The sequence below is a fragment of the Oreochromis aureus genome, linkage group 14 (genome assembly GCF_013358895.1).
Source record: "Oreochromis aureus strain Israel breed Guangdong linkage group 14, ZZ_aureus, whole genome shotgun sequence".
Lineage (NCBI taxonomy): Eukaryota > Metazoa > Chordata > Actinopteri > Cichliformes > Cichlidae > Oreochromis > Oreochromis aureus.
The window spans coordinates 1-139798 of record NC_052955.1 but is presented as its reverse complement, the minus strand read 5'-3'; the positions used below and the strand labels follow the sequence as shown (position 1 = coordinate 139798).

Sequence of the window (139798 nt, the reverse complement as noted above, 5' to 3'; positions counted from 1 at the left end):
AACAGAGACGTAAACCATAAGACAGAACTCTAACAAAGAAACCAAAGACTAGAAATGATAAATAATATAATAAACTCAAAACTCTGGGTCAACGACCCAGGCATACTAACAATATTAAGTCTAGTATATACCCTAGTAAGTTATAGTATTCTTTCCTTTGTTAAGGTACCATCTGTGCAGTTGGCAATTCTGTTGAAGAAATATGTTGAATCTATTTAATTCCTGGAGAAAAATAATAGATTTCTGTGCATTTGATTTATACGTGCATTAAATTAAAATTGGTTTTGTCAATTAAGCATCTTGAGGCAGACGGTGGGGACTGGTTCCCTATTTTGTTTTTTTTCTTTTTTCTTTTTGCTGGCAGTTGGTAACCCTATTATTTAGGTATATGTAATTATAAATTTGGTTGTTTTATATTTTGCTAAGTACTGTTTAGAATACCAGAATAGGGAGGATGGTGTAGGTTTAAGTTTATTATAAAGGCTTTATGGCTTTTCCTATAATACCATGGTGGGCGGTCACTGGTCAAAATGCCCGGGCTGATTTTTTTTGTCCCAGTCCAGCCCTGTGTGTACGAGCTGTGATAACTGTTTCTGATAGAATGAAGACTGATATATTAAATATTGCTTTATTGGTTGTGTAAATATCAACACTTCATCGAGTTCTTTTGATTCCTCAGAGGGGTCCGATGGAAGACAAAACACTGCTCAGTAGACCATTTAACACTTTATTTCTTCTAGAAGGGAGATGCGTCCTGCATGACACGTTGCCGCGGATCTCAAAATGGTGGTGTGCCCCTAACAGTTTTATTACAGAAGCTCTCTCATTCTAGTCTAAACAACAGTGTCTCAGTAACTTTCCACTAGAGATGGTCCCCTCTTATCTACATTTTCCCAGGCAAGCGTGAGCGAGAGTCTACAGCTTTCTACTCCCTAAGGACACATGGTCTGATGCCTTTATTTTTCAGGGCTGTGTCCACTTGATACTATACTATATAACTTCATAACACTTATTAATAAAAAGCATAGCATTATTGAGGCACTGCAAATTATTTAATCCCAACACTCCCTCCTTTGATCTGATCAGATCAGATCAACACTACTAAAGTCATCAAGCATCATCATGTTGTCATCAGATCCCCAACTGCCCTGTTAACCAACCTTACTAATAATCCTCGGATAGAAGGCACACAACAACCACCACAAATTACCCAAATAGCTGTAAAAACGAATAAGGAACCCTAATGGACCTAATACAACCCTTCCATTGCCCAAGGACAGACGTCATCCACTCCTCCAACGGATTATCAATTCCAAAGTATTCATGCATTTATTATTTTAAATGATGTTCCGAGTCTTCCCAGGGTTCTAGTTACAGAACCACCCGGGGCCGTATTCTTGAGAATGAAAGACACACCCTTTTTACCCACTAGGTGTCAGTCCTCTATGCTTCTTTTCCCTCTTTGGCCCTCTGTCCCCCTTTAACGGGTGGACCATATATGGGATGACTGCTGTGTTTTGGCAATTGTCATAACATAAAAATCACAGACTACTACTAAACCTAATTCTCAGATCTCCCATTACTCTTCAGCTTCCCCTGATCCTCATTCTGGTTGTTTCTTGCTATCACCTTTGTGCTCAGACTAAAACCTCCGTCTGAGGGGCTTTTGACCTTCTTTACAGTTAAACAACTAATCTTCCGGGACGGGCGATTCTCTGCTCTCTTCTCCTCTTCTTTTCTTTAAACCTCAGGGGCTAGTTCGTTGCATAGATCAGGGTATTTATTCTGCCCCGGCTGGCTGGGATCTATGTTTTTTTGGGGGGGGCTCAGCCGAGTCCCCCTTTCTTAGCCAGACCCTCCTTGGTCTGGTGCTTCTGGATTTCCACCAACCCCTTCGTGGTTATTGCTGTGGTTATGGGATCCTCTCGTGTCTAGCAGGACCCCAAACGACATGACTCCAGTTGCTGTCTTGGCAGTCTCTGTGTCTGTCTCTGCTGCGAAGGATCCTCATATCTCCATGACCTCGTCTGGTGTCTGCTCCTTCCTCTGTAAAAGACAGAAAAGGAAAACACCTCTCTGCCTAGCCTTGATAATCTAATGTTGTTATCGATTGTTCTTCTAGTGATTCAAAGTTGGTTTAGTATATCATGTTCGGGACTCTCAGAACTATTCTAATTATTATCTATGTGTGTAAGCATGTTTGCAGTTACCCCTCTGCACTCTAAGTCATTTCCTACAATATATCAGTCCGGACAGTCACATGAACGAAGCTTATCACCTTAAAAAGACTGAGTGCCAACTCTCATGAGCACATCTGCAATGTGTGTATGAAAATAATTATAACCACTTATTTTAGTAAAAGAAATAAAACATTTTCAATCCAAACATTTTCCCTCCTTTCACCCGTTTTAACAGTTTCAGTTTATTTTAACCATTAAAGCTTAAACATGAAAATAATGATTTATGATTCTGGATATAACTGGTGGGTCATTTTAATCTTAAGTTTTACCATACCTAAATTGTTAAACACACAAATAAAGTCATAAAATGATCATAGAAAACATTGTTTCATGTTAAAACTCGAATTCCCCTTTTGACACTCCCATGTGTCAATTTATCGAGCTAGAAATTAAAAGAAAAGGTTAGTAACATCATTTCTCAGAAAACATCAGAAATTCTCCTCTCGTGTATCGTTGCTCCAGCTCTGCCACCCTGTGTTGGGGAATGAAATCAGTTTAATTATCATGTTAAATCTGTTGGACTCCTGGCTCCGCCCAGAGCCTGCATCTGCAGAACTACCTAGAAACAAAACCTGTGTGTTAATATCAACTTCACCTTTGCAACTCCGTTTTTCCCCTGGTTTTCCCTCACTGACCACAGCAGGAGAATTTATGTCTTGATTCAGCCATGAATCCAGCTCACCTGATTCATCACTGAGCCCAACCGTCACTGGCATCTGATAGTGTGGCACTACATATTCTTCCCTTAATGTTGCTGTTTTTCAAACTGTTAATTAGAGTCCTTAAACATGAAATAGACCACGTCCACAACAAGTCAATACAGCTGTGAATGTGTCTAATTATCAATCAGTTACCAATCAATGATAAGGTAATAGCTTTTATTTTCTGCATGTTTTTATGTTTTATTTTCTCCATAAGAGTACAAACAGAAAACCTGGAGCAAGCACAGAGGAGCAGAAACAATTCAATTCAATTTTATTTATATAGCGCCAAATCACAACAAAAGTCGCCTCAAGGCGCTTTATATTGTACAGTAGATCGCACAATAATAAATACAGAGAAAACCCAACAATCATATGACCCCTATGAACAAGCACTTTGGCGACAGTGGGAAGGAAAAACTCCTTTAACAGGAAGAAACCTCCGGCAGAACCAGGCTCAGGGAGGGCGGGGCCATCTGCTGCGACCGGTTGGGGTGAAAGAAGGAAAACAGGATAAAGACATGCTGTGGAAGAGAGACAGAGATTAATAACAGATATGATTCGATGCAGAGAGGTCTATTAACACATAGTGAGTGGCTGGAAAGGAAAAACTCAATGCATCATGGGAATCCCCGGCAGCCTACGTCTATTGCAGCATAACTAAGGGAGGATTCAGGGTCACCTGGTCCAGCCCTAACTATATGCTTTAGCAAAAGGAAAGTTTGAAGCCTAATCTTGAAAGTAGAGATAGTGTCTGTCTCCTGAATCCAAACTGGAAGCTGGTTCCACAGAACAGGGGCCTGAAAACTGAAGGCTCTGCCTCCCATTCTACTGTTAAATACTCTAGGAACAACAAGTAGGCCTGCAGAGCGAGAGCAAAGTGCTCTAATAGGGTGATATGGTACTACAAGGTCATTAAGATAAGATGGGGCCTGATTATTTAAGACCTTGTATGTGAGGAGCAGGATTTTGAATTCAATTCTGGATTTAACAGGAAGCCAATGAAGGGAAGCCAAAACAGGAGAAATCTGCTCTCTCTTTCTAGTCCCTGTCAGGACTCTTGCTGCAGCATTTTGGATTAGCTGAAGGCTTTTCAGGGAGTTTTAGGACATCCTGATAATAATGAATTACAGTAGTCCAGCCTGGAAGTAATAAATGCATGAACTAGTTTTTCAGCATCACTCTGAGACAGGATATTTCTAATTTTAGAGATGTTGCGCAAATGGAAGAAAGCAGTCTTACATATTTGTTTAATATGTGCATTGAAGGACATGTCCTGGTCAAAAATGACTCAAGGTTCCTCACAGTGTTACTGGAGGCCAAGGTAATGCTATCCAGAGTAAGAATCTGCTTAGATACCATATTTCTAAGATTTTCAGGGCCGAGTACAATAACCTCAGTTTGATCTGAATTAAGAAGCAGAAAGTTAGCGGCCATCCAGGTCTTTATGTCTTTAAGACATTCCTGCAGTTTAACTAATTGGTGTGTGTTACCTGGCTTCATGGACAGATAGAGCTGCGTGTCATCTGCATAGCAGTGAAAATGTATGCTATGTCTTCTAATGATGCTGCCTAAGGGAAGCATGTATAATGTAAACAGAATTGGTCCTAGCACTGAACCCTGTGGAACACCATAACTGACCTTAGTGTGTGAAGAGGACTCTCCATTTACATGTACAAATTGGAGTCTATTAGATAGATATGATACAAACCACTGCAGTGCAGTACCTGTAATACCTACAGCATGTTCTAATCGCTCTAATAGGATATTATGGTCGACAGTATCGAACGCAGCACTGAGGTCTAGCAGGACAAGCACAGAGATGAGTCCACTGTCAGAGGCCATAAGAAGATCATTTGTAACCTTCACTAAAGCTGTTTCTGTGCTGTGATGAGCTCTGAAACCTGACTGAAACTCTTCAAATAAGCCATTCCTCTGCAGATGATCTGTTAGCTGTTTGACAACTACTCTTTCAAGGTTCGGCATACAACAAGCCGAACCACACCTTGATTACACCAACCCTTTTCCACCCTGAGGATGTCCAACGTCATTCTAGTCTGGACTGTCAAAGGTGGCTTTAATGCCGACTGTTCTGAGATTCCTGTTTATTGCATTCCCTGGTCAGATTAGCCAATCTCTGCACACTAGAATAAACATAATCAACATGGTCAACATTATATTGGGTGTTATTTCAAAATATTATAGATTCTCACCCTCAATCCCTATGGGGTTTCCTAAATTATGTTTATGTAGAACTCCTATCTGTCTCTAAATTTTGAAGAATTTTATCCTTGGTGTCACAGTTTAGGAATTTGACCATAAGTGAAATTTATGGTGTTATCACCCCCATCAGGGCTTACCTTTCCCACTTTTGGTGATATTCCTCCCTCGAACATGTGCAATTACCCTCCTTTGGCGTGACCACTGATTGTGTGGTCAAGTGGGTGCTATAGGAAACAAAAGCTCAGGACAGAACAGTTATCAATCATGTGCTTCATACAAAATTTTCATATATTTGATTTCATGTTGATCCTCTGAGTATAACGGTACATTTTAATTTGAATTTATTAAATCTAAATGCAATGGTTTTTTCTTTCTTTACTTTGCTTTTGTTCTTTTGCAGTACCACATCCTAGCATATGCCCCTGTCGGTCGTATTCTTCTTTTAATGATTGACTATTTTAAGAGGAAAAAACCTCAGTCACGTGGACCAGTGTTTATTATTACACAACTCTATTTCAGACCATACCCTCTGTCATTGTTTTGGTTGTGGCGATTTTTCCTATAAAATATTTAATTGGCCTTTTACAATGGCCTGCCATTCTGAATGGTAAGATGTTGCTGTGATTAGTCATGTCAGAACGTGTTCTCCACTTCTTTCAGATGTTCGTTGTTACAGTGGAATCTTTTGTCTGATTTTAATGGTTCTCGGTACTTCATGTCTTAGTATCAGTTCATTTCACAGCCATTTTATGTCTGGGTTTGCTTCCTTTCTCTGCAGGGTATTGCTTCTTCGTATTTGGTGTCTGTCCACCATCACAAGAAGATTTCTATGTTCTTCGTTGTCTTTTGTCAGCTTCTCGTGTCTGTAGAATCCATTTTCATGTCCCCAAAAGGAGCCTTCAGTGTAAACTTCCCTTTTGAACACTGGTACAGCTGCTTTGGGTCGTGTTCATTACAGGTGTTGCGTTCCCTCACACAGTTTTCCACCATCTCTTCCATGTGTGGGTGTCACTTACAGGCCTTCCATGTTCTTCTGAGTCTGTTTCTGCTCTCATGTTAAGGACCATGTGGTCGTTTTAATGATAGTTGACCAAGTTTTGTAGGGCAACTTGATCTCTCACCATGTACTTTCCAACGTCCACTATTCTGTGTTGTTTGTTTCTCCATCCGCTCACTGATCTTGTAGGCTCCTGGATCTTTGTTTTAATGTCATCTTCTGTCAAATGATGGTAATGACTCCTCTGTTAGAGCATTCATTTGTCAGGTTCCTCCTCCTGAAAGTTGTATTGCCTTTGGTGAGAGCCAAAATTTCTGCCACCTGAGCTAAGGCAGATTGTGTGATGTTTCCTTCTCTCCATCAAGGCTCTAATTCACCATAGCAAGTTTTCTCAAGATCTGGATGCACCAGTTGCTCAGTTTTTAGATCTGATGTCAATCTTTGGCTTTTAACACCATCGTGCCTGAACTTCTCTCTTCCAAACTCTCCCAGCTCAGCGTGTCTCCAGCTACCTGTCAGTGGATCACCAGCTTCCTGACAGACAGAAAGCAACAAGTGAGGCTGGGGGAGATCACCTCTGAAACTCGGTCCCTCAGTACTGGTGCCCCTCAAGGATGTGTCCTCTCACCACTACTGTTCTCCCTCTACACTAATGACTGCACCTCCAAGAACTCGGCTGTTAAACTCCTAAAGTTTGCAGATGACACCACCGTCATTGGCCTCATTCAGGATGGTGATGAGTCTGCATACCGGCAGGAAGTTGAGCGGCTGGTGCGCTGGTGCAGTCAGCACAATCTGGAGCTGAACACTCTTAAAACTGTAGAGATGACAGTGGACTTCAGGAGACATCCCCAACTCTGCCCCCTCATCATATCAGACAGCCCTGTGTCGACTGTGGAGATCTTCAAGTTCCTGGGTACCACCATCTCCCAGGACCTGAAGTGGGAGACCAACATCAACTCCATCCTCAAAAAGACCCAGCAGAGGATGTACTTCCTGAGACAACTGGGGAAGTACAGTCTTCCACAGGAGCTGCTGATCCAGTTCTACACTGCAGTCATTGAGTCTGTCCTGTGCTCCTCCATCACAGTCTGGTATGGTGCAGCCACTAAACAGGACAGGAGCAGACTGCAGCGGACTGTACGGGCAGCAGAAAGGATCATCGGTGCCCCCCCCCCTCCATCCAGGATCTGTACCTCTCAAGAACCAGGAAACGGGCAGGGAAAATCATCTGACCCCTCACACCCTGGACACAGACTTTTGACCTGCTGCCCTCTGGCAGACGGTACAGAACCCTGCAAACCAGGACCACCCGACACAGGAACAGTTTCTTTCCCCTCGCCATCTCCCTCCTAAACAGTTGACCTGTCACACTGCTCCCCACTGCCAGACTGCAACTGCACCTTATGTACATTCTGTAGTATTCATTCCACCTCATTTCATTTCTGTATTTTATGTACATAAGTTTAGTTATTTATAGTTGGTTTACACAGCTTTGTGTATGTATGTGTATGCATGTGTAATGTACATATAGGTGTGTGTGTGTGTGTGTGTGTGTGTGTGTGTGTGTGTGTGTGTGTGTGTGAGATTTACATTGCTGTGCTCGAGAGCCACCATCTACCGGAACCAAATTCCTTGTATTTGTCTGCACATATACATGGCCAATAAACACAATTCTGATTCTGATTCTGATTCTGATTCTGATCTGATGTCCGTAACTGCTTTTTGCAGTCATGTTGTCATTCCTTCAGCCATGTTGATTACTTAAGTGCCATAGGTGATATGCGGCTGTATAAGCATGCTGATTTTGATTTTCCACTGATTTTCTTGTCTATTTTCCATGTTGTCCAATCTTCTTCTTTCTCCCTCCTTTTTCTGAAAACGTACGGCATTTACACTTCAGTCTTTTGCAGAAACCTCCACACTGAGAGCCGCAGTCCCCTCCTTTGCATTTCCCAACCATGCAGTCTGATACCCTAATCAAAACACAGCCAATAAAACACAGTTTTCTTCATGCAAACATCAGTAACTCAAAATTAGCAGCCAAAGGGTTAACTCTGAAGCTCCACACTCTCCAGTGAAGCTACCGTCTCCCCCTCTGGTCTCTCTTGTCCTCCTGCTCCTGCAAAAAACAAAACAAAGCATCCACCCTTTTCTTACTGACTGGGTTAATTGTTTGTCAACATTTACTAATCCTAAAGTTGGTGCAGTCTTTGTCTCAGTGTCAAGTCAGTCCATCACACGCAGTCACACGCATTCATTCACACGCATCCATACCAGGTATTGCTGATAGTGGCGTCTCACGTGCAACCTAGTCCAGAGTCTCCATCACCAGCAAGATCACGTCATCATTTTTAACATAAAAACAATTCTTTATGATTTTGGACTGGATTGACTGCTGCAATCCTTTTAGACTCGGGACTCACCATCTCATGTGATCAGTGTTCCATATAAGTGAATTTCTCCAAAGCCCATTATAATCATAGAGAAGCACTTTGCGACTGTTTCCAGTAAGAATATTTCATAGCACTTTAAATTTCAATTTTTCGGGCCTAGTTAAAAGAGAGCTGATTGTTAAATCATGAACTCACAAATTATCAACACCGGTGGATCACACCTCTCAGATTTCTTATCTCAGTGCACTGTAACAAAAGCAAAAACAAAAGTAAACAATAAAATAATAAAATAAATACTAGGGCCAGTTCCAGACATGTCCAAGCATAAAACCGCCTCTCTCTTAGAGAAAGAAAACAACCCAAACTTCACTGATAAAATCAACCTAGTGCTGAGGAAAAATCAACAGAAAATTCACAGGAAAGTTCATCCTTCCTGATGAAACAATAGTTTTTGGGAATTAGAACCTCAGGTGCTGTAGCATGCAGAGTTGCATTCACTGCTCCTGGCTTTAATTAGTTTCTGATACTTTCTTGGTCTGAACTCAGACCACTCCAGCGACTCGCCAATTGTTACAAACGTCCACAAATCTGCCCCGGTCTTTCCACCTGCTGTCACTAGATCTTTCAAGGGAAATGCAACTTCTTTTGTTCCTCCAGGAATTAAATCTCAATCATAGAAAATGGGGCGCTCTGAAATAAACATTTACACAATTAATTCATCATTTTCACTCTGTACCACTGCTCCTCATATCTCTCATCAGGCTGTGTGAAGCACAGTAAACAATTCCAGGCCTTGAGCAGCCATAAACATCCTGAAGCATGCAGTCACGTGCAAGAAACTCCACTCTCTCACCACACAGACATCGTTTTCATAAGCAGAGAATTTTAAACCTTGTTTCTGAAATCCTCTGGATGACATAAAATGCTTTCCAAGTAATCAATGGCTTCTTGTAACAGAGTCTGTGTGTGTGTGTGTGTGTGTGTGTGTGTGTGTGTGTGTGTGTGTGTGTGTGTGTGTGTGTGTGTGCAACATTTTGCGCGTATCAGCAAGAACATTTGTTAGCAAAGCATTCTTCATTGCACGAGCTTGTGCATGTGTATTTTGTGTGTGGATCACTTCTCAGTGAATCAGCAATTAGGTGCAGATGTGTCATTTCTCATTCAATCAACGGGTGTACATGTGTTTGTCTGTGTATCACTTCATGCTGAGTCAGTGTGTGTGTGTAGATGTGTGTGTGTGTTCATCACTTTCCTGTTCTGGTGTCTTGGGTAAACCACAGCCTGAAGCGTGCCCTGGGGTCCTGCCCTCCTCCTTTTCAGTCTGTTTGCGGCCATTGCTGCTGCTGCTCACAGTTCTGTCCATCCTTTTTTTTTTTTTTTTGTCCTGTTTGGATCTTTTGCCATCAGAATTATTGTCTAAAGTCAAAGAAAGATGCCCAACGTATTTACTTTACCAAGTGGACCATCCCAGCCTTGCCGTATTGGTCCATTTGATTGACCTTTGTTTTTATTGTTTATTTTATTTTATTTTCAGTTGTTACACACGGGACAGACATGACTGGGGAAAGAAAAGGAGAAAGAAAGAGAAGTAGGGAAAAAAAAACATCGGGGAAGAGGAACTGTGATAAAGGGCAAAAAACAAAAAAAGAGGTGGGGGACAAAAAATACATATATCAATCACCTGGATCACCTGTTGAGAAAGAAAAAAAAAGAGAAAACAAGCAAAAAAAAAAGAGAGCAATATAATAAACAACATCATCACGATAATCTATGTGAATATGAATATAATGTGAATATATGTGAATATAACAGTAAATACTAAATATTGGATATTATTGTGCAGCACGTAGGATCGACAGCGCACAGCGTGCTTTGAGGTAGGAGCCAAAAAGGGTGTAGTTTGTGTGTGTGAGCACCCGTGTGTACACCTGTGAGCATGAGCGCTTGTATTTAAAAAGGTTCCTTCATGTAATGATCTACTAGAGGGTGTGGGGACCACAGCCCCGACCTCAGGGCATGAAGTAGGTATGGAGGAGATCCAGGCTCCGTGCCACTCTCCCGGAAAGAGCTGAGGAGAGCCCCAAATGAGGGGTCACTCAGCAGCCGCGAGCAGAAGCCAGGGGTTGCAGTGGCGTGCCCGTGAGCTCCGCCGGCAGCCAGCTGTGCCAGACTGGCCGAGCCCCAGGCCCAGAGGAGCCAAGGGCACCCCACCACCTGAAGGGGCCCGAACAAGCCCCAGGCTCCAGGCCCCGACAAGCAGCTACCAGGAGTGAGCCGGTGCGTGCCTGGGCGCCCATCCCGGACACAAAGAACCACCAATGCACCGATGTCTGAGGGCGTCTGCCACTGAGAGGGGAGTGGTGGGGGAGATAGGTCTCCATACCTTGGAGGGCCTGAGATGACCCTAGAGAGGTGGTGTCTGATACCCAACCTGACATATAGACACAGACAAACAGGCACACACAGATACAATCCATTACCCCCATGCACATATGCAAATACTCAGCACTCACCCAACGTGGAGACAGACATAAGTAGACACTGTACACACAATCACACTCCCCAAACGTACTCCATACCCCGGTCTAGGTAACCTCCTCCGCCTGCTCATATGTAGTGTTGATGCATGTGTGTTCTAAGGTGCAATTATATCCACGCTCTTTGGTTCTGTCCACCAGTTCAAGTTTTGGCGCAAGATATGTGAAGACTTATCAAAGTGTCTGAAATTTAACATTTCAGCCTCCTCTTTAGTGTGTTTGTTGGGCAGCTTAGATTATGTCACTACAGAAAGAATATAGCCCATATGGTTTTCACTGCCCTATGCATAGCCAAGAAAACAGTCCTCATGAACTGGAAAAACAAAAACAATCTTAATTCTAACCAATATAGAAATTATCTAATAGATCACATTAGTCTTGATAGAAACTCTGCCACCACATTAGATCAATTGCTCTGGGCTCCTTTGATCAGCTCCATCACCTAGTGGGGTGGGGTGTCGTAGTTTGGTCCCACCTTCGCTGTTGAGATTGGTGTGGGGGTAGGGACAGGCTTGGGGCGTCAGTGGATTACCTAGGAGCGTCTTCCTTGGAGGGCTCAACCCGGGGTTGTGGTCATGACCTGTTATGGGCTCTGGTGGCTCTTAGATGATGGTTCCCTTGTGGCTGCGTGCAGCGGGGCTGGGGAGGGTCTGGGCTGATGCATGTGGGTTACTGACCTGGTAGCTTGGCTGCCCCTGGGTGGGTCCGGGACGGGCGTGGGGTTCTGGGGTGCTCCATCTCCAGGCTGGGGCCCTGGCAGGGCTTTGGGGCTTGGGTCCTGGTTGGTGTGTTGCTGAGCTTGTTGGCGGGTGGGTGCATGGGGCTCAGCCCTGGTGCAGGGTGCCGCCAGTGCATCGAGCCACCTGGGGGCTCTTCAACTGGTGGGGAGGCTGTTACATCTTGCAGGAGGTCTCCTCTTTCCAGGAACTCACTCTGCAGGTGGGGGAAATATAGGAGAGGTGGAGGAAGAACTCAGCCTGGGCGTCTATTGTCTTGTGCAGTCTGGAAGATGAGTGGATGACGGGGTGGGTGCAGTTTTCTCTGTGGTGGGGTCGGGTGGGCTCCCCCGGACTCTGTGGGGCTGGGCGGTGCTGCTGCTGTGGGACCTGGTCCGGATAGGCCTGGGCCCCTGCCCTGGTGGGTTCCAGAGTATGGGGTGCCTACTGGGGTCTAGTGCTGGGCGATATGACGATATATATATATCGTGTGGACAATAGAAAAGTGTCTATCGTGCCATTTGTGTTCTATCGTTTCTAACCCTAATTTTATGAATTATTACATAAAATATATCATTAACCCTTTACAACCGGGTCGGAGCAGGCACGCTCCGTTTTGCCTAACAATTTTTAAATCCTGTAGAACTGGAACCACGTAAGGTAGCGCAATAATTTTTTTGCATATGAAACCGGAGGAGTTGTACTTACATCTTATTCCATTAGCTTGCCCTAGGTCACGGTTTCCTTCCACATATAGCTTTGCAAAAATTGCATAAAAAGCACTTCCAGCAACAAAAACATAATATTCCAGAAACAGGCTTTGCCGATCCGATCAGCTGTTCATAACACTTCCTACATTGGAATATAAGTCAGCGCGAACTATCGCATGTCCGCCATTACCTGTCCGAAACCAGAAGTGACGTCATTTTTGCGGAAAATGTAGTTTTTTACTTTCAAAGCCTATGTTGGTGTTTTTAAAAGTCATGTTTGACTTTATGCTTTTCTGTATTGTTTCTGGGAGGCTTAGAAGTCAAATTACACTGTTGGAAATACAGTGGCTTGCAAAAGTATTCGGCCCCCTTAAACTTTTCCACATTTTGTCACATTACAGCCACAAACATGAATCAATGTTATTGGAATTCCAGGTGAAAGACCAATACAAAGTGGTGTACACGTGAGAAGTGGAATGAAAATCATACATGATTCCAAACATTTTTACAAATAAATAACTGCAAAGTGGGGTGTGCGTAATTATTCAGCCCCTGAGTCAATACTTTGTAGAACCACCTTTTGCTGCAATTACAGCTGCCAGTCTTTTAGGGTATGTCTCTACCAGCTTTGCACATCTACAGACTGAAATCCTTGCCCATTCTTCTTTGCAAAACAGCTCCAGCTCAGTCAGATTAGATGGACAGCGTTTGTGAACAGCAGTTTTCAGATCTTGCCACAGATTCTCTATTGGATTAATCAACAATACAAATCTAACAGTGGTGCTCAGAGATTCCAAGTGCTCTGACACTCGACTCCTTTGTAAGGGTGGACGTGGGTTTGCTTTGGTGAAAGCACGTCTTAACATGGACAACAAAAGATCACATTAGATTATTTCCTGAGATAAAACAGACTACATGCCATAAACGAAAGAGCAGGTCAGATGCACTTGTCTTTCACACCGACTATCTGAATGTTCATTGGCAGAATAAATATGACTGTCTTTAGGCAGGGTGGAATATATTATATAGTATATTGTATATAAGAAGAAGTGGAGTGCAAATTGATAAGCTGCATGGTTTGGTTTGATAATAGCTTTATTGGTTCAAGGTCTGATGTCACAGGAGCTGAGTGTTTCTTTTTATTTCCTCTGCAGCTTCTTTTGCTGCTGTAGACAAACACCACTGATCCTTTCCAACACGCCCTAATGACTTTACATCAGATCTTTAAATCTTATCACAGGGATGAGTTCTGTGTCCACACATGTTAGTCTCATCACAGTCTTCGTTGAGGGTCTTTATCTCACAGTGGAACAAATGACTGCAAAGTGTATATTTACTCCCCTTATCTTAGTCTTAAAGTGCATTTATTTCTTACTCGTCCTATATTTAATGTTGTTCTTTTGCACTGAATGAACTGGAGCATCGTCATCTCGTCTCTCTATATACTGTACTGTATATAGCAGAGATGACAATAAAGTTTACTTTGACTGACTCTTCAGGACTTACTGAGTTAATGTTGTTGTGCCTCTGTAGGAGATGGCAAGTCCAGACATGACAGTAAAGACAGAGATGGACAGTCGAGTCCGGTTTCCAGCAGGATGGGGAGGTCATCTGTCAGTCCCACCATGATGCTGACGGGAGGAGGAGGTGAGTCAGAAAGCAACAACAATGACTTCATGTTTAAGGAGTTTAACTATGAAGAGAAGAGAAAGGTCTGCTGAAATTTGTGTCAGTGTTTCTTGAGAGAGAGAGAGAGAGAGAGAGATGTCTTTACAGTTGTAGGACTCCCACTTTATGCTGCCATTTACAGAAACTTCAAGCCAAGTACAGTCAGCTGATGGACTGTGTTTTCTCTGATATTTTTATGTGCAGCATAATTTCAGTGTGATAGATTTTGTATGTGCAGCTTGTTCCTGAAAGTAGTGAATGAAGCCCAGCTGTAAAGTTCCCGCAGTTCAGAATGAATGTGCATTAGTTCATGTGGTGATGCAGAAAGTCTCTAAACATTGTTCTACTTGATTCTGATCTGCTGAGTCTGTTTCACACTGCTGGACACACAGAACACAAACCCAGAGTACCTGTTCAACCTATTTCCTCTGATCTGATTTCCACATTTCTCTTATCAGGCTGTGGGTACAATGCAAGATTTCATGTTATCGAGGTAACCTCAGGGTTAACCCAGTGTTTTCCATACTACGAATATAGTTCACTTTTTACCTGTGTATATGCTGCAACCTAACGTGCTCCAGATCAGCTTATGTACAAGATAGTAGGAGACAGGAGCGTCTAAAGGGTTTTAAAAGCATCTTGTTATGTTGTAAGTCAAGGCGTGCAACAAGAAATTGGCCCCGACTCACACACCACCCAAGAAAGAACCAAACAGAGTACCTTTTAAAGTGCTAAGCAGCTATTTATTTGCATGAGCAGTGAGCAATGCCAAAATAATAAACAAAACTCCCTAAAGGTCCCGATGCTTTCCTATACAAAGGAAATCCAACTAAAAGACAATCCCTAATGTTTTAAATGAAAACAGGAGAAAACTGAATCAACAGAAATGGCTTTTCACGCGTACCAGGCTGCTGCAGTGACCAATATATACAGAGTGAAAAAGGCCCATAAATGCAACTTTACAAATCTATTTACAACATCAATGCTCTAACGCCAGACACACACACACACACACACACACACGAGGTTATACTTGTGAATCAATTAGCTGAGTAACAGAAACATTAGTGTCAGCTGTTCACTCTGGTGGGAAGAAAACTTCTTTCTACAGCGAAAAATTAAACTTCAAATCTGAGCGAGCAGCAAGCACGCTGCCACAGAATGTGACATTCACAGACAAACCCCGGATCCCCCACTGACATGACCGCTGTGGGCAAACCTCCACCCGCCCCACTCCTGCTAAACAGGTGACAACAGATTTAAGAGTGACAGGACTCAGTGCTGCTGAATCTTTGATTTTATTTATTTTTGCTGTGTTTTACTTGCATCTATTTGAAAGAGTGTAAACACAAAATGTGATTTTATTTTATATGCTGGAATATACAACAACATTTCTTCAAGTGCTGCATATAATTTAATTTTGCTTGATGCAATGTGCATAAAGTTAAAAGATTAAAACTAATGAAGCATTTTTAACAAGAGACTTTTTCATTTGATTCAGTTTTATATGATGGATTATGGAGAAAAAAATAGAATTGGGCTGAAAGGTCTGTTGCTTTATTATGTATTCAGGTTGTGTATCATGTTTTTAAAAAGTAACTAAGTAACAAGTTACAAATTACATTTGAAATTAAGTAATCAGTAATGTAACAGGATTAGTTTTTTGGAGAAGTAATCAGTGATAAGTAACTAATTACATTTTTCAAGTAACTTGAACAACACTGGTCATGAATGGTGCATTGCTGCTGGTTTTGTGCTTTATTGCTGGGACAGCAGTTTGCATGAAGACATGCTGTTTTGTGGAGAGCTACCAACACGAGCCATGACTCAGGAGGGTTTCCACTGCATTGACACCTACTTCACAGGGACTTCCGTTTTCTGGCAGTGGAGTAAGGTGTGTCAGCTATGAGCACCTGCTTAACTTTTTAAATTTTACTTCCTAATCCTCACTTTGCAATTAGACACGTATGTTTTCGGGCCTTTAATAAGTGTGACACTGGAAAGATGTCCAAGGCAAGAAGACAAACAGAAGAAAACTGCTGCTGAGAGTGGTGTTAGTGCTGGCCTAGCAGAGGATGCTGGTGCTGACCTGAACCCGGTGCTTGTCGCCTTGCTTGAACAGCGCAGAACAGCCATAGCTGCGGATTTTAAGCCTACATCTTGATGTAATTAACGGTAAGCTGGACAAAATACAAGCGGAAGTTGTAAACCAAGAACTACGTATTGTTGAGCTTCAAAACAAATGTGAAGGATGTTGTTCAGTGCTTAGTAGTGCTTGAAGCTAAATGTAAAGGGGAGAGAGGGGAGAACAAACTTTTCAAAACTAAACTTTCTGACCTGGAGAGCAGAAGCAAAGGGCGAACATTCGTCTGGTGGGTTTGCTGGAATCAGTGGATCTAGGTCCACGGCCAACTGAGTACTGCGGACACAAGCTCCAGTTCTATGAGGACTACAACACTAACGTCGAAAATCAGCAAGCCCAGTGTAAGGATGTTATGGCCGAGTTGTATAGGAGAGGCCTCCAACCTTCCCTTTTCTTCCCCGCCAGACTTCGGATTACTCTTCCAGATAGAAATAACCGGCGATTGAGTCAGTTGATGAGGCTACCCGCTTCATTTAATCCATTGAGGGAAACCAACGCTCTCCATCCTGAGGTGGATGTTGTAGCCGGTCAGTGCAGTCAGCTTAAATCACCAGTATAATGGGTCGGACTGGCCTGCTCGGCACCCTCAATCTGACTGATACTGTACAGCCGTGCTGTTAATATAGTATTGTGTTCTTTTCTGTTCATTTAAAGGAAAACTCGTATTTTGTTTGGTTGCTTTTGTTTTGTTTTGTTTTGTTTTGTTTTGTTTTGTTTTGTTTCTCCTCTTCTTCTCCTTTAAATATGGGCCCTGCTTTAACTTTAGGGGTTAATGTTTAATGGTGAAGGTACAAAGCATACGTGGTAGTGGTACAGGGGAGTACTTAGCTAGTATGGGAAGAGAGCAGGGGCTTAGGCGGTTACTGTTCAATGCAACCTGCTGGGGTAATATTGGTGGTTGATATTGTTTTAGTTTCCTTTAGATTGTGGCATGTTATTGTACTTTATTTCTCGGGTGGGGTTGGTTCTCATGTCTTTTGTTGTTGTTTTTTTTGGGCTGTGACTTTGTGACAAAGCTCTGCAGGTTGGATCCATTGTTGCTCACAGATAAACAATATGTCTTTAATATTTCTTCTAAAATTAAAACTTTTCTTAGTGAGAATGGAAGTCCTGGTATAGCAAACAGGATGGTATGGGAGGCTTTAAAGGTGTTCCTGAGAGGAGAAATCATTTCAGTGGCAGCATCTCAATCACAGTGTGCACAGTGGGAGCAGAGGCTTATTTCAGACCAGATTATGAGCATCAACAGGCAGTACGGTCAATCATCATGACCGGCGCTATACAAAGAACGCCTGAGCTTACAAGCCAAACTCACCTTACTTTCAACTCAGCAAGTGGAAAGATGTCTGATTAGGAACAAGAGTGAATTTTACGAACATGGTGGAAAGACTGGTAAGCTTTTGACTAATCAACTGCGCAGTATGAGGGCTCAACAAATCATAACAGGAGTAAGGATGGACAATGGAGTGATGACTACAGATCAGAAGGCGATTAATGATATTTTCTCTTCATTTTACTCTAAATTATATACGTCAGAATCTACAGTAGATGTAAAGATTTGCATGACTTCTTTGAGACCATCCATATCCCTTCATTTCCTCCACAACTCAGACGAATTCTGGAAGCTCCCATTACAAAACAGGAAATTCAGGTGGCAATAGCGTCCATGCAATCTGGGAAATCTCCAGGCCCTGATGGATTTTCTACAGACTTTTATAAAAAAATTCTCGGACAATTTGGCTCCCTTCCTTTGCCAAGTTTTCACAGAATTGCTTGACTTTGGGGGACTTCCTTCATCATGTTACCAGGCCTGTATAACAGTGTTACAAGGACAAGGACCTGACTGACTGTGCTTCTTATAGGCCTATATCTCTGTTAAACAAGGATGTTAAAATTCTGTCTAAGCTACTGGTGCACAGGCTGGAAAAAATTGCTATAATTTGTCCCGACCAAGCTGGCTTTATTAAAAATCAGCATTCCTTCTTTAACATACGACAACTTTTTAATATTATCTATACTCCTAACTAAGTTGTGCCTGAATGCTTTATTGCTATGGATGCAGAAAAAGCATTTGATAGGGTGGAGTGGGAGTATTTGTTTTTACATTAGAAAGGTTTGGGATGGGCTCCTGGATTAAACTGCTTTTACGCTAGTCCCACAGCATAAGGGGTAACTAACTGTCGCTACTCTGACTATTTTGGTGTATGTTGTATTGGAGACAGTACCACTTTCATCCGGAATCACCAGTTTGGGTCACCATGTAGTCTAATTCAAGGAGGAAAATTTCTCTACCCAGAACTTTGGACTCATCGCTCCCTCTGGCCCTGCTGCTTTACCTAGCAATCATAGAGAAGTCCAGCAGTCTCTTAGAATCTGGCCGCAGTTTAGGAAGAGTCTTGGCCTCCAGACTGTCTCACTTCAAAGCCCAATTGCAGCAAACCACCTATTTGTTCCTTCAATGACAGATAGTGCTTTTCACGTCTGGCACAGAAAGGGTCTAAAATCTTTTGCTGACTTGGATGTATAAGGACATTTGCAAGTTTTCCTCAAATATCCACTTAATGTGTCATAGCTACTGCTCAGTTTTTTCATTTTTACATGTCAGACACTACGTGCAGACTATGACAGCACAATTCCCCTAAAACCTCCAGACAATCCGGTAGATGATGTCATAATGGTCAGTCCAACCTCCAATATCAGCCTTGTACAATCTAATCTCCCACTTACAATGTCCTTCAGTAGCTGCCTTCAAATCTAAATGGGAACAAGACCTTAACTTTCTTATCGAAGATGAACTGTGGGGCTCTGTCCTCGGCCAAGTTTACAATATATCGATGTGCACTCGACACACACTCATTCAATCTAGGATAGTTCATCGGGGGCATTGATCCAGCGCTAAGCTGGTGTGTATATACCCAGAGGTGGACCCAACCAGTAGAAGGTGTGGGGGTGCTCCTTGTACATTACTTCATATGTACTGGTCCTGTCCTTCGTTGTCCAACCTTTGGAACTCTGTTTTCCAAATGATGTCTGAAGTCCTCAAATTAAACCAGAGCCACTCTGTGCTATGTTTGGTGCAGACCTGAAGCTGCCCAATTCCAGACTCAGAGCACTAAACCTTTCATTACTGCTGGCCAGACGAGCTATTTTACTAAAGTGAAAATACTCTTCTCCGCCCTTGCATGTGCAATGGGTAAAAGATATAATGTCCTGTATGGATTTAGAAAAAACAGATATACAGTTTGTGGGTCAAAACACACATTTTATAAACTGTGGTCCCCTTTCTGGATTTCTTTGAAAACCCACGACTATTGTTTCTGAGTAACCCACGGCTTCTCCCCTTCCCAGTTTTGTTTTTTTTTTTTTCTATTTGTTTGCTTTATGTTTGCTTTAGTCACTGCCAGTTATTTGTTTTTTAATGGTCGGGGAGGGAACAGAATGTGAAAATTCTGAAGTACTTTGTATTATATGTTGCACTGATATGTTGTCTAACATATGTAGTCTAATAAAATGACTTTTGAAAGAAAAGACAACTACTTCACTGAGATCGACCTGGACAGAACGGTGTTGGGGTGTGCAGTGATCATGCAGCTTCAATGGCTGGCAGGCATCACAGCATCATGTTCTTTATCGTGTACCAGAAGCTAAATGGACTCAGTTTTCTCCACCGTGAAAGCTTTGCAGCAAAAAAGATGATACCAGATTTCCACGAGGTGATGGATGTAAGTGTGAAAACCATCAGCTTCATTAAAAATAATGCTGTGAACTCCAGATGTTTTGACGACCTTGTGAGGACATGGAAGCAGATCATGACCAGCTCTCTACCACAGTGAGGTGAGATCGGACAGGAATGGTCCTCAAGCGTTTGAGGAAAGTTGAAGTTTCCTCTTGAAAGTTGAAGCTTTCAAGAGGAAACTTGCTTTGTAGACTAAGAGGGCCCAGGAGACGACGATGGACACTTTCCACTTTTGTCTCACATCTCGGAAAACTCCCCTCAGGTGAAGGTCCGTGACTCTGTCTGTCAGCATCTTTCACAACTGACACAGACATTTGATGACCCCTGAGGACCTCTGAGAAGGACACGTGTGGATTTTGGACCCATTTCCTGTGGGTCCCACTGAAAATGTTCCTTTGCCCTCACATCTGGAATCCCAGCTTCTGGAAGTTTCCACCGACAGCACTTTAAAGTTGCAGTGGGGCAAACTGTACGTGGGCTTCTTCTGGGGTGCTGTCTCAAAGGAGGACCCATGTCTGGCACTGAGAGCTGTGAAACTCCTCCCATTCACAACTACACATCTGTGTGAATCAGGATTTTCCATCGTGGCCAGAACCAAGACCAAAGCCCGAAACAGACTCAGAGAGTGATCCTTTCCCCCACCCAGACTGGATCTGATTGTGTCTCAGAGGCAGGCTCAGGTGTCTCAGGTAAAGGGGAGTTACCTGCTGTGACTGTTTGTACATTTGTCTCAAACATAAAGAGTAACTTCTGGTTCTGCCAATGAAAAACGGTTTACTGCTGAAACAACTTTCAGATTCACTCACAGATTATATGTCACAGCTGGGGCTGTCAGGGCTCTGTGTGCAGGCAGGCAGAAATGAGGATCCAAACGCAGGACTCGTGGAGACAAAATAGCAACTCAAAAACTCAAAAGATCCTTGAGGTCTGCGGACCAAATGCTTTTGGTTGTCCCAAGGTCGAGGTTAGAACACAGAGGAGACCGGGCATTTGCTGTGACTGCTCCTAAATTATAGAACTCATTGCCCTTGCATATCAGGACCTCTCCAACACTGGAGACTTTCAAAACCCATCTAAAACCTACTTTTACTCTCTGGCTTTTAGATAAAGATGAGTCTGTTTCTATTGTTCTTTCCATGATTCTATTTTATTTGGTATGTCTTCTGCTTTGACTGTGGAATTGTACAGTACTTTGGTCAACAACTGTTGTTTTTAAAAGTGCTATATAAATGAAGAAACTTGAAACTTGAAACTTTATTTGACAAGGCTTTAGTCATTAAAATGAAGTAGATTGGATGTAGTTATTAAGTATAAATCAAGCCAAAAGCAACATCAATTTATTCAGTACAGTGTTAGTAATAACCCTAACCTCGGGCCACTGTGTAGTGGAAAGGTTGGGCCCCAAGGTAAAAAGGGTAAGAACCCTGGAGGACTGAAAATCTCACGCGCAAACATATGTGCACCGAGGTGATGTCTCTTTGAGTTTACTGACGATCTGTATCTGTATCTGCAGAACCAAAGTCTGCGGGTAAACTTGGCCGTTCAGCTTCGACTTCAGGAGTTCCTTCACCAGGTGGCACGCCACATCGTCACCTGCATGAGCCGCATCACCTTGCCCTAAGCCAGGTACAGCATGTGTAAAGCACCTGTTTACTTGTTTACTGTCTGTGTTACATGTTGAGATGATAATGACCTGAAATATTTTTACACAGGTTTTAACTGAACAAGAGAAAATAAAACAACTTGAGACTAAAAGAAGCTTTGGTCCATCAGCCGAAGTCTGACAAGCTGTGCACACATTTTTACTAATTTAGACTTTTGTATCATTCATGTCAAATATTTCAATCTTTCGGTTTTATCTTTCATTTTGAAACTAACAGCATGCAGTTAAATGCTCCAGTACTTATACTGTAGTTTCTGTAGTGATACAAAGTTAAATGCTAATACTAACATTACACTAACATTAGACTAAACTAACAACAACACTGTTCAAATCAGCTCTGAAATTAATAACGTTTAAATCGTAAAAGATCAAATTAAAAGTGTCAGTAAACTTTTACCTGAACATATGGATGTAACCACACCTACTTCCACCAGTAATAACAGCACCCACTAATATCTATCCCACTTCTTTAACATGTAAGCAAAGCTTAAATTCAGTCATTTATTAACAATGATTATGTTGTACAATATGGTTGTTTCTATAATTATAATCTTATTATATTTGTTTATAATATAATCAAAATGTATGAATGTCAAAGTGATCCTCGTATTACCTAAAGCTGCTGTGATCATTTCACACATGTACACACAACCGTGAGCTAAAGTCATCAAATTAAAAACATGTTATTGTCTTCTCTGTCTGTCTTTCTGTGTGTGTGTGTGTGTGTGTGTGTGTGTGTGTGTGTGTGTGTGTGTGTGTGTGTGTGTGTGTGTGTGTGTGTGTGTCCATCCATTCACTTATCTAACTCAGGGTCAAAGAAAAAAGACAAAGCTTAAAGTATTAACTGTAACTGTTAACATTGACACAAAGACAAGTTTCATCGGGATGCCACATCACACAGTAACAGCCAATCACATGCCAGACTGATAATGCCTACTGTCACTAAATGAATCAATGCACAACAAGAAACTCAGATTTCATATGCTCATGTTTAAAAAGGGGGGGAAAAACAACACCAAGAGGCACAAAAGACTAAAAATAAAACCAAAAATGGCACCAATAGATGAACAAAACAACGAGACAAAAAAACAAACAACGCAAAAACACTACAAAACTCTACAAAGAGGCATCTTGACACGTGTTCAATCATTCATGTAAGGAAATCCCAGAAAGTTGAATCTGTTCATCTGGACGTAGTGCACTCGGTGGGAGTGGGACAATACTGTCATGGTCCCGGGTCAGTGACCCAGTGTTTTGTAGCTTTTCCATTTGTATTTCTTGATTATTTGTTATTTAGGGTTGTTACTGTTAATAGTTTTGGTTCTGTTCTAGTCATTCTTGTTCTCAAGTTTTGTATTTTGAGCTCCTTCTGTTCTGTGTGACTGTGCCTGCCCTGGTCCCACGTCTCTGTGTTTCCTCCCTGTTGCCATGTCTGATGTCTTAGTGTTAAGTTTGTGTCTGTGCATACCTGTTGTACTTCCTGTTTTACTTTGAAGGTCCATATCTTATGTGAATGTGTCTAGTTTTTCTTCCCTAGTCTCATTAGCCCTGATTTCTCCCAGCTGTGTTTCCTTCTGTCTCCTATTCCCTGATTACTCCACTGTGTATATAAGCCCTGTGTTTTCTCCTGCTTGTTGCTGGTTTGTCTGCATGGTCTTTCTGTGTGACCTCTGTGAGACGCTCCCTCTGTGGATTTAGGTTCCCTTTTGTTTCTGTGCTTTCCATTCTCCGCTCCTGCTGTATCCTGCGCACTCATAAATAAAAGCTCACTCATCTCATCAAAGTCACCACCTGTGTTTGGGTCCTTACCTCCACACATCTGCCGTCGCAGCTGGGACAAATATGCTCAATACCAGTGATGGGAATAACAGCATTACAAGTAACAGCGTTACTAACGGCGTTACTTTTATCAGTAACGAGTAATCTAACTAATTACTATTCCTATCGTTACAACGGCGTTACCGTTACTAACAAGAAAATGCGGTCGTGTTACTATTTTTCAACAAACAGACGGTTGAAGCTGTGTTCAGCTTACCGCAGCTTATATCAGTTGCAGGAAGTAGCTGTAAGTAATCTGGACGCTACAGCAGCTGCGCGCCTCCCGCGGGACGGCAATCACTTTCTGCCCGACGATCACTTTTTGGCACAACACCTGGAGCTAAGGGGCAAAACAATCACATGAGTGCTGCTGTTTGACTGAGGAAGAATAAAGCAGTCGTGGTAAGCCAATCACATGACCACTTTAAGATGACAAAGCAACAAGGTGATATATACCAGTTTTTAAATTGTGTTGGTAGGCCACGTAAAACCAGAGTCATGATAAACAATTTACACGCGTTTTTCCTGAATAGTTTTGTCACGTTTACTGTCTAAGGACAGCGCTAGCAAGCACTCTCTGCTTATCAGCAAAACAAAACAAAACAAAAGACAAAAAACTGCCCGTTCGTGTTGGTGGAAAAATGCACCATGTCAACCAATCAAAAACTGATATGGCAACATGACATTTGGTTGTTTAGGAAGAGGGGGAAGTTCGTTATTTAAAAAAGGGTAAAAGGTAAATGGCTGCAAATAACTTTGTTGTTTGCAAAGCTTGTGTATATGATTTTAAAAGTGACAGTTTATATTTGCATTTAAAGTTATGAAACATGATTCAATAAACATGTTTGTGGTTGTTACAGTAAAAATATAACTTTTTCTACTCTGATTTTATGTTTTTGTCTGATTTTGATCAATTGTGTTAATACAGTATGTCAAAATGAAAACATAACTGTAAATTCAGACACGTGAGGTTGTGCTGAAAAGAATGATACCAAACAAGGCAAAGTAAATAGTTTTTAAAGGTGAAATGTGGAGAGAAAATCAAAAGTAGTTAAAATGGCCAATTATACCCTGGACCCCAGAGGGTTAAACATTTTTTTTTTAAAGTAATGCAATAGTTACTTTTCAAGTAATTAATTACTTTTAGAATCTTGTAACTCAGTTACTAACTTAGTTACTTTTTTGAAGAAGTAACTAGTAACTATAATTAAGATAAGAGATAAGATAAGATAAGATTTTATTAATCCCTCGGGTGGGTTCCTCTGGGAAATTCGGTTTCCAAAAGCACAGCACCGACAGAAGTTACAGAACGTGAGCAGAATATTATATATATACACATATATAAATACAGACACATATATAAATACAGAGTATACAAAAGGGATAAATAGAATAAATAGGAATAAGAATACAAGGGAATTGCACATTTCAAGTATTGAAGTCTATTGCACCGTTGACTATTAACAAAAAGTATTGCACAGTGAAGTGAAGAGGCACTACAGCTTAGTTGTCCCCCCTCCTTTGTCCTCCTGTCTCCCCTCCCTCTCCCCTGCAGAGAGGAGTTAAACAGTCTGATGGCATGTGGGACAAAGGAGTTTTTAAGTCTGTTGGTTCTTGTCTTTGGGAGAAGCAACCTGTCACTGTCCTCTGGTTGTTTATGGCCGTGTGCAGAGGATGCCCATAATGTCCAGCAGTTTCTTTAGTGTGTCCTTTTCTCTGCCACTGACACCAGAGTGTCCAGCTTCATGCCGACCACAGAGCCAGCCTTCCTGATCAGTTTTTCCAGCCTGGATGAGTCCTTCTTTGCTGTGCTGCTCCCCAGCACACCACAGCATAGAAAAGTACTCCAGCAACCACCGACTGGTAAAACATCCTCAGGAGCTTCCTGCAGATGTTAAAGACCTCAGCCTCCTGAGGAAGTACAGTCGGCTTTGGGCTTTTTTATACAGCCTGACGTACTGTGGTCTGTCAGTGAGGTAGTCAGAGATCCAAGCGACCAGGCAGGGGTCCACCTGCATCCTGTTCAGTTTTTCCTGGAGCACACAGGGCTGGATGATATTAAAGGCACTGGAAAAGTCAAGAAACAGGATCCTGACCGTGCCTTTTCCCTTGTCCAGGTGTGAGTGGGCTCTATGTAGGAGGTACAGGATGGCATCCTCCACTCCGACATCCGCCTTGTATGCGAACTGTAGTGGGTCCTGGGCATGTTGTACCTGTGGTCGGAGGAGCTTGAGGAAGAGCCGCTCTAGAGTCTTCATAAGATGTGACGTCAGTGCCACCGGTCGGAAGTCATTCAGCCCATTGGGCCGGTTTCTTTTTGGGGACCGGGACGATGCAGGATGTCTTCCAGAGGGCGGGCACTCTCCCAGTCGCAGACTGAGGTTGAAGACTCGTTGTAGCGGCTCCCAAGTTCAGCAGCACACAGGGGGTGTCATAGTGTCAGGAAGGGGGAAGCGAGGGAGGTAGGAGAGTGGGAGGGCTCTGTAGTAAAGGTGAAGGTGAGGGTGGGGGTTGTGGGCTGGTCAAACCTGTTGAAGAAGTAGTTGAGTTCGTTTGCCTTCTCACAGTCCCCCCACTGTGCTGTTCTTGGTGTTGTGGCCTGTGATGGTTTTCACACCATTCCAGACCTCCCTCATATTGTTCCTCTCCAACTTCTGCTCCACCTTCCTCCTGTAGGTGTCCTTTGCTTCCCTCAGGCAGCGTTTCACCTCCTGCTGTGCTGCTTTCATCTCCTCCTTCACTTTGCTCCTGAAAGCCTTCTTCTTCATGTTGAGGACAGCTTTGACTTCCTGTGTTACCCACAGTTTGTTATTAGGATAACACCGCACCGTCTTAGCAGGGGCGACCGTGTCCACACAAAAGTTGAGGTAGTCTGTCAGACAGTGTGTCGCCCCTCTATGTCCTCACCATGTGGGCTCAGAAGCACATCCCAGTCTGTGGTGTCGTAGCAGTCTCTCAGAGCTTTCTCCTTTTCTGGGGTCCATCTCCTGATGGAATTAATTACTTTTTCAAAGTAACTTGCCCAACACTGCTCAATACACTATGTCCAGATGAACAGTAACAACTGTTTGGGACTACAAAGAGACCAAAAACCCACGAAGACTCAAAATTACAACAAAAATAACAAAGAGGAATTGGACAAAAGGGACCAAAAACCCCCAAAAACAGAAAAAGGAGACCACAAAACAAAACAAAACGACATAAAATTTGATTGGTGTTTTATTTATATATATATATATATATCACAACAGTAGTCATGTCAAGGCGGTTTTAATTGTAATGTAAAGACTGTGCAATGATACAGAAAAAGCCCCGGCCTGCTATGAGCGAGCACTCGCCGACAGTGGGAAGGACAAACTCCATTTTAAGAGGCAGAAATCTCTGGCAGAACCAGGCTCAGCCAGGGGGCAGTGATCTGCCACAACCATTGGGAGTGAGGGCAGAATTACAGCCATAAATTCATCACTGTCATGGTCCTGGGTCTGTGAGCCCGCATTTATGTGTCTGTTGATCACTTGTTGTGATCCCTCTGCTTATACTTGTATTCATAGCTTCTGTCATGCCTCTTCTGTTCCCTATGCTTAGTTGTTCTCCACGGTCACTGTGTCAGGCTGAGGCTCTGTCTGTGTGTTTCCTGTCTTATTTTGATAGTGTTTTGTCCTGCGTGCATTGTGTTCAGTATTAGGTCCAGCGTGTTCCTACCTGTAGCCTATCCTCTGTCATCCTGTATGTGGATTCAGGCCCTCTGTCTTCCTTTGCTCATTGTCATGTCGTCCCCTGTTAGCTGTGTGTTTTCTCCTCTTGGTTTGTAATTTCGTGTTCAGTGTTCAGTATTTACTCCCTTTGTCAAGTCAAAGTCATCTTTATTGTCAGAAACCACATATACAGATCATACATACATCATATACAGGGGCAGGGATAGCTCAGTAGGTAGAGTAGTGGCCCCATGATCGGAGGGTCGGGGGTCCGAATCCACTGAAGGGCTACCCTGAGGTACCCCTGAGCAAGGTACCGTCCCTACACACTGCTCCCCGGGCGCCCAATGGCTGCCCACTGCTTCACAGAGTGAATGGGTTAAATGCAGAGAGGGATTTCCCCACGGGGATCAATAAAGTATACATTACACAGGAATTTGACATTGCAGTGCTGACACGGCCCTCAGTGTGACATGAAAGATACAAATGTTGTTCCTGCGTTTGTGTCCATCATCCGCCTGCCACACAGTCAGACATGACAATGATAACTCATCATTAAATGCAGAGAGGTGCATAAACACACAGTGAGTGAAGAAGAAACACCCAGTGCATCATGGGAATCCCCCCGCAGCCTACACCTATTGCAGCATGGCTCGCCCCTAGGATACTGTAGAGAACTGAATCATGAATGTATTGGAGTAACCATTATTCTTTCTCCTGAAATGTCCTTTAATGTAGTTGTATCGTATTGATAACCCTAACCTACTGAAAATGATTTGCTTTTTCATAAATTGTCAACTCTTCTTACAAAACGCACCAGCCACAGGGGTGGCTGTAGTTCAGGTGGTAGAGCGAGTCACCTACTGCTGGAAAGTTGGTGGTTCGATCCCAGGCTCCTCCAGTCTACATGCCAAATATCCTTGGGCAAGATACTAACCCTATGTTGACCTCTGATGCATCCATCAGAGTGTGACTGCAGTGAATGTTAGATAGAAGCACTAAAAACCTTAAATAAAGTGTTTGTGTGAATGGGTATGATTGGGTGAATGCACGAGTTGTACAAAGCGCTTTGAGTGCTCAGTGAGTGTAGGAAAGCGCTGTATAAGAACCAGTCCATTTACCACAGAAGTGCTCTTCATTTGAACTTAAACGGGTTAGACAACAGGCAAGAAATTAAAGGACATTGTTAATAAATTATTTTTACAAATAAAATGGCATGTGTATCTAAAATATATGATCCAATCAGTGGTATGCCAGTCAAATAAAATTATATTAAAAGAGAAGAAGTGCATTTCATTAATGCCAAAAAGGGAAACACAGCATTTTGATAATGAAATAAGGCACAACTGGAACATATAATTAAACATAAAACTATGAACGGGCCTCCCTTGTAGGTTCTCAGTTATCCAGGTCTGTAGGAAATTAATGTATACCTTCAAGACACTTATATCCAAATTTCCTAATCCTTCTGAGGTGCTTAGTGTGTCTTAGTGTGTCTCAGAAGGATAACAGAAAACCAGACTGGGCTCAGTTAAATCACACTTTACGCCAGTAATGAGGGAAACAGATACAGCCCTGAAAACACCACTAAAATCAGGGCTTAAAGGGGCCGCTTTGGCTAACACCATGTTTTCAGATCACCTCGGATTGCCTAGAACTCTCGCTGAGTAGGTGCTAAAAAAGTACCTGGTACCAGGTCAACATGATAAGTTATGTTTTGGTAATAGAGTTATGTATTCAAATATACAGTTAGTATACAAAATTATACATAATACTGATCCGCCACCCTTGAAAACATTTGGCGTGCCCTGTGCTGAACAAATGTCCTGCAGTCGTCTGCCTGAGCAAAGCACCGCTTCAAAAAGCGTAAACACTTTCACAGCTTTGGTCATGATGTGAAAAATGGATTTTGAGTCTCGTCAGCATTAATCTCATTATTTGTTGTATGGAACTGTTCGTATATGTTTATGTTTTTGACATTTGTGTTGTTCATATTTTTGTGTGTGTGTGTGTTTTGCTGACTCATTTTAAATGTATCTTACTGTATTTTACAAAAAAAAATTACTACATTTTTACAAAGTGCTAAATTTTAAATAAATAATCAAACAAATAAATAGACCTGGTCCAGCCCTAACTATATGCTTTAGCAAAAATAAAGTTTGAAGCCTAATCTTGAAGGTAGAGATAGTGTCTGTCTCCTGAATCCAAACTGGAAGCTGGTTCCACAGAAGAGGGGCCTGAAAACTGAAGGCTCTGCCTCCCATTCTACTTTTAAATACTCTAGGAACAACAAGTAGGCCTGCAGAGCGAGAGCGAAGTGCTCTAATAGGGTGATATGGTACTACAAGGTCATTAAGATAAGATGGGGCCTGATTATTTAAGACTTTAAAACTGACCAGCACAAACATCAAAAGAAGGCTTTGTGCTGCTGCAGACGGTAGTAAATCTGACCCTGGATGTTATATTATATTTCACAGAAGAGTCTCAGAAATATAAGGTTGAAATTTCAACCTTATATTTCACAGACTTTTCAGGTTTAAATTACCTCCAGAAAACAACGTTGTTAGATGCAGGTTTTGTAGTCCATCTTCTGCAAACTGTAGTGTGAGCACTTCAGACATCCGATGTCACATCATGGAGGAAAAACAAATGTGAGGTCGTTCCTGTCCTCAGCATACGGCTCTTCTCTTTTCCTTGACCTCAGTGACATTTTTATCGAGGTCAGCGAAAACAGGTTAGGAATAGGAGTGTGACAATGAACCTGCAGGTTGTGTGAAATGTCACAGTAACGTTGTGTGTCTCAGTGTAGTTTGCAGTGAGAAGGGAGGTATGGGTCTGTTGATTTCGAGCTGTTCTTTGTGTCCAGATGCCATGGCTATGTGGCGACGCCACCATGATGGAGATGATTGAGAAAAAGAGAGTTTTATGTCGAGAGATCAAAGCTCGTCAGCGGCCAGATAAGAATCTGTGCAAACAGGACAGTATGCCCATCCTGCCCAGCTGGAAGAGGAAGCAGCCACCGCCATACTCGGCCTCGCCCACTGCCACCGCCATGCTGCCACCGTGTTCTGGGACACCGCCATCTGAAAGACAAATACTTGCGCCATGAAACACCCAAAACACTGTTGTGTAAAACGGAGAAACACAGCAATGATGATCATGATGAGGTTCCAAATGCACTGAATGCTTTAATGTGATCAAAGATGCTTTTCCTTCCTTGTTTCACGAGAGCAAGAGCAGAGCCACTGCTGAAAGTCACCAGACTAAACTTCTTTCTGCCCTTCTGAGCATCTTCACATTTTACATGAAATCAAGTTATAATGAATCTAACAGTCATGAAAGAGCAAATGTTCTTCAGTTATATACAAAAACTGACAGTTGGACCTGCTCCTCTTTGTGGTATGTTTGTCGCTTTAAGAAAGAACATACCACAGTAAAGCTACAGATATCCTGATGTGTCCAGATCCATCAAAAGAATAATCAGAGAAATCAGTCAATCTGTGCAGAGGGCAGTAATGTTCACACGCACTCAGAGCCCTCGGCGACAGGATGTAACAAGTCCTGGAGTCTGAACTAGGACCTCCAGGAAAAGGCACTGTCCAAATCAGCGTCTTCACAAAGAAAAGGGGCGTGGTTTTTCAGTGATCTGGATATTGATTAGCCAATCTGTTTCCTTGCATGGGTTAAGCAGGAAGTTGCCCCTGAGGGTACCTGATAAGCAGTCACCTCCTACGCAGTACAGCACACATTAAAAGGACCAGAAATGTCCTCAGTTTAAAGTCGACCCCCCTCACACACACACACACACACACACACACACTCATGCAGGTGTTCTCCTGCCATCCAATCAGAGTCTAGAAGGGCGTGGTCATTCCGGTGTAGCAGAGCTTTCTGTCGTCTTTCTACTTGTTATTTTTCTATCTGTAAAAGACTGATGTTTTTTTTTACGTCTGACAGATGTGTAGCAGAAAAAAGTCATTTATAAAGTGTGTAACAAAAAGGCTGAAAATGTTGCTTAATCGTGTTTTTATATTTAAAAAATTAAAGGCTTGCTCATCTGTGTGTGAAAGAAATGTCAGGACGTGACCATGTTTTATACGGAAAACACTTTTATTCAGATGAGAAAAGCTATTTTGAAAAGAGAATATTTTGACAGGTTGTTTGTTCGTCTGCTCTCATCAGCTGCCCCCGACTGTCATCAACAAGAGGGAGAGACAGCTTTGTCAGGGTCAAAGGTCACTTCTTTGGGGGCAGTAGATGATGATGACGGTCTGCAGAAAGCTTTCACTTGACGAATGCAGTTTATTGATCATTGGTGAATGAGCTGATTGATTATCATGATGTCAAATCAAAGCACTGAAGCAAAGCATTATGGGATATCAGACAAAGGTAAATCAGCCTCAAGCCAAGTGGAGTCTGACTACAGACGGAGGACAGGAAATCATGTGACATCAGCGACCTCGCTCTTCTGTAACAGAGGAGCATCTCAGGCGGGGTTATAATCGAGTCATGTGATGTCTCCACCTCAGCTGATTCTACAAACATCAAAGTTTGACAGAGAATTATGAGGGCCCGTTCCTCGTGGTTGTGCACGCCCCGCCTGCTCGGCCACGTGTAAACGACTGCACGTGTCTTCCACTTCTGAGGTCACGTGACTTCCTGTCCGCCACAGAAGTTGGCCATCTTGTCCGCAGCTGTTCTCGAAGCCATGGGGAGATTTCATGTTTGGATATGCACACAAACTCTCACACTCGATGTGATCAATACAGAGTGTGATCATGTGATCTATAGCGTCCTTGTTAACGATTTGATGCTTTTTGTTCCTGTAATCAACCAAGTGCACTTCTTCAGTTTGTAAAAGTCGATATTAAAATAAAACTTTATTAACTCGTCCTGAGATATTTTAAGATTAATCAATGAACAGGATCAGTGTCTGTGAAACAAACGATTGATCGCCCTCAGACTATCTGTGAAATGTTTAAATCATTGTATCTGTTCCCACCGCGCTCGGTGTCACTGAACGTTACACACCAGAACCACAGCAGAGTGCAGGACAGATTCTACTGCGATCCCATGATGCTGAACGCAGCTGTGCAGCCAGGTAACAACGTGATGATGATGATGATGTCCATTCCCACAAAGACTTACTGAGCGTGCTCAGTTTGTCTTCCTCCTTTCCTCTGTGCCAGAGTGTGAGCAGCCGTAGCACAGGCTGTAAAATCAGCAGCTGGTCAGAGAGAGGGACCAACATGTAATCAGTTCATCATTACTGTATCACTGAAAGATGACGGTACTGTATGTAAGGTAATTACATACATGTAATGTCATGTTGACCACTGCACTGAGGGAACAGTCACATGACCTGTGAGTGTCACAGGTCATGTTGACCACTGCACTGAGGGAACAGTCACATGACCTGTGAGTGTCACATGACTCCTCCATGCAACATGAAAAACTAAAATATTTTATTCTTCGAACTACGCCTGGTTTAAGGCTCAGGATGAAGCCCTGTGTCAGGATGTAAAGGTCAGTCACATGACAATCAGGTCAGTGAAGACTCATTTTGTCCACATGATGGCACTGTTTCACCCTCATTCGTGTGCTACACCTGTGGGCAGGTGTCTGTGTGACTGAGCGGAGTGCTGGCACTGAATCAGGGTCCTGTTCCAGAAAGCAGCTTCAGTTAAAACTCCTGAAAGGCAGTTAAACTCTGAGTCCGTTACTGTGGCAACAGACTCTGTGAACTTCACCTTTTCACTGGCAGGTGTTCTCTCTGACTCCGCCTCGAGTCCTGCAGCCCAACCATCTGACTGACCTTCCATTTCGTAGAGTAGCTGTCAGAGATCAGAGCGAAGTTCGTACAAACACTTATTTTCACTGTGACCTCTGACCTTAACACATTCTCAGTGGGTATGCCAGACAGCAGGGATTCCACAGCACTCACTCTGCAGGATGGATCCAAATTGGATCAGGTGCACGGATTCAGACCGGATCAGACTGAGGTTCGGTTCGGCTCTGTGTTGGATCTGTGTTCCCCATTTAAACGCTCTCTCCTGAAATGTTTGACCATTTCTGAGCGGCGCAGACAGCTCTATAACAGATGCTGTCGGCAAACTGGCTCCGATCGTTGGATTTAAGGTCAAAGGTCACATCACGATTCAGCTGATCTGAATCAAACTTTATTCAGTTTGTGACGATGACAGAGCGCTCTTTGTTGACGCTTTGCCCTGGTCTGTCAGGCTGAACATACTCAGAGCTGATTGGACCAGCTCGAATCATCTGGAACAGAAAGTTCAGAGTTTGCTGAAGCCACTTCCTGGATCAGGGTCCAGGTGAACGAGTTCAGAGCCTGTGTTTATTTTTATTGACTGTTGTGACACTGTGATGAAAATAAATCAGATTTTTAATGAACACACTTTTGCCATTTTTATCATTAAACTGGAGTCAAATAGTTTACCACTGTGGATTCAGATTCATGGTTTTACTGGGTCAAAGCAAAGAATGCTGAGTAAAACATTAGTGACTGTCTGTTTTCAGACGTGAGATTTCTCTTAAACTGTGATTCTGATTTTAAATAAACTTAGCAAAAATATGTCCAGCGTGTTACAGACAGAAATATATCTCCCTCTGGTATCCAGCAGAACTTTAGTTCTCTCTGGGAGGTCGCCTGAGGGAAACTGTGGTTCCAGCACCACAACACCAGCTCACCTTAAATGCAAATAAGAAAAATACAGCATCAGCAATAAGAATTTAAAAGGTGATAATTAAAACAAGTCCCGGAATGAAAGTGCACCTCTGAGTGACCTTTTACCCAAGACCAGAGAGTGTGACGCTTCAGTATCTCAGACGATCTTCTGGACAGACACCCTCACAGTTTGGGACACAAAGCTTCCTCTTTTTTCTTTCAGCTGCTCCCTTTACAGGTTGCCACAATGGATCATCCTCGCCTTTTCTCACCAACCCTCTGCATGTTCTCTTTCACTACATCCATGAGCCCTCTCTGAGGTCTTCTTCTTCCTCCTGCCTGAACTCATCCATCCTCCACATCCTCTCAGCTCCATCTCTGCCAATCGATACAAGTTCTCATCTCGTTAGTGTCCAGCCTCACATACAGCTCACTATAAGCCTTTTCGTTCTAATTTGCCACCTCTCTCTTATCTGCACACCTAGCCTCTTAGTACTCCTGCAAACCTTCTTCATCTCCTTTCTCATTTTTCATTTGATAACCTCTTCCTTTGAATACTTTCCGAAATTGCACCTGATATGGGGGCAAAGACGGAGGAAGCTATGGATGTGGTGCACAGAAACATATCATAATTCTGGAGACATGTGAAAGAAGAGATTTAGCGTTGACTTAGCTGTCGGTAAGAGTGGGAGGTTCCACTTTGCTGATGTGCTGCTGTGGGAGGACTGGGAGGACCGGGAGGAGGCTGTGGCCTCACACTGAACAAGCGAGGCAGGCTGGGAAACGGTTGGAGATGGTCTGAGGTGATGACAGATGAACAATTTTGTTTAAGAAAGTTATTACTGGGCCAACAGAGTTCTGTTAAACGTCACCTGTCACTGATCTAGCCGTAAGTTTTTCGTTTCAGTTCTTTACTATTTTTTACGTGGCTTGGGGTTTTTTTTCTGGTACTTAACTACTATGTTAAACTTAAAAATGTTGTTTGGCTCATTAAACTTTCGGAGTTTGAGCGACATATTAGGATGTCACATTTTGGAATGACCAATGGGGAGACAGGTTTTTTTCAGCATTTTCCTCATTCACTCATTTCACTTCACTGTGATTTTGACTGCAGCTCATAACCAGTTAAACTCTCAGATTTCCATAAGCAGATGTCTCTTTAATGGAAATGAATATACAAATATAACTTTACTCCTCACAATACAACAACAGGTACATCGACTGGGTAAAATAATCTGCGGATGAATGATCCAAAGGGATTTGGCTTGTAGCCCACTTTACGGATGAGGAAGGTGTGACCTGTTACCTGTGAGAAGTTCACAGGTAACAGGTTCAGTGAACTGTTACCTGTTCACAGGTAACAGTTGATGGAACTATAAAAGTGTCCCTTTGAGATCAAAGATAAAGAAGATATTATGCTCTCTAAGGTTTCCTCTGGACTGACACGGCTCATAGGAGCAGGAACTGACTTTTGTGACACAAACAAGGCGATTAGAACTATTTTGTCCTAACTCCAGTTATATTCTTAAAGAATTTAAGAATGAGGAGATTAAGGTTATATAAAGAAAATATATTTCTCTTCCCTTCCTCCTAAAGTAAAAGAAGTAAACGTCAAAATAATAAATAAGATCTTTATAAGATTGAAATTTAATCTGAATACGTGTGTATTCTGTGAAAACGACACTGAAAGCCTGCATCACGTGTTTTTTCACTGTAAATGGGTTAAACTTTTGAACGACACGTGGAGCTGCATGCAGTCCAGGGCAACTCAACCGTCGGGATAGTTATTGATAATAAAATCTGCATTCTGTTTTCAGGACAGTGCTGTTATGAGGGATATCTTTTATCTATAAATGTAGATGCTGTGAAGCTTAACTGTGTATGAACAGATGGCTGAATGAAAACTCCCGATTAAAACACTGAAACTTGCAGATCACAAGAAAGCCTTAAATTAGATGCTCTATTTAATAGGTTTAGTTTATGTTAACATGACTCACATTTTCATTGTACATGTGTATGATAATAAGAGGCAGCTCTATTTTATTCTACTTTTCTTCTTTTGACATACAGTAAAGGACTTGTCATTATCTCTTCACCTTTTGTGTTGACCTTTGTCACACTGTAACAGGTTTTTTTGTATAATCTTTCAGGCTCAACCTTGTGGACATATGTTTCTTTAATCATTGTTGGACTGATGTTCATAAATAAAGTTCAGTATGATAACCTGATAACATCGTTATTTGGATAAATTTCATCTGACGTTTTAGAATTGACCTCTTTTATGTTAGGATGAATTGGATATGATTTTTTTTTCTCATTTTCTCATTTTTCTGATGACGTCTCCTCAGACACTCTGGGTGCGCACGCTCAGTTAATTTGTTGAGCGCTTCACCTTTCCTCCAGCATGTGGCGGTACTACCATGAAGAAGGAAAAAGAAGAGATTCGCCTTCTGACCCGGAAGTAACCATCGCGTCAGACCGCCATGTTGGCTGCAAAGAGAGCGGGGAATCATCCCGCGGAGAGTGTATTCGTCTGACCTCTGACCCGGACCGGCTGACCCGAACCCTCCTCGGTCGGTTCCTCCGAGCCTCCGATAATGTGTGCGCGCGGACCGGCACGGGACAAAGACAACATGGCAGCCCTGAGCACGTTCTCTTCGCAGGTGGAGCTGATCATGGAGGTAGCCGTGGGAGCGCCGTGCACGAGTTAGAAAGGGAGGGCGCGCGAGCGGAGCACGGCCAGGTGAGGAGCTCAGGTGAAGATTATGTGAGAGCAAAATCCGCCGTCACTTCCGGTTTCGCGTTAAAACATCCTGCAGAAAATAAGGGATCAAAGGTAAAAGCGGCCGATCTTCCCACGTATTGGCCCCGCCCACTGACACGCAGGAGACGCCTGGAGGCAGGTGTTTGATCTTTGACCCAGGTGTATGCAGCTCTGAGGTGCGCATGCCTCCAGGTTTGTCCAGAAGTGTGGTGCACGTGCATGGTGTAGCTGTAACTGCTCACATGACCAAAGGTTAGGCTGTACATAAACGGGTATGTTCGCAGCCTCATCTTCACCTGCCGCAGGTGTTATGACGTCATCATCCTCTACTTAACCTAAACAGAAGCTTAAGGTTAACCGGCATCAACAGAGGAGAAAACAGCAGCACCTAAACCTTTAAGGTACAGCCTCACTAACCATCCTCATTAGAAATGAGGCCAAGGATCATGGTGTCATCTGTAAACTTGAAGTTGAGATGCAGCTGGGGCTGCAGTCACTGGGTTCAGCACACAGCTTTGGGGAACCTGTGTTTAGGATGGCGTGGTGGAGGCGTGTTTGCCCACTCTGACGTTTTGACCCGTTACGAAGTCCATAATAGAATGGAAATGCCTTTTGTTGTCATTGTGCATGCACCAACTGTCCACGGAATAAAAAGATAAATAAAAGCAGAGAGGAACCGTGGCCCAGAGTGCTCAGCTCACTAACCACCGTGTGTATTGCATGCATAGCTAAAACCTGTGAATGACATCATCACATGACTGTGAGCGTGCAGGTGATTGTGAAGAGCTGTGGAAACGCCGTCCTCAGTGGAGCGGTTCGCCGTAGGCAAACTTGTCCAAGTCAGGTTGGATGGTTTCACTGAGAAGTTTGTCTCAGCACTCCGGGGGTGTCGGTGTTCATGCCACAGGCCGACAGTCAGTCAGGCATTTGCACTGAAAACATGCTGCACGTCATGGAGAACACTCACTGTGAACAGCAGTCAGTCTCTGAGAGAGTCAGCATGACGGTGAACTCCTCAGGTGAATGTGGGCGGGCCTGTCTACAGGTTGTGTAATCAGAAATCGGTTACGCCGGGTCCTCAGACCACATGTTTTACCTGTTCCACCTGTGCATCTGTCATGTAACCCATGCGTCTGTGCTGCAGGCTCACCTGTCCACCGTGCTGGGGGGCGTGGCCAGAGAAGCGGCCCGTAAAATCTGCAGAGTCTTCAGGGAGCTGTATGCGAGCGTAGAGGCGGAAAATGAAGCTCTCAGGGCAGAACTGAGTTGCCTCGAAAAATACCCGGCGCTCGAGGACAGCCAAACCGCCAGTGAAGTTCAGCCCGCAGGTGAGACCCAGGGTCAAAGGTCAAACAGTCATTGAGCTCAAAACCCTGGGTTAAAGTCTCACAGGAAACTCATTTGGTTTCTCCTGCAGATGCACCCACCCTGTCTCTGGATGACCAATCAGCTGCTGCCACCGCTGCTGTGGCTGTGGTCATCCTCAGCCCGCCGGTGCACGCACCAGTCACGGGCCAAAGCAGTCTGACTGCACTGCAGAATGGTGCTGTGGGCGTTTTAGACATGACGCACTTCTCTGCAGATCCTCTGGTGTCACATGATGTGATCCAGCCCGCAGATGTGACATCACTTCCTGACTGTGAGGATCAGCCGGCCGCTGAGCTTCCAGGTGATGAACCCCATGAAGAGCAGTGTGACGCTGTGAGTGACGACAGCTGCTTCAAACTGGTTGATTGATTGGTTGATGGTTCTGTATGTGGTGATCAATAATACCATGCTTATCTCTCGTCGTGTTTTCCAGGCAGCAGAGACGAAGTCTGAACCTGTAGGACAGAAACATGATGATCAGCAGGTGCCCGGGGTCCGACAAGTGAGAGCTCTCCTCCCATCTACTTTTAAATACTGTACGAACCACAGGTAAGCCTGCGGTGTGAGAGTGACGTGCTCTAATGGGATGATACGATACATTAAGATGAGATGGGGCCCGATTATTCAAGACCTAGTACGTGAGGATCTTGATGATGTCGTCCTTCAGAACAGCTGATGGTCCGTTAATCATTCGCTTCTGTTTGTCGAACCTGCAGGAGCATCTCTGACTTCCTGTCTGTCTTATTGTTCAGGTGTGAGCGAGGAGCAGCAGAAGGAGCAGGAGAGGAGGCGGAGGAGGGAGCTGTACAAGGAGAAGAGGTTCTTCTGTGAGCTGTGTGACAAAGGCTTCCATCAGAAGCACCAGCTGCTGAAGCACGCCAAGGCGTGCCACCTGAAACCGTTCCCCTGCAGCTCCTGCGACAAAGGTTTCTACAAAGCGCAAACACTGCAGCGCCACCTGCTTGCCCACCGCCTCCGCGCGAGGCGCAGGAGAGCGACCCAGACAAGCTACTGCGCTGTGACCAATGCGACAGGAAGTTCAGGCTGCCACGCCAGCTTCGAGCGCACCAGGCCTGTCACCGGCTTGAGAAAACGCCGCTCAAGTGCTACGCATGCGACCGCACCTTTACCTCCAGTGGGGCACTGCGATACCACGAGGTGTCGCACGCCAAAGTCAAGCCCTTCATGTGTGACGCCCTGCGGAAAGAGCTTCACGCGCAAGAAGAGCCTGCGAGAGCACCAGACCGTGCACACCGGGCACGGCCGTACTCCTGCCAGACCTGCGCCAAGAGCTTCTCCACCGCCAGCAACCTGCGTGTGCACAAGAGGTCGCACCGAGGAACGCCTGCACAAGTGCGACGAGTGCGACAAGGCATTCAAGTGCCGGATGGGGCTGCTGCAGCACCGCTGTGGTCCACCTCAGGAGAGAAACCCTTTACCTGTCCCACCTGTGGCCTGAGCTTCGGCCTCAAATACAACTTCCAGAGACACCTGAGGCTACACAGCGGGAGAAGCCTTTCAGGTACGAGGCCCCGAACTATAACGAGTATTTTCCAGGTCTCAGCAAGTCCATTTCGGTATTTGACAGAAATCTCTGCTTTTATTGGCTCAACACACAACATCTGACAAAAACACACCTGAACGATCAAGGGTCGCAACACACACACACACACACACGCTGCTCCAGGATGCACACCTGGCAAGGGTCGCAAACACACCACTCACACATACCTGGATGTGAGGACCCTTGGGTCAACACACAACATCTGACAAAAAACACACCTGAGTCCCTTTAACAGGAAGACACAGACACACACACAGGTGCTGCTCCAGGTGCACTCGGATTGGGCGAAAGGCTGATGTCTCTCTTAACATACCTGAGTGAGGTGTACAGGTAAACGCATCAGCCAGTCCCTAACAGGAAGACTAGACTCATGCGACTGCAGGTGAACTGATTAAATAAGGTGATCGTGGATTTCATGAGTGCTTCAGTGTGACGTCAAACATGAAGCAGAGGCGTAGTTGTTTGCTGACATCCACCAGTGAACCACCAGCAGAGTGCGGCATGGTGTTGCAGGCAGACAAAAGAAATACCAGCGTCAACTTTCCTGGTCCGTTCATTCGGTTCAAGTTTATTTATATGGCGCCAACTTCGCAGTGCTTAATACTGTACAGTAAAAACCCCACAGAACTACAGACGACCCTGTGAGCGAGCACTCGGCGCAGATGGTGAACGCTGTTTTGTGTTGGTGTGCTGATCACTCAAAACATCAAGATCATGTTGATTTCTGTGAGTTGCATCTTCTTTAACCTCTGACTCTTCCTCACCTGTCCTTCCTTCCTCAGGTGTGATCAGTGTGGCGAGGGCTTCACGGGACCTGGGCTCTGAAGACTCACATGCTGGTTCACGGCGTGCAAAGCCGCTCATGTGCGACCTGTGCGGAAAGACGTTCTTCACAACTGCCAGCTGCAGAAGCACCAGCAGCTGGTTCACGGCAGCGGTGGCGATCGGGAAAGTCCTGCGGGAGGCGGGCAGGCGGCGGTCCTCCGGAGTCAAACCGCTCAGCTGTAAAGTCTGTCCAAAGAGCTTCAGCAGCAGCAGCTCGCTGCGCACGCACGCGAAGAGCCACGCCCAAAACAAAGAGTTCACCTGCGACACGTGTGGGAAAGCCTTCCACCCGCGCCACCTGTACCTGTACCACCTGAGGCAGCACAGCGGCGACCGCCGCACGCCTGCGCTGTCTGTCACAAAGGCTTCCTGCTGATATCGCAGCTGAAGCAGCACGAGCTGCTGCACACAGGCGTCAAACCTCACCGCTGCGAGCACTGTGGCAAAGAGTTCAGGACGCCACAGAACTACCACCGCCACCTGCTGGTGCACACCGGCGAGAAGCCGTCACGAAAGCGCCGTGTGTGGCCGGAAGTTTCGCCAGTCCAACCAGCTGAAGTCTCACATGCAGATCCACACCGCGTCAAGCTGTACTCGTGCAAGCGCTGTGGGCGGGCTTCTCCGACTCACGCCAGCTCAAGAAACACCGCTGTGGAGACGGCGAGCACGACTCGCGCGATTCTGCCAGCAAGAACAGGAAGCAGGCGGACACGTTCCCATGGACGCACGAGTTCACGGCACAGTGACACGGAAACAGGCCAGCGGGAAAACCTGGTAATTCCCGCTGACACCACCCTCCGCGACTGCGTCCGGCACATCAACATCAAATTGTGTTTATGGAGTGTGTCCATCCGCCTCCCGAAGCTGGCACTGATTGGCTGGTTTGTTCCTTTGGAGTTCCTTTGGAAACTTTGGAGTTTCTAAATACAGGCCGTTTACCATTTACCATTTCTGGTTTTTATCCCCTGTTAAAGTCAGCGACACAGAAAATGTTTGGTTTCTGCTGCAAAACCACCTCGCGCACTCACCTGACGCCCCCGCATGTCTCGGGTTGAAATCTAAAACAAAGTTCAAGAGCAGCTGGGCCCTGACAGCATCTCCAGCCTCAGGACTTAAAATGACAGCTCTTTTAAATGGACTTTGGCTCTCACCTGGCGTCTCACCTGGTCGTGGTGATTTAAGTTCAGCTGCCAAAATCAAACAGACCTTGAGCTCAGTCATTGACAGAAGAAGAATCAGATGAAAGCAGCTCTAATAAACGCTTTAGTTTCTGTTTCATCTGTGAAAAATGACTTTGCTGTGTTTCAGTGTGTTGAATAAAACTCCTCCTTTGACTGACGAGCTTTTATTGAGTTGCTGCTCCAGCTTCAAAATGATTTTTCTGCCCTCGATAGACGTGAAGTAATAATTCAGATTAAAATGCAGCTGAAATGTGTCAAAGTTAATGTCTACTAATCAAATACATTTTGTCCATTAAATTTAACGTGCAGACTTATGTAGCTAAAGCGAAAATTTACATGTGATTAGTTGAAGTATGAAGTCATACATTTTACATCAGATGAAAACTTTGGTTGTAAGATTCAGGAAATTATTTAGTAAAAGCGAGACATTTTAAATGAGAATAAGAAAGAAAAGTATATCTTTGTGCCCCCCTTTCCCTGTTAATGCCCTACCTGGCCCCCTGGCAAAACTTTGCTAGACCCGCCCCTGCACAGTTACCAGCTACACAGAAAAGGATGCTGGTGTTATTTGTCTCTTAGAAATAGCTCATAACTTCCCTTCAACTCATTCATGTCACCTTAAAGGTAAACCTGTTTCTCCATCACCTGTTCAGCTCTGATGATTCAGTAAGGACATTTCCTGGTTTCATCTTCATGTTTCCCTCTCACCACATATCCAAACCGATATCATATCACTATCAGTTACTTCATAGCACCCGCCCAGCTGTATAGAAACTCTGTCATGCTAGCTAAGACGCAGTACGAGTTATTGTAACTGACCGGCGGCCGCCTCAAGTCTCTCATCCACCCGCTGGCCTCTGTGGAAGCTCCGCCACAGCCACCACCAAATAACTGAGTTATTTTTACACATCGGCCAGCATCTGGCCAATCCACCACCTTTCATTGTTTATACCGTTACAAAAACAACAACAACAACAAAACCATCGGCCGTAAAAACGATGGTCGGTACGAGGGAAATTTCTTTTGCAGTTCATCTGAAAAGATGCACTTGCGCTTTGAGATCTTTTAAACATCATTAGGCGCGTTGCTGCGCGCTGTCTGTCCCGTCTGTGAGCGCAGAACAAGCACTCACAAAGCAGCAGTTCCGGGATGACGTCTCACACATGGGTCCTCTGTGGGAATACAAGAAAACCCGGACATTTTTATCAATCTCGAAAATCCCCCCGGACGCCCTGGACAGAACGTGAAAAGTGGACATTTCTGGGGAAACGAGGACGGTTGGTCACACTACCCTTGGGACCTTCGCCAACTCCTCCTGTCTCAAGAAAGCCAGGTCCATCACAGCTGACCCCTCGCACCCTGCTCTCCACCTGACGGCACTCAGGTCAGTCAGGTCCCACACCTGCAGACTTACAAACAGCTTCTTCACCTGGGCCATTCAAACTGTAAACAAACACTCCTCTTGTCTGTAATTTATTCCTGATGTCTTACTTATTATATTTTTATTCCATGCACAGTCGGTGTGGAGCACCCACACTTGAGCAACATGTACAATGACAAAAAAAAGGGCTATTCTATTATATTCTAAACGTTAGTATGTGTGTGGGTTTGCTGCGGTATCTGTGGTTTGTGTAAGTCAGGCATGTCCAAAGTCCGGCCCGCGGGCCAATTGCGGCCCGCGGTCCAGTTTTAATTGGCCCACAAGTAATTTTATAAATAGAATAGAAAATGGCCCGCACTTCAACTTTTGCTTGAGTTTATTGCACTTCTTAGTTTTAACACCAGGGGGAGCTACTGTTGATCAAGGCAGTTGCTCCACCAAAAAGGACAATCACAGAAGAAATTTACCCCAAGTTACCAAACATGGCAGAACCAAAGAAGCCAAAGGTAGTGAGTGCAGAAAATTTCAGACACTGTGGGAGTGTGAATATTTCTTCAAATAATTCAAGGGACGTGTGTCTGTTTGATCTGCACTGAAACTGTGGCAGTTATGAAAGAGTATAATGTACGACGTCATTATGAAACCAAACATCAGGCCTATGCATCCTACACTGGTGCTGAGCGAGAGCAGAAATTAAAGCAAATGCTAGCTGTCCCGCGGGTCAGCAACAGTATTTTTTCGTGCTCAAATTGTCCAGGAACAGGCTCCAATAGCAGCTATGAGGTCGCCCAACTCATCGCAGGACATGACACTTTTTCAGATGGAGACCTCATAAAACACGGCCTCGTTAAAGTCACCGAAATAATGCCCGGAAAAAAGTGCAGGACTTCAACAACGCCAGCGTGTCCAGAAATCTAGTTGTGCCACGCACTGAAGACTCGTCAGCCAACATTAAACTGCAACTGTCTGATAAAGCTTTGCTTTTGATTTTTACCCATCGCATGCGATCCGAGCACTGATGCCACAGACACCGCACAGCTGCTAATTTTTTGCGGGAGTGGACGAGCACGAGCGCTTTAGGTGAGTAAAAATATATTCCACAATACCCGTGTGTTAATATGCAGGTGCACATGCTTCAAATATCAATAATGCGCATCAATTCTGTCACTACCCTGCCACAATTCTGTTTGCTTTTATACCACTTTCTTATATGCTTTTTCTTGTTAACACACAGTAGTACACCGCTGTGCACAGCGCACGCACAGGCAAAGTCAGCTGATCTCCTCTGATGCAGATCTGCTCCTTGATCAAGTGACATTTGTCTGGATTTTTGGCACGAGTGGCGCATTTATCAGCACCGCAGCTGGATGGCCCGATTACATACCCAGCGCAGCTGATACTACAGAATAATTTACTAAAATTATATGGACTCATGTTATTAAGTCCAGTTCAATCTGTTAATGTTGATAATCGTTTCAAACGAACGTTAATAGGTGTGTTGCTAAGCCTAATAACGTAATAACAACTTGAAATGTACCCGTCCCATTTTCCCCTTTGTTGTTTTTCTCTGTGCTGTAAATCTTCTGTCTAAGAAGAAATCTGAGGCTGCTGTTCTGAGAATGAGCTACCAAAGCTTTTTCTGAATAAATCAATAAAGATCCATTTATGGAAAGCTGTGATGAAGGCAGTTTTGTCTTTAATTATATTCAACAATATAACACATTTGACCACTTTTAAGTGATTTTTAATACAGTAAAGTTAAGGTTATATACCTAATTTCTAGTAAGTGGCCCAGCCCCTCCTATATTTTTATGTATGTGGCCCTCAGCGAAAAAAGTTTGGACACCCCTGGTGTAAGTTAACTACAGTAACTGAGCTTGTAGAGCTGTGAACAGCAGGGGGCGCTCCGTGAGAATTGGGTTAATCCACGAAGAAGAAGAAAAGAGAGCGACGAGAGAGAGGGAGGGAAAATTGTTTTGGTCACCAACAAAAAGGCTCTCAAAACAATATATATATGTGAATTTTTGCGTGTACTCATATAATTATTTTTTTTTACCTCTGGTTTTGTATGTTCATGTTCTGTTCTTTTGTATACTTCATCTGTTTGTATGTTGTATACTCATTGTGTGTTCAATAAAGTTAATTTAAAAAAATTGTTTTGGTGTAAAGCGCATGCGCATTGTGTCGACAGCCTGTTCACGCGGGTGTTCGGTGCTAGCCGGTTAGCTGCAGTAAAGTCGGTTAAACTCCGCGAAACTCAGAGAGTCTTAGTGTAGGCGTTGGTCTCAGGTAAAGCGTGGCAGTTTCCCATGAGAAAAAGAAGTTTGGCACTGTTTTCTGCTGCTTAATCCGCCAACAGACAGCTGCTAGTTCGGACATAACACGAAGCTAACGTCAGCATCCACGGAAGCTTCAAACGGCCCGGCAGCTCAGGTGAGTCCAAGTAACCGTGACGGCATACTTCCGAAACACAGACACCTGAGCCTGAGCTAGCTGAACTTTGACCCCGTTAGGTGCTGTGGTAGGAGTGGATTGTTTACTGGCTCGCGGACCTTGGGGTCAGAGGTCAGCAGCGGGCTCTAGCTGCCACAGGGGTAGTATTGAGCAGTAATCGAGTACGTTTCCTTTGACAGCTCAATCCTGGAGACAGGAAGTACAGCACTACCTATCTCACTGAGTTTAGGTCCTGCCTTGCTGAGCTGTAACGTCTAAGAAGAGGAGGAAGATGTCTCCGGTGTCAGAGGTTGAGGGCTCGGACGTAGGGGGCGGGGCCAGGAGACTACGCTGTCCAAAGAAGACTGTCTGTGTCCCGTCTGCCTCGAGATCTTCATGGAGCCCGTCACACTGCCCTGTACACACCTTCTGCAAGGTAACACACACACAATGTGTGCGTAGCTCAGGTGTGTTAAGCTTACCTGCACGACCAGCAGGTGTCTGCACAGACAGGTTAGGGGTGTGCGTGTGCCGCAGTAGTCAGGACCTTTTTGTGTGTGTGTGCGTTTCCGTCTCCTTGAATGATATCATCAGGCTGATTCATTTCTTTCTGTGACTGAAGAAGTGGTTTTAAATAAAGTCAGAGGTCAAAGGTCTGCTGGATGCCAGTACCTTCAGCCTGACCTTACACATTATAGTCACATGACTTCTCCTCTGGGCGCCCGGCAGAACTAGGCCTGACTGTGTGTGTACCTGTGCAGGTGTGCTTCCTGGAGTCGGTGGATAAAGCCACACACTGTGCTGTCCCATGTGCAGGAAGAGGGTTTCACCTGGGCTAGTTACACAGCAGGAACAACACACACTAGTGAACGAGACACTGTGGAGACGGGTCCAAACCTGCTTCCCCGACAGTGCGGCACGCCTCAGGTCACAGGGCCCAGCAGGTCGAGGACCCCCACTCAGGTAACGCTGCACACAAGTGTATGGCTAAAAACTGCTGTTTGTGAGGGCAGCCAATCTGAAAAGGTACTGCTTTTGTAAAGGGTGAGGGGCAAACAGCTTGTTTCACGGAAGCTCAGAAAAAGAAGGATTACTGTGAAACATGAACTATGCAGAGCTGCTTTCTTACAGGTCAATGTGACGTTGAACCCACTCTGTGTGTGTGTGTGTGTGTGTGTGTGTGTGTGTGTGTGTGTGTGTGTGTGTGTGTGTCTGTGTGGCGTGTGGGCAGCGTTGGTGTGTTTCAGAGTTAGTGAACCTGGAGAGCTGAGGCAGGAGTACGAAGACCAGATCACCAAAGTGAGTTCAGTCTCTGAGACACACACACAGTCTTTTGCTCGGATGTGTGAGAATGTGCAGCGGCCTCAGTGTTACACGAACCCCAGGGACTTAAGATAAGATAAGATTTTATTAATCCCTCGGTGGGTTCCTCTGGGAAATTCGGTTTCAAAAAGCACAGCACCGACAGAAGTTACAGAACGTGAGCAGAATATTATATATATACATATATAAATACAGACACATATATAAATACAGAGTATACAAAAGGGATAAATAGGAATAAGAATACAAGGGAATTGCACATTTCAAGTATTGAAGTCTATTGCACCGTTGACTATTAACAAAAAGTATTGCACAGTGAAGTGAAGAGGCACTACAGCTTAGTTGTCCCCCTCCTTTGTCCTCCTGTCTCCCCTCCTCTCCCCTGCAGAGAGGAGTTAAACAGTCTGATGGCATGTGGGACAAAGGAGTTTTTAAGTCTGTTGGTTCTTGTCTTTGGGAGAAGCAACCTGTCACTGTCCTCTGGTTGTTTATGGCCGTGTGCAGAGGATGCCCATAATGTCCAGCAGTTTCTTTAGTGTCCTTTTCTCTGCCACTGACACCAGAGTGTCCAGCTTCATGCCGACCACAGAGCCAGCCTTCCTGATCAGTTTTTCCAGCCTGGATGAGTCCTTCTTTGCTGTGCTGCTCCCCCAGCACACCACAGCATAGAAAAGTACTCCAGCAACCACCGACTGGTAAAACATCCTCAGGAGCTTCCTGCAGATGTTAAAAGACCTCAGCCTCCTGAGGAAATACAGTCGGCTTTGGGCTTTTTTATACAGCCTGACGTACTGTGGTCTGTCAGTGAGGTAGTCGGAGATCCAAGCGACCAGGCAGGGGTCCACCTGCATCCTGTTTAGTTTCTCCTGGAGCAGACAGGGCTGGATGGTATTAAAGGCACTGGAAAAGTCAAGAAACAGGATCCTGACCGTGCCTTTTCCTTGTCCAGGTGTGAGTGGGCTCTATGTAGGAGGTACAGGATGGCATCCTCCACTCCGACATCCGCCTTGTATGCGAACTGTAGTGGGTCCTGGGCATGTTGTACCTGTGGTCGGAGGAGCTTGAGGAAGAGCCGCTCTAGAGTCTTCATAAGATGTGACATCAGTGCCACCGGTCGGAAGTCATTCAGCTCATTGAGCCGGTTCTTTTGGGGACCGGGACGATGCAGGATGTCTTCCAGAGGGCGGGCACTCTCCCCAGTCGCAGAGACTGAGGTTGAAGACTCACAGCGGCTCTCCCAAGTTCAGCAGCACACAGGGGTGTCATAGTGTCAGGAAGGGGGGGAAGCGAGGAGGTAGGAGAGTGGGAGAGGGCTCTGTAGTAAAGGTGAGGGTGAGGGTGGGGGTTGTGGGCTGGTCAAACCTGTTGAAGAAGTAGTTGAGTTCGTTTGCCTTCTCCACAGTCCCCCCACTGTGCTGTTCTTGGTGTTGTGGCCTGTGATGGTTTTCACACCATTCCAGACCTCCCTCATATTGTTCCTCTCCAACTTCTACTCCACCTTCCTCCTGTAGGTGTCCTTTGCTTCCCTCAGGCAGCTTTCACCTCCTGCTGTGCTGCTTTCATCTCCTCCTTCACTTTGCTCCTGAAAGCCTTCTTCTTCATGTTGAGGACAGCTTTGACTTCCTGTGTTACCCACGGTTTGTTATTAGGATAACACCGCACTGCCTTAGCAGGGGCGACCGTGTCCACACAAAAGTTGAGGTAGTCTGTCAGACAGTGTGTCGCCTCTATGTCCTCACCATGTGGGCTCAGAAGCACATCCCAGTCTGTGGTGTCGTAGCAGTCTCTCAGAGCTTTCTCCTTTCTGGGGTCCATCTCCTGATGGAGCGTGTTGTGACAGGCTGCCTTTGGACGAGGGGTGTGTATTGTGGCTGTAGGTAAACCAGGTTGTGGTCTGACTTCCCTAGTAGGGGAGGGGTGGCTTAGCCATCTCTCACATTAGCATACAGTAGGTCAATTGTCCTGTTGCTCCTTGTGGGACAATTCACAAACTGGTGAAAAGCAGCCAGAGTAGAATGCTGTGTGACATGATTAAAGCCTCCAGATATAATAATGAAAGCCTCGGGGTGTTGTGTCTGCAGTCTTGCTGTAACTGTGTGTATTTCCTCACAGGCAGCTGCTGCGTCGGCCCTCGGAGGGATGTAAACACACACACAGATCACATGACTGAACTCCCGAGGTAGATAATATGGCCGCAAGCTAACGGCTAGCAGCTCCAGGTCCGGACGGCATACCGAAACTTTAACGGAGACGTGTCCAGGGTTACAATATCGGTGTCGGTGGTTGTTCAGAGCGCACAGTTCATCAATCTTATTCTGTAGTGAGTTCACGTTGCCCATTATCACTGTCGGGATTGATGGTTTGAATTGCCTCCGTGATCCGCTTTCTCGCCCAGCCTTGCAGCCTCTGTAGCTCCTCTTTATCTCAGCCGGGATGTTGTGTCGCATGCCGGTCTGTTCCTTTGTTGTTAGTGCCAGCAGCTCCGCACTCAAATAGTTGGAGCTGTTTCCAGAAGTTTTAAAAAGTGCATTATCCATCTTGTATCGCTATATCTAAGAGGTAGAAGTAGAGTAACTAGAGGAAGGTGAAATAAAGTTTGAAAGCCTAGGCTAAAAAAAAGTTAAAAGTTAAGAAAAGGTGCGGTGCTGCAGAGGTACTTGGAAAGGCTGCTGTCACTCCAGCGCCATCTTGACTATAATTAATACTTGACTATACTTAATTTGGACCCCATAGAATGTAAAACCACTAATGCGACACACCTGGCTGTTTACAGGCATTGTGAGTCAAGGCTGCTCTAATGTGGGCCAGAGCTGATCAGTAAATATTTAGGGAACTGTAGGTAGTGAAAAGACGAATAATTACTGCTGATGAGCCAGGTCAGAGCTGGGAGTGTGTGTCCACATGTGTGAAGAAGTGGGCGGGTAGCTGCTGTGCAGAACAGCAGGGGACGCTGATGAGGTGCTGCAGGTTTGATGGCGAGAGATAAAACCCTGTGATTGTTCGACTTTTTACAATTATTTTTTTAATGTGTTTCGTAGCAGCTGTGAGTAGGGCTGCAGCTATTGATTATTCCATCAAGTAATCGGATGATAAATACTTTTGTCCTATTAATGAGTAATAATAAATATTCAAAAGAGAACCCTAACCCTGCATCTGTCAAACCCTTTGATTAGCTTTAATTGTGTGCTGTATTGAAATTTTAAACTTTTACAGACAAAATCTTCTTTAAAATATACAAATAATCACAAGTATAGTCAAGTAAAATATATACAGCATCCAAATTAAGCCATAAAAAATTACCCTACTCTTCTTGGAAGGCTTTCTGACATTAGTCGGAGGCGGGTTTTAATGCTGCTGAAAACAGACGTCATGATTGTGTAGACATTAATATTAATAATTCAGTGTCCATCCTCACACCCTCAGGTCACAGTGTTACTGGCCCGTGTACATCTTTACTGGTTTCTGAAAAAAGCTTTTATTTTTACACTTTCAAATATTAGTGCAGTTTAAGTAATAGAGTATTTTATAATATTTCACTTTAAATCTAAAAATGTTACGAAAAGCCTCCAAATAAATATGGTGCAATACACCCCATTCCCTCTTAGACTCACCCCTGTTTGCTTCCACATGTGATAGGATAGCTGCGTCAGTCTCAGTAAGGCTCCGCCTCTTTACTCTTGGTGGTATAAATAGACTCCGCCTCACATTAAACCCTGCCAGCATCATCGCTGCTGCTGTTGTGTTTTTGCGTGTGAGCTTATGTGGTCAGAGGTCTTATTCACAGGCTGCTCATAATGTTCATCCTCGGTAATAATTTAAGTTATTAACATGTCATTGTGTACCTTTGTTTATGAGTTTATGCTAATGTGCACTTTTACTTTACGATCTGTAATAAATGATCTAAATTCAATTCAATTCAATTTTATTTATATAGCGCCAAATCACAACAAAAGTCGCCTCAAGGCGCTTTATATTGTACAGTAGATCGCACAAATCACTGATAAAACTAATAAAACTTAAATACTTAAGAAATGATCTTTCACCATCACTGCTGTTGTTGCAGGACGGGTGAAAGCTGACCGCCAGCCATTGGTGGGCGTGGCCATAACACGCTTATAGTTATTCTCACCTGTGACTGAAGCTCTCAGCCTGCAGTAGCACCCTCCAGTGGGTTAAACACATTTCTGTAATAAGAATCCATATTCTCCTGTGTGTGTGTGTGTGTCACTGACTTTCATATGTCTGTGCTCTCACTCTCTGATGTCTCGGCCTAAAGGTCTGAAAAGGTCCTGGACGGCCTAAAAGTATGTGTGAGATCTGTTGTGATGATGGCCTGTGGTTTATGTGTCGCCTGACCCAAAGAGGACCTTTGACTTCCTGATGAACACACTTTGGTCCTTCAGGTAAATCTCAGGTGTGTCTGTCCTCTCTCAGCTGACCAAGGAGAAGCGGGAGCTCCAGGAGGAGGAGAGGAAGGCCAGTGAGGAGTACATCCAGAGGCTGCTGGCTGAGGAAGAGCAGCTGCTGCGGGATGAGAGGAAGAGGAGGATGAAGACGAGCGGCTGGCCAGACTGCTCAGTGATCAGCTAGTCAGTGATTGGTCCACACTGGGAGAGGCTTATAGATACAGATGCCTCACAGAAAATCCCCATGTTTGATTAACAATCAGAAACTCTGAGCTTGTTGACCAGTGATCAGTTGGTAGATTCTTTCTCTGAGGAAATTTATCGCCTCTCTTTCCCTCCTCGGCAGAACCCTCCTCCTCTCGGGACAGGGGTCATGTTGCTGTGACACCACTGAAGAAGAAGAAGGCGGCCTCTGTGGGACACATCGAGAAGTAAGCGACTGTTTTAAAGATCAAGGTCATCGAGGAAGAGTGGTTAGAGTTACATGACCCTTAAGTGTGTCAAAGTAAACTGTATTGTCATCTCTGCTATATACAGTACAGTATATAGAGAGAAGAGACGTCGAGGCTCCAGTTCCATTCAGTGCAACAAACAACAATAAATATAGGAAGAGTAAGAAATAAATATAAACTTTGAGACTGAGGTAAGAGGAGTAAATATACAGTTAAGCTAAAAGGGATCAATAACAGTCTAACTTTACAATTGAGATTTAAAGTGGCCTTGAAGTGGTTTATAGTGACCAACATGAGCAGGATTGTCCATAGAGCAGCATCTGTATTTACAAAGGCAGTAGCATGTGGAGTGCAGTAGAATCAGTTAATGGTTTGTGTGGGTGTGTGTGGTGGGCGGGGGGAGCTGGTAGTGAGTTCAGGAGTCTGATGGCTTGTCTCGCAGTCTGGAGAATCGGGCCCCGATGCTGCGATAGCATCTGCCAGATGGGAGGAGGGAGAAAAGTCCATGTGAGGGGTGTGAGGGGTCACGCACGATGCAGGAGGCCTTACTGATGCAGCGTTTGTGAAGATGTCCTGTAGCAGAGGGAGAGATGTTCTGTTGATCTTGGCAGCTGCTTTGACGATCCCATGTAGCTGGCTGAGGTTGCCGACTTTGCAGTTTCCAAACCACACGGGATGCAGCTGGTCAGAACGCTCTCTATGGTGCCCCTGTAGAACGCGGTGAGGGTGGGAGGAGGAGGTTTGCCCGCTTCAGGTGTCTCAGGAAGCGGAGGCACTGCTGGGCCTTTTGGTGATGGAGGTGGTGTTGGTGCTCCAGGTGAGGTCGCCTGAGATGTGAACTCCAGGAACTTGATGCTGTTAACAATCTCTACTAGAGCTGGGCGATAGAACGATAACGATATGTATTGCAAAATAACTTTTTCTCAATAGAAAAATTTTAAAAAAATTTAAAATTGAAAAATTATTACGATAGGCCTCATCTCTTTGTCCTCTTAAAAAAAAAAAAAAAAAAAAAAAAAAAAAAAGAACAGCCAATCCAAATTAAGTAGCGCAGAGCCAAACCAATCACAGCCGCAGCGTCACGTCACGTGACTTGTTACGTACAGCACAAGCGCCAAGGCGCACATGTGTATTTGTTTTGCAGCCGCAGCCCGGTAATGAAGGAAATGAGTTTGCCGACTAGAGAAAAAATCAACCGAGAGCGTGAGCTAAGGTTACCAAGAAAGAACAGATGATGGTTCCAATGCCGGAGAGCTTGTCGAACGGAAGGGCCACAGAAGTTCCGTGAGTGTGAAGGTATTTCGCTATTTCAAGTCTGACAAAAACAGAGTAGCACGCACTGTAAATTGTGCCGAAAGCGAGTCTGAAATACAATAAAGCGGTGCATGCTCAATCTCTGACTGAAAGCGCTGATTCATTATTCGCTTTTGTCAGACTAAAGTCACTGTTAAAACTGTTTGAAAAGCTAAGCTATACAACAAGGAGAGATTGAGAATTTCCTTTTAGTTCTCAGTTTATTTGATATTGACAAAAGTTAGTCAATTTTGTCTGTTCTTCTGTAAAACGACCTAAGATTTATTTTTAGAATTAATATTTTGTTTCTAAGTGGAATTGACAATTTAGTCTGTTTGTTTGTTTTATTTTGAAACTTAAACGCTTTAGCGGCTGCCTTTTGTGTAGTTTGCAATATTTGCCTTTATTTATCTAAAACTGAAGTCTCATGTTCCTTAAGTACATCTACCCTGTTGAACTTATTATGGGAAATAAATATTTTAATTAAAACAACCTGCTAATTATTTCACATTTTACTTGTGAGCAACGGCACATTTAAATCTTACAAATATAGTTATTTGGCTTATATCGTGATATATATCGTTATCGCCTGAAATGAAAAAAACATATCGTGATATAAAAAATCTTATATCGCCCAGCTCTAATCTCTACCGTGGAACTCTGGATGCTGAGTGGTGTGTGGTGGAGCGAGTCTTCCTGAAGTCGACGATCATCTCCTTGGTTTTGTCCACATTCAGTGACAGGTTGTTCTCGCTGCACCAGAACGCCAGCTGCTTGTGTCGTCAGCGAACCTGATGATGTGGTTGGAGCTGTGTAGGGCGGTGCAGTCGTGTGTCAGGAGAGTGAACAACAGAGGGCTGAAAACACAGCCCTGAGGAGCTCCTGTGCTCAGCCTGATGATTCAGACGGACTGAGGCCTCTCTGACAGGAAATCTAGTATCCAGTTGCAGAGAGAGGTGCTCAGTCCCAACTTGCTGAGTTAGTCAAACAGTTTTTGGGGGATAATGGTGTTGAATGCTGAGCTAAAGTCTATGAACAGCATTCTGACATGGGTGTCTTTCTTGTCCAGGAGGAGAGGTGTAGTGCAGTGGAAATAGCATCCTCGGTCGATCTGTTCGACCAGTATGCAAACTGCAGCAGATCCAGTGAGCAGAGGAGGCTGCTCTTCACGTGTGCCATGTCTCTCGAAGCATGTCATGATGATGGGGGTCAGGGCGATGGGACGATAGTCATTCAGGCAGGATACTGAGGATTTCTTTGGCACTAGGATGATGGTGGTGGACTTGAAGCACGCTGGAACGATCATCTGTATCAGCGATGAGTTGAAGATGTCTGTGAAGACATCGGCCAGCTGATCAGCGCAGTCTCTCAGCACGCGACCTGGGATGTTGTCTGGTCCGGCAGCTTTCCATGGGTTGACCTTGGTGAGAGATCTCCTCACATCGGCTGCAGGCAGAGAGATGGTCTGGTCGGTGGTGGGGGGCGTGGCTTTCTTCACTCACGTGTTATTCAGTGCATCAAACCGTGTGTAGAACTTGTTCAGCTCCTCAGGAAGTGTGACATCTCCATCATAGCTGCTTGGTGCAGGCTTGTACTGTGTGACGGCCTGAATGCCCTGCCATAAACTGTGTGAGTCCTTTGTGTTGTGGAATTGGCTCTGGATCTTTTGTGCATGTGCACGCTCTGCTTTCCGGATGGCATGAGAGAGGCTGGCTCTGGCTGTTCTGAGAGTTGTTTTAACTCCAGACCGGAAAGCAGCATCTCTCTCCCTCAGACATGCATGTACTGCTGCAGTGAACCAGGGTTTCTTATTGGCTCTCGTGGTGATGTTTCTGGAGACCGTTACATCCTCTGTGCACTTACTGATGTCACAGGTCACAGATTCAGTGAACTTGTCCAGGTCCAAGAAGCCATTTTGGGTGGCTGCCTCTTTGAACATGTCTGTGCACTCGAAACAGTCCTGCAGCGCTGAGACAGCCCCACTCGGCCAGACTCTGATGGTTTTTCTGGCAGGTCTTGTGCGTTTCAGCAGTGATGTGTTTGTGAGAGTCCTAGATGGGTCTGGAACTCAGAGATAGCCCTCCCTTTAACCCTGATCAGTAGTTCAGTCTGTCCTGTTTTCATGACTTTACCTGAAACATACCAGAGGTCACATTGATCAGCTGCTCCGAAGTTTACTGGTCGATGAGGTGTCAAGGTGCCAGTATAGCCTTCACGTTGGTTGCTTTGACACTGCTGCAAAATCATCACACAGTCACTTGTATTTATGCCGCTGCAGTATTCACCTGAACAGCAGGTGTCACCACTCAGACAGCACTACCACATCAGCGTTGAGATAGGAGGAGAAGAAGACTTTACAGAGCGGTTGGGTTTTTCTTTTCTTTCCAGAAAGTCTCTAGTTTTCAAACATTTGCCCGTATGTCGGCACGCCTCTGATCGCCTGTACTGGAATATCATTAAAGTGGCAACGTGATCGTACACTAGTCTGCAACACAGCAACGCCCCAGTTTATAAAGATCTAAAGGTGCACGTACCCGAAACGCCACTGGAATTGACGGACCCACAGCTGCACACACAGCTTTCAGCCAAGTTATAGTCACAACACTCCTGTACTCCTCTTCCTGATCACCTGAGATACACCCCATGATGGCTGTGTCATCCACAAACTTCTGAATATGATGCACAGGTGAGAGGGGACAGCACAGTTCCCTGTGGCGCTCCTGTGGCACAGTGCCAGACGTGACGTCCTTCAGCCTGACGTACTGTGGTCTGTCAGTGAGGTAGTTGGAGATACAAGCGACCAGGCAGGAGTCCACCTGCATCCTGTTCAGTTTTTCCTGGAGCAGACGGGGCCGGATTGTATGGAGGCCCTAGAAAAGTATAGGAACAGGATCCTGACGCTGCTCTTTCCCTTAGGTACAGGTCAAGGTCAAGTTTATTTATACAGCACATTTCCACTAAAATAAGTAAAATGCAAAACGATGCAGTAAAATACAGAAAACAAATAAGTCAATAAAAACAAAACAACAATTAAGGCTGTTCAAAGCAAAATGTTTAGGTTGACATGTATTAAAAGCCAGACCATAAAAATGTGTCTTTAGTAACAATTTAAAATGTTTGTGCAGGTCTAAAATTAAGAGGAAGACTATACCAGAGTCCAGGGGGATGTCATGATGTCCGGGGGTTGTGTGCTGGTCAAACCTGTTGATGAAGTTGTTGAGTTCGCTTTGCCTTCTCCAGTTTGTGGTCTGAGGCTACGCTCTACACGCACCGGTATTTTTCTATGCGTTTGCACCTTTCGTCCACACGTAAACGGCGTTTTCAGTCACTGAAAACGGAGATTTCTAAAACACCTGCCAGGGTGGATATTTTCGAAAACTCCGCTTTTGCATTTACGCTGCGGACAAGAAAAACGGAGAAAACGCAGCGTCAAAGGTGTGCGCCACGTTATTGTTTCGGTGAAATGAATTTCTACAATACTGTTACTGTTAATTGTACTCTCTGCAGTGTTTAAATGCTTACATACATACACAGTTACTGTCCCTCCACACATACGACTCGGTTCTGCTTCTATGCGCCATCTTTGTTTACTGTTTCCTACCGAGGCTTCTAGACTTCTGATTGGCCAACATTTCTACACGGTTAGGAATATATTGCCAACTGTTGTTTTGGCATGTTCCTAGCAGCGTTTTCCTTCATTTCTGCATTTACGTGTGGACGGGATTATTTTTTTTAAACGAAAACGGAAAATCTCCGTTTTCAAAAATACCCGTGTACGTGTGGACGTAGCCTGACTTCCCTAGTGGGGGGAGGGGGGTGGCTTTGTATGCCTCTCTCACATTAGCATACAGTAGGTCAGTTGTCTTGTTGCTCCGTGTGGAACAATTCACAAACTGGTGAAAAGCAGCCAGAGTCCAGGGTGACATGGTTAAAGTCTCCACATTTAATAATGAAGGCCTCGGGGTGTTGTGTCTGCAGTCTTGCTGTGTGTATTTCCTCACAGGCAGCTGTTGCGTCGGCCTTGGGAGGGATCTAAACACACACACAGATCACATGACTGAACTTTCAATTTAGATAATATGTTAACGACTAGCAGCTCCAGGTCTGAACAGCATACAGATACTTTAACGGAGACGCGCCCAGGGTTACAATATCTGTTGTTGATGTAGACAGTAAGTCCCCCACCTCTGCTTTCTCCACTGACCTGTTGTCCCTATTGGCTCTCACAGACATGAATCCACATAGCTCTACGTTAGTCCCTGGCGTTAGCTTGGTTAGCCACGCCCGTGAAGATAAACAAGCTACACTCACGGTAGATTGGATGGTTGTTCAGAGCAGACAGGTTGTCAATCTTGTTCTGTAGTGAGTTCACGTCGCCCATTATCACTGTCGGGATTGATGGTTTGAATCGCCTCCAGTGATCCACTTTCCTCGCTTTCAGCTTCGCTCCAGTCTCGTGGCCTCTGTAGCTCGGCCAGGATGCTGTGTCGCATGCCGGTGCCTTTGTATTTAGTGCCAGCGGCTTTGCTCTCGAATAGACGAAAGGCCGCTGTTGCTCCAGCGCCATCTTGAAAGTATGTGATGTCAAACTGAAATTAAAAACACTGAGGAAGTGCCTACTCACACCATGGACAAATAACTCGCTGTGTCGGGAACGCCATCTCTATGACCTCACACATCTCTATTTGTTGTTTCAGGTTCCTGTCCCCCCGAGTGGCTCCGCCCAGCTCCACCTGTAGCTCCACCTCCAGCCATGTGTCCAACAAGGTGAGTTTGAACTTCTATTTGATTCAGTGTTATTTATATAGCACCAAATCACAACAGCCGTCACCTCGAGGTGCTTTATATTGTAAGTCAAAGATCCTACAACAATACAAGAAAACAGAAAAGCCCAACAATCACATGACCTGCTGCGGCGAGGGCTTTGGTGACAGTGGGAAGGAAAATAGGAAGAAATTGGTTGGAGTTTGAAAATGTAAAAATAAAAGCCTTTTTTCACAAACCAGTAAAGATGTACACGGGCCAGTACCTGAGGGTGTGAGGATGGACACTGAATTATTATTAATATTAATGTCTACACCATCATGACATCTGTTTTCAGCAGCACTAAAACTCGCTTCCGACTAATGTCAGAAAGCCTTCCGGTAAGGTTCGTGTTTTATCTTATTTTATTTGACTTTGTCTGTACTTGAGATTATTTATATATATCTTTTTCATTTTCATTTAAGAAACGTTTATCATCATCATCAGGTGACTTCTTCAGTCTCAGCTGACTGCAGGTCTCAATCTTATAAACAGGACATTTGTATAATGACTGAAACCAGCCCACTGAAGGAACAATGGGCTGGGAGGTCAGTTCGTTCATCATTAATATGTACATTCTCATGACCATTGATCAACAACCACTGATCAATGGTCATGAGTCCCACTCACAGAGTTGGGGAATGGCTGCAATCACAGCATTGTAAGATGGTGACAGATGTATTCTTGGTGGTGTTCCAGGGTATGATAGCAAAGCCCTCTTTTCCACTTCTTCCATGTACAAATTGGCCACGATGGCTGAAACTGGGAACCCATGGCACACCCATGTTTCTGCCTGTAGTCCATCCATCCATCTTCATCCGCTTTATCCGAGGCCGGGTCATGGGGGCAGCAGCCTAAGCAGAGAAGCCCAGACCTCCCTCTCCCCAGCCACCTCCTCCAGCTTATCCGGGGAACACCAAGGCGTTCCCAGGCCAGCCGAGAGATATAATCTCTCCAGCGTGTCCTGGGTCTGCCCCTGGGCCTCCTCCCGGTGGGACATGCCCGAACACCTCACCCAGGAGGCATCCTTGTCAGATGCCGAACCACCTCAACTGGCTCCTTCGATGTGGAGGAGCAGCGGCTCTACTCTGAGCCCCTCCCGGATGGCTGAACTTCTCACCCTATCTCTAAGGGAGGCCAGCCACCCTTCGGAGGAAGCTCATTTCTGCCGCTTGTATCCGCGATCTCGTTCTTTCGGTCACTACCCACAGCTCGTGGCCACAGGTGAGGGTAGGGACGTGAGATCGACCGGTAAATTGAGAGCTTCGCTTTTACACGTAGCTCCTCTTCACCACGACGGACCGGTGCAGCGCCTGCATCACTGCAGCCGCAGCACCAATCCGCCTGTCGATCTCCGCCCCTTCTCCCATCACTCACGAACAAAACCCCGAGATACTTGAACTCCTCCACTTGGGGCAGGAACTCATCCCGACCTGGAGTGGGCACTCCACCCTTTTCCGGCTGAGAACCATGGCCTCAGATTTGGAGGTGCTGATCCTCATTCCCGCTGCTTCACACTCGGCTGCGAACCGCTCCAGTGCGAGCTGGAGGCCTTCACCCGATGAAGCCAACAGAACCACATCATCCGCAAAAAAGCAGAGATTAGATTCTGAGGCCACCGGTGAAAGCCCTCTGCCACTTGGCTGCGCCTAGAAATCCTGTCCATAAAAATTATGAACAGAATCGGTGATAAGGGGCAGCCTGGCGGAGCCCATCACCCACCGGAACGAGTCCGACTTATTGCCGGCAATGTGAACCAAACTCTTGCAACGGTTGTATAGGGATCGAATGGCCCATAGCAATGGGCCAGACACCCCATACTCCTCATAACACCTCCCACAGGACACCTCGAGGGACACGGTCGAATGCCTTCTCCAAGTCCACAAAACACATGTAGACTGGTTGGGCAAACTCCCATGCACCCTCAAGTATCCTTGAGAGGATAAAGAGCTGGTCCAGTGTTCCCGCGACCAGGACCGAAAACCGTATTGTTCCTCCTGTATCCGAAGTGAGACTATCAGACGAACTCTCCTTTCCAGCACCCTGGCATAGACTTTCCCAGGGAGGCTGAGGAGTGTGATCCCCTGTAGTTGGAACACACCCTCCGGTCTCCCTTCTTAAAGATGGGGACCACCACCCCGGTCTGCCAGTCCAGGGTACTGCCCTGATCTCCACGCAACATTGTAGAGGCGTGTCAACCAGGACAGCCCTACAACGTCCAGAGCCTTCAGGAACTCGGGCAGACCTCATCAACACCAGGGCTCTGCCACCAAGGAGTTGTTTAACTGCCTCAGTGACCTCGCCCCGAAATTGGCGGTCATTCCCTCATCCCCAGACTCTGCTTCCTCCGCTGGAAGACGTGTCATTGGGATTAAGGAGGTCCTCAGTATTCCTTCCACCGCCTGACAATTTTCTCAGTCGACGCCAGCAGCGCCCGCCAGCACTATACACAGTGCAGGTAGAGCACCGCTTTCCCCCCTGAGACGCCTGACGGTTTGCCAGAATCTCTTGAGGCAGTCCGAAAGTCTTTTTCCATGGCCTCTCCGAACTCCTCCCACACCCGAAGTTTTGCTTCAGCCACTGCCTGAGCCGCATTCCGCTTGGCCTGTCGATACCTGTCGGCTGCCTCCGAGTCCCACAGGCTAACCAAGCCCGATAGGACTCCGTCTTCAGCCTGGTGGCTCCCTTCACCTCTGGTGTCCACCATTTGGTTCGGGATTACCACCACGGCAGGCACCAACCACCTTTGCGGCCACAGCTCAATGCAGCAGCTCGGGCGATGGAGACGCTGAACATCGTCCATTCGGACTCAATGTCCCCAGTCTCCCTCGAATGCTGTTGAAGCTCTGCCAGAGGTGTGCGTTGAAGATCTCGCGGACTGGGGCCTCTGCTAGACGCTCCCAGCACACCCTCACTCACGCGTTTAGGTGCACCGGGTCTGTCCAGCGTCCTCCCCGCTACCTGATCCAACTCACCACCAGGTGGTGATCAGTTGACAGCTCAGCCCCTCTCTTTACCCGAGTGTCCAGAACATATGGTCGAAGGTCTGGTGATACGATTACAAAATCGATCATCTGCCTGCAGCCTAGAGCGCCCTGGTGCCACGTGCACTTATGGACACTCTTATGTTCGAACAAGGTGTTCGTTATGGCCAGACTATGATTTGCACAGAAGTCCAATAACAAAACACCGCTCGGATTCAGATCAGGGAGGCCGTTCCTCCCAATCACGCCCCTCCAGGTCTCGCTGTCGTTACCTACCTACGTGAGCATTGAAGTCTCCCAGCAGGACAACAGAGTCTCCAGGTGGGGCACCTTCCAGTAACCCCCCCCCAGGGACTCTAAGAAGGCTGGGTACTCTGAACTGCCACTCGGCGCATAAGCGCAAATGACAGTCAGGACCCGTTCCCCGACCCTGAGGCGCAGGGAACAAACCCTCTCATCCACCGGGAAAATCCCCAACGTACCGGCAGCAAGTCGAGGGGATATTAAAATACCCACCCCAGCCCGCCGCCTCTCACCAGGGGCAACTCCAGACTGAGACAGAGTCCAGCCCCTCTCCAGGAGACTGGTTCCAGAGCCCAAGCCATGCGTAGAGGTGAGCCCGACTATATCTAGCCGGTACCTCTCAACCTCACGCACTAACTCAGGCTCCTTCCCCACCAGAGAGGTTACATTCCATGTCCCTATTGCCAGTCTTGGCAGCCGGGGATCAGTCCACCATGGCCTCCGCCCGGCACACAATGCACCCGACCCCTATGGCGCCTCCTGCAGGTGGTGGGCCTGCGGGAGGATGGGCCCATGTCTCCTCTTCGGGCTGTGCCCAGCCAGGTCCCATGGACTAAGGCCCGGCCGCCAGACTCGCCTCGGGCACCCTCCCGGGCCTGGCTCCAGGGCGGGGCCCCGCAACCCTATCCCGGCAGGGTAAACTGTTCCCTCGATGTTCTCTTCATAAGGGTCTTCTGAATCGCTCTTTGTCTGGTCCCTCACCCAGGACCAATTTGCCATGGGAGACCCTACCAGGGGCAAAAAGCCCCAGACAACATAGCCCCTGGGATCCCTGGGACACAAAAACCCTCCACCACGATAAGGTAGCGATTCACGGAGAGGTAGTACTGCCTGTAGTACTGACCTTATATGTGAAGTAGGTGGAATTAAGACACAGCTCAAACACACTTGGTCGATGCTGAGAGTGGTCCTGTTGCTGAGGTTGGGGTCATCCTGTAATCTCTTATGAACTTCCTCCAACACTTTTGTGACTGGGATGCAAGTGAAGAGAGATGAAGATCGTACAAGACCATGGTTTCATCTGTCTCCATCATGACATCTCTCACCTTCTCAACACAATCCAAGGTGTTCTGGATGTGGTGTTCAGAGCTGCCCACCAGCGTGTTGAAGTCAGACAAATGGCACTTCAATACAATCAAAGAGTTTAGTTGTTGTTTTGACAGATGTTTTATCTAGTTTTCTCTCTTTTGAATATTTGTTATTACTCACTAATAAGAATAAAGTAGCTTTATCCCATTACTCGGTTAATGGAGTAAATAATAGACATAAAAACACCACCGTGCGTTTTATGTTCAGTGAACAGGATCTACATGTGAGCGTGGCAGTGACGACATGTCTGTGATTTCCTGTTTCAGGAGAACATCCTTGTTTCAGAGGCAGCGCTACCGGCAGAACGAAGACCACCTCAGCTGGATTATTATGGGCCTGAGACCGATCTCCGCCCACCTGAGGAGGTGGCTGAGCGTCAGCCAGGGAGTCAGGCAATCAGAGACAGAGGATGTTCATCAGTGAAGAGGAAGAGCTCAGAGCTCGAGGCCACAGAGGAGGTGACGGCAGACACCAAGCGAGTCTCTCCCCATTTCCTTGGCTCCTCTTCCTTCTCCTTGCTGGAGGCAGCCGAACAGGAGCTACAGGAGAGGAGGAGGCAGGAGGAGGATGACCGACAGCTCGCTTTGATCCTGCAGAAGCAGCTCGACCAGGAGGAGAAACGGTGTGCCACTGACAGAAGCAAAGGCTCCACCGACGCCTACCAGCTCCGACCACACCGAGGAGCTGAGCAGGAGGGCCGCACCTCTATCATGCCAGGAAGACCCTCCAGGAGAACGCCAAAGAACTGCACCGCCAAGCCCTCTGCTGCCTCCTCCTCCTCCTCAGGGAAGGGGAGCAAACAGACTCTTCTGACTGAGATGTTCTCCACCCTCAGCAGCTGAGCTGTCCTCTGCCTGCTCCTCCTCCCCCCCTCCTGCAGGAGCATGAATAAACTGAGCTGTCTACCTGAGCGCTGTTGTTACTTTAAAACACATCCTGACCAGAAGTTTGTGGACACGCTGCTGCCTCTTACCTGTGAGTCATCATGGTGAGCTTGGGCGGTCCACAGATTTGATGGCAGTGAACGCACACTGGGAATGGTGAACAGAGTTCATGTGTTTTAAAGTTGCTGCTGGAGAATGACTTCCTGCCTCTGCAGGTCATCCAGCTGGGAACGCTTCTTTCTCATTGGTGGAAGCGCTGGCGAGGACTCAGTGCTGTCAGGTTATTTTTACCGCTTGCTAGGTGACACAGAGTCACCATTTTGTTTCCAGCCCCAGCTTCTGTGACTCCGCCCAGAACGCCGTCCCACGTCTGGTTAACTTGTTGATGATTTATTGGGTGGTGTGTAATGGTGTCACATGATAAAATGTGAGGCATTGTGGGATACAATGCATGCTGACTGCAGTGGGTCATGTGACGCTACATCTGATTTATTTTTATGGTTTGAATGTTGAAAGTGGGAGTTTCTGGTTTTCCCAGGGTCACCTGAATGCAGCACTCACCCGTTTAAGCGGCACATGGCCGCAGCATACAGTGGGAGGGATTAAAGAGGCTGCTGTGTCAACCTGTTTGTCTTTTTGTTTTTCTGAGAAATAAACCATCGACATCATCGTTTCCTGTTTTCTAACACTAACGAACGAGCAACTCCCCGTTCACTATTTTGCCCAAAGGAACTTTGGCAGACAGACACCCAGGGTTCAAGCCACCGACCTTCCACTTACAAGATGATGTGACGATTATAGGTGGAGCCTCTCTATGACATCACACAGGTCTCACAGTAGAGTTAATTCTATGTAGACCAGAGAAACACAGATCACACTTCAGCTTTTTAAAACTTTTGAACCCTTCAGATGTTTTTATGGTTAAACGACGATACGAGGTCGGTGAAAGGGTCACATACATAACATCTCCTATCACTAGTACGCAGATGATATCCAAATGTACCTTCCTCTAAATTTGGTTGCCCGTCCCCATTCTCGCCTTTGTTCCAATGTCTGCGGGTGGTTAAAGACTGGCTATCCCAGAACTCGCTTATCTTAAATGAAAGCATAACAGAAATTGTTTTCGATAGCCACGTTCCTCTGGGCCAGCTAACTGATACAATGGGGTCTTTTCGCCAACCACCTTTCTCGCTCTGCCAGAAACCTCGAGTGCTCATGGATAGTTCTTTTAAATTAAACAAGCAAGTATCCACTGTGCTAAAAAACTGCTTTTATCAATTACACCAAATGTCCAAAGCTAAGCCCTATATACCGCATAAAGAACCTGAAAAACGTATCCATGCCTTCATCACTTCTAGATTGGACTATTGCAACTCTCTTTACCTGGGCCTCCAACTCTCCCTCCTTCAGCGCCTGCAATTAGCCCAAAATGCGGCAGCATGCCTCCTAACCAGCACCAGAAGGCATGAGCACATCACCCCTGTCCTCGCTAACCTACACTGGCTTACCGTCAAATATCGCATTGATTTCAAAATCCTGCTCACTTTTAAAATTCTAAATAACCTGCCCCATAGGTGTTTAACTGATCTCCTTGATCCGTACAACCTAAAGAGAGCACTAAGATCCTCCAGCCAACTGCTCCTAATGCAACCAAGGTCTCGTTTAAAAACTAGAGGTGACCGTGCATTTGCCATCACTGCCCCTAGACTCTGGAATAATCTCCCAGTCGAAATCCGGACATTGGAATCAGTTCAATCGTTCAAATCCCGTTTAAAAACATGCTTGTTTAACTTAGGTTTTGAAACAAATTAGTTTGACTTTCATTCGGCCTGCATTACACCATGTAAATGCAATTTTAAGTATAATGTTCTTTGTTCTGCCCGCATTGCGGTTTTATTGTGAAGCACTTTGATCTACACTAGTCTTTTAAATATACTATAGAAATAAACTTTGACTTGACTTGACATGACCTCAGACTGAGGAACAGGAAGCATCAGCAGGTCAGAGACTCGGGGTCAGAAACCAAGTCACTGCGTACGGTCTAACAGGAAGTTACATCGCCAAACAGCTTTCTGCGGTTTCCCTGCGGTCATGTGACCCTGGTGACTGATGTCAACATCCCGAGGAGTCATGGTTTCGCTGTGTGACCTAATGAGCTCCACGAGAAAATGTGAGGAAGTCGACCACATCAGGGCTGATCGATGAGGATGCTTCGACGCGGGCTACTTGGCTCGCCGTTCGGGTTATTGGGACTGCGACTCAGAAACTCCAAAGGAGACGCTGCTGTGGACCAAAGTTCACTCCAGTTCATCAGACTCAGAAGAGGATGTTTCTGTGTCTCACCTGTTTAAGCTTTAAAATTTGCAGCATTAGGGCGTGGCCTCTTTCACGTGCAGGTGGCACAGAAACTGACGTCTCACTGAGATTTTTCTATTTCACTCGCATGAGCTCGGGCGCCTCTCTGGAGTATTCAGCATGAGCTCAGGTGTCCACTGTGGGCTGAGAACTGATCAGCTGCTGTCTGTACCAACACAGATGAGATGAATGAGTAAACATATCTAGTAACGTGCATACATCTCATCATTCTCACATTCCTGCTCTTATATTTGGTTGTTTCTTGTATTTTGCAGCTCTGTTGCTTGTGAAGCTGGCACACAAGTATTTCACTCACATGTGCTGTGACTATAAAAGTGATTTGATTTGATTACAGAGAAAAGCAGCAGAAACATCTGATCTGAACAGGCACTGATTTGATCTTTGAGTGGCCTGTGACCTCTGACCCCCTGACTGTTAGGAGGTCTTTCTCAGTCCAGCCTCTGGAGCTGTGAACTTAGTTCAGTCTACAAATGCACCAGAACCTCCAAATAATTAACTTCTAATTAATTTCATCTTTCGAGGTCTCGATGTGATCGGAACCAGTCATGTTTTCCCTTTATGCCATTCTGCTGACCAGTCACGATCAGTGGTGACAGAATCGACCAATAAGAATCCACCCTGACAGATTTAAAATCCAGCGAGCAGGCTGAGAAACCTCCCCCTCGTGTTGAGCCACAGAAGCAGAATCACCAGCTGCTGCGTCACATCATGTGTGTGTTTGTAAGTCCGATTTTATCCTGTTTATTTCTGTTTTTCCATTTTGATACCGAGCCGGTCCTGTTGAGCGTTAGTTTCCATCTTTTGTACTTCCTACGTGCGTAATAGCGGGGCGTGTCCTAGTGCATGTGCTGATAGATATTTGTAGTTGTTCCTCAGACAGAGTCTAAAGTGGATCGTCAGTCAGCCTTCCCGGTGAGTCGACTTCTGTTATTATTAATAGAAACATATGACTGTTGCTCAAAGTCTGTGTACTGTCACAGATTTTTAAAAATCATCTTACACATAATAAATAAAATAAAACTGAGAAATTATATTTGTAAATGGGTTTAATAATTTCAACATAAAAGTACAAATAGAAGGAGCCTTTATTCATGGTTTTACTTTGATGAGACTTGTAGTTTGACCTGAATGATACATGATCACACGGTTTAGTATATATATTATTATTTAGTGATTTAAACACAAGGACTGAAGAACGAGTGATTATTAATCTGTATGATTGAATCAATGTTTTATGTGACATCTTTAAACATGTTTCTATTATTAATAATGATTATTCAGTAAATTCAGTATGACTTTATTGATATTGACAGAAATATGAATGTGATTATTTCGATGACATGTCAAGGATGATTTTGTAAGTTTATAAATATAAATAAATTTATAAAGAACCAGATTAAATGAGTCACATCACAGCATAATTAGAGGAATCCAATAACAGGAATCAGAAATGAGGACTCATTTTACAGGAACCCGATCACAAAAGTCAAATTACAGGAGTCATATTGAAAGAGATTATAGAACCAGATTATATGGGTCAGATCACAGGATGTATATTACGGCAAATTACAGGAACTGGAATACAGGGTCAGACTAGAGGAGTCAGAGTATAGGAGCAAGATTACAAAGAACAGATTACAGGAGTCAGATTAGAGTAATCACGCTAGCAAGATTACAGAGTCATATTAGAAGAGTCAGATTGTGCGATTCAAATTACAGACATCGGATTACAGGAGTCAGATTAGAGGAATCAGAACACATGAGCCAGATTTCAAGAGCCACATTACAGGGGTCATATTAGAGGACTCAGTTTATAGGGACCTGATCACAGGAGTCGGATGTTAGATATTTGGTTTAGAAGAAATGACAATACTATGAAGGATGTGTTTTTACCTTCAGAGACTACGCCTGCATTAATCTCATGACTGTTTTCATGTGCAGTCTCTATAAGAATCTAGATGTGTGTATCAAGGTGTCTGCGATGTGTGGGCGTGTCTCTAGTTCCCATGGCGATTGTCTGCATACTGTGCAACATCCTGCTACTGGTTCCTGAGCTGAAGATCCAGTTCCTGTTGGACGGTCATGTGACTAGAGAGGCTACCTGGGCCACAGGACTGTGGGGCTCTGGCTTCCTGGTGAGTGTGTGTATATACATGGACTGGTTCTTATACTACACATAAATATATATATATATATATATATATATATATGTGTATACTACTATAACATGCCTCATTCATGCATGTTTGTGTATGTGAGCTTCAGATCAGTAGGCCAAAGTAGGGGTTCTACATATCACCTTACTTTGGACCTTTCATCTCTTCCTCAAAGTTAAATAAGGTCAGCTTTAATAAAATGTCTGTTGTCTGTGAAACTAAGCTTCATCTCTGGTGCCTTCACATTTAGGAAACGATTGGGGTCAACCTGAAACAAAGGCAGATGTGAAATGTAAAAGTGAGATCGAGGTCAACTGTGACATGATATTTAGATGCAAAATATAATGTGATAGTCACAATCACATAGTACGATTAAAAAGAACAAAGTAAACAATATGAAAATATACAGAATATAATATTATTCCCTCAAAAGTAAATACTGCATGAGAGCTCCCCTAGCAGAAGTCTGCAGACTGCTTCTTCTTCTTTAGACTCTCTCCAATCTTTCTTTCTGAGTTAACTTAAGTAATGACTTTCTCCAAAACATCAGTGTTTCTACTACACCTCAATCCTACAAGACTGCTCACTAATTATAGGCCAATCTCCAACCTTCCTTTCATATCAAACATCCTTGAAAGAGTAGTTGTCAAACAGCTAACAGATCATCTGCAGAGGAATGGCTTATTTGAAGAGTTTCTGCTGTCTATTAGTGCCTCTATTTTGTCTATGCTAGTGCCGTACCCTGTCATTGACTTGTGTTGATTCTCCATATTACTGTGAAGCACTTTGGTGTGCCTTCGGGTTTTTAAATGTGCTATATAAATAAAACTGTATTGTATTGTATTGTAAGAGTTTCAGTCAGGTTTCAGAGCTCATCACAGCACAGAAACAGCTTTAGTGAAGGTTACAAATGATCTTCTTATGGCCTCTGACAGTGGACTCATCTCTGTGCTTGTCCTGCTAGACCTCAGTGCAGCGTTCGATACTGTTGACCATATTTCATTGAGTGATTCAGTCACAGCTTGGGGCAGATAGCCCCCCTCATTGAGCCTGGTTCTGCTGCAGGTTTTCCTTCCCAGTGTTTCCAAAGCGCTGTTCATTATGATTTTTGTTGTTTTTCTGTTTTCTTTATAGTATTGTATACCTTACAGTATAAAGCACCTTATGGCGACTGTTGTTGTGATTTGGTGCTATATAAATATAATTGAATTGAATTGAAAAGTTGCATATCAATGATCATAAACAGACCTCCCAGCCTATTGTTTGTCAGTGTCGCTGGTTTCAGTCATTGTACAAATGTCCTGTTTATAAGGTTGAAACCTGCAGTCAGCTGAGACTGGAGAAATCACCTGATGATGATGAAACATTTCTTCTATTGAAATGTCCAGATGAACAGGATCAACTTTGGGTATAGACCAATTACCTGTATTACCTGTGGTTATTGAAGGTTATTGAAAAAGTTGCTGCTAAACAACTAAAAGAACATTTGGAAAGAGCAGCTTTGCTCCATCCAATGGAGCTTAAATTTAGATTAAACCAACCAAAACTGCAGAGCTAATCCATTTGCTTATATGGAATAGAATAGACACATTGACATTGTACATGTACAACAAAACTGTGGGTGCTCCCCACCAAGTGTCCAGGTATGAAGTATAAATAGTAAGACAGCAGGGACAAATATCAGACATGAGAGACATATACAGAACAAGAGAACAAGGCACACATTAGAAGAACAGGTTCCAAGTGCTTGTAAGTAGTGCAGAGGACACCGTCTGGGTAGAGTCTGTGTGTGAGTGGCCTGAGTGATCAGGGCCACTCAGACCATGGCTCAGATGGGTGGGAAGGGGTGGGGTGTGGAGGGGATGGTGTTTTTTAACAGTCTGAATGGCCCAGGGGAAGAAGCTGTTAGTGAGTGTGTGAGACCTGACTGACCAGAGGCGCCGACCAGAGGGCAACGGGTCAAACAGGTGGTGGGTGGGGTGCTAGGGGTTACCTGTGATGGCCCTGGTTTTCCTGAAACAGGAGGATCAGGCAATGACCTCCAGGGGTGTCAGAGGGCAGCCAGTGATGTTTTTGGTGGTTTTAATGACCCTCTGTGCAGCCTTCCTGCTCTCAGTCGTGGCCCCTGAGTACCAAACACCAGGCAGGAGGAGAGCACACTCTCCACTGAGGAGCAGTAGCAGCTCCTGGTCCAGGTTATTCTTCCTCAGGAGACAGAGGAAGTGCAGCTGCTGCTGGACCTTCTGTTGTGGGTCCAGGTGAGATCAGCTGAGATGTGGGTGCCCAGAAACCTGAAGGTGAAGACAGATTCCACCTGTTCTCCATTTATAATGAGAGTGGACCTGTCTGTGTCTCCTGAAGTCCATGATGAGTTCTTTGGTTTTAGGATGTTCAGCTTCTGTTTGTTTTCTGAGCACCAGCAGGACAAGTTCTCTACCTCCATGTAGAATAGAATAGCCCTTTATTGTCATTGTATATATACAGTGAAAATTGCACGTGTGCCATAAGGTGCTCTATAATCTGCTGTTATGGCACCGGTCCTGGAGTACATAAGCACACAGCCCGCAGCGCATTACCTTACCAGAGTCTTTGTTGCATCCTGGGACTGGGGAACCAGCAGCTAGACACTCAGAATGGCTAATTGAAGGCAGGGCAGTCCTGATCCCCAAGGACCCCAGAAGGACCCGATCGCATCCAACTACTGGCCAAAAACCTGCCTCAGCACCATGTGGCAGCTCCTGCCAGGCATCATAGCGGCTAAGATGAACAGGCACATCGCTCACTACATGAGCGGGACACAAAAAGAACTGGCAGGAATACCAGAGGAGCGAAACACCAGCTACTGGTAGACCCGAGCAGTCAGCCGAGGCTGCAAGACCAGACTGACCAAACTGTGCACTGCCTGGATTGACTACAAGAAAACCTGTGACTCAATGCCCCTCACCTGGATCCTGGAATGTCTATACCTGTACCAGATCAACAGGATCCTAAGAGCCCTCATCAGGAACTCAATGGGGATGGCGAACAGCACTAGCGGCCAAGTGTTTTTCTACTTCAACTCTTGGCGGAGGCGGACGCCTCTCTCTCTCTCTCCCTCTCCCTCCCTTATCTTTCCTGCTTAGCTCCTATGTCCTTGTCTAGTCTCGTCTAACTCAAGCGCTCCTCTCTAACTCAGCGCTCCTCTCTAACTCAGCGCTCCTCTCTAACTCAGCGCTCCTCTCTAACTCAGCGCTCCTCTCAGTCTCGTTCTTGTTCTCTAAAATGTAAAGAAGAATTATGGATTTCATCAACTGGTCCCTTGATGCAATTGACACTCTTCTCTACGAGGAGCCTGGGCTTGAGAGAGCACCAGTGTCCTGGAGGGACGTTCCCTGCTGGATACACGGTGGATGGGTAGCAGAAGTGGTGCGTCGTATGCATTTAAATAGTCCATTTAAAAAACATTTTGCCGCGGCGTTTCAAAGAGCCACAAAGTAAATAAAAGGCAGACAGAAATGAGGCAGGCCGAATCTTCTTACTTTACACGCATGCGCAGTACTGGAATGTTTTAGACGAAGGTAGTCAAACTGAGGGGATCGAACTACCAGAAGGCAACATTGCAGACATAGAGGACAGTTACAAGTACCTGGGGATCCCTCAGTAAATGGAAACCACAAAGAGGCCGCTAGGAAAGTTGCAACCACCAAGTACCTGCAGAGGGTCAGGCAGGTCCCGAGGAGTCAGCTGAACGATAACAACAAGATCTGGGCCATCAACACCTCGCCCTGCCCGTGATCAGGTACCCTGCTGGTATAATAAGCTGGCCAAAGGAGGAGATAGAAGCCACTGACATCAAGACAAGGAAGCTCCTGACCATGCATGGAGGGTTTCACCCCAAGTCCAGCACCCTGAGGCTGTACGCTAAGTGGAAGGAAGGAGGCCGGGGACTGGTGAGGGTCAGCACCTCAGGCAGCAGAAACGTGAGAAAGAAGAGGAGCAAGAGGAGGCACCATCATGGAAGCACAGGCCCCTGCATGGTATGTACCACCGACAAATAGAATAAGTGACTGACATCCAGAAATCCTACCAGTGGCTGGACAAAGCTGAACTGAAAGACAGCACAGAGGCACTAATCATGACAGCACAGGAACAAGCTCTGAGCACAAGATCGATAGAGGCTGGGGTCTATCACACCAGGTGCAGGTTGTGTAAAGATGCCCCTGAGACTCATTAGCCACAAACACACAACTATGGGCACGCTAAGGTTTGTCTCATGGAATGTGCATGGAGCTGGCTCTAGGGAAAAAAGGTTAAAAATATTTAACCAACTTAAAAAACTACAGGCAGACGTTGTTTTATTACAAGAAACCCACATGCCTGTCACAGGTTTGAATAAACTTAAAACACCTGAGTTTCCTAATGTGTTCTCAGCCTGTTATAATTCTAGACAAAGGGGAGTAGCAATTCTAATACATAAAAATATTAATTTCACAGTACTCGATACAGTTATAGATCCAGAGGGCAGATTCCTAATAGTCAAACTATCTATACTTAACCAAAAGCTAGGTATTGTAAGTATATATGGTCCGAATGTTGATGACCCCTCATTCTTCCACGGTTTTTTTAGTGCACTCTCTGAACACCTAGATTGCACACTTGTTCTTGGGGGAGACCTCAACCTGGGACTAAATGAAGAAATGGATAGGCTCAACACAGCAGGAACTCAGCGTAACTGGCAGTCCACAAATATAATCAAACAGTATATGAGCAACTTTGGTCTTTGCGATGCATGGCGCTCCCTCCACCCTAACAGTAAGGAATATTCTTTCTTCTCACATGTTCATCACTCCTACTCTCGTCTGGATTATTTTTTGGTCAGCAGCTCACTGCTGAGTGACATTTCAGACACTGAGATTCACCCTATAGCTGTCAGCGATCATGCTCCTGTATCTTTAACACTAATGCAGAAGAATAATACCACACCAAGTAAAAACTGGAGATTTAATACATCGCTGCTCAAAGATGAAGAGTTTATCAAATACTTTAAAAAAGAATGGACTTCATATTTAGACTTTAATGACATTCCTGGAACATCAGCATCTGTCCTCTGGGAAGCAGGGAAAGCCGTGATGAGAGGTAAAATAATCTCTTTCTCATCACATAAGAAGAAAGAAGAAAACAAAAATATTCAAGAACTAGAAAAAAACCATCAAATCCTTAGAAAAAGCCTATGTATCACACCAAGATCAAGAAATATTAAACAATTTACATAAAACAAAACTAGAATTAAATGAAATTATTAATAAAAAGACTAAATTCTTAGTACAAAGACTTCGCCTGCAAAATTATGAACATGGTAACAAATCCGGACAATTTCTTGCTAACCAGTTAAAAATCAATAAAGAAAAAACAACTATATGTGCTGTTAAAGATTTATCTGGGAATACAATATATGATCTCAAAAAATAAACAAAATTTTTAGGGATTTCTATGAAACTTTATATACACCACAAATAAACCCATCTAAAAACGAAATTGATCAGTTTCTGGACAACATAACTCTTCCAAAATTATTAGACACCCAAGCAATGGCACTGGATTCGCCACTGATGCCAGGTGAACTCCAGGAAGCCCTGATAAGTCTGCCCAATAATAAGGCTCCAGGTCCAGACGGCTTTCCTGCAGAATTCTACAAAGAATTCTGGATGATTCCAGCACCAGTTTTTTACAGAACGTTGTTGGAAATCAAAGAAAATGGCAGACTACCACCAAATATAAACTCTGCAAATATTAGTCTCTTACTAAAACCAGGCAAAGACCCTGTATATCCCTCAAGCTATCGTCCAATATCCCTTATAAATGTAGACCTCAAAATAATCTGCAAAGCTCTCTCAAAGAGATTAGAGAAAATGACCCCCCTCTTTATTCATCCTGACCAAACTGGTTTCATAAAAGGTAGGCACTCATCAACAAATACACGTAGATTACTTAATTTAACAGATTACTCATGCAGTAAAAACATTGAAACCATAATATTGTCTCTTGATGCAGAAAAAGCATTTGACAGAGTTAACTGGAAATTTCTATTTGCAACTTTACACAAATTTGGTTTTGAAAACTCTTTAAATAAGCTGGTTAAAAATATTATATAATTCCCCAACAGCTTGTGTCAGAACAAATGACCAAACATCCTCCAGCTTCTGTCTCCTGAGGGGCACCAGGCAGGGATGCCCACTCTCCCTTCACTGTTTGCAATTTTATTAAACCACTAGCAGCAGCATTTAGACAGAATTCAGTAATTAAGGGCATAAATGCAAGAATGTAGAACATAAAATCAGCCTTTATGCGGATGATGTGTTACTCTTTCTCCAAAATTCACAAACCAATATCTCTGGGGTGATTGAATTGATAAATTCTTTCTCAAGAGTCTCAGATTATTCAATCAACTGGTCAAAATCTACAGTTCTTCCGATTAATTGCTCCTTCCATAATTCTTCTCCTACACCACTGCAATCTGGAAATATAAAATATTTAGGTATTAATGTCTCTCCTAAGCTTTCAGAATTAACTAAATTAAACCACATCCCGCTTTTAAAGACAGTAGAAAGCGATCTGGCTAGATGGAAATCTTTACCCATATCACTCATGGGAAGGGTTGCCGCTATAAAATTGATGGTCTTGCCAAAAATAAACTATTTGTTTTCAATGATCCCAAGTAAGCCATCACAAGATTGGTTCAGATCTCTAGACTCGTATATTTCTAAATTCCTTTGGAAAGACAAACCCCCACGTATCAGCTTAAAAACATTACAAAGGACCAAGGATAAAGGAGGATTAGATCTGCCTAACTTTAATCACTATTTTTAGCCAACAGGCTTCAGTTCATCTCTAGATGGTTTAAACACAGCTTCTTAGATGAGCCCTGGCTAGATGTAGAACAGGCACTATGTAATAATCTAGAAATTTCAGATCTACCATTTATCAGTTCAAACATCAAACGACATGAATGCTTTAAAAGCATCAACATCAGCTCTTCTCTGACAGCATGGTGGGAGTTTCTAAAAATGACAGCGTCCTCATTAATCCCATGCAAACGTACACCTATCTGGAATAACCCTGACATATTACAAAACAATAATATGATTAATTTTCCAGAATGGAGTTGTAAAGGAATTAAATACTTAGAACATATATTAGAAGGAACAGAATTTATTCCATTTGACAGACTAGTTACACAATATGGGATCAACAAGAAAAGATTTTAGAATATCAACAAATTAAATCCATAGTAAAAAGAGATTTAACCTCAGTCAAGCTGAATTACAAACACCACCAAGTGCGGTACACTTTCTTACTCTTAAATCCCCAAATTATTATCTAAAATATACAGAACACTTTCTAAAATAGATGAATCAATATCCCTTCCTATTGCAAAGTGGGAAGCAGATTTATCAGTAAGCTTAGACCAAAACTTCTGGTCTCGGGTATGCTTAAAACCTTTAAATTGATTAAAAATCCCAGTCTGCAATTAATACAATACAAAATACTACATAGAGTGCACTATACAGGTCATCGGAGGTTCAAGATGGGCTTTACATCTTCCAACAACTGCTCACACTGTCAAGGCAATACACCAGACAATTACATCCACGCCCTTTGGTTCTGTCCACCAGTGCAGAAGTTTTGGCGTGAGATATGTGAAGACTTATCAAAGTGTCTGAAATGTAACATTCCAGCCTCCCCTTTAGTGTGCTTGCTGAGCAACTTGGATGAGGTCACTGCAGAAATAAACACAGCCCACATTGTTTTACAGCCCTATGCATTGCCAAGAAAACGGTCCTCCTTAACTGGAAAAATAAAAATAATCTTAATTCTAATCAATATAAAAACCATCTAACAGATCACATTAGTCTTGATACAGCCTCTGCCACCACATTTGATCAATCCCTTTGGGCTCCTTTGATCGGCTTCATCACCCAGTGGGGTGGGGGTCATGGTTTGGTCCTGCCTTCGTTATTGTGGTTGATGTGGAGGTTGGGATGGGCTTAGGGCGCCAGGAGAACCCCTAGAGACGTTATCCCTGGAGGGCTCAACCCGGGGTTGTGGTTATAACCTGGTTAGTGGCTCTGGTTGCTCTTAGAGGGTGTTCTCCTCGTGGCTGCGTGCAGCGGGGCTGGGGATGGTCTGTACTGGCGGACATAGGTTACTGGCCTGGTGGCCTGGCTGCCCCTGGTGGTGGATCCGGGGCAGGCGGGGGCTTGGGGTTCGGGGTGCTTGTCTCCGTGATTGGGCTCTGGCTGGGCCTTGGAGGCTTCGGTCCTCGTCGGTGTGTCGCCGAGGTTGTGGGCGGGTGGGTGCAGGGGCTCAGCCCTGGCGCAGGTGGCCTCTGGTGCATCGGCCTAACTGGGGGCTCTTCAACTGGCAGGAGGTTGTTCCATCCTTGCAGAAGTCCACTCTGCAGGTGGGGAGAGACACAGGAGAGGTGGAGAATAAACCTAACCTGGGTGTCTGTTGTCTTGTGTAGTCTGGAGATGATTGAATGTTGGGGTGGGTATAGTTTCCTCTGCGGTGGGGTGGGGTGGGCTTCCCCAGGTCCTGTAGGGCTTAGCGGTGCTGCTGCCATAGGCCCCGGTCTGGATAGGCCTGGGCCCCTTGCCTTGGTGGGTGCTAGAGGACGGGGGTGCCTACTGGGGTCAGCGGGGAGCTGGCCCTAAAGAGGGGCATCTTGCCCTCCTTCTTTTCTCCCCATCCCCGGCTGCCTCCCTCTTCCCGCTCCACCACACCCACCCACACAGGTAGGGCCTTGGGGTGTGGGTGTGTCACCAGGGTGCAGGGAGGCATTCCCCCCTCTGTCCCCTTCTGGCCACCTGTGCCTCAATTTTATTTCACAACTTAGACATCCACATTATTCACACTCTCATAACACACACACACACACATATATATATATATATATATATATATATATATAGGGCCTTGAGGGTGACCACGTTAACGGCATCCAGAGGACGGTCTGTGTATTCAACCTACCTCTGGCGCCGGTGCCCACCTCTCAATTTTAAATCCATGTAGACATTAAGGGTTCTCAGGAGGGCCGTGCTAACACCTGCTGCTCTCTGGCAGCAGCACCATGCCCCCTCCCTTGTTTTAAATGCACTTTAGAACAACACGCAGCAACACTACACATGAGCGGGAGGAGGAGGTATGGGGTCTTCACACCCCGTTCTCTACTAGCCATCGGGCGGGGGCTGGGAGGAGGTGTTGGCTGTCCGATTGGCCTCCCTGCTGCTGCGGAGCCTGGGGCGGTCTGCTTGCCTCCACCCCGGGGAAAGGGTCACATCTCTTGGGTCTGGGTGCCGCTTCCCCTCTGGGAGCGAGGGTACCTGGACCCGGGCATAGAGTATGTTTGGGGAGTATGATTGTGTGTACATGTCTATGTATGTCTGTCCCTACGTTGGGTGAGTGCTGAGTGTTTGTATATGTGTGCATGAGGGTGGGAAAGCATGTTTATGTCTGTGTGTGCCTGTTTGTCTGTGTCTATATGTCAGGTCGGGTCTTAGACTCCACCTCCCTGGGTACTCCCAGGCCCTCCAAGTGTGGAGGCCTATCTCCCTCACCACACTCCCTGCTGGTAACTGATGCCCTCAGGGGTTGGTGCATTGGTGGTTCTTGGTGTCCGGGCTGGGCGCTCAGGTATGCACCAGCTCACTCCCGGTGGCTACTTGGCGGGGCCTGGTGCCTGGTGCCTGTCGCCGGTCAGGCCTCTTCCGGGGCAAAGGGGCCCTCGGGCCTCCGGCCTCGGGCCTGCAACTCGGTTCACTCTGGCACAGCTGGCTGCCGGGCAGAGCCGGCGGGCACGCCAGTGCAGCCCCTCTGGCTTCTGCTCCGTGGCTACTGGGTGACCCCTCGCCTGGGGATCTCCTCAGCCCTTCCCAGGAAGGTGGCACGGATGCCCCTCCGGCGGTACTCCTTGGGCTCTCGCACTCTGGGGCCTCTGGATGTCTGGAGCCTGGATCTCCTCCATGCCTGCTTCATGCCCTGGGGGCGGGGCTATGGCCCTCCACACCCTCTAGCAGACCGTTACATGGGGAAACCTTTTGTATACAAGCGCGTTGATCCACACAGGTGTGCACACGGGTGTTCACTGTTCGTGACATAAACTACACCTTTCTTAGCTGCTACTTCAAAGCACATTGTGCGCTGTCTGTCCTACGTGCTGCACAACAACTTTCAATATTTAGTATTTACTGATGTTCACACTTAGCTAGATTAACGTGATGGTGTTGTGTTTAGTATGTTGCTTTGTTTTTGTTTGGTTTTTTTTTTTTTTGCTTGTCTTCTTCTTTTCTCTCAACAGGTGATCCAGAAGATTTTTTTTCTTTCTCTTTGTCTTTGTAAGTGACCTTTCTCACTGTCTCTTTTCCTTCTGTTTTCTTTTCCTTCCTCTCTTTCTTTCTCCCTTTCCTATCCCCCAGTCATGTCTGTCCCATCTGTAACAACTGAAAATAAAATAAATAATAACAACAAAGTTTGATCAAATGGACCAATACGGCAATGCCATGATGATCCATTTGGCAGAATAAATCCATTTGGTATCCTTGTTGGTCTTCAGACAACAATTCTGACGGCTAAAGAACCAAATGGGACAGACAAAAAAAAAAAAAAAAAAAAAGATGCCCTGAGACAATCCAGTCATATCATTCATATTCATGTTATTTTAAATAGCTGAATTTGTCTTAGAACAAGTTGCTTACTGAGGATTTTTGTGTGTTCCTGGTTGTGGTTTTATCTGCTCAGTGACTGTCAATAAAACCTGGGTGCTGGGTCTGGTACAGTGCATTTTTGTTTTGGGATTTTAATGTTTATTTGGTTCTAAATCATTTAGGATGTTTGGCTCACTGTATTGACTTGTCAGCTGCATTTGCATCAGTATAATTTGCTTACTGATGATGTGTTTTTATGTTTCTCTTTGCGATTTGACCTGAACAAAGTTAAAGTAGAAAATGAAATCAAAGTGTAACAGTTTAACTAGAATTTTAAACTCTGATTTCAGGTTCTACTTGGAGCTCGAGCCTTTGTCCAGAGCAGCAGAACCCGAGGCTGCTGTGCATTCAGGAGTCAGGTGACCTCAGGCTCCACCCCTCTTGCACTGATTTTCATCACAGATATTTTTATCAAAGTGAAATCTGGAAACCACATCTGTATTTTTTTGCTCCAGATGTTGTCAGTCATACCACGACTCTCTCCTCCAGATGTTGTGCCAGCTGCTTTACTCCTGCCTGTGTCTGCTCTCTGCTGCCTCCTGCTGCCTGGTCAGTGCCACTGGTCTGTCTCAGGGTCCCCGCTGCCTCTACAACGACTCCTCTGGTCCCACCTGGGGGTCCCGCTGAAGCCCCTCCCAGGCCGGTGAGACACACTCACACAGATGTTTCACTGGTTTCCTGTTTCTCTGTCCCCAGACACTCGGAGTAATGTCACAGATGTTTCCTTGTACACTTGGACAGATATTCTCCTGTCTCCTTAGACACTCGGGATACCTGTTCAACAGGACTCTGTGGTCTGGGGTCTGCTTGGAGCCCAGCTCGGTGGTCCAGTGGAACTTGGTCCTGTTCAGTGTGATGGGGACTGTGAGCGGACTGCAGACGGTCCTCTGTGGGGCCAACATCCTGAACTCCATACTGGGCCTGATTCTGGGTCAGGGCCTCTGCCACAGCAAGGTCTGTGGGAGAACACAGCTGTGGACCTCTGCTCCAGATGTAGCAATTTATTCATCCTGCGTGCGTGTGTGTGTGTGTGTGTGTGTGTGTGTGTGTGTGTGTTTCTATGTTTCAGGTCAGTCCAGTTTCAGTTTGACATGGATTCGATCCTGGGAGCTCCGACTGTGATACACAGAATTAAAATTAAGTCTTTCACTGATGCACTTTAGATAATCAATAGCATGAAGATCAATAACTTGAGATACCTCGACCTTACGCAGGATTGCAGTACATGTACCATTTAATAATTATTTATTTATTTTCCTGAATAAAACTATTTAAACCTCCAGTTAAGCTAAATAATCAATAATAATTAACGTGAGACTGACTGCTCATTACACCCTGAAAAGAAAAACCGGTCAACAACATGATGATTTTTCCTCCAATCAGACCTCGGACCGTGTCTTAACTCTGCTCGCAGCCTTTCAAAGATCAAATACTCTGACTACAGACGGCCTCGGGCTTCCTGTAAGCTGTTCAGGTGAGCTCATTCTGACTGTAACTGTCACAAACAGGCGAGGGCGCGACCTTCAAACAGTCAATCTCTTTATAATCGAGCTCTGGACGACAGGAAACCAGGATATTTGCATCACTGTCACATCATTAGGAAATGTAATAATTTAAGCTTGATTTCTGATCTGCCGCTGATTTTAAAGTTGTTCACCATGTTGCACCCCACCTCTGAGAGCCAACCAGCAGAGCTGTGAGACTGTAGCTCCACCGTAAACTTCCTGAGGATCTGAAAACTAGCAGACACCATGAGAGTGGAGACTGTCAGCATTTGCATGCATGTGCTGTGGATTGATATGGGATTTGGACATCACCAATGAGTTCTGAAACTACTTTAGCCGGGCGGCTGTATTTGTATTAGCATAATATTGCTTATTGATGATGCAGTTGTGCTTGTTATTTGACCTGCCCAAGCACTACAGGGGAGATTAGCTAGCAGCTGAAACTGGTGTCATGTGTTTTTTCTCTTTTGTTTGGGGTGTTTCATACATGGACCCTGACAATAAATTTAAACTAAATGAAGACTGGTTTGTGTCAAGCTTCAAAGATTTACAGGAATCTGGAAAAGACTCCAAAGTCACACTAAAGAGTGTTAATAAGAAAACCGTCAGCTGAAGAAATAAAGAAGGAGAACATCCTGTTTCATCCTGCTCCGGGCTTCCTGTCTGTCTCTGCTAACTCTGACCTCTAACCTGTGAGACACGCACGCCGAAAGCACTCTCTGCCTCCCATGACCTCCACGACACCGTTCACACGCTCTTCCTTCAAGATTACCTCTGCTTCATTTTCTGCACCATGTTCGAACAGTGAGTGAAGGAAAGCTGTGTGTGTGTGTGTGTGTGTGTCTTGTTTCCCCACTGTGTTCCCATGTTCTCCTTGTATTCAGTGTCATGTCTCCCAGCCCGTTGTGTCCTCTGTATGTGTTCCGTAGTCTGATCCATGTCTCGTCTCCCATTGTCACTTCCCTGTTCTCTTGTTAAGTCCGAGTGTCTTACTCTGCCTATTTCCTGTTTTATTTTGACAGTCCTGTGTTCCATGTTCGGTGTGTTTAGTTTTGCTTCTCCTGTTGCGTCATGCTCATCTGTGTCAGCTGTTACCTTTCTGTGTATTTAAGCCCTCTGTCTCCCTCTGCTGGTTGTCTGACCGTCTGTTAACCTCCTCATGTCTCATGTATTTCCTAGTGTTCCTGGTTTTCATGTATTTAGTTTTCCCAGTTTAGGTTTTTGCGATTAGTTTCTCTTTTTCGTGTTTGGTTAATGTTTTCGGCCATAATAAAAGACACGTTTTCTGTTCAAATCAGCTCCGTTTCCACGTTTGGTCTGTCTCTGGATCCACTAATGTCCACTCCACAGACTGTGACATGAGAACATGAGCTGAAGCTCAGGAGGGCTCAGAGACACCAACAGGTGCAGAGGGCTGATTGATCAATCATCACACAAGTATTGATGAAATGACATGTTAGCTCTGGGCACCCTTCCTGACACCCCCCCCACCGGATTTGTGTCTCCTGCCATAAACAGACCAGGGGTCTTCTGCTTGTTAGGCAAGTGTGTAAACTAGGACTGGGCCATATTATACCGTTCATGGTAATACTGGTATAATGTTAGGCAATGGTAAGAAAATGAAATATTGCGATAGAACATGGGTAAAACGTGCATGCGCTGCACCTTTATTTTCATACGCACATGGCAGAAAAAGCATGGCGGAGAATGAAAAGGGCGAAAGCGGATCGTTGAATGAAACAGATGAACCAGAACTGGTTTGTAAAAATGGTGCAACATCAGTGGTGTGGAACTGGTTTGGTTTTTGTCCATCAGATACACAACAAAGCACATTTTTTGTAGAGCATGCAAGTGGGCCGTCGTTATTACCATATTTCCCGCACTATAAGGTGCTCTTAAACGCATTTAATTTTCTCAAAAATCGACAGTGCGCCTTATGTATGAATTCTAGTTGTGCTTACTGACCTTGAACTGATTTTATGTTCTACACGGCGCTCAAAGATCTGTCAAAAGAGTTTTAGTACGACTTTGCTAAGCTATGAAGCCGCACCGCTTGATGGATTGTTGCAGCGTTACGGCTACCGTAGTCAGGAGCCTCGTGGAGTGATACGTGCACTGTGCTTCAACATAATATTACCGTATAGTGTGTGTATAAGGACCACAAAATGGCTCCTGCTAAGAGACATGCTAATGAAGCGGACTTCAAACTCTATCAGTCCCTCAGTAGAACATGGGAACAGAGCAGCACTGAGAGAATTCAACATTAATGGAAGCAAGAAGAATGAGTAAAGTTTGATTTATCTGGCTGTTTGGTTTTCTTATAGTCCCGTGCACCTTATGGTCCAAAAAACATGTATTTGACTTATTTATTTGGGACACTGTCAGTTTCATGTTGCAAAGCACCTGTTTTTAAGTTTTGTGGATATTCTACATGGTTATGCTCAGGATATGTCGGCCAATTTCCACTGGAAATGCCTTTTGGTTAAACTGACAGCAAGGAATTTGCCACCCTGACTCCCACAACACAGACTGAAAGCTCTTACCTGAGTGCTGCAGTCACAGGGGTGAAGGATGTCTTGCAGACACAGAGCACAGCAGAGGTCAGTCACACTTGTGTTTCATGGAGGAGCAGGAATGAATTCAATGTCCATCCATCCTCTTCACCTTATCAGGGTCGCGGGGGGCAGGAGCCTGTCCCAGTTACCACAGAGCAAGAGGCGGGGCACACCTGGACAGTCACCAGTCTGTCGCAGGGCTAACACATAAAGACAGACAACCATTCGCACACCTGGGCAATTTAGAATCGCCAGCTAACCTAACCCCACTGACTGCACGTCCGTGGACTGTGGGAGGAAGCCGGAGTACCGGAAAGAGCCCACGCAGACACGAGGAGAACATGCAGACTCCACAGAAAGGCCAGGTGGTGGAATCAAACTCAGGACCTTCTTGCTGTCAGCTAACCACCACACCACCGTGCACTTTAATTTAATGAATTAATAAGTAAATGTGCTATAAAACATTCATTTTTGTTACCACCCTGGCTCCAAGGGAGCGCACACACGAATGCAGTGTGTGTGTGTGAGACCGTACAAACTGAATCATTGGTTCAGGTGACAAACATCACAGTGAGAAAGACGCTGACATAATCCGAGAACCACCGATGAGGCCGTCACAACAGCACATTCATTTACAAATCACTTTTTCTTTTCTTCTGTTTGTTTAGACGTAAATAAAATCATTCATTATGTGACGATCTAACAGACAATAAAAGCAATTAGAAATCAGCCTCTAAATGAATATTAACCATTAATACTTCTAATGGCAAACAGATTTACAGAAAAAAAACTGATATTAAAAAATATTTTCAAGTTCAGAATTTAAAATTCATCCATTTCCTGCTGCTTATCCAGCTCTGGGTCACTCCTCGCCGCCCGGGGCACCGAGGCCTTCCCAGGCAAGAGTGCTAACCTCCGCCATCAGGCCTGGCTCTCCCTGGGCCTCCTCCCTCTGAGCTCCTCCTCTAAGGGAGAGCCAGCCGCCCTCACAGGAAACTCTGCAGTCTCCTCCACCATGGTCAGGACTCAGAGGGTGAGATCAAAGCAAGGGCGGGGACGAAGATCGACAGCTTGGCTCTCAGCTCTCTGACCACCGAGCGCGCCGGTCCGTCTGCCTGGCTGTGTGTAACACATAGGTGGCACTGTTACCTGCAGTCTGTGCGTCCTCTCCTCATCAGTCTTGAGGTCCAGCAGCTCGTCGATGTTCACCTCCTCGGGCATGTCCTCTTCCTGAGGAGCACACACACCTCAGTATCAGAGCTTCATGTCTGCACTTCCTGTCTGAGACTGCTGTTACCTGCCATTAAAGTGCTCACATGAACCCTCTGGAAATAACTTCATGTCCCAGAATGAGTTTCTGAACACCTGTCTGTTGGAGGCGTGGCACATCCTGGACAGGTCACCATTCACACTTATGGGCAATTTACAATTACCGTCTGTGGGAGGAAGCCAGGGAGAACCCACGCAGACACGGGAAGAACATGTTCCACAGAAAGGGCCATCCAGGTGGTGGAATCAAACTCAGGACCTTCTTTCCGTGCTGCCCGATTTAAATCCATGTTTTCTGATTCGTTTCTCTCTGGTTTTATTCTATTTTATGCTTTTAGTTGTTTTTATCTCCTTATAGAAGACTTATTCTGCTCAGCCTGTGTCTGCACAACAGCTTTGGCTGATTCACACTCATCCTCTCAAACACAATAAAAATGACCCTTGCCACTCGCGACATCTTTCTTCTAATTGGCTGTTCTAAAACCACTGGGTGGAGCCTCTCTGTCAAATCCAACATTAAACATCAGTACAGCAATCACACACACACACCCTGCCCCCTCCACACTGAGGAGGACAATGAAGTCAACAAGAGCTCACGTGTGTGTGTGTGTGTGTGTGTGTGTGTGTTTTGGTTTCTGACCATCAGCAGAGATCACTTTAACCAACCAGAAACTAACTGCAGCTCCCTGACAAATACTACAAATACCAGTACAAGTACTTCTGACAGGAGAACCTGAGCACTCACGGCCTGAATCATGGTGGTTGTGTAAGAAATTCCCTTTTCCTGTTTCCTCCCATCCTCCCGTCACCATCATCCACCACACCCAGTAACAGAGTACTCTTACTCGAGTACTGAGATTGAGCTGGACTTACACTTCCAACTCAGAGGGGTCCGCACAGTATCAAATGCAGTACTCAGCAGTATCAAATGCAGTATTATCTGCAGTACTCAGGAGTACCAAATGCAGTATTATATGCAGTACTCAGGAGTATCATATGCAGTATTATATGCCGTACTCAGCAGTATCATATGCAGTATTATATGTAGTACTCAGCAGTATCATATGCAGTACTCTCAGTATCATATGCAGTATCATATGCAGTACTCTCAGTATCAAATGCAATATTATATGCAGTACTCAGCAGTATTATATGCAGTACTCAGGAGTATCATGTGCAGTATTATATCCAGTACTCAGCAGTATCATATGCAGTATCATATGCAGTACTCTCAGTATCAAATGCAATATTATATGCAGTACTCAGCAGTATTATATGCAGTACTCAGGAGTATCATGTGCAGTATCATGTGCAGTACTCAGCAGTATCATGTGCAGTATTATATGCAGTACTCAGCAGTATCATATGCAGTATTATATGTAGTACTCAGCAGTATCATATGCAGTACTCTCAGTATCATATGCAGTATCATATGCAGTACTCTCAGTATCAAATGCAATATTATATGCAGTACTCAGCAGTATTATATGCAGTACTCAGGAGTATCATGTGCAGTATTATATCCAGTACTCAGCAGTATCATATGCAGTACTCTCAGTATCAAATGCAATATTATATGCACTACTCAGCAGTATTATATGCAGTACTCAGGAGTATCATGTGCAGTATTATATGCAGTACTCAGCAGTATCATATGCAGTATTATATGTAGTACTCAGCAGTATCATATGCAGTACTCTCAGTATCAAATACAATATTATATGCAGTACTCAGCAGTATTATATGTAGTACTCAGCAGTATCATATGCAGTACTCTCAGTATCATATGCAGTATCATATGCAGTACTCTCAGTATCAAATGCAGTATTATATGCAGTACTCAGGAGTATAATGTGCAGTATTATATCCAGTACTCAGCAGTATCATATGCAGTATCATATGCAGTACTCTCAGTATCAAATGCAATATTATATGCAGTACTCAGCAGTATTATCTGCAGTACTCAGGAGTACCAAATGCAGTATTATATGCAGTACTCAGGAGTATCATGTGCAGTATTATATGCAGTACTCAGCAGTATCATATGCAGTATTATATGTAGTACTCAGCAGTATCATATGCAGTACTCTCAGTATCATATGCAGTATCATATGCAGTACTCTCAGTATCATATGCAGTATTATATGCCATACTCAGCAGTATCATATGCAGTATTATATGTAGTACTCAGCAGTATCATATGCAGTATTATATGTAGTACTCAGCAGTATCATATGCAGTACTCTCAGTATCATATGCAGTATCATATGCAGTACTCTCAGTATCAAATGCAATATTATATGCAGTACTCAGCAGTATTATATGCAGTACTCAGGAGTATCATGTGCAGTATTATATCCAGTACTCAGCAGTATCATATGCAGTATCATATGCAGTACTCTCAGTATCAAATGCAATATTATATGCAGTACTCAGCAGTATTATATGCAGTACTCAGGAGTATCATGTGCAGTATTATATCCAGTACTCAGCAGTATCATATGCAGTACTCTCAGTATCAAATGCAATATTATATGCACTACTCAGCAGTATTATATGCAGTACTCAGGAGTATCATATGCAGTATTATATGTAGTACTCAGCAGTATCATATGCAGTACTCTCAGTATCATATGCAGTATCATATGCAGTACTCTCAGTATCATATGCAGTATCATATGCAGTACTCTCAGTATCAAATGCAATATTATATGCAGTACTCAGCAGTATTATATGCAGTACTCAGGAGTATAATGTGCAGTATTATATCCAGTACTCAGCAGTATCATATGCAGTATCATATGCAGTACTCTCAGTATCAAATGCAATATTATATGCAGTACTCAGCAGTATTATATGCAGTACTCAGGAGTATCATGTGCAGTATTATATCCAGTACTCAGCAGTATCATATGCAGTACTCTCAGTATCAAATGCAATATTATATGCACTACTCAGCAGTATTATATGCAGTACTCAGGAGTATCATATGCAGTATTATATGTAGTACTCAGCAGTATCATATGCAGTACTCTCAGTATCATATGCAGTATCATATGCAGTACTCTCAGTATCAAATGCAATATTATATGCAATACTCAGCAGTATTATCTGCAGTACTCAGGAGTACCAAATGCAGTATTATATGCAGTACTCAGGAGTATCATGTGCAGTATTATATGCAGTACTCAGCAGTATCATATGCAGTATCATATGCAGTACTCTCAGTATCATATGCAGTATCATATGCAGTACTCTCAGTATCATATGCCGTACTCAGCAGTATCATATGCAGTATTATATGTAGTACTCAGCAGTATCATATGCAGTACTCTCAGTATCATATGCAGTACTCTCAGTATCATATGCAGTATCATATGCAGTACTCTCAGTATCATATGCCGTACTCAGCAGTATCATATGCAGTATTATATGTAGTACTCAGCAGTATCATATGCCGTACTCAGCAGTATCATATGCAATATTATATGCAGTACTCAGCAGTATTATATGCAGTACTCAGGAGTATAATGTGCAGTATTATATCCAGTACTCAGCAGTATCATATGCAGTATCATATGCAGTACTCAGCAGTATCATGTGCAATATTATATGCAGTACTCTCAGTATCAAATGCAGTATTATATGCAGTAGTCAGCAGTATCATGTCCAGTATTATATGTAATACTCAGGAGTATCATATGCAGTATCATATGTAGCACTCAGCAGTATCATATGCAGTATCATATGCAGTACTCTCAGTATCAAATGCAGTATTATATGTAGTATTCAGAATAGAATAGAACAGAATGCCTTTATTGTCACTATACAGTTGTACAATGAGATACAGAGCATCTCCTACTCGGTGCAAACATGCTGGGGGGGGGTACAGTTCTGCAGCGCTATATACATATGGACAGTATTAACAGAGGGAAAAGATATATATATATATATATATATATATATATATATATATATATATATATATAAAATGTACAAATATACAAGCGGTTTTTAAAAAAAGTAATATATAATGAATAGTGTTGTGTATATACAGTTGGGTTATTGCACATAGAATTGGTATTGCACAGTGGTGGTTCATAGAGGAAGTGGGAAGGAAAAAAAAAAAAAAAGGGGGGGCTGTGTTATCAGTGGTGTGAGTTCAGGGTGGTTATGGCTTTGGGGAAGAAACTGTTTTTTGAGTCTGTGGGTTTTGTGCTGATGCACCTGCAGCGCTTCCCTGAGGGAAGCAGGCTGAACATGTTGAAGCCAGGGTGGGAGCTGTCCTTGGTGATGTTTGCTGCTCTGCTGAGGCAGCGGGAGGAATAAATGTCCATCAGTGAGGGGAGAGGGCAGCCGATGATCTTCTGTGCTGTCTTGACCACACTCTGAAGCCTCGCTCTATCCGCCTTGGTGCAGCTGCCGTACCATACCGTGATGCAGCAGGTTAGCAGGCTCTCAATGGACGAGCGGTAGAAGGTCAGCAGCAGGTTGGAGTTCAGCTTGTACTTCCTGAGGACCCACAGGAAGTGCAGCCGCTGTTGGGCCTTCTTGACGACCGCTGAGATGTTGTCTGTCCAGGAGATGCCAGCAGAGATGAGGACACCAAGGAACCGGAAGGTGTGGACCCTCTCCACACACTCCCCATAAAGGGGGGCTAAGTCAGTGCTGTGTCTCCTGAAGTCAACAATGAGCTCTTTGGTTTTCTTAGTGTTCAGTGTCAGGTTGTTTTCTGAACACCAGGCTGCCAGCTTCAGGACTTCCTCTCTGTAGGCTGCCTCGTCTCCCTTTCAGATGAGTCCGACTACCGTGGTGTCATCAGCAAACTTGATGATAAGGCTGCCACAAACGATTATTTTGATAGTCGACTAATCAGATCATGCATCCATTGGATGTAAAACATACAGCTTATTTCACCAGCATGCATCTGCTCTTATATAACTATCATTAGCTTACAGCTTTAAGTGTTTAAGGTGCTAACTAAAAATAAAGACAAGATGATAGTTTTTTTAATTTTAATGACATTTGTAGTTTGTTTGGTGGAGTTTAATAAACTCAGCCGTCTGCTCCTTGCTATCTAAAATATAACAGGACACCGGAGTATGTTCTCGAGCATCTCACACTTCTGATAATCAGTCGTCTCCTTGACGTTTATTCAGCTGTGTAAAAGCTATAACTTTAATCTCAGCCAACCCGATTTACTCAGGAACAAATAAAATACTGAAAAAAGCCAAACAATATCATTTTTAAGTTATCTAAGTGACTTAAATATCATGTTTAACCTGAGTAGCGAAAGACGGCGGTGGGTTTGAAAACGATTTGCCGGGAGTCCGGTGTTCTCACCGGCTCTAGTGAGCCGTCAACCCCGGCTAGCTATCCCGGTGGGTAACAGACGTCTCCGAAAACGTCGGAGCGCTTTTGCAAATATGTGATGTCTTGATAAACTGAGCAGATATTTGAGGTTTACACAGCTACATTCTCGCCTGAAAATATGTTAAATGTTTATTTTGTGACCCAGAAAGAATAATAAGAGTGATATTAAAACTAACTAGCTGCCGCCATTGTTGGAAACTGAGCAGGGCCGCGCTATGAATTCTGGGACACAGTTTCTTCTTCTTCGGGGTTTAACGGCAGCTGGCATCCTTGTACATGCAGTGCTGCCATCTTCTGTTTCAGTCCGTCATTACACTCTTAAATCCTACTACTTATTCCTTATTTTGGGATCTTACAAAGCTTCAAACGACGCGTCGACTATTAAATTAGTCATCGACGATTGTAATAGTCGACGTAATCGCGACTAGTCAACTAATCATGGCAGCCCTACTTGATGATGAGAGTGTTGTTGTGGGTCAAACTGCAGTCGTGGGTGTAGAGAGAATACAGGAGGGGGCTCAGCACACAGCCCTGTGGGGAGCCGGTGCTCAGTGTGCAAGTGGAGGAGAGATGAGGGCCGAGTCTTCCAGTCTGGGGGCCGGTTTGTGAGAAAGTCCTTTATCCAGGCACATGTGAGAGGAGGGAGGCCAAGAGTGACCAGTTTGGTGATGAGGATGTCCGGGATGATTGTATTAAAGGCTGAGCTGTAGTCCACGAAGAGCATTCGGACGTAGCTCTGCCGCTGCTCTAGGTGACTCAGCACAGCGTGGAGGGCTGTGGCGATGGCGTCTTCTGTAGATCTGTTTGCGTGTATCCTGCTGAACACCGTTAACGAACAGCAGCAGGCCCACCCGGACGGTGTTCACATAATTACAGGTGACTTTAATAAGACCAACATAAAGACTGTACTCCCAAAGTTCTATCAGCATGTCAAATGTCCCACCAGAGGAGAAAACACTCTAGATCATGTTTACTCCAACATCAAGCATGCATATAGAGCCATACCCCTCCCCCACCTCGGTCAGTCCGACCACCTCTCCCTCCTGCTCTCCCCAGCCTACACCCCCCTCACATCTGTTTGCGCAGCAGTATCATATAGAATAGAATAGAATGCCTTTATTGTCATTATACAGCTGTACAATGAGATACAGAGCATCTCCTACTCAGTGTAAACATGTTGGGGGGGGTACAGTTCTGCAGCGCTATATACATATGGACAGTATTAACATAGGGAAGAAGATGTGTATATATATAAAATGTACAATTAACAAACCGTAAACAATATGTAATAAATAGTGTTATGTATGTACAGTTGAGTTATTGCACATGGAATTGGTATAAATAAATAATATGCAGTATTATATGCAGTACTCTCAGTATCATGTGCAGTATTATATGCAGTACTCAGCAGTATTGTACGCAGTACTTACCCGGCCCCGTGTGATGGCATCAGCCACACAGGGGTAAATCAGTCCATTTTTTACTTTATTAGTTTGCTTTGCAGTTTTCTTCATTAAGTTAATTCATTAATCATTTTGTTAAACCTAACACTGGTATTATGAGGCGCGCACATAGTAACATTGTGTGGTTTTTCTAAAATATTTTGTTATATTAATTATGTTTTTCTCTCTGAGTTACCTGGGTTTGGGCGGTGGCTGTTTCCTGTCTGGGCAAAAGGCGTGGCTGAGGACTCTGGGGACAAAATGCCTGCTCAGCAGGACCAACCATGGGCTTACCAGGAACAGGGGTGTTTTAGGTTTAGTCAGGTTATTCTGTGCTTAGTTAAAATTAGTGTGTGTTTTTTGTTTTCCCTCCTATTGTGTAAATGGTTTGGCCAAATCATTATAAAAGCTACCCTCATGTGTCTTTGTAATTAGGTCAGTTTGTGAGTTAAGTTGTGTCTCACTTTGTTTTGTTTGAGTTTCTGGAAAATACTTTTGTAGAGTTATATTTAGTTGACCTCTTTACGGGCCTGCTAAGTATGTTTTTGAATTTTGTTAATTTTGGATTTTTGAGGTTAAAATAAAGAAAACCCTTTTGAAGATACTTTTTGCCTGAGTCCTCTATGCTTTGGCTGCTTGGTCCCTCACAATTGGTGGCAGCGGTGGGATTTGCCAGTTGAGGACACAGTTTTGCTTTTTATTTTTTTTTTTGAGGTTTTTCACCCCAGAAAAAAGAAGGAAAATGCATCGGGAGGAAAAGTGGAAAAGAAGAAAGGAGTAACTGTTCAGAAGGAAGCTGATGCTGAGGAGGAAATTGGAGCCTCTGAAATGGTGGAGAGCACTGAGGTTGAAGAAAGGGAGCCATCTCTGTCGGATCTGATGTCAATATTGCAAGCTCATATGGGTCAACAGGAGGCTCGGAAGCAAGGCAGGAAGAGGTAACTGCACGACAAGAACAAAAATTCAAAGCATTGCAACATCAGTTCCAGCTTTTACAGTTAGAGGTGCAGTCCCGGACATCACCAGTACCTGAGCTACCATTACCTACCACAGAGTCATCAGAGTCAAGGGAGCTACCTAACATTTCTTGTTCTCCTCATGCTCAAGCTGAATCCAGTCAGTCATTATCAGGTCAGTTTTCATTGCATGAACCCAGACTGGAAAAGTTGACTGATAGTGATGATATTGAGCATTTTTGACCACATTTGAACGCATTGCCTTAGCATATCGTTGGGAAAAACCAGACTGGGTTTTTCGTTTAATACCACTGCTAACGGGCAAGGCAAGAGGGGCATACGTTCATATGGATATTGATGACTCTCTCAGCTATGACAAAGTTAAAGCTGCAATTTTGTCTAAGTATGATGTTAACCCTGAGACCTACAGGCAGCGATTTCGTTCACTTGAAGTCAGGCCTGATGAGAACCCTAAGGAATTGTATGCTCGACTTAAAGATCTGTACGGAAAATGGATTCAACCAAAAGGTAAAACGAACCAAGAAATTGGTGAAATAATCATCCTTGAACAATATTTGAGAATGTTGTCCCCTGAGCTACAGGTTTGGATTCGAGAGCACAATCCGTCTTCTGCAGCGAAGGCAGCTGAGCTGGCAGAAGTGTTTGTAGCTGCCAGGAAGAAAGGACAACCTTGGACCTGTAATGCAAATAAAATGCCAAAGGAAGGCCCCAAATCAGCCCAGATGTATCATCAGAGGCCAGTGTCAGCTGATAAAACTCCTGTGGGTGAGAACCAGTTTGCTGGCCGACCATTAAAAATTCAAAAAGATTTTTGTTACCTCTGTGGGTTAGAGGGCCACACAAAGCCAATGTGCCCAAAAACTTCAGCTAAGATGGTTCAAATGTGTTTCATGCCACGTCTACATGCTGAACATGGGCTCCAGTGTGACCAGACTGTTAAAATGATACAAATTGAAGCTAATGGAACAACTTTAAGAGCTTTACTTGATTCTGGCAGTTCTCATACACTGATACACAGAGATTTTGTGCCCCCAATATTGTCCGTGTTAGTGATACCATCCCCATTTGTTGTGTGCATGGAGATGAGAAGATGTACTCAACAGCTGACATGTACATTAAGGTGAATGGACAGACTTACCTTTTAAATGTTGGGGTGGTTGATAACCTGCCTTATTCAGCTGTTCTGGGACGAGATTTTCCAGTGCTTTTTGATTTATTGAGTCAGACCAGAATCATCAATGCAATGTGGCTGTTACTAGAGCCCAAGCTCAAAAATCAAATGAAACCTCAGAAGTTTTCAGTGCCTTGCCATTTTTAATGAGGAATGGGAAGCCGCACCTGGGAAACCTCGGAAAAGTCGCAGACAGAGGAGACAGGAGAAGTTCCAGCATACTATAGTACACCCAGAAATGCATACTGACCCAGACTTGCCTTTGGGATTTCAAATTCCTGGCAATATAATAGAATTGCAAAAACTGATCCTAGTTTAGCTTCCTGTTTTCAGCGAGCGGTAGACAAGGACCAAGTGGAGGAGGTAGGCATTAACAAAAGTGACTATGTCTTGCAAAATGGCATACTTTACCATCAGGTGGGCTCACTTCTGAAGCTAGTGGTTCCCCAAGAAGTTAGAGAAATGGTGCTTAATTTGGGACACTCTATTCCCTGGGCTGGCCACCTGGGTAAGCACAAAACCACAGCTCGCATTAAACAACATTTTTCTGGCCTGGCCTCCATAGAGATGTAGCCTACTTCTGTAAGAGCTGTCCTCAGTGCCAAATGACCTCCTCCAAAGTTCCTTCCAAAGCTCCACTCCAACCACTGCCTATTATTGGTACCCCATTTGAGCGCCTCGGAATGGATATTGTTGGACCCGTTGAGAAGAGTAAGTCAGGGAATCGCTATATGCTTGTAATCACTGATTATGCAACTAAATATCCAGAGGTCTTCCCACTGAAATCCATCAAGGCAAAATCAGTAGCCTTCTGCCTTGTACAGCTCTTCCATGAGAGTAGGGTTCCCACAGGAAATACTGACTGATCAGGGGAGTAACTTCATGTCCAACTTATTAAAACAGGTGTACAAGCTGCTGGGCATTAGAAGCCTGAGGACCACCCCATACCATCCTCAGACTGATGGGCTAACAGAACGGTTCAATCAGACTCTGAAGCAGATGCTCCGAAAGGTGGTGGATGAGAATGGTGCTGATTGGGATCAGTGGCTTCCTTATCTTCTCTTTGCCTACAGGAAGTGCCACAAGCCTCCACTGGTTTCTCTCCGTTCGAACTTTTGTATGGGTATGAGGTACAAGGACCTCTAGCCCTGTTAAGAAACATCTGGGAGGGAGGCAAGGAAAGACAGACTCTGTTAACATTGTTTCCTATGTTGTACAGATGAGGGAGCGACTGCAGAAAATGAGTGAGCTTGCTCAGTCAAATATGACCAAAATCCAGCAGAAGCAGAAGTTTTGGTATGACCGAGCAGCTCGTCAGAGGTCTTTTAGTCCTGGACAAAGGTGTTGGTGCTCCTTCCCACTGACAACAACAAGCTATTGGCTAAGTGGCAAGGGCCCTTTGAGGTTCAGAAGAAATTGGGGTCCACTACTTACCAAGTGTTCATCCCTGGGAAGCCACGCTCCGGTAGGGTTCTGCACATAAATCTTTTGAAGGAATGGGCGCAGCGCCTGAAAAGACACAGCAGAAGTGATGCTCATAAGGGGTGTGCCAGAGGAAGAAGAGGTTGGTGAGCAATACTTGCCTTCTGCTGATGTGGTAAATTTCGACCTTAGTCATCTGTCAGATGATAAACAGCTTCAGGTGAGAGCTGCATGCAACCCTGAAGTGTTTAAAGTGAATCCTGGCCGAACAGATATTGTTGAGCATGACATTGTCATTAAAGAGGGTGTCTCAGTAAAGCGTTTGAGCTACAGGATCCCTGAACGTCTGCTGACATCCCTGAAGAAGGAAATTGACCTCATGTTGTCCTTGGGGATCATCGAGCCATCAAAGAGTGAGTGGTGTAATCCGGTGGTCCTGGTGCCAAAGAAGGATGAAAGCATGAGGTTCTGTATAGACTTCAGGTACCTAAACTCAATATCACTGTTTGACTCATACCCTACGCCACGCATTGATGATTTGCTGGAACGGCTGGGGAAGGCAAAGTACTTGACCACACTTGACCTGTGCAAGGGATATTGGCAGGTGCCACTCACGGAGCGATCAAAGAAGTTGACTGCCTTTCGAACACCTTGGGGTCTCTTCCAATTTACAGTGATGCCATTCGGGCTGCATGGGGCTCCAGCAACCTTTCAGAGGTTAATGGATCAGGTACTATGTGGTCTCTCAGACTTTGCATCTGCATATCTTGATGATATTGTCATCTACAGCACCACATGGGAGGAACACTTGGAACATCTGCATGCTGTCTTCGACCGTCTTGGTGCTGCTGGGTTGACGGTGAACCCCTCTAAGTGTGTTTTTTGCCTCTGCTGAGACTGCATACCTGGGCCATGTGATTGGGAATGGGGTGATCAAGCCTCAGGTCAGTAAGATCCAAGCCATTGAGTCTTGTCCTCTCCCACAGACAAGGAAGCAACTAAGATCTTTTTGGGCATGGCAGGCTTTTATCGTCGGTTCATACCACAATTCTCCACCAGGGCAGCTCCACTAACTGACTTGATAGGCATCAAGTGTCCTAATCAGATTAACTGGACAGAGGAGGCTATAGTAGCTTTCAAGGACATCAGTCAATCACTGAGTAGTGAACCAGTTTTGTACAGTCCAGACTTTAATGAGCCCTTTTTCCTTCAAACTGATGCATCTCATAGGGGTCTGGGAGCAGTGCTACTTCAAGGTTTGGAAGGAGAACGTCATCCTGTTGCTTATATCAGCCGAAAGCTGTTCCCAAGAGAGGTTCGGTATTCAACAGTGGAAAAGGAGGCCCTTGCCATCAAGTGGGCCCTTGATTCCTTCAGGTACTACCTTCTTGGAAGAGAATTCACTCTGGAGACGGATCACAGTGCACTTCAGTGGATGGAAAAGATGAAAGATAAGAACGGAAGAATCACAAGATGGTACCTTGCTCTGCAACCGTTTCGGTTTGTCATCAAGCACATCCCTGGGAAGAACAACGTTACCGCCGACTTCCTCTCTCGCTGTACCAGCGAGAGTCCTGAAGAGGGGGGGTGTGTGATGGCATCAGCCACACAGGGGTAAATCAGTCCATTTTTTACTTTATTAGTTTGCTTTGCAGTTTTCTTCATTAAGTTAATTCATTAATCATTTTGTTAAACCTAACACTGGTATTATGAGGCGCCGCATATAGTAACATTGTGTGGTTTTTCTAAAATATTTTGTTATATTAATTATGTTTTTTCTCTCTGAGTTACCTGGGTTTGGGCGGTGGCTGTTTCCTGTCTGGGCAAAAGGCGTGGCTGAGGACTCTGGGGACAAAATGCCTGCTCAGCAGGACCAACCATGGGCTTACCAGGAACAGGGGTGTTTTAGGTTTAGTCAGGTTATTCTGTGCTTAGTTAAAATTAGTGTGTGTTTTTGTTTTCCCTCCTATTGTGTAAATGGTTTGGCCAAATCATTATAAAAGCTACCCTCATGTGTCTTTGTAATTAGGTCAGTTTGTGAGTTAAGTTGTGTCTCACTTTGTTTTGTTTGAGTTTCTGGAAAATACTTTTTGTAGAGTTATATTTAGTTGACCTCTTTTACGGGCCTGCTAAGTATGTTTTTGAATTTTGTTAATTTTGGATTTTTTGAGGGTTAAAATAAAGAAAACCCTTTTTGAAGATACTTTTTTGCCTGAGTCCTCTATGCTTTGGCTGCTTGGTCCCTCACACCCCGGTACAACCGGTCCAGCCCGCGGTCGATCCACCTCTCCACCTCCAGTCTCCTCTGCAGCTCATCCCGGTTGTACGTCACAGTGACCCGGGCCTGGCGCCGCTGGGGGCTCTGACCAGGGTCCCGCCCACCGCCGGCACGGCACGGTGACGGATTCCCGCACACCTTGTTTACCCGCCGCCCCACCCGGTTCTCCGCCATCAGAACTGAACAGACCGGAGAAAAACGACCGGGAGAAACGGAAACAGAGAGAGGAGGCAGCCACGGATAACAGCAGTAATACTACATATTTCATTTATTTATTTATTTCACACATGGTTCAATAGTGTTTCTTTTCCTACATACAGAACCTCCTTCCCATTAATATAACTCTGCACCCATGGGTGAAAAGGAGCAGGAAGAAAAATAAATTCTTGTTAGCACCTGCCCTTATCTGCAATCCAAATACTCTTACAAGAGGGCGCCAATACCCCCAAAAACAATGCAAAACTAAACAACAAATCAATATAATCAGCAATATACAGCATTAAATGGCAATGAAAAATTTTCTTCCACATTTAGCCCTAATTACTTTCATGTTCTTCATATTGATTTATCCTTTTAAATATGTAACACATTTTAAAACGGTGCATGTTTGTACAACTCTTGAGATTATCTTCGAGAGAATTCCATATTCTTATACCTTTGACTGTCGGACACATTTGCCTTTGTGTGGTCTTAGCAAACTGATGCTTAAAGTCAAACTTCCTCCTACTGTCCCCACTTCCTGAACACAATACAAACAAACTTTGTAACTTAAGAGGTAATGTGTTATTTTTGCCTTGCACATGAATAATAATGTCTGTAATTTCACTAAGTCTTCAAATTTCAACAATTTAGATTTTATAAACAAATTATTTGTATGTTCTCTATATTTAACATTATGAACCATTCGTACCACTTTCTTCTGTAACAAGTATAGAGGATGTATATAAGTCGCATATGTATCCCCCACACCTCAGCACAATAACTGAGATAGGGGAAAATTAGTGAGAAATATAAAATACGCATCGCCTTATAATCTAGTATATCTCTGACATTACCCACAATATAAATATTTTTAACCATCTTTTTTCTAATATGTTCAATATGAGATTTCCATTTTAATTTATCATCCAATACTACCCCCAAAAAACGGAGTTCAGTAACTCTCTCAATCAAAACTCCATCAATGGACAGAATTACTTCATCCTCTTTTACCCGATTTCCAAAAATCATAAATTTCGTTTTGTCAAGTTCAAAGATAATTTGTTTACATCAAACCATTTTTTAGTCCCTTTTTTTTTTTTTTTTTTTTTTTTGTCCCGTTTGGTTCTTTTGCCATCAGAATTATTGTCTAAAGGCGAAGAGAGATGCCCAACAGATTTACTTTACCAAATGGACCATCCCAGCCTTGCCGTAATGGTCCATCTGATTCACCTTTATTGTTTATTTTATTTTCACTTGCTGAATACGGGACAGACTTGACTGGGGAAGGAAAGGGAGAAAGAAAGAGGAAAGAAAAACAGCGGGGAAGAGGGACGGGGAAAAAGGCAAAAACCAAAACCAACAGAATAAGCAGACAAAAATACATATATCGATCACCTGGATCACCTGTTGAGAAAGAAAGAAGAAAGCAAGCAGAAGAAAACGAGAGTAATAAACATCATCACAATGATCTATGGGAATATGTCAGTAAATACTAAATATTAAACATTATTGTGCAGCACGTAAGATCGACAGCATTATTTTAATCCCTACAGTAGTAGGGACCGTATCAACACCGGGTGGACCGGGACAGGGGCGGGTACGCTGCCGCTGATGCCTTCACGTGCTGTGGGAGCTCAGAGGCCTTCTGGTCTGCGTGGTTTCCCCTTCTGTTCCTCAGACTGAAGCACCATCAGTCCCGTGAAAAGCCACCTCCTGTCTCCTTTTCCTAAACACTTAGAGGAAAACTCCCGAGGTGAAGGAAAGGTGTGTAGGCGAGTGGATTAAGGAGTTAGGAACGTGCAGAGACCGATATTACTGACTGCATTGCACGTTGTACCCCTGTCAAATAAAAAAGAATAGCCTGTGAAAAACATGCCTTCATTACAAAGCCTGCATTTTAAAGGGAAGCAAACATAAAGGGCCAGCGTTGCTGTAGCAGGACCAAAAGTGAAAAAGCTGCTGTGAGGATTTACTAAGTGTCATCGACTGAGAGGCTGTTTGTGACGCTGGCCTCATTTCCCCTGCAGAGCTCTACATCTGGGGACGAGGGTCCCTGAAGGGGTCACGCTCAGGCCTGCAGCGAGCCACTGCTGCTAAGAGTTTCTGCTGGTTTCACCTGTACTCTGTGTGTGTGTGTGTGTGTGTGTGTGTGTGTGTTTTGAACCATTTACAATCAGTTGTGGCTTCTGTGCTAAAGCCTGTACTAATCTTCACTGGTTTATTACTGAACCCCTCTTTAAGGAGGAATGAGCTGGTTCAGCCTTAAAACCCTTTAGCATTCTGCTCAACCAATTGGTAGAGCACATTTTCAGGCCCTATATCTAACTGAGGCTTTCACTGAAATTGACCTACCTTGTTGAGTCTTTTCTACCAATTGGTTTACATCTGTACTGCTAAAAAATCCACCAGAAGGCGCTGTGAATGGAAACTGTTGGCTCTTCTTATCCCTCTCCCAACCAGGAAGTCAGAAACAAAAAAACATCCAACATATTTTAAGTGTTTTTGATGAAACTAAGGTAGGAAGATATAATTTTTTGATATATGACAGTGTTAGAGGACTTACTAAACAGATGTATGTCACTTGACAGCATTAAAAAAGTGAAATTAAATGTTTAATAATTTTTTTAAAAAGTGCTCAACCAAACAGTTGATTTGTCACTTTGTGTGTTTGAGGTCATGGTTTCATATGAAGCCACAAGGGCTGGCACTCTCCACCAATATATTGCCAACAAACCAGATGAGTGGGGCTTTAAATTGTTCTGCCAAGCAAGTTCGTCTGGCATCATCCACGACTTGCTGCTGTATGAAGGGGGGTCTACATTCTTCACTGCTCCCCTCAGTGAAAAGGAACAGAAGCTACCTCTAAGGGGCCAAAATTGTAAAAAAAAACACTATGCAAACCCATAAAAGAACCTCAGCTCTTCACAAGTTTCAGCTTGGTGCAGAACTTGCACACCTCCTTGGGTGTCAGGTGCATTGGTACTGTATGACCAAATTGCACTGGTGGAGCTCCCCTGATGGCAGACAAAGACCTGATGAATAAGGGCCATGGAGCCTGTGATTACAGGTCTGATGAAGGTCTGATTGCAATAAAATGGTTTGACACCAAATATGTCAACCTTCTAAACAATGCCTGTGGGTTCATGCTTCTTTCATCGGTCAAACAGTGGAGCAAAGAGTCCAATGCAAAGATCACCATTCCATGCCCATCACTCATCCCTGTATATAATTAGCATATGGGAGGAATTAAGCTTTCTGATATGATATTACACCTGTATAAGACAAGTTATAAGTTACAAGTTAAGGAAATGGCATATTCTACTGTTCGGATACATCCTTGACTTGCATACCTGGTCTACAACAGGGACTGTGCCCTACTGGATCAGAAACCACGGCTCTCAAAAGGATTCCACCTGGTTGTGTCTGAACCAAGTTAACAAGCCAGCATCTAGAGTTGGACAACCATGATTCAGCTCTCCACCACCACAGAATAAATGCTACACCCTAAGACCCCAACGACCAAAACCACAAGCAGATGTGCTTGATTTGCACTGTTTTTATTTTATTTTTTAAAAAACAAAACTGATTTTGCACAGTAGCATTCAATCAGAAGTGGCCTGAATGTAAGTATTTTGTGCCGTAGCACATTTTTCACATTTGCAGATGAAAAAACTATGCATTTTGTTGTTTGATATTATACTTTCCTTTGATGGAATGAAAACACCAATGTTCACTTGCATGCTACTAGAAATAAACTGTATCCAATGTCCTGGATAGTTTTTGTTATTAATTTAATTATAATTTGGCCCTTTATTTGATTTTTTCAACTGTATTATCTAATGTACTTGTATTTGCATGACATTTCATACTTTTACCATTAAGTGACATCTCAACTGTTTGGTAGAGATCAATATTTTAAAAACTACAGGGTCTATTGAAAAAAACAAATTATTGATTGTGGTTATTACTCACCCAAATCAATAAGAAATGCAAACAAAAAACTTTTCCATTGCTTTTTTCTTGGTGTGGACCTCAAAGGGTTAACGCTGCTGCCGGTGTGTAAAGCTGTGTTAAGGCGGCGCTGATGAGCGGCACGTGCAGTTGATCTGCTTTTACTGTCTCAGAGCTGGACTGGAAGTCAGAAGGTCCCTGAAAGCATTCTCTGTGCCCCACCTTCAGAACTCCACCCATCAGAGGTGACATTGTCAAAGACAACAGAGACAGTACTGAGCGTGTTGAAAGGCTGGGCTTGTATTTCCCAGGATGCCATCTGAGACTTCATTAGCACATTTTCTGTTTTTCCTGTGTCATCAAGCTAACACGCCTTCACCAATCAGCGGATTTGTCACTGACATCAGGTAAGTGACACGTTCATTTAAACTGCATCCATGTGCATCGCTGCCAGCAGTCAGAGCCACTGTGAGTGTGAGTCACGTCTGTCTGAGGAGACACTGAAGGTTCTCCTGCAGCTACAGCTGAATCAGAACCATCAGGCGTTCTGGATGATGGCCTCGCCCTCCTGTAACCTGAGGAAGCAGCTAGAAGCTGTTTCCACAGTAGCCGACCAGGTGAGGGGCTAACAACATTCATTTTTTGTTTGTTGATTTATTGTTGTTTTAATAACAAAGCTTCTTACTGGACGCTTTTTAGTGAATATCCACAGCTCATCACACGCGTGCCATTCAAGAAAACCAAACACTGAACACTAATAACAGTAATGATCATTACAACAACATTACAGTGAGTACATTTATTCTGTCATGGCTGATTTGCAGTGATGGATATGTCAGTCCTGCATATTTGAAGGCCAGATGTTTTCTATCATCATCATTTCTTACATGTTTGGTTTTCTTATCAGCTGCACGCTGCAGCCCTACTGACACGGGACATAAACAGAAGGTAAGCTCAGTTCTTTATTACCTTTAAAAGCATGTTTAATTTCAGATACAAGTATTATTTCTATAAATATCTTGGCCAGCTCCGTCACGGAAAAGAGATTTTGACCTGGATCATAAAGAATAATGAGATATAAATGACCTCATTGCACATCACATCCAGGCTGCACGATATAAATCAAATGACCTCTGTCTGTTTTTCTGTTGTTGCTTATTGTTTATGCAGAGATTCAGAAGTCGGAGAGGAAAGGCCTTTTTCTCCTTACGTTTGACAGCTCACAGAGCTCTGCTGCTCATTCAACACCAAAAGAAAAACCTTCATGTCTGAATTAAGTTACAATTACACATTTTAAAAGACTAACTTGCACAAGTTTGATATTATGATCCCCTGCTGAGACCCCTGCTGTACAGTGACCATAAACTACATATCCCACGATGCAAGCTGACTCTGTGTCCTGTGCAGAGATGGCACCCCACCACTGTGCAGTGTTCCTATAACAGTGTTTAACTACTGTGGTTTTCCTGCAAGCGACCTACTGAAAATGTCCAGAGCAGGAAAACCGATGCAGGAGGAAGGAAGGAGAGGCAGGAAAGTGCATAAATGTTCTCCTGGTTTGTGCTCTGTGTTGTGAGCCGGGCTAGCGCTGGTCGGCACACCTTTGTTATCAATGTGGTTTTAGTAAAAAAAAAAAAAATGTATTTCAAAATTACATTTTTCTAAAATGTCTGACACTTTTTCAGGAATCAGTAAGTTTAGAAATAAAAACACCAGCTGATGCTCCTTCCATCTAAAGCAGGGGTTGGCAACCCTCGCACGCTGCGTGCCAACTAACTGATGGCACGACCAATGCTGGACTGGCCATCGGGCATTTGCTCGGTGGCCCGGTGACTTTTTTTTCCCCTTGTATAAACAATGAAAGGTGGTGGTTTGTCCAGATGCTGGTCTGTGTGTAAAAATAACTCAGTTGTTTGGTGGTGGCTATGGCGGCGCTTCCCCAGATTCAGTAAAATTAGCAAGTGGTGGAGGCCAGCAGGTGGATGAGAGAAAAGGGAGGCAGGAGGAGGAGAGACCCGAGGCGGCCGAGTGTCAGGTGAACTGAATTTCAGGTAAGAAGTTATGACCTGCAGTCTATCTGGGTCAGATATAAACCAAGTTTAGGTGGAGTTTATTTTCCTTGTGCTGACTTTTTACAGTCAGTTACAATAACTCGTACTGCGTGCTAGCTAGCATGACGGTGTTTCTATACAGCTGGGTGGGTGCTGTGATGTTACTGATAGTGAACTTTATTTTATTCATAAGGTTAGTTAGTAGAGTTGCCTGTAAAAAGACGGAATCGTCCCTCATTCAGAGAAAATGTTACGTGTTTCGTATTAAGCTGAAAAGGAACACAGTTTGTCCCGGACTTTAGCCAAAATGAAAAAAAGACACAACGCTGGATTTATTTTGTCGTTACGCTGCAGCTGCCTCTTCTTCTCTCATTCTCCCCCCTCTCTCTCCTGTTGCTACTTCAATCATGAAACGATCAATGATCAGCTGATCGGCTTTTCTCTCGTGTTTGTTTATTTGCGCCAGAAAGAGGAAACCAGCGGATGTCGCGCTAAACAACAGCAGCACGTTTAAGCTTGATCAGCTGTTGTTAGAATTTATTTAATATTAATTTCTAGTATCAGCTGATGTTTGCTGGAGCCACAGCTGTAAAGCTGCTGGTCATGATATCGGTTTGGTTATCTGGTGAGAGGGAAACATGCAGATGAAACCAGGAGATGTCCTTACTGAATCATCAGAGCTGAACAGGTGATGGAGAAACAGGTTTACCTTTTAGGTCACATGAATGAGTTGAAGGAAGTTATGAACTGTTTCTGAGAGACAAATAACACCAGGATCCTTTTCTACGTAGCTGACAGCTGGTAACTGTGCAGGGGCGGGTCTAGCAAAGTGATGCCAGGGGCCAGGTAGGGCATTAACAGGGAAAGGGGGCACAAAGAAATACTTTCTTATTCTCATTTAAAATGTCTGGCTGTTATTAAATAATTATCTGAAGCTTACAACCAAAGTTTTTATCTGACATAAAATGTATAGAAATCATACATATAACATTGAAGTAGCTGGAATCCATAGATGTGTGTGTTCATGGAGCTGCATTGTCACCTGCTGGACATCACTACCTGACAAGTTTAACTGTCTTCAGAACATTGCAGAGGCCTTATTGACAGTATTTGGCTCTACATATCTGTGTGAGCAGATTTTCTCTCACATGAGTGTCCTCAGGTAGCCGTCTGAATGCTGGACACTCGGAGACCAGAGATCACATGTGTATCTCTGTATTAACAAACATGCCATATTGGCCCAGTTTATTTTTCTTATCATTGTTGTGAGGAGACCATAAATAGCATTTGTATTTTCTGTATTTGCTGTAATGGAGTTCTTGTTATGGAACTTTTTTTTGTTTTTGTTTCAAAATAGCTGATAACTATTCGCTGATAGCTGCCAACATCTGTTCTATATAGTGTGTAACTGTTAATATAAAGCGTTATTAAATTTATTGCTAATGCAATCATATGGCACTCTGACTTCTGAGGAAATTTTAAATGGCACTCGCCATCAGAAAGGTTGCCGACCCCTGATCTAAAGCATGAAGCAGTGATAATTATGAGCAGTGCTGTAATAAGCTGGGCTTTATTAAAGCAACAAAACAAAGGACTGATTCCACCTTCATGACTGTACTTTAATGCAATGGTCTCTGTTGCGGCTCCTCCAACCAACAGCTGCGGCAGGCTAAACATGAGGACACTGATGACGCGCAACAAAAAACACATGAGATGCACTTCTGTACTATTTGCTCCTTTTATTCCACATGGTACTGTCCACTATACAAATCAGCACGTGGGATCAAACTATTAAACAAATGCACAGATTTAACAAACAAAATGACTGCAACTCACCAAGAATTGCACCAATTACTATGCCAAACTAAAACATTGGCCTATGGCATAAATTAGTGTATAAACCATACTTCAAGTTACAGTCAGAAATGCATCAAAATGACTCAAGCTGCGCTCAACAGAAGGTTTCCCCTCATGCTCCCCCTACCTTTCTACTCATCAACATCAGGTGCGGTGAACAGGTGAGTGCAACCACATTTATCACCTAACACACCCATGAGTCACGCCCCACACCCGTGCACCAATACAGCGAGTGCATTTAAACCAACCCTCTTAATCAAAAAAAGAACAACTCATATGGCTCCTACAGTCTCTTTACTTGTCTTAATAAATCAGCCTTAAATCGTTTTCAGACTGTGCACAGCGCTGCAGCACGATGCTGACCAGGCACCAACAGAAGATCTCACATCACTCCCTTCACTTGTTGCCTGTACATGGTCAAGCTCGCCAGAACATATCTGACCTGCTGACACCGCATTCCTCTTCCCGAGCTCTGAGGTCATCGTGTCAGAGGCTGCTGGTGGTGATCGGGCCTTTCAGGCTCCACGGCTGCAGACTCCACTGAGTCTTTTAAAAAGCAGCTGAACACACTTTTATTTAGACAAGATTTCAACAAATTTGTTGTTTTTATGTTGTATTTTATTGTTGTACATTGGTATATGTTGTGTTTTCATTCTTTGTATTGTGAAGCACTTTGTTTTTTATCTGTGAAAAGCGCTGTATAAATAAATCTGACTTACTTTAATGCATCATTGATATCATTACAAAGCACCTTCTGGCCTTTCTAAGACATCTTTGAAAAGAGTGTTTGTGTGCAACATTTTCCAACCTGAGCCAGTTAGCGTGAACGTGTGAGAACAAAAATCAACTTGATCAAACCTGCTGTCGGTTCCAAGTCTGCATGCATGCTCCATCACAGCAACCCTGTGCCTCACTCACAGGTCAGTCATGACACATGAATACCCCGTGTGGGGGTTACGTACTTCCATGGGCCGGTTGTTGGTGCAGGGCTCAACGATCTCTGCCTTCACAAACTGCAAAAACACGTCTCGTTCTTCGGACCAGTGTGACAGCCCGACCCCCGCTGACCTCTGGATAAATGTTTGAACCCAGCTACCACGTGGCTTTTTCAGTTTTGTGTGTTTTCCACAAATTGAGCTCTGCAAAATGGACTGACTGTTGGGTCCAATGTGTGATACTGACACAAGTTCATGGTGCCCGCTAATGTGATAACCAAGCAGCTCTGGTCTACGCAGCAAATATACATCAGCATTTTGACACGAAACGTGGAGCCAAGCACTCAAAAAACAAAGCCTGGTCCAAGAAATGTAAATCAGACTGCAATCACAATTGAATGTGTTGGTAACACCTGAATACTGCAGCTTTACTGTGGCTCAAGACACTGTTGTTGTATCAATCACTGACGGTTATCACACAACCATATAATTATGCATCATTTATCGCGCCAGAGTAGGGGTTAAACTGCGCGGTGGTACGCTGGTCGTGGTCCGCCTGACCTGTGTTGTGTATGCACCAACCACACCTGTGCACCTGAGCTGATTACCTGGAGCCTGGTTTTGCTGGAGGTTTCCTGTTAAAGGGGCTTTTCTGTCCCACTGTCACCGAAGTGCTTGCTCATAGGGGACCGTCTGATTCTGTATTATTGTGGGGTCGTTAACATACACTATAAAGTGCTTTGAGGCGACTGTTGCTGTGAATGGTGCTACATAAATAAAAATGAACCCCACTAAAGATGGAGGAAGACATCCGTGTGATGCAAGAGTGATACCACCACGGCGCCAAGAGTACTGAAACACTCGTTTGCTTTCTCTGAGAGACCGCAACTTCTGTGCAAGATATCTGCACCTGGGGTGAGACGGGCATAGAAACCAACAACTTCCCACTACAATGAATCAAGTTTGACCACATTGATTCCAAAGCCTAATAAGGACCTATTAATGATTGAGAATTGGAGACCAATATCGCTTATTAAATAACAATTATAAAGTATTTGCTCTAATTTTAGCTAACAGACTTAAGATGGTTCTTAACTCAGTTATTGTTTTGGTTTTGTCCCCTTGTACAAGACTTCTGGCAGAGATTATGTGTTTTTATCTCAGAAATTTTTTTTAAAGGATTTGCACTGTTTTGGAAATATGTATTATTTGGTCTCCACAAAAACCAAAGACAATTCAACATTGATAACAGATATATGATTAACTTGTTAATCTAAATTCATATTCACAAATCCAAATGTTTATGACCTTGTGAAATATCTTACTTCAATTAAGAACTCTACTAACCCAAAAGCTATAAAAACTATGTATGTGAAAAAATGAAGCTCCTTCAGTCACTTTACTCTTTGGCTTAATCAGCTAAACTTCTCCCCTAGCATATGTATATTGTACGTTCTGAATAATGTTTATTTGTTTGTTTATGGTTTACAATTTCTGTAAGTACAACACCTTTATTGTAGTACCGTTTTAATTCTACTTTGTATTTTACTGATGTTTAAATAAAGATTTGGGAAAAAATTAAAAAATAAAAACCTGGGGTGAGACAGAGGATTTAGTGGCTTCTCGTGATTGGGGAGTTGTGGATCAGACTGCTTGGATCTTCAGCTAAAGGTCCAGCTGCTGCATTTACAGTGAGAGAAGACCATGAGACAGTAAGACAGAGAAATCCAGGACAGGAGAGGAAGGGAACCAGTTATTTTAGAGGTATTAGATACCATGAGCAGTTCTTAAACTGGAAAGCTTACATGTAATGACCTCATTTTAAATCACATATTGAATCTATATATGTTCTGAAGTTATGTTTTCATATTGCAAAACATGCTGCAAAAAAAAAAAAAAACTTGTACACTTGTAAACGCTAAGCTGATGAGCCTGAACATCACATTAGAAGGTTCTTTAACACAACGGGTAGCATGTGAAGCAGAACCCAGGGAGCAGAGACTGAACGGGTCTAATCAGGCAAGTTTGTTCCCACAGAAGGAAACCAAGGGTAAAGACTTGGACTGTAAAATTTTCTTTTTACACTGCACAGCAGCTTATGGTCAGAGTTAGGTTACATAAACCTTTTCACTCTGGATACTGTAGCTCCTGTGAAAACTAAGGCCTCAAATCCGAAGTACCTGACTCTGTGGTATAATTCTCAAACACGTAGCCTAAAGCAGATAACTCGTAAGCTGGAGAGGAAATGGCGTGTCACAAATTTAGAGGATCATCATTTAGCCTGGAGAAATAGTTTGCTGCTTTATAAGAAAGCCCTCCGCAAAGCCAGAACATCTTACTATTCGTCACTGATTGAAGAAAATAAGAACAACCCCAGGTTTCTCTTCAGCACTGTAGCCAGGCTGACAAACAGTCAGAGCTCTACTGAGCCAACCATCCCTTTAACGTTAACTAGTAATGACTTCATGAACTTCTTCACTAATAAAATTTTAATCATTAGAGAAAAAATGACTTATAATCATCCCACAGGTGTAATATTATCTACAGCTACTCTTAGTACCATTGATATTCATTTAGACTCTTTTTCTCCAATTGATCTTTCTGAGTTAACTTCAATAATTACTTCCTCCAAACCATCAACGTGTCTTTTAGACCCCATTCCTACAAAACTGCTCAAAGAAGTCCTGCCATTAATTAATGCTTCGATCTTAAATATGATCAACCTATCTCTAATAATCGGCTATGTACCACAGGCCTTCAAGCTGGCTGTAGTTAAACCTTTGCTTAAAAAGCATCTCTAGACCCAGTTGTCTTAGCTAATTATACAGGGAGTGCAGAATTATTAGGCAAGTTGTATTTTTGAGGAATAATTTTATTATTGAACAACAACCATGTTCTCAATGAACCCAAAAAACTCATTAATATCAAAGCTGAATGTTTGAATCTGTGTGTGCAGGTGACTATTACTGTGCATAATTATTAGGCAACTTAACAAAAAACAAATATATACCCATTTCAATTATTTATTTTACCAGTGAAACCAATATAACATCTCCACATTCACAAATATACATTTCTGACATTCAAAACAAAACCAAAACAAATCAGCGACCAATATAGCCACCTTTCTTTGCAAGGGCACTCAAAAGCCTGCCATCCATGGATTCTGTCAGTGTTTTGATCTGTTCACCATCAACATTGCGTGCAGCAGCAACCACAGCCTCCCAGACACTGTTCAGAGAGGTGTACTGTTTTCCCTCCTTGTAAATCTCACATTTGATGATGGACCACAGGTTCTCAATGGGATTCAGATCAGGTGAACAAGGAGGCCATGTCATTAGTTTTCTTCTTTTATACCCTTTCTTGCCAGCCACGCCGTGGAGTACTTGGGCGCGTGTGATGGAGCATTGTCCTGCATGAAAATCATGTTTTTCTTGAAGGATGCAGACTTCTTCCTGTACCACTGCTTGAAGAAGGTGTCTTCCAGAAACTGGCAGTAGGACTGGGAGTTGAGCTTGACTCCATCCTCAACCCGAAAAGGCCCCACAAGCTCATCTTTGATGATACCAGCCCAAACCAGTACTCCACCTCCACCTTGCTGGCGTCTGAGTGGGACTGGAGCTCTCTGCCCTTTACCAATCCAGCCACGGGCCCATCCATCTGGCCCATCAAGACTCACTCTCATTTCATCAGTCCATAAAACCTTAGAAAAATCAGTCTTGAGATATTTCTTGGCCCAGTCTTGACGTTTCAGCTTGTGTGTCTTGTTCAGTGGTGGTCGTCTTTCAGCCTTTCTTACCTTGGCCATGTCTCTGAGTATTGCACACCTTGTGCTTTTGGGCACTCCAGTGATGTTGCAGCTCTGAAATATGGCCAAACTGGTGGCAAGTGGCATCTTGGCAGCTGCACGCTTGACTTTTCTCAGTTCATGGGCAGTTATTTTGCACCTTGGTTTTCCACACGCTTCTTGCGACCCTGTTGACTATTTTGAATGAAACGCTTGATTGTTCGATGATCACGCTTCAGAAGCTTTGCAATTTTAAGACTGCTGCATCCCTCTGCAAGATATCTCACTATTTTTTTGACTTTTCTGAGCCTGTCAAGTCCTTCTTTTGACCCATTTTGCCAAAGGAAAGGAAGTTGCCTAATAATTATGCACACCTGATATAGGGTGTTGATGTCATTAGACCACACCCTTCTCATTACAGAGATGCACATCACCTAATATGCTTAATTGGTAGTAGGCTTTCGAGCCTATACAGCTTGGAGTAAGACAACATGCATGAAGAGGATGATGTGGACAAAATACTCATTTGCCTAATAATTCTGCACTCCCTGTAGGCCAATCTCCAACCTTCCTTTCATATCAAACATTCTTGAAAGAGTAGTTGTCAAACAGCTAACAGATCATCTGCAGAGGAATGGCTTATTTGAAGAGTTTCAGTCAGGTTTCAGAGCTCATCACAGCACAGAAACAGCTTTAGTGAAGGTTACAAATGATCTTCTTATGGCCTCTGACAGTGGACTCATCTCTGTGCTTGTCCTGCTAGACCTCAGTGCTGCGTTCGATACTGTTGACCATAATATCCTATTAGAGCGATTAGAACATGCTGTAGGTATTACAGGTACTGCACTGCAGTGGTTTGTATCATATCTATCTAATAGACTCCAATTTGTACATGTAAATGGAGAGTCCTCTTCACACACTAAGGTTAATTATGGAGTTCCACAGGGTTCAGTGCTAGGACCAATTCTGTTTACATTATACATGCTTCCCTTAGGCAGCATCATTAGAAGACATAGCATACATTTTCACTGCTATGCAGATGACACGCAGCTCTATCTATCCATGAAGCCAGGTAACACACACCAATTAGTTAAACTGCAGGAATGTCTTAAAGACATAAAGACCTGGATGGCCGCTAACTTTCTGCTTCTTAATTCAGATCAAACTGAGGTTATTGTACTCGGCCCTGAAAATCTTAGAAATATGGTATCTAAGCAGATTCTTACTCTGGATGGCATTACCTTGGCCTCCAGTAACACTGTGAGGAACCCTGGAGTCATTTTTGACCAGGACATGTCCTTCAATGCACATATTAAACAAATATGTAAGACTGCTTTCTTCCATTTGTGCAACATCTCTAAAGTTAGAAATATCCTGTCTCAGAGTGACGCTGAAAAACTAGTTCATGCATTCATTACTTCCAGGCTGGAATAGAATAGAATTCAACTTTATTGTCATTGCACATGCACAGGTACAGGGCAACGAAATGCAGTTTGCATCCATCCAGAAGTGCTTTAGCTGTGATATAGATATATTACAATATATATTAGCAATAATATAGATATGTAAGTATATTACAGAAATGGGTCTATTATGGTATGTTATAATGTACACGGTATGAAGTATGTTATGAATATGCTATAACTATAAGTATGTACAGGCTATGAACAGGATATAAATATGAAATAAAAAACTATACAGAAATATGAGATATACAGTTATACAGAATGTGAACTATGCAAGTTATAAACAGTTGTAGGATTAAAAATTATTGTATGTACAGAATGATTATTTACACAGAACTATACAGTAGTGCAGTTAAGATAAGTGAGATATGTGGATAATTTCTACAGAGGCTGTATAAAGTGCTGGTGGTTGTGAGCAGGGTTTTAATAGTTTTGCAATTTTCATTAGTTTTATTTTATTTCGTTTTGACTTCAGATTTTCAATTTTATATTAGTTTTAATTAGTTTTTACCAATTGTTTGCTAGTTTAGTTTTTATTTTTGAAAATCCTTAGTTTCAGTTTAGTTTTGATTAGTTTCAGTTATAGTTTTAGTTGTGTTTGCAATAAAGTGTAACAAAATCCCAGTTTCATCATATCAGTCATGCTCTTCTGCTTATCCTTGGGTATGTTGCTCTTCCAGCTACCATACCCTGCACCCTGGACAGGTCGCCTGTCTGTCGCAGGGCTAACACGCAGAGACAGACAACTCACATTCCCACCTATGGGTTCTTTAAATAAATAAATAAAGGCAGATGAACAACCATTGATACCAGGCAACTATAAAATGTATATCTTGGCCCCAATGAGACTATTAACTCTTGCAGCACCGGGTGTAAAGGCAATTGACTCACACAGTTATGTAGATATCCCAGTCCTGTTGTCTCGGGATGCATCACGCTGCCTTGCCTGGGGTTAGCTTCTGTTTCTGGGGATGAGGGTTGAATGTGCTCCTTACCTTCTCCAGGTAAGCTAGGTTAGCCTTCTTGTGTGAGCTTTTCAAGTGCACTTTAAGGTTTGTGGGATTTTTTCCCTTTAGAAATGTCCTCATAATTTGTCTCGTTCCACTACAAGACACTTGCTTTATCCAAAACAGTCATATTCAAAGTAATCCCAAACTGGAAGCTGGCGCTTTCTCCAGACTTTTCCTGACATGATTCTGCGCGTGGACGGAGCAGCAACACAGACGACTCGACTAACGTACTGCCACCTGCTGGCATAATGAGACACAGTAAGAAAAAAACCTGGAAACTAAACTTCATTTTCACCCTTGACTATTGTATGACACGCACACATCAACGAAAACTAAACACATTTTTGCTATAAATTCAGTTAATTTTAGTTAGTTTTGTGAACACTCATTACAGTTTTAGTTAGTTTTCCTTTTTTTGTTTTTATTTTTATTTCCGTTAACGAAAATGTTTTTTCACTTCTAGTTTTCGTTATTTCGTTAGTTTTCGTTAACGATAATAACCTTGGTTGTGAGTGGTGGTTCAGTCCATGTTATTATTGTGTGTTTGAGGGTACAGTTGTCCATTGTGTGTGTGTGTGTGTAGGTGGTTGTGGGTGTGTGTATGTTCAGTCCATGAGTTTAACGTGGGTCAGATGTCAGGAGGCAGAGTTCAGGAGTCTGACAGCTGTGGGGAAGAAGCTGTTCCGGTACCTGGTGGTCTTAGTCCGGAGGCTCCTGTAGCGCCTCCCAGAGAGCACTGCTTCGTGTAGATGTCCTTTATGGCAGGAAGTGGTGCTCCGGCGATGCGCTGGGCAGTTTTCACGACCCTCTGCAACGCCTTCCGGTCCGAGGCAGAGCAGTTCCCGTACCAGACTGTTATACAGTTGGTCAGGATGCTCTCGATGGTGCAGCGACTACTGTAATTCATTATTATCAGGATGTCCTAAAAACTCCCCGAAAAGCCTTCAGTTAATCCAAAATGCTGCAGCAAGAGTCCTGACAGGGACTAGAAAGAGAGAGCAGATTTCTCCTGTATTGGCTTCCCTTCATTGGCTTCCTGTTAAATCCAGAATTCAAAATCCTGCTCCTCACATACAAGCAGAGATGGGCGCGTTACTGTAATCCGATTACTTTTTTCAAGTAACGAGTAATGTAAGGGATTACTGTTGCAAAAATGGTAATTAGATTACCGTTACTTTCCCGTACACTGTAAAATATAACTTGTTGTTTCAACTTAAAAATATGAGGTAAAGGGCTGCCTTAAAATTTTAAGTTAAGTCAAGAAATAGAGTTTGTTCTTATAACACAACCAATTGTTATCTTAATGAAAAATCACATGTTGTCTAAACTTTCATCTTAGTTTAGTTGACTGAGATTTGTTAGTCAGTTCAACTTTAATTGTCATCTTTACTTGGGAAAACCCTTTCAGCTAAATTAAAATAATCTATTGTTTAAACTCTTGTCCTAGTTCAGTTGACTTGGGTTTTTTAGTTAATTCAAATACTTTAGTAGTTCTTTTAACTTAGGAATCTATTTTAGCTTAACTAACATAATCTGTTAGCTAAGTTGATTTAAGTTTATTAATTACCTGAGCCCCTTAAGGTAGCTGAGTGAACTTGTAAATCAGTTTCATTTTAATTATCAGAGTTGATTGACTGGATGTAAAGAAAATGTGTATTAAACATCTTAAGTTTTGTTTTGTTTTTTAGCTTTCTAACATCCATTTCAGCAAAACTACCTGTTAGGTTTATCTTAGATCTCAGGTTTAAATACCTACATTCCTTTAAATTAATTTTCTGTTGTTTACAGAAAAAAAAATAAAACCCCACAGATTCCATTAAAGTCTATCTGATCATTTCATACAGAAAGTTTGTTTTAAGAACATGACAAGACAATTACTCATGAGCACCCAACATTCACCATTTATTGTGCCATCTTAGTCATCTGAGAAACAGAAAAATCAGTGACGTAGCTCATCTTTCTCACAATCCATCAAAACTCAAAGGCTGCTCCCTGTGAAACAATAAATTTGAACTTGGTCTTGAGCCCAGTTTGGGTGAAGATGAAATTCTGACCAATACTCTCGGAGCAGTAGTGATTCTTGTGAAGTAACAACATAAAGTCTGCATTAATGTAATGTATCAACGGAACACTTGCTATTTTAGAAAAGTTATTCTTTACATTTGCAAAATTTTTAAACTTCATTGTGCTCAGTCACACCTGTTAGCATAAAACTTGAAATATTAAAATAGTACAAAACCTTTGATAAGTGACAGTAAAGATCAGTTTATAACAACTAAGACATCAAACTCTTGTATTTGTCTTCGTTTACAATTGCAACTAATTCCACAGAACCAATATCTCTGAAAATGAGTGCATGCTTCTGAAACATTTGATAATATGAATATTTCAGAAACATCAGTTTGAGTCTGCTCAATTGCAAAACAAAGGAAAAACTACTGACTTGCATGAGATAAGCATCTGCAAAGTCCAGCATTATATTGTTGTTCACATAAGTTTCTTAAACCATGAACAAATGAGTAATTGTCTAATCTGGAATGTAAAGTGTAGTCATTTAGTGACATACAAAAGTGAGAATGAGAACTTGCAAGAATAAAAAAACAAACAGTAAAATAAAAACTGTCCTTAACACTAAGGAGCATACAATTACAGTTCTGCATGGCTTTCTGCAAGAGTCTGTTTCTTAGACCATGCACTAGTGAGATGCACTGCCTTCCACCAATGTTCATTAGGATGTTCTGAATGACTTCAAAGATGTCCTTAAGTTCCTTTGGATAGTCTATGTTGAAGGCAAAAGAAGGCCCATCAGCATGGAAATGGCACTTGAGACATCCCTCAGATTAGACAGGATTACTGCCGCCTCAAGGACGACCAACACATCGATGATGTCTTCTTCTTTCACCATCGCAATGCCAACTTTCATCCTCTTAGAAAACGTGTCTTCAATACCTGTCGGCTATAAAAGGGTTCAAAGACAAAAAAAAAAAAAAAAATTACACAGTTACAATTACACAATATCCCTTGTGCTTAAGAATTCATGTCTTTCCAAAGAAGAGCCATACTGATGCTTTGGATGATGGTGATTGGCTTTGGGTAACACTTATTAGTAGTTAAAGTTTTTTCAGAATGAGATATGCACCCCATGTTACAAATCCATTTCTTGCTTTAAACAAAGACCATGTTCATAAATAACTGAGCATGTCTTCAATTGCAGAATTCAAACAAAATTTTCAATTTAAATGGTAAATGGCCTGTACTTGTATAGCGCTTTACTAGTCCCCTAAGGACTCCAAAGTGCTTTACACAGTCAGTCATTCACACACATGGGTGGATGACTGAATCGTGGCTCAAGAGTTGACAGTTCGTCTTATAATTGGAAGGTTGCGGTTCGAGCCCCGGCTCTGACAGTTTCAGTCGTTGTGTCCTTGGGCAAGACACTTCACCTGTTGCCTACTGGTGGTGGTCAGAGGGCCCGGTGGTGCCAGAGTCCAGCAGCCTCGCCTCTGTCAGTGCGCCCCAGGGTGGCTGTGGCTACAATGTAGCTTGCCATCACCAGTGTGTGAATTTAAATCTACTTATGCTAAATATTGGCTGTGCTCTAAACCAAATCTGGCTGAGAATACATGAAATGTGCAAACTGCAGCTACACTACAGGATCAGATTGTGGCTCCATAGACAATGCTTCTTTAATCAGTTTATTGATTAAAGTTTATTTTTTCCCCTATATTAACAGCATGAAAAAAGAGCATATAGACATGGCTGAACAGGCTGCATAATTGGCACTGAATATCAACATCCACCTTTACCCAGCTGCCCAATGACTCTCGGCCAGTAACCTTTAATTGCTTACCCAGTCTACACAGTCTCTTTTCCAGGGTCCAGGACATTTCACCAAAGTATTGCCCCCACAGCTGTAGCAGCCACTGCAGCCCCTTAAATATCCTAATATCTCTGCCATTACAATATACAATGTGAGAAATCAAACGTAAAGCTGAAGTGAACAGTACAGCAGCGAAATGTCAAAGACCCTGGTGAAGACATGAATAAACACAAGACACTAATAATATCAATGCTAGCTTGCCAGTTAGTTTCTCTGAAACCCAGACCAAATCCAGTGTCAAAGATCTTGTAATAATACATTTGGTGAGGAAAAAGTACACATGTACTTTTTAATTTAAAATCCACTGTGGTGCTGTCATTATTAAATTTACTAAAAGAAACAATGCTAACCTTCACAGTCTTGAAAGTGTGTGAGGATCTTCCTTTAGAAAATGAGGTCCTCTGTCCTCTTCCTTTGTGTAGGGCTCTGGTCAAAGAAGTCAAAAAGAAAACAAAAACATTTTTTAAACAGTGTTTATGAAGCATGTAGACAGCTCCAAATTCACAGCTTTTTGATACATAATTCCATCAATATATGATTATCATTGGAGATTTTGTATCAGGCTTATCAGGACATTCAAGTAGAATATGATATCCAACCTACCACCAATATACATAGATTCTGTAAAAGTTACCACACTAAATGTCCAGTTGTGAAATATGATGACAGACTTTACTTATCAGCTTTCTTTCAATGAGTTCATCAGTTGAACTGGATAACCTAAAACTTAAACAAATGATTAGATTTCGCAGTTGAACACTTACATCATCTCCGAAGCATCTTATGAGCCTAGTTAGCCTTTCTATGCCGCTCTTGATTTTGTACAGCTCCACGAACCTCTCCATAATGGTCAAGCACAGCAAAAGGAACCCTTTCAGGTCAACAGATGTAAGACGGGCAAATTCTGCTTCAACCTGAGCAATAGAAGAAGAGGGGTGGAGAGTACAGGCAGAATAAAAAAAAGATTCTTTGAGACCCAAATTTAAGCAAACAGTCATCTGAGGCCCATTAGAGAAAACACAAACACACAAAAAACAAACAAACAAAAGATGCACTTTACCTGCCGTTCAGCAAACAAGGAAGTTCAGAGAACAATAAGCTCTGTCTTGAAATCTTTTAAAGTAGAATGATTGTGAAAATGACTTATGTGATGTAAAACTTTAGTAAACGTGCAATTAAAAGAACACTGAGTAAAAGGACAAGTAACAATTTCCTTATTCCTCAGATGTTTACCTTGATGAGCAATACTGTTTTAGTCCAACTGCCTCATTAAAGTTACACAACAGGCTTTTTACATTAAAGCCAGCAAGTCCATTACATACTCCCTTTTAGATCTGAAATACTGTGCACATTCTGTGTATATGTAGTGGACAGCAATTTACCCAAAAGAGCGCAAAGTTTGCAAGTCCACCTCATTTAAATGACAAAGTCAGATGTGATCATCTAGACCTGTGAAAATAAATTAATGACAAACTTGCAGTTATGGATGTTATTACAACCACAAGAACCTAAACAGTCTGCTCCATTGCTTTTGTTAATGAATCATTTGTTGGTAACACATCTGAATATTTAGTTTATGCCACCTGCATGCGATCATCAATAGTGCCATATTACTTCTTAAGAAGTACCCTGACACTACAATCTTTATATCATTTGTTCTACAGAGCTATTAAGTTACAATATAATCTGTGGTGTTTCCAGTATGACAAAATGCACAAATTGTAACTTACCATTTGACTCCATTGACAAAAATAAATCCCCAGCATCAAGTTTGGCTTCACAGACCTAAAATAAGTAAAATAAAAATATATGTTATAATTATATTGTTTTCGCCATTTATTCATGTTTGCTAATTTTCTGACATATAAACAATGTTAGTTTTGTTACAATACAGAGAATGCAGTTTAATTAAAGGTAAATTATGCAAAAAAAAAAAAAACTTCTGCAGTATACCATGCCAAAATCAGTGTCTCTGATGCCAATTATTTTATCACTACAGCTCTTTTAGTATGGAAACTCACACAATCTAGTCATACTGATCACAAGAGTTCAAAAATAAGTCAAAATAGTGAGCTGTTGTTAAGCATAAAGCATTTCAGGGTAACAAATAACTGCACAATAGAATTAAAGCAAAAATAAAACACACTGGAGGACGATCTGATAAAAACTAATATAATGCTGGTTTGTAGACCATATTTTGTCTCAGTCCTCAGTGCACTCTTGCAGCTTAGCATGCAGCAGTTAATAACAACTTAAGTGATTATATAGGGGTAAACAGATGACAACAAGCATCGGAGTCCTGCCAAAAGTTCTTTTGAACCCAGTCAGTTATTGGAAATATTGCCAAAATGAACTTCCACCAAAATACAACAGCCTGTGAACTTGAAAGAAATTACAAGTACAGAGACAATATGAAATAAGCTTTATTAATTAGCTGAGTTAGCTTGCTAATATCGCAACAGTGGTTGAGTGTACAACCTTAAAGCTAGCGGCACAATACTTGTGATTTGGTCAGTGCCACATTAAACCCATAAAAAGGCCATATGTCAGTTTATTAGGTCAAGTTTGGTCATGACACACAAGCTGGACCTTGTCGGCTAAAGTTACATTAGCTAAAGCAAACATTTCGGTAAAAGAGAAAACACACATCATGCCATAGATTCAAAACATGTTCCAACTTTTGTAGCTCTCTTTCCTTATAGTTATAACCAATGTTACTCACCTTGAAAGCATATTCCAAAGAAGACGATTAGAAAACGTCCAAGTAAAGTGAGCATGTCGTTAACCGCCAATTCCCCATGATGCACCTCGGTAGCAGTCACGTGAGGCAGTTTTGAATCCTGCTGTGCTCAACTTACCCACATTGTCAAGTTCACATAAGTTGCTGATTTAGCTGGACATGAGTTTTCAAGTTAGCTTTTTGGTGTAATTGGGACGTTTTTAACTTGTAATTCTATGTTATAACAACAACTTCAGTCATCTATCGTCAAACTGATATAGAATAATATGTTGAAATAACAAACATCTAGAATTACATTTTACAGTGTAGGAACGCTGCGTTACTGCGTTACTAAAACCGTGGGTTTTTAAGAGAATGTCTCATGACAGTGGCGTGTAAGCGAGTGCGACGTTCGTGACAACAGCTGTGTGCAGATCAACAATGGATAATATATAGAGTGCGGGAGAGAGTATGAGCGTGCAGCGTTTAAAGCGTGGAAGTACTGACCTTACTTTGAGTTTGATTCCATAAAAAGTGACAAAAACATTAGTGTCCGCTGTTCACTGCGTGGGAAGAAAACTTCTTTTTACAGCGAAAAAAACCCCCTTAACTTCCAAGCAAGCGCCGAGTGCGCTACGACTGTAATGGGAACTTCACAGAGAAACTCACGGAGTCTTCAACTGACCGCTGCGGCACACCTGCACCAGGGTAAACCTCCGCCTACCTCAGTCCTGCTTTACAGGTGAAAATAGAGCAACTAGCCTTTGACTTTATTTATTTTCTGCTGTGTTTTACTTGCATCTATTTGAAAGAGTGAGTGTAAACACAAAAAAATATTTTATTTTATGTGCTGGAATGTGCAGAAAATAGGTTTAAATGTTAAACAAATTTCTTCCAGTCAGAGAATGTTGCATATAATTAAATTTTTGCTTGATGCATAAAGTTAAAAGATTAAAACTAATAAAATAAGTTTTAAAAAGAGACGTTTCCATTTGATTATGTGATAGATTGATTATTAGTTGAAGTTCATAATGGAGTAAAAAGTTGTGGTTAAAGGTTACTCAATTTATTATTCAATTTGTTTCAAATATGTATGTATAAATAAGGGTAAAAGAAGTCCCATCAAAGAGATGTAATGTAACACAAAACAGTTAAAAGAGTTCATGACTTTGTTCAACCGGATAACAATCCTTAATGTGACTATAACCTGTGTAAAATTCAATCTGTGATCTACTTGTCGAGCCTGGGGAATAATCCATGTGATTTAGTGATCATGATTGATTTGTTATGTCTGCCATTGCCGGAAGGGGGAGCTCTGGCCACGATGCCTCATTCGCAATGAAGCTGCTGAAAGAGAAGCATCGTGTCTGAGCGTTGTCATTGACTTATCCCTTTTTCAGGTAATAATTGAGCAATTCTGCTTTTGAACGTTACAAATATGTATGTTGAGCTGTACTGACCGTGTTTCCAAATGTACCAAGAGGATACTAGGGATATTTAGATGATTTGTGTTAACTGTGTTGTTAGGATAAGCTAAGCAGCAAGCTAAGCTAAACGCTCTGTTGGTGGCTAGCATGGAGCATTATCGTGCCAGACTGTGTATGAAACATACAGTATTGTGTGCATTTTGCATTTGGTCTGGACAAAGAACATGTTTATTTTGTGTGAAGGGACAAATGCCTATTAGTGTTTTTATATGAATATTTTGTTTATTTTCTGTACATTTAAGTTTAATGATCTAAGTTTGTTTATTGATTCATATGCTGTTTTTGTAAATTCTTACATTCAATTTAATCTGTAATTTAAAGGAAAGGAAAGAAAACAGTCTTGAGATATATTCTCTTACAGCTAATAGAGACTGTACATTGTTATTAAGATGTTTACTACTTTTGTATGTATGTTTATATTTCTGAATCATTCGCAATGAAGCTGCTGAAAGAGAAGCATCGTGTCTGAGCATTGTCATTGACTTATCCCCTTTTCAGCCCCTTTTCAGGGTGTAACAATTACATTTTGTATGATGGATTATGCAGAAAAAGTAGAATTGGGCTGAAAGATCTATCGCTTTATCACCTATTCAGGTTGTAAATCGTCTTTTTAAAAAGTAACTAAGTAATTAATTACTTTTGAAAATAAGTAATCAGTAAAGGTAACGGGATTACTTTTTTGGGGAAGTAATCAGTAATTAGTTACTGATTACTTTTTCAAGTAACTTGACCAACACTGCATACAAGGTCTTAAATAATCAGGCCCCATCTTATCTTAATGACCTTGTAGTACCATATCACCCTATTAGAGCACTTCGCTCTCACACTGCAGGCCTACTTGTTGTTCCTAGAGTATTTAAAAGTAGAATGGGAGGCAGAGCCTTCAGTTTTCAGGCCCCTCTTCTGTGGAACCAGCTTCCAGTTTGGATTCAGGAGACAGACACTATCTCTACTTTCAAGATTAGGCTTCAAACTTTCCTTTTGTTAAAGCATATAGTTAGGGCTGGACCAGGTGACCCTGAATCCTCCCTTAGTTATGCTGCAATAGACGTGAGGCTGCCGGGGATTCCCATGATGCACTGAGTTTTTCCTTTCCAGTCACCTTTCTCACTCACTATGTGTTAACAGACCTCTCTGCATCGAATCATATCTGTTATTAATCTCTGTCTCTCTTCCACAGCATGTCTTTATCCTGTCTTCCTTCTCTCACCCCAACCGGTTGCAGCAGATGGCCCCGCCCCTCCCTGAGCCTGGTTCTGTCGGAGGTTTCTTCCTGTTAAAAGGGAGTTTCTCCTTCCCACTGTCGCCAAAGTGCTTGTTCATAGGGGGTCATATGATTGTTGGGTTTTTCTCTGTATCTGTTATTATAGAGTCTACTGTACAATATAAAGCGCCTTGAGGCGACTTTTGTTGTGATTTGGCGCTATATAAATAAAATTGAATTGAATTGAATAGAATCCTGTAATCTCTTATGAACTTCCGTGACAAATTATGAAACAGTTCAGTTTGAATTCACTGAGAAGGCTCGTCCAGCACAGCATGAAAAGTCTAAGACCAGGCAACAAAGGAAGTTTGACTTACTGGTTGTGCGTCAGAAATCAAAGCAAAATATGGAGAGTGTCCTCAGCGGCCAGACGAGAGAAGGATGCCACACCGAGGATGGGGACAAGTTTCTCTGATAGACAACTCACCCAAGCAGAGAAAAACATCCTTACAAAAGGGTTGAACTTTGCTGTGGTGCAGAGACAAATCCCACTAGTGGAACTGATCACAGCCACAGAAACAGCGATTCAAAACAACAACATTGCAGACGTGGAAGCAGGGGCCCGTTCTTCGTACCTCGCTTACTACATCCAAGATCAAATGACACATCCAAGATCAAATCATCGCGCTAACTTTGAGCTCGCTAATCCGGTTCTCCGAACACACCTGTTGTTGACAATTAGTATAGCTGGATGAAGTAATCTGAGATCACTGGGTGGCTTAAAGGGGGCTACGCATCGATAGTAGAAACATTGATCGGCAACCCTGTGATTGGTCGGCGAAGATGTCGAAGGAGCGCGCACAGTATTTCACGGCAGCAGAGCAAGAACTCTTGATTGAGGGATTTCAGGAGTTTCAGAGTCTAATTAAAACGCATGAGGAACACTGCAAAGGCTGCAAAAGCAAGGAGAGAGGGCTGGCAGAAAGTTGCTGACAAATTAAACTCGTAAGTGATCCATGATATTACATTATATCATGTGATATTATATTATACCACATTATATTATATTACATCATATCCTCTTTCACATTAGAGCCACAACAGGACCCACTAGAACATGGGAAAAAGTAAAAGTGAAATATAAGAATATTCTACAGAATAGTAATATTTATCACTTATATTGCTTTTAGTCTATGACAAGAGACCCTGGAATAATCTGTTTGTTTGTTTATAACAGCAACCAAGAAAAGGGCAGAGCAAATAAAGACAGGTGGTGGTCCTGCACCCCTCGTCACACCCCTTTTGTACTGTGACATTTATTGACATTGTGGGTTTTTTGTGTGTAGTTTGACATAACACTCCATCACTTTTACCTGTTCCCATGCAAGGGGTGACTGAAGCATGCACAGTAAGTCGGGAGTAAGTATATACAGTACAGTAAGTATATATATATATATATATATATATGGAGAGAGAGAGAGAGTATTAAGTAAATAATACCCTCACGGGAGAATCGATATCTCTCTATGAGCACACTGTCGCGCTGAGCTAAAGGATCCTGTCTATCCCGCGATATACGCTAAATTCTGTAAACTCTCCTTATCAATCTTGCACCTTCCTTGCTCAGCGTACAAACGGACAGGACATGGCTGCGACAGACTTCCCAAATCCACCTTCGCTTTTATAGTCGTGGTCTCTCATCTTGATTGCACGTAGTAATTTACTATTACTACTCTAAAATATGAATTACATCTGACATGATCTACTACATGTAATAGAATGATTAATAGTACATTTCCCTTTTTTCGGAAATGACCTGTATGTATCTGTATGAAATCAATAACAGAATCAAATACTGCATTATCTTTAGTTACATTGATAATATTTATTTATGGTAAAACAGTGGCGACATATCGCTGTTGCTTTCATATAACTGCAGCGGACATACCTGAGTGGCCGCGATCTAATCCTATTTACATAAAGTAAGCCTGCTCCCGAGCAGGTTTACGCTTACGGATCTGTTGCTATGACAGCAAGTCCCAGATGAGCTTCGGAGAACCGAACGATCCAAGATCACGCGAAATCGTCAACATTCAAATCCGGCTAACTTACTTAGCGAGGTACGAAGAACGGGCCCCAGGGCAACTATGGACAAACCACACCCTGCCACAGGAGGTAATAAAGGAAGCACTGAAGCTGCTGTCCTCAGTGTTTGGGGCATTTAAACGTCTCTGACCTGAACCTTTCTGCCCTACAGAAACGTCTGGGTCACGTCACTCAGGAACCTTCTGACATGACTTTTAACCTTTAACCTGTGAGCTACCTGAGAGTCATCCTACCGCCATGTTCAAGGTGAAATTTATTTCATCCCCAATAAGCCCCTCCCCTCAGCCAGTTAGATAATCAGAGTCATGAATGCAGGTGAGTTTGGACTACAAGGTGTGATCTAAGTACCGCCATCCTCACCTGCCTGCAGCCAAACCTGCTCACACCTGACTGAAGTCAGACAGTAAACAGGAAGCAGAGGAGCCGAGTCATGTGTCAAGCTCAGAGTTTGAAATCAGCCGTTTCCTCTGATTCTTTTAAATGCAGCCCAGGGGCCCGTTCTTCGTACCTCGCTAAGTAAGTTAGCCGGATTTGAATGTTGACGATTTCGCGTGATCTTGGATCGTTCGGTTCTCCGAAGCTCATCCGGGACTTGCTGTCATAGCAACAGATCCGTAAGCGTAAACCTGCTCGGGAGCAGGCTTACTTTATGTAAACAAGATTAGATCGCGGCCACTCAGGTATGTCCGCTGCAGTTATACGAAAGCAAGAGCGATATTTCGCCACTGTTTTTCCATAAATAAATATTATCAATGTAACTAAAGATAATCCAGCATTTGATTCTTTTATTTATTTCATACAGATACATACAGGTCATTTCCGAAAAAAAGGGAAATGTACTATTAATCATTCTATTTCATGTATTTGATTATTTCAGATGTAATTCATATTTTAGAGTAGTAATAGTAAATTACTACGTGCAATCAAGATGAGAGACCACGGCTATAAAAGCGAAGGTGGATTTGGGAAGTCTGTCGCAGCCATGTCCTGTCCGTTTGTACTTGAGCAACCCATTGCGGAAGGTGCAAGATTGATAAGAGAGTTTTCAGAATTCAGCGTATATTGCGGGATAGACAGGATCCTTTAGCTCAGCGACAGTGTGCTCATAGAGAGATATCGATTTTCCCGTGAGGGTATTATTTACTTTTCTTTCTTTCTTTCTCTCTCTCTCTCTCTCTCTCTCTAGATATATAGATATATATATATCTCCCAACTTACTATGCATGCTTCAGTCACCCTTGCATGGGAACAGGTAGAAGTGATGGAGTGTTATGTAAAACACACAAAAACCCCACAATGTCAATAAATGTCACAGTACAAAAAGCATTTTAATTAAGGCAACAACCAAATATTTTACATTGTACAAATAGCACCAGTTATGAAGGTGCTGCTACTGCACCCCGGCTGCTGGTCTAAGGAAGAGCTGCCCCAGGGATGCCCTCAACAATGGGTCTGGTGGCATTCAACCCTAGGGCCAGCTCCTCTGCCGGGTGTGACGAGGGGTGCAGGACCACCACCTGTCTTTGCTCTGCCCTTTTCTTGGTTGCTGTTATAAACAAACAAACAGATTATTTCAGGGTCTCTTTTCAGGAGACTAAAAGCAATATAAGTGATAAATATTACCATTCTGTAGAATATTCTTATATTTCACTTTTACTTGTTCCCATGTTCTAGTGGGTCCTGTTGTGGCTCTAATGTGAAAGAGGATATAATGTAATATAATATAATATGATATAATATAATATAATATGATATAATGTAATATAATATAATAAATTACTTACGAGTTTAATTTGTCAGCAACTTTCTGCCAGCCCTCTCTCCTTGCTTTTGCAGCCTTTGCAGTGTTCCCTTGCGTTTTAATTAAACTCCTGAAATCCCTCAATCAAGAGTTCTTGCTCTGCTGCCGTAAAATACTGAGCGCGCTCCTTCGACATCTTCGCCGACCAATCACAGAGTTGCCGATCAATGTTTCTACTATCGATGCGTAGCCCCTTTAAGCCACCCAGTGATCTCAGATTACTCATCCAGCTATACTAATCGTCAACAACAGGTGTGTTCGGAGAACCGGATTAGCGAGCTCAAAGTTAGCGCGATGATTTGATCTTGGATGTGTCATTTGATCTTGGATGTAGTAAGCGAGGTACGAAGAACGGGCCCCAGCAGCTGAGAGTGCGTGTGGTCATGTGATCATGTGCTGATGCAGAACTTGATTCTGCTCTCCTGCTGAGTCTCACTCTGCTGCAGAGAGTGAACACACCTGTTCAACCAATCACATTCATTCCCTCTGATCTGATTTCACGTCTCCTTCATCAGGCTGTGGGACAGGGAGCGTTCATGTTTCCATGGAAACAGCTCTAATGTGCAGCTGTCACCTTAGAGACAAACAGCAGCACTGAGCGCGCTCAGACACCAAATCATTGACTGTAATAGCTAGGTTTCATTTGACGTAGACGTGACGTCGACGTAAAGCGCGAAATTTGACTGGCGGTCGGAAGTGAAAAAGATAAGCGCAAAATCACAGACAGACAGTACGCAAAATGCCTATGTCCCGTTGTGTTTACGGATGCTCCAGTAGGTCGACCAGAGAAACCGATAAACGGTATTTTAGGGTACCAAAAATAGCCCAACGAAGAGGAGAAAAATGGAAAATTCTAACCGAAAAATGTAGGAAAAAATGGATTTTAAATTTACGTTTACAGTCGGGAGGAGCAGAGTCTGCCAATGCCCGTGTCTGCAGCGACCACTTCGTCAGAGGTAATGTTATGTTTGCAAACGAACTTATTAGCATTAGGTTGTCGTTAAATTCTCGTTTACTTAGTGCTTTTAAGTTAGTAGTCTAATATTGACTTGATTGGGACTATAGGCTGCCCAAGTGCTTTGGATGACGAAGAGTGAATGAGCTGCAATCACTTCTCCATCCTCCTTTGCAATTACCCAAGTCTTCAGAGGTGTCTCGTTAGACCTCTGGGAATGGTTTACCTTGAAACAAACAACTGTCACTCTAACGAAGTCCTAAGGATGTGGCATGTTTGTTGACGTTAAAGCACTACCGCTAACTGTTAGCGTGTTTAAGATAAAGCAATATAAGAACAAACACTCACCCTTGCAAACACCAAACTGTATCCATCACGGAGACGTTTTGTTCCAAGGTTGTGGACCCACCCGCTGACAAAAAAATTGTACGCCTCCAGACTCTTGAAAGCTTTCATTTGCTGCCTAGTGTAGTAAGAAGTCTGGAGGACCAAGTAGTTGGTGATATCCACAGCCTCGATAGTAGGCAAATCCTTTACTTCTGTGGTGTATTCGGACATTTTCAAAGAATACGGATCACGTCCGATATATTTTTTAACTATCTGTTTATATCTCTCCCGAGAAACGGGGTCTAAAGTTGCACAATAGCTGCTCTCCTGACTCTCCACAGTGTCCTCCATGTTTACTTCCGCCCTCCACTCAAAAATCGCGCTGCCTCCGCACGTCATCAGAACCACGTGACCGCAACCCAACTATTCAAACTTTATTCTCCCGCTCTGTGCCGAACGTTCTGCTGCTTCATCTCTCAGATCGTCATCGTCATCATCATCAGTTTTGTTTCAGTAAAAGAAAACGAGTTTTACTTAAACCTTTGATTTTTACACAGTTCAACAGAACTCTGGTGTGTGTGTGTGTGTGTGTGTGTCTGAGTGTGAGTGACGTCTGGGTGTGGGCGTGGCCTCGCTTGCCGCACCTGTCGTAGGTAAATGTAAGTGCGACAGAGCCAAGAACACGGAAGTGACAGTGTGGCTGGAGGCTCGCTGTGCTGTTTCGCTGATTATTGGAGCTTTGTATTGATTGTTGATGATGACTGGGGCGCGACCCTGATCCCACTGAAGCTGCTCGCACTAGGGCTCGTGCTGGCTTCGGGTCTGGCTATGGACTGCGGTTGGGAGGAGTCCACCAACCCCAACCAAGTCCCGGACTTCGAGGCTGGCGGAGCGCGGCTGCTGGACGATGTGCTGGAGCTCGATCCCGAGAGTTGCCGGACGAATTGCTGCGCGCTCCCAGACTGCGACCTGGCCGTGGTCGGGTTTCCAGCGGACGGACCGACCCACTGCACGCTGGTGTCCTGTGGGGACGGCCACGACGCCTGCGCACTGCGCCCCAGTAGCCAGTTCGAGGTTTACCGTAAGATCGTGGCGGAAAAGGCCGACGGAGAGGTGCAGGAGGGCGGCCAGGAGGAGAGCATCGTGCCGCAGGTGCAACGCTGGGAGCCGCGGAGCAACGGGTCCAACAACAGTAAGAAGCTTTGATTATCGATTATTGATCGACAGGCAGAGCCGTAATGGAGCTGACAGATCAGGCTGACCATAACTGATCCTTTACCTAATCGATAGATGGCTCATTGATCAGTCTGCGGGGAGAAACCTGATCAGTTTCACTTGATTATTGGTCGTCATTATTATTATTATTATTATTATCATCAGTATTTTTATTAGTATTGATTTCCTCCTTCGTGCTTCAGCCGAAGACTTTCAAAATAAAAGATGAGTCGCAGCAGGAAAGAAAAGGAGGCGGAGTCAGAGCTGACTCAGTGATGACCTCATTCACTGAAACCTTTGAGAACACTGAGCTGATACTTCCTGATCAATAACAGAATTGGCGTCTGCAGGTGTGAGTGGGGGCGTCTGCAGGTGCGTGGAGGGTCTGTGGTTGAATGTTTAAATGCAGTTTGCCGACATCTTGGTGCAGAACACCAAAGAGGAAGTGAATCTGTGAAACGGGAGTCGTTGTGGGCGGCGCGTTTAGTGCCTCATTGATAAATGTTGGGCTGCAGCATGTTGACCAATGCTGCCCATCCTGCTCTGCTGCATTGTTACCTGCACAGGTGAACTGCAGACACAAACACATGACCTGTGGCCTCTTTGTGTCTCTGTCACGGTGACGCTTCACGCTCTGGTTCATCAGAGACAGTTTCGCACTAATCGTCAACAGGAAGCGCCAAACATGGACTGAACCTGAGAGCGTGGACGCTGTCGTCATTTTATAATGATGATAAAAACAAGTGAAATTGATGTCACAGAGAAAAACTGACCTTTGACCTTTTTAGTCTAACGTGACGGGTGAGGCTTTCAGCTGCTCAGTGATGTCATCAGGACTAAAGGTCTGTTTGAGATTACCTGAAACACACAGAGCTTTATGAACACAAGGTGAGTGAAGAAGAAACCCGCAGTGCATCATGGGAACCCCGGCAGCCTCTCTCGGGTCAAGCATCTCCGAGACAAAGTTAATGATCGGCTCTCTTGTTTGTTTCCTTGTAAGTGTGACACCATGCCCTACCTGGAATCCACCTGTGCAGGTATTTCACAGGCTGTTTGTTCTCCGAGAGGTTGAACCGGTTGGGCTGGTTCACCTGAGAGGAGGCGGAGCCCTCATCTGTTTGTTTGAAGGTGATTTAAACACCTGAGATTTTCATGAGATTTGGGTTTTTCAGTCCATCTACTGTCCTGTTTATTTTGCTGGCACACCCATAATGCACCTGTTTTTCTGGATTAACTCATCGGTGTTACCTGATACGTCGACACTCCTTTCTTTGTATTTTGGTTGGAAGGTCAGCTGAAGCCATGACAGAGCCTCCACTGTGGTTCGCAGATGTGGGACCTCCTTGTACGTACTGATGTGGATCCATCGCTCCATCAGACCTGCTGCTCTGATCTTCAGTCCAGTTCTCGTGTCGTTTTCAGACCTCAGTCTTTCCTCCTGTGTCCCTTCATTTAGAACGATGTCCTGACAGCCGTCCTTCACTGAGACCTGTCTGATGAGGCTTCAGTGGATACTAGGGCTACGTCCACACTGATGCGTTTTCATTTGAAAACGCATCGTTTTCCCTCCGTTTTGGCCTCCCGTCCACACTGAGACGGCGCTTTCCTCAAGGAAAAACGCAGTGTTTTGAAAACGTTCTCGAAAACACATACATTTCGAAACACAGCTGTCCCGTCGCAGTGTGGACGCTCGAAAACGCAGACTTTCTAAAACGATGATGTATTTTAGTCATGTGATGCAGTCATGTGACCAAATAAACAAAGATAGCGGAGGGCATTATACAGCAGTTGTTTTGATAGCTCTCAATTTTGACAGCCCTAAAAAAGATTAATATCAGTCTGTACATGCTGCAGATAGCTTTTCTTCAAATTCTTTAATTCTCACTCGCTTTTGCGCATGCGCAGGACTGGAACGTAAGCGCTTTCATCCGTTTCAATGGACACGCAACTCTGTGAAAACGACAGAAAACGCTAGTGTGGCCAAGCGTTTTTAGACGAAAACGCCGTTTACAAATCTATCCGGGCTAGTGTGGGCATAGCCTAGATGATGGTTATTAGTAGATGATGCTACTTTGAGTGTTAGTTTGACACTTTTTAAGTTCTTACTGTGAGGAGGGCATGTGACAAGCGTCTGACTCCAGAGTCTGAGGCTCGTCAGGGAAGGTATATTTACCAAACTAACAAGTGTTAAAACTCTCTCATGTTAGTATTGTTTAGTTTTCCACGGTGACTAACCTTGTTAGTTTTCTTTTTTTTCCAAACATCTAGTTTTCTTATTTTTATTTCAGTGAGCTATGACGACCTTGACAAAGAGCCTAAAGACAGTTTAAAACTGGTTCTTTGCTCAGGTGTCTGTTATGAGCAGAGACAAGACTGGCTCATCTTTGCATCAGGAGCCTGAGGTCAGAGTTCAGAGGTCAACAAACAAACTCACTCCTTCAGGAAGCTGGAGATCTGTTGCTCAAGAGCACTTTGGAAATTACAGGAAACTCAGTGTTTGAACTCAGCCAATCAGAGAGCACTGAAACATTATCAGTCCTGTTATTGATGATGTTGATCGTGTCTCCGTCATCTCTCTCAGTTCGCTGTCGCCTGCCGATGAAGGTGGGCCCGTGTCGCGCCGCCTTCCCACGCTTCTTCTATAATGTGACGAGCAGGAACTGCAGCGGCTTCGTGTCTGCGGCGGCTGCGAGGCAAACGGAAACCACTTTGAGTCTCAGGAGGAGTGTGAGGCCACCTGTTCCGGGTCACAGGTAAACTTCCTGTTTATGTTTGTTTAAAGGACAGTGCCCATTTAATGACACGGAATTATAAATTCATCGTTGACTGTGTGAGGATGAGGCACACAGGCGGATTTCACCTGCAGGTTGGAACTAAACACACGGACACATGTGAGCATCATTAAAACACAGACCCACGGCACAAGTTACAGATCGGACATGAAACCACTTATTTAAAGTCACACAGACTAATGACATGTTTGATAATCGGTAACCAACGTTTGATCGATAACTGTGATGGTCATTATTAAACCGACTGTGGGGTGGGGGTGGCTGTGACAGCTGTGGGGTTCACAGCACAAATCTTTGTCCTTTTAAAATTTCTTCCATTAAAATAATTTTTTTCCTCCGTGTTTCTGAATCAAACATCAGCAGCTGAGCGGCTCACGTCGTCTCCCATCTGAGATGATCTGATTGGACAATCAGATCAGGTGACTTTTCCTGTTAGACACTCGATTTTCAGATTATTACGACACCACGTGAAGGCACCATAATCACAGAGGTCTCTCACACACAGTATCAAAGGTGTGTTTACACTCACGCAGTAAAACTTTGACAGTAAAAACATTCAAACCTGATCTAAAGAATGTAAAAGGGCGGAACTAACACCTGGTTTATTTAAGGCGGTCTGGTGTTTGTACCTGAGTGAAACCAGAACTGGATCAGTTTAATGTTTGTGGTTCAGGTAAACCACAGAACACCTGGTTTTCCTTCAACCTCCTGGACGATCAGTGGAGTGTGTCCTCTCACCATCGGCTTTCCTTTAAAAGGACAGCTTTGGCTTACCTGTACTCAGGTGTACTCAACTGTAATCAGCTGATGAGTTTATAAAAGCAGCACCGTAAAACCACATGACAGCATTCATGCTTGGTTGACTGTTCGACTGGAAAAGACGGGCATTCTTCGTTCAGGTCCTGCACCTGGTTACACCTGTGGAGCACACCTGGTCAAAGTAAACTGTGTGTGTTTTTCCAGGCCCAGTTCTCCCTGATGAGTCCACTCCTGCTCCTCCTGCTGTTAAAGCTCCTCGGATGGCTCCAAATGTTCCGGATGAATCTGATCCAGAATCTGCTGACTTTGACAAATCCGTAACGCCACCCCGACTCACCAACCAATCGCTGATCAATAATACTGATCGTTTATAACACCTGTCACTACTGCAGTACTCTAGTACTACCAGCAGTACCACTCAAGTTACCTTTGAAAAGTACTTCTTCTGAGAGAGAAGATGCAGTGCTGCCACCCGCAGGACAACCAGGTTTAAACAGTACTGCAGTGTGGCTGTGAACAGGAAGTTTTTGTCACAGTTTTATGCAAAATAAAAAAATTTAAATTTAAAATTTAATTTTAGACAAAAGGTAAAACACAGGTGTACAAGTAGACAGGTAGGAACAGAAAGTACAACTGAGGTCTGAAAACAGGAAGTGACTAACTGCCTTTCTTTCTCCCTCCTGCAGAGATAACTGCCGAGGGGAATGGTATATCCTTTTACTCTTTCACAAACATGAAACCTTTACCTGCCTTTATATCTGCTCTCCATATAAGTGACACCTGTGCCGTGTTGTCCAATCAGAGTACTGCGAGGCTAAGCCTGAACCAGGTCCCTGCAGAGCATCGCTGAGGCACTGGTACTACAACCGAGAGACAGGAAGCTGTGAGACGTTCATGTACGGAGGCTGCAGAGGAAACAAGAACAACTACCTAACCAAAGAGAGCTGCATGCAGACCTGCACAGGTGAGTGACACATGCACATCACCCGAGGGTACCCGCACAGCTGAGAGATCCGAGATCCGCACCTGTCGGGCAGGTGGAAGAGCGTTCGCTGAAGTGTTTGTGTCTCCTGCAGTGTCCGTCCTGCCATCCTCTAAGAAAGCTGCCGATGAGGACTCCTCAGACAGCAAGGGTAAGAAATGAAACGCACTCTTCCTGCAGCATGTCACCTGACTGTGGGTGGAGCTAGAGCACACATGATTAGGTTGTTATGGGGACTGCTGCTGGCACGGCGCAGGTGCAATGTGGGTAATGTAGGCAGCAGCTGGAGGAGAGTGTGATTGCGCCTGTGTGTGTTACAGGGATGTGCACAGAGAAGCCGGACTCCGGGCCCTGCCGTGCCGCCTTCACCATGTTCTACTACGACCTAGACTCCGCCTCCTGCCAGCCCTTCACATATGGCGGTTGCCGTGGCAATAACAACGGTATGGCAGCAAGGACGAGTGCATGAGTAGCTGCAGTGGAGGTAAGGGACACCGCCACATCCATCCTAAAGTGGCCCTCATCACGGTGAAGTCTGACCTCTGCTTCTCTTTCAGGTCGGTTTGACTTTCATGATAAAGTCCGTAACCACTGGACCGCAGGTGAGTGTGTCTGTGAGTGTCTGTGTGTGTGTGTGAGTGTGTGTGTGTGAGTGTGTGTCTGTGTTCAGGGCTGTGCTTCAGCTGATGTCCAACAAGGGCTCCGCAGCACAAATAAACACAGCCTTGCAGAGACCCTCGGCTCCCAAACCCCACCAATAATCTGTTTCCTTTCAGGCCCTTTCACAATAAAAGCTCTGAGTTTAACAGGTGTTCATCTTCATCTCCTGCAGCCTTCTTCCTCTTCGTCACACTGACAGCCATCTCTGCCCTGCTGCTGGCCACGCTCATCATCATCACACTGAGGCGGCACCGCCTCTCCGTCGCCGATCCTCCAGGTAATAGAACGCTGCCCCTCTAGACTCGGGTGGGGTTGATTGGTGGGTGGCGTGGCAGACTTGGCGTGGAGGAGCTGTTTCAGTGACGCTGCTTCTCTTCCTGTTTCCTGTCTCTCAGCGATAAGGAGGAGCTGCTTCCAGACGAGCAGGCGTCCCTGGACTCCCTCCCCCTCCCTGAGAGCCCCAAACTGGATCAGAAGGCCTGAGGGGGCATGGCTGAAGGCGTCGCTGAGTGTGGGGGCAGGGCTTGTTGTGATGCCGCTGTCAGAGATGCTTGAAGGTCTCAGCTAAATAAAACATCTCCTTTCCTTCGTGTTGCAGCACAATTACACTGCGTCTGTTACTGAGTAATCAATCACTGTATCGATCTTCACTGATCAGAGCTTTAACTTCCTGATATTAAAGGAGCAGTCCTCCTAATTTAACCAATCGCATTAGTGAGACATTTGATGAAGACGTTTAGTTTATGTTAGTTGTTGTTTTCTTTTTTTCTTTTTTTACATAATCAATCACTCCGTGTGAAGCTTTAGATTACCCCATCAAGCAAAACATCTGAACCACTAATCAAAGTGAATCTCGAGTCGGGTCAGGTGATCAGTGTCCGTATGTCATGTGATCTGTACCTCACAGGTGATAAAACTAAACAAAGTTTTCTAATTTGAACATGAAATTGATCAGAAGTGTTGTAGAAGGCAATAATTACTGAAGTGACGGATCATAAATCAATATTGACGATTAACAGAACATCACCTCTGTGCAGTGACACACCTGTCAGGTGCTGAGGAGTCACTTTAAAAAGAACATTTGGTGATGATGTGATCACAGCAGCAAGCAGCTGGTTGGTTGAGTGTGGACCATCTGTGCCTTGGTGTCTACTAATCCCCTCACAGATGCTCCACCCAGTTCACGCAGGTACCATCCAGTGGAGCTAAATCTGATTCTCAGACTGCAAGTTCTGTTGCTCAGGTGTGCATTGGGTGGGCGGAGTCAGTTTGAGCTTCTATGTGGAGGGAGTAGTACACAGCAGTGACACTAACTTTAATGAAGACTTTCAGCTTAAACTCCTGTTTCTGCTTTTGGCAGTTTTCAGACTCCACCCATCAAACTCTCCAATGGGTTTCTTTTTCTGCTGAGCAGCCCTTTAACCTCGTGCACCTGTGCCAGGTGTGTTACTCTGTGTAAACATAGATGTTCATTGATCATGAGTAATGATCCGTGATGTCATTGATTCCATTGATCAGTAATAGTTTTTTTTCAGTGTTCCAGTTTTGTGTGAAATTATAAAATTGTTTGTTTCTCATGTTTAAATAAACGGATGGGGGTCGTTGATCATCTCAGGGGCAGGTCTGTGGCTGCACTATTTTCTAACTAATTACAGTGTATCCTTTCGCCCAGTGGTGAGCTCAGAGAAGAATGTGGTGCAGGTGCTTCTGGACCTGCAGCTCCTCCGTGGTTCACAACTGTAACTAAAGTGTGTGTGTGTAATCAGCTCAGGTGTGTTTAATCAGAGCATTCAGTGCAGCATCTCCTTCAGCTGGACGCTAGAGGACTTCAGCTCACTCAGATTATTGATCAGACCCCAACCTGAGGTCAAACTGAGCGCACAACAGGTCCCACGATGCACCTGGGGACTTGCTGGCTCCTCCTGCTGGGGAAACTGCACTGGGCCTGTTAAGGTGATTTCTTTGTTTTAATACTGTTTTATCTTTATTAGCTGTAAACTGTGTCGGGTTTAAGAAAACTCTTAATAAACTTTTATTTTACTCTGAAAACCTCTTCCACATTTTGTATGGATCAGCGTAATAAATAATCTGATTATTTCATTGACTGTGTGATTAATTGATAAGACCTGATGAGGGACCTGCTCCATGAAGCAGGTTTGACAAACTTGGGTTGCGTCCCAAAGGTACCTCCAACCTCTTTTCCTGGAATTCTTTGGAAAGTAAAGAGCTGTGCGCTGAAAATTTGAACTCTCCTTGATGGTGTGACATCGATGTCTGCCATGTTGAAACTACAATGTGCAGAAGATCGACTACAATACGTGCATCTTACTTCACCACAACGTGTTCTGTTATTTCATGGATGTCATATAAACGAGAACAGCCTGGGAAAATGTCCTTCGTTACAAAGGCTGGAATTTGAGGAAGGAGGACAGTTGATGTTGCTGCTGGACACTTTATTTTCAGGTGGACGAGTTGCGTCCTCTAAGTCTTCATCAGTGTCACGCTGCGAGTTCAGAGGCGAGCCCACTGATTGTTCCTCAGTAACACTGTTGTCATGAAGGAGCAGTTCAGAGATCAAAATCTTGAGCTCGTTCAGCGTTCTTCATGCAGAAACAACAGAACAGGAAGTAGTTATCATTCCAGCAGTGTGAGGCTCAGAGTCCAGCTGTGAGTGTAACGGCGATGATAGTGTTACTATAAATATATCAGCAGCTCATGGATTCAATGGAAAATGCAGTGATGATTGACATTTATCTGATCTGCCGCACTTTGGTTATTATATCCATCTTTTCATGCACAGTCGGCGTTTTCTCAAAGAACGGTCCAGTGTACCCTACTCTAAAGGAAGCAATAAAGGAAGCATTGAAGCTCCTTTCCTTTGTGTTTGGAGATTTGGAAGAGCTCCGATTGTGACCAGCATGCAGATACTTCCGGGTCACGCCTCCCAGTGAAGAACCTTCCACAGCAAAATGGACCCTTTGTTCCTAAAAGCTGATTGGTTGGTTTGATGAGCTCCAAATATCATCTTGAGAACGACATCATCACCGGGCGCCGATACAAGGATTTGCCATGACAACGGGAAAGAGCAGCACCTCCGTCTGAATCGAGAGGAGCAGGAGAGTCAGTCCGTTGCACAGATCAGCTGTTCTGGAGCCCTCAGACGCCCACCGTAATCACTGAATCAGCCGACCATCACACAGGTGAGACACACCTGCGGTGACTCAGATTGACTGCAACGCTTACTGAGCATGTGCGAGCCTGAAGGTGACTGAGTCACTTTGGACGTGTTAAACGCTCATTGCTGCTGCTCAGTCAGTGTGTTTATTGGGCTGTTGCCTGGCTCAGTACACCAACACTGAAGTATTCAAACACTAACTCTGAATAAACACGTATAAATACTGCAGTGTTTTACAAGATCAGCAATATACAACACTTTATTTAGTTTCCATTAATAATTCACTTATTTATGAGTGATGCTTTGATCTCAGAGCACACAGTGATCTCCTGAAGCATGTGTGTGTGTGTGTGTGTGTGTGCGCGCGCACACTGTGCTTGGACGCTACCTGTGGTACCCCATGCACCAAGACATACACCTGGGCTCATCAGACGGCGCTTGTGACAGTGCGCAGGTAACAGCTGTAAACAGAAAACTGGGGACAGCCCAGCCGAGGCCCCAGTCCAAGATGGCGGCAGGTTGTTTGTATGGCGTTCTCTGATCCCACGTGCTTCTTTCCATCATAACCTTCAATTTTGAAGTGGATTTATTTTGTTTTTTATTATTCTTATTGCTTAAGACCGCAACTATATTAGCACAATGTCAAAAACTACCCAAGAAATCAGAATCAGAATCGTGTTTATTGGCCATGTATATGTGCAGACACATACAAGGAATTTGGTTCCGGTAGATGGTGGCTCTCAAGCACAGCAATGTAAATCACACACACACACAGATCAGAGCAGATATGAAAACAGGGCCATCATTAATAAATATGCAGATGACTCTGTTATTGTCAGCTTACTGAAAGAGGGTGAAACTAACCACGGTCCAGTCATTGATGACTTTGTTCAGTGGTGGGAGGAGTCTTATCTCCAGCTGAACATATCTAAAACTAAACATGTGGTTATTGATTTTAGAAACAACAAAATGGGCACGGAGTCACTTTAATTAAAGGTCAGAAAATAGAGCAAGTACAATCATATAAATATCTTGGGACCATAATCAATGAAAAACTGAACTTTGATCAGAATTGCAAATCAGTTTGTAAAAAGGGTCACCAGCACCTTTATTGCCTTAGGAAACTTGCTCATTTCCACATTGACCAAAGAATTTTAACTTTGTTTTATCGTTCTTTTATTGAGTCTGTTTTATCCTTTTGTTTGGTGGCATGGTTTGGTCAGACCTCTGTCACAGAGAAAAGCTCTCTAAATCAGATAGTGAGATGGTCCAGTCGTCTGATAGGTGAGCCACAGTCTTGTTTAGCCTCCCTGTACTCTAAGCAGGTAAGGAGGATGGCTTTATCAATCCTTAAAAATGGTTCCCATCCTCTAAGGGGTGAATTTCAGCTTCTTTCCTCAGGACGGAGGTTTCTGTTTCAAGATACAGGACAAAGCGTTATAAAACTAGCTTTGTCCCTGTTGCTATCACTGAATTAAATAAGAACTGTTTTTGTTTTTCATTCGAAATATTAAATTACTATATATGTGCTACAGTGAGGTTTATTAGGTATGTGTGTTTTTGAAGGGATGCCAAATGCTATCATTTTTCTGTAAAGCAAATTTACCTTGCCTATGGGTATAAATAAAGTTACCTTGACCTTGACCTTGACACACACACACACGTGTCTATATATACATTACACATGCATACACCTACATACACAAAGCTGTGTAAACCAACTATAAATAATCAATCTAAACTTATATACATAAAATACAAAAATGAAATGAGGTGGAATGAATACTACAGAATGTACATAAGGGGCAGTTGCAGTCTGGCAGTGTGACAGTTTAACTGTTTAGAAGGGAGATGGCGAGGGGAAAGAAACTGTTCCTGTGTCAGGTGGTCCTGGTCGGCAGGCTTCTGTACCGTCTGCCAGAGGGCAGCAGGTCACAAAGTCTGTGTCCAGGGTGTGAGGGGTCTGTGATGATTCCTGCCTGTTTCCTGGTTCTTGAGAGGTACAGATCCTGGATGGAGGGCAGGGGGGCGCCGATGATCCTTTCTGCTGCCCGTACAGTCCGCTGCAGTCTGCACCTGTCCTGTTTAGTGGCTGCACCATACCAGACTGTGATGGAGGAGCACAGGACAGACTCAATGACTGCAGTGTAGAACTGGATCAGCAGCTCCTGTGGAAGACTGTACTTCCCCAGTTGTCTCAGGAAGTGCATCCTCTGCTGGGTCTTTTTGAGGATGGAGTTGATGTTGGTCTCCCACTTCAGGTCCTGGGAGATGGTGGTACCAGGAACTTGGAAGATCTCCACAGTCGACACAGGGCTGTCTGATATGGTGAGGGGAGCAGAGTTGAGGGATGTCTCCTGAAGTCCACTGTCATCTCTACAGTCTTAAGCATGTTCAGCTCCAGATTGTGCTGACTGCACCAGAGTACCAGCCGCTCAACTTCCTGCCGGTATGCAGACTCATCACCATCCTGAATGAGGCCAATGACGGTGGTGTCATCTGCAAACTTTAGGAGTTTAACAGCCGAGTTCTTGGAGGTGCAGTCATTAGTGTAGAGGAGAACAGTAGTGGTGAGAGGACACATCCTTGAGGGGCACCAATACTGAGGGACCGAGTTTCAGAGGTGATCTCCCCAGCCTCACTTGTTGCTTCCTGTCTGTCAGGAAGCTGGTGATCCACTGACAGGTAGCTGGTGACACGCTGAGCTGGGAGAGTTTGGAGGAGAGAAGTTCAGGCTCGATGGTGTTAAAAGCCGAACTAAAGTCCACAAACAGGATCCTGGCATAAGTTCCCGGGCGGTCGAGGTGTTGCAGGATGTAATGCAGCCCCATGTTCACTGCATCATCCACCGACCTGTTTGCCCGGTAGGCAAACTGCAGAGGGTCCAGCTGGTGGCCTGTAATGTCCTTCAGATGGGCTAACACCAGTCGTTCGAAGGATTTCATGACCACAGGCGTCAAGGCAACAGGTCTGTAGTCATTCAGTCCTGTGATGGTGGGTTTCTTGGGAACAGGGATGATGGTGGGCGTTTGAAGCAGGATGGAACTTCACACAGCTCCAGGGATCTGTTGAAGATGCGGCGTAAAGATGGGAGCCAGCTGTTCAGCACAGGTCTTGAGGCAGGAGGGTGAGACACCGTCTGGTCCGGGGCTTTCCTGGGCTTCTGTTTCTGAAATAGTCGGCTCACATCCTCAGTGTGTATTCAGGGAGGAGGAAAGGGGGGTGAGAGGTGTGATGGAGGTTGTTGAGTCTGGATTGGCGAGGGTGGGGGTAATCGTTGAGACTGGATTGGGGAGGGTAAGGGTGAAGGAAGGAGGGGTGGGAGGTGTGTTGGGGGTCAATGTCTGAAGCAATGTCTCTGGGGAGGGGAGGGTGAGGCGTGGGAGTCAAAAAGACCATAAAACAACAAGTGTGAACAAGCTAGCCCTGTCACTGACGACCACAATGATGGCGGTCAGGACTGAGCTCTGTTCAAATGGACGTCCTCTCCCAGTAACTCCTTCCGCTCTCCAAAAAGCCGGTGCTGAGCAGCGCTCCATCTGTTTCCTCGTGACTCTGAGTATCAGCAGGAGCTCTACAGCAGCAATAACGGAGTCTACAGAATGTGATCTCACTTTATCATTTTGTCGATTGCTTGAACTCGATAATAAGCATATAATTTGTGGCAACATATATGGTTACAACAACAAACTACAACTTCTTGATTGGCTTAGAAAATTCCCGTATGCAGTGGTGATACTGGGAGGAGACTTTAACACCATTTTAGATGGAGATAAGTGGCCCCCGGGCCGCCCGAATCCATCCAGCGCTACTTTGAAATCATTTATGCAGAAATTTGGGCTGATTAACATTTGGAGAGTCGTGTATCCTAATGAGAGAGCATTTACATGGAGTAAGAAATCAGCTTCTTCTGGCTAATCTGTCAGTCTAGATATGAATTTTGTTGAGCCTAAGATGTTACCCACATGGAGCATAAAGCCATTGATTTGATCCTCAAACCCTCCTCTCATGACCACTCTCACACAGCGTCCTTTTACTGGAAGTTTAACTAGAAATCACAAAGTTAATTAAAGGGAAAAAAAAGAAGAAAACAAATTTGGCAACAACTGGGAACTTTTTAAATTTGATTCTGGTGTTTTTATAAAACAATCTGCATTGAAAAAGCAAAGATAAGGCTGAAGAGATAAAAATGAAGTGCTGCCGTCTCTGGGATGGATCGAGCTTCCCTAAC

General features: G+C 43.9%; 4 protein-coding genes and 1 pseudogene across 4 annotated transcripts; 4 read left to right on the top strand and 1 right to left on the bottom strand.

The window, feature by feature from the left end:
- The first annotated feature begins 11669 nt into the window (after positions 1–11669).
- LOC116335341 (neuronal tyrosine-phosphorylated phosphoinositide-3-kinase adapter 1-like) lies at positions 11670–30352 on the top strand. Its single transcript, XM_039597968.1, has 4 exons — positions 11670–11742; positions 14054–14167; positions 21581–21693; positions 30110–30352. The coding sequence occupies exons 1-4, from the start codon at positions 11670–11672 to the stop codon at positions 30350–30352; spliced, it is 543 nt and encodes a 180-aa protein (XP_039453902.1).
- Positions 30353–45647: 15295 nt separating this feature from the next.
- On the top strand, positions 45648–63083 carry LOC120432785 (annotated as a pseudogene).
- A 3107-nt stretch (positions 63084–66190) lies between these two features.
- Positions 66191–78882, top strand: LOC120432784 (transmembrane 4 L6 family member 5-like). Its single transcript, XM_039597964.1, has 4 exons — positions 66191–66269; positions 67299–67492; positions 78546–78614; positions 78745–78882. Exons 2-4 carry the CDS (start codon positions 67316–67318, stop codon positions 78880–78882), a joined length of 384 nt encoding a protein of 127 aa, XP_039453898.1. The 5' UTR covers positions 66191–66269; positions 67299–67315.
- Positions 78883–83177: 4295 nt separating this feature from the next.
- On the bottom strand, positions 83178–96421 carry LOC120432783 (protein phosphatase 1 regulatory subunit 14A-like). The gene is made up of 3 exons (XM_039597963.1): positions 96218–96421; positions 83407–83545; positions 83178–83323 (listed from the first exon to the last, which is right to left on the bottom strand). The coding sequence occupies exons 1-3, from the start codon at positions 96419–96421 to the stop codon at positions 83178–83180; spliced, it is 489 nt and encodes a 162-aa protein (XP_039453897.1).
- Positions 96422–126656: 30235 nt separating this feature from the next.
- LOC120432864 (kunitz-type protease inhibitor 1-like) lies at positions 126657–134492 on the top strand. Its single transcript, XM_039598187.1, has 9 exons — positions 126657–127176; positions 130955–131068; positions 131437–131457; positions 131553–131714; positions 131827–131883; positions 132053–132216; positions 132290–132334; positions 132565–132669; positions 132788–134492. Exons 1-6 carry the CDS (start codon positions 126813–126815, stop codon positions 132199–132201), a joined length of 867 nt encoding a protein of 288 aa, XP_039454121.1. The 5' UTR covers positions 126657–126812; the 3' UTR covers positions 132202–132216; positions 132290–132334; positions 132565–132669; positions 132788–134492.
- Positions 134493–139798: the final 5306 nt, after the last annotated feature.

Excerpts from the sequence above, each read along its gene's own strand:
- LOC116335341 (XM_039597968.1), top strand. The coding sequence starts at position 11,670 with ATGACCTGTTATGGGCTCTGGTGGCTCTTAGATGATGGTTCCCTTGTG. Across the intron at positions 11,743-14,053 it reads GTGCAGCGGGGCTGGGGAGG|GAGATGGCAAGTCCAGACAT; the intron begins GTCTGGGCTGAT and ends GTGCCTCTGTAG. Across the intron at positions 14,168-21,580 it reads GATGCTGACGGGAGGAGGAG|AACCAAAGTCTGCGGGTAAA; the intron begins GTGAGTCAGAAA and ends CTGTATCTGCAG.
- LOC120432784 (XM_039597964.1), top strand. The coding sequence starts at position 67,316 with ATGTGTGTATCAAGGTGTCTGCGATGTGTGGGCGTGTCTCTAGTTCCC. Across the intron at positions 67,493-78,545 it reads TGTGGGGCTCTGGCTTCCTG|GTTCTACTTGGAGCTCGAGC; the intron begins GTGAGTGTGTGT and ends CTCTGATTTCAG. Across the intron at positions 78,615-78,744 it reads GCTGTGCATTCAGGAGTCAG|ATGTTGTGCCAGCTGCTTTA; the intron begins GTGACCTCAGGC and ends TCTCTCCTCCAG.
- LOC120432783 (XM_039597963.1), bottom strand. The coding sequence starts at position 96,421 with ATGGCGGAGAACCGGGTGGGGCGGCGGGTAAACAAGGTGTGCGGGAAT. Across the intron at positions 83,546-96,217 it reads TGGACCGGTTGTACCGGGGT|GAAGAGGACATGCCCGAGGA; the intron begins GTGAGGGACCAA and ends TGTGCTCCTCAG. Across the intron at positions 83,324-83,406 it reads ACGGACCGGCGCGCTCGGTG|GAGACTGCAGAGTTTCCTGT; the intron begins GTCAGAGAGCTG and ends ACCATGGTGGAG.
- LOC120432864 (XM_039598187.1), top strand. The coding sequence starts at position 126,813 with ATGGACTGCGGTTGGGAGGAGTCCACCAACCCCAACCAAGTCCCGGAC. Across the intron at positions 127,177-130,954 it reads GAGCAACGGGTCCAACAACA|GCCCAGTTCTCCCTGATGAG; the intron begins GTAAGAAGCTTT and ends GTGTTTTTCCAG. Across the intron at positions 131,069-131,436 it reads TGCTGACTTTGACAAATCCG|AGATAACTGCCGAGGGGAAT; the intron begins TAACGCCACCCC and ends TCCCTCCTGCAG.